Source organism: Prunus mume, linkage group LG7, assembly GCF_029339155.1.
Source record: "Prunus mume cultivar Tortuosa linkage group LG7, ASM2933915v1, whole genome shotgun sequence".
Classification (NCBI taxonomy): Eukaryota; Viridiplantae; Streptophyta; class Magnoliopsida; order Rosales; family Rosaceae; genus Prunus; species Prunus mume.
Window position 1 is genome coordinate 4,296,082 of NC_142704.1, and position 121,896 is coordinate 4,417,977.

The window sequence follows — 121,896 nt, forward strand, 5'->3', positions numbered from 1 at the left end:
ACATCACTTTCCCATGTGTAGCAAACTTTCGCTTGTTTGTGCAAACATCCTTGAGGAACTTAGCATAAGTAGCATAAGCTAGGATTTGCTTCATTGCATCCAACAATGGAATATTTATTTGAACATTTCTAAACAATTCCAGAATATCCATTGTATGTTGATCTATCTTGTGCTTCTGTAGTCTTTGCGGAAAAGGAACTTGAGGCATATATATTCTCTCCTTGGAAGGGGCAGCTGTTGTAGGTTCTTTGGTAAGCTCAATAGCTGATGTAGGGACCTCTCTAACATTCATTGTGGTAGGGATAGGATGCGGCTGAAGTGTGGTGATATCCTCCATATCTAACTCAATTTCAGAGGCATGTCTTCCCTCTATTTCAGCCTTAGAAACATCTTCAGGTCTAGCCTCATAAGTTTGGCCACTCCTCAATGTTTTTTATGGCCTTCATGTGCTCTTAGCCTATTGGATTGAGTTCAGGTTGGCTAGGTAACTTGTCTTTCTCCTTCTCGTTGACTATGTTTGCAATCTGGCTTACTTGGACTTCCAATTTCTGAATTGCATCATGACAATTTTGATAACCAGCTTGAACGTTATTGTTTTTTTGTTGTTGAGTCTAAATAAATTGAGTCATAATCTCCTTCAAAGTTGATTCTCCTGGTTCATTCGGATTGGCAGGTTTCTACTAAGGAATGAACTCATAAGGAAGAGGGTATGGTAAAACTTTCACTTAAAGACATCTATAATGAAGCCAGTGACGTTGATTGCGTTAGTGCTTGGATCTTTCGTGATCTTAACAAACTCTGTAAAACCAACCTTGACAAGAACTCTTGTTTCTCAACTTCTTGCCTTTTGCTCGGATCTGCCATCCCTTTGGAGCAGTGATGAATCTCCCCACATAATAGGCGCAAGATTGCCCTTATTGGAAGTTGAAGAAAAGGTTGGGTTTGTTGAATTCAATTTGTTCATCACTCCATTTTCTGGTGTCCAAAATCCAACCAGTCTATTTCCGCCACCATTGACATTAACTATCCGAAAAGTTGATAACGAAGTTGCCCATCAACAAGGCTGAAATCTCCAGCAATGCCTTTAAATCTCATACCAGATAAGGCATGGGAAAGTTTTCGACCATATTGAGACACCTCAAAGCTTGCAGTCCCAACTTCTTCAACTGCCATAGCCAGTGCAAAAGCAGAATCATAAGCCCAAAGTCCAAAAACATGCAATTGAGCATCAATTATGGTTGGATTGTCTTGTTGGAATTGTCGTTTCCACCGTGGCATGAATTCTTCAAGCTTTACTGTTTGTGGAACATAAGTTTGCATACCCAAAACACCTTGCATGGAACTGATGACTGAAGAATTTAGAGACCTTAATTCATTAGGTATTCCATTAGTAGTGAGCCAACATAGCCTTCGGTCATCATTCCAATCTTTCTGACCTTTGCAAATAACCTAGTGGATAGATCCATCCTCATGTGGACAATGAAGACTCTAGTTTACATTGTCCTTAACTTGTAAAGCTCTTCAAGAATTTGGTCATCAGTGTCTGAAAGGGAAATGGCACTCCTGTAGGGGACACGGGCATCAACCTCTGTCAGGGCTTTAGTTAAAAAGGGTGTTTATACCAAAATCAGCGACCAATAAGAGCCTAACACGTGGACAAAATGTGTCATTGGCAAGGAAGCCCTCAGCACCCAGGCCTACCGATCTCACGGTTAAAGCATAAACCGCCCACTGGACACGTGGTGCATCCATCATGAATATCTACAGTCTCACATCGAAATTCTACACAACTTGCACACTTCCCAAGGTTTATAAAAAGGAGCACAATTCCCCAAAATGGAGGTAATCTGAACTCTCGGCATACCGCCTTTAGATCTGCTTCAATTCTCTTACTAAATCCATACTTACTTAAGCATCGGAGAACCTTCGGCTGGTACCACACCAGTGCCCTAGGTCTTACCAAGCAGATTCTCATATTGCATAATCACGCCCCACCGAGGCCCACAGCATTCGAAGGCCCATATATCACTAAGTTAAGCCCAAAGATATCAAACCATTTTTGTGCATCAACAGTTTGGCACCGTCTGTGGGAATAGATCTGAATCGACCCATTATCCCTAAAACACATGGGGACCACTTCAGTACCTGTATTCTTGCCAGAAGAAGGGTTGCCGTTTGGAAGGCATGGTGAAGCTAGCCTAGTGCTACTCCCTTGCACTCCCTTCGGTAATTCTCCCGTGATGCAAACCACCACCGAAGCCAAGCTTATGGCCCAAATCACTTCCCTTCGGCAGGATATGGTTAAGCTACAAGAACATTACAACCTCCAAGCAGCTGGTAGTCCCAACTCCCAGGGACAAACCCCACCTATCGAAGAAGGTTTACTCAGATTGTCGCCATCGGCTCAATGATCGGAGATTGAAAGGCGAAATCTCCAATCGTAATCAACGCGCACCTCAAAGATTCACGAACGAGGGTCCGGAAATAAGTCGCTCATTCGGAAAGCGCGAGGTCGGAATCCACGATAGAGTCGGACCACGAGTATGTCCTTCCAAAACCCCCGAGTCAAGTCGCGTGCTCAAAGAACACCGACGCGATACTGAGGTTAACCCCGAGGTCCCAGACATTCGGAAGAGATTCCTAGCCGGGACCCCATCGTTCGACTTCTTTTCCAGAAAGTTCGAAGATGGAAAATGACCAAACTCACTCTCGAGCCCGAGGGAAAACTCTCACCGGTGGCGGCAGGGGATGTGCAGCCGCTCGCATATTGTTCTACACTGTGAGGACCCTTGACACACCTTCACTCTTTCCAACTGGTGGGATGTAAAGGTCTCAACGACGAGGCGGTGCTTGTTATTCCCATCCGCGCCACTTACAGAGAGCGGCCTTTAATGGTTCTATCGTTTGGAACCGAAACGGTAGACTCCTTCAACGAGTGAAGGCATCTTTCGAACCACTTCATGATTCAAACAGAGCGATGCTTAGCCGATGATTTATACACAATTCGGCGGAGGGAGGACAAGCTCTAAGTGAGTGCGCTACGCGCTTCGATCATGAGTACTCGAGGTGTCCAGAAGCGGATGATAAGATACCTTACGATGCCTTCAAGAGTGGCCTTTGTTCCTCGCACTTTCGGTACCAGTGCAGAGCAACTGGCGCACCTATAACGAATTAATGAAGCAAATGGCAATCCACGCGAAGGCTGAATACTTCAACTCGAAGTCCGCCTTTGGCTCAGGCAAGAAGAGCTAGCACGAAGAACTATTCTACGCAGAATCACCTTACGCCCGGCCAAGAGATCGCAGCGGTTTGATTCGAACCTCTTTATGCAATTCTGCACTCGCCTCAAAATCAATTTGTTGTTCGCCGCCAACTCACCCCCAATCAAACGGCCAACTCGAGGCGATAAATAAGATCATCAAGAAACGCTAAGACGGCGGCTCAATAATACGGCGCTGGCGAGAAGCTTCCAAGCACTATGGGCTATTCGGACATCCTTCCGAACGTCCACTAGGGAAACTTGTAACAACCCGGTCCTTAATTAATATTTAATTACAAATTTATTCAAGTAAAAGACAATTATACCCTTAGAATATTTTAATAGTTTAAAAGTTAACTTTTTGACCGAGAAGGAATTTGGGAATTTCAATTGCACCGTTGCGTAGAACGCGACGAAACGAGTTCGTAGACATGCGGCACGCTCGATTTTGAGTTGTAACGAAGGAGGAAAGGTCTAAAAACAAAAGGGCGTCATGGAATTCCAAAAAATGTTACTGTAGCTACAGTGCTGCTCTGATGCGGTGTTCTTCCTTGCAATTTAACCAGATTTTTCTGGTGATATTTATTTGGCATTCCCTCCACTTCCATCATTTTAGAGACACCATCTCAGCCCGGTTGCTACCGCAACCTTCACGAGATCTCTTCCCCTTGTCCTCCTCTACAAAACCCACCCAAGACCCGATCCGATTCGGTGACGATGAGACCGATTCGAAGCTTGGAAAAGGGACGAGTTTGCCGGCGGTGTTTTAGAGTTTTCCGGCGACTCCGACGGCCAAATCCGTCGAGTGAGGTATGGTTTCTCACCTAATTTTCAAGCTCCAGCTGCTGGTTGGGTAGGATTTTAGAGATTTCAAGCGTAAATCGTTTGATTCCTTAAGTTAGGTTTCAGATTTTCGGTCATGTTTCGCCACTTCCAGCTAGTTTTTGGGGTAGGTCCAAGAATAAAAGTTGCTCCAAATATGGTGTTATACCTAGGATAGGAGTCTTGAGCCGTGGTTTAGAGTTTTTCCGGCAGAGTGTTATCGCTTTAGGCACCACGCGTTGTCGGCGCGTGTCGCGGATCTTAATTCGGATAACGTTTGAACCCCGAACGGATCTCGCCTAGTGGGTGATTCCTGGGTTCAGCAAGTTTGAACCGTTAGATCGTAATCATGTAACAGTATGTTGATCTAGGTAATTTCATGATTGTATAGGATTTGATGGATCGTAAAACAAAGTCTCGGATACTCCAGAAATGTCAGCCCTAGAGTGAGGTTTACGAAAAACAAACCATTCTGGTCGAGCAGAGGAAAGAACTACGTGTGGCTTGATCCTCATGAAGGGCGTAGGCAGACCCTCTGATTAGCGCGCAGCCACGAGTTAGGGCCTCGTGGTTGTGTTATTGTTTTCTGTGGCATTTTGGTCATTTACGACCCACTTCCAGTGTCGCTTTAAATAAGCGAGTTTCACCATTCCAAAGTGGAAATTGGGTCGAGTCATTTCAAAACTCCCTTTTCTCCCTTTGGTCTGGAAGTCATCATCCAGAGAGATCGGCGAGCCTTCTTACTGAATGTAAAGCTTCGCACCAAAGGCGAATGAGGAGACCCTTGCATTAAACCTCGATCTAATCGAAGAACGTTGAGCGCAAGCCAACCTTCGGAATGAAGCGTACATAGCGCGTGTCTCTCGGTATTATGACTCGAGGGTCGATCCGCTCTTTCTGAATCAAGGACTGGGTCATGCGCAAGGTCTCTAGCAACCAAAACCCCACTGGAAGGAACTCTGACTTTCCTGGAAGGACCCTATGAAATTATCGGTATTCTCCGATCGGGAACGTATCGGTTAAGAGATTCCAATGGAAAGACCCTCGATCATCCCTGGAACGTCGAACATCCGAAGTACTACTTCAAGTAAAGTCCCCTAGCCAACGGTAGGATGAAATTGTAATACAATGAACTACATGTATTCTTGCCTTCGGCAGTATTTAATGAAAAGCATTCAGCTCAAATATTCTTTAAAACCTTCGGTATATTTATCTATTCAGCCTTCGGTGATTAAAAGGTATGGTAGGGACCATCAAAAGAGTAGGGCTTAAATGGTCTCGATACTCAAGTATTTATTTAGCCATCAGAAGTGTCCAGGTTTTTGAGTCCATCGCCGATGGTCAAACCACTTCAGTCTTACGTCTTTACATTAGCCTTCGGCAATATAGTTTTATACTAGCCTTCGGCAATATAGCTTTTTATTAGCCCTCGGCGATAAAATGGTTAAAGTCTTAATCCTACCGATAATATATTCACTTGCAATTTTTCCCTGAAAATATTTTCCCGATTAGTTTCTAGCAATAGGCGTGTTAGATATCGGCCGCCTTTATCAAATCGGTAGTACATACCGTCAAAATTTATTAAGCCTTCGGCAATAAAGGAGAGAGGATTCATAAGCATAAACAAAAGGGCGCAAGCAAATAGAAATGTGAAAACCTTCAAATTAAAAAGATGCCCTTGGCATCAAGGTGTTCGGAACAAACTGTCTTATGGCAAGTACAAAAACAACAACATAAAAATTACAGAAAGACAAAGCCTAAGCGGCAGGACCATCCTCGGCAACAGTTGGGCCATCGGCAGGAGCGGTAGTGTTTGTTTGTCCGACCCTCATAGCAGTAAACGTCCTCACCTTCATAATCCTCGATCATCTCCTCATGTCGCCTTCCGACAGCGGGGAGGATTGGCATCAAAATTAAGGTTAAGCTTCGTCGAGGGGTTGAACCGTTTGAAATGGTAGATCAGATCCGCCATCTCCAAACCCACTTCCTTATCTACAAGGGCAATGAACTCGTCTGACGAACGGTATGCGTCATTGCTTGCTGGACAGCCGCCTCGACCTCGACAGCCTTCGACCGCTCCATCTCCTCCATCACCAACTCTATCACACCATTGGCAACCTCGGTATCTCTAGCAGCCTGTACGGCATCTTCCAAGGTCACCCTCATCTCAGACAACTTGGCCTCGTCACCTTTCACTTGTCGTTCGAGAGCCTCATTGTCTTTAACTAAGTTGGCATGGTCTTGGAGAACCTTGCCAACTTTGGCAACCTTGGAACGGCCATCGTTGTAGGCTTTTTTGGCACGCTCGGCAGCCGTGATAGCCCACTTCATACACAGCCACATGTCCATAGAGGCCTGCAAAGGAGAAAACAAAAATCCTCGTAAGCCGAACCAAATGAGCAATGAGAATTGAACAAAGAAAAGTACGTTAGCTTACCAAGGCTTGGAGTCGGAAGGCGCGTCCAACTTCCTCCCTAAGGAGCCTCTTGAAAGCTCCTCTATCTCCGACAGCTCCATCTGCGAACCGAGGATCATGTGGTTCACAAACTGAACCGTCTTGGATGGCCAAGTAATGGTGATGGTCTCGGTGGGGCCCTCTTCATCCTCAATAGAAAAAACATCCTCGGCTCGGAATGCGACCGCGCTGGGTATTGGTTCAGCTTCCATATCCACAAGCGATGATCGTTAAACAGCCCCGATGTCGACCCGTGCTTGGGTATTGGTTCGCACCGACCCGCACTTGGATAATGATTCGGCACCCAGCCCGCGATGGGGTACTGGTTCGGCTCCAAGCTGCTTCATATGGTCGGCCAACATCTGATTGTCCATTTCGTCCTCCGTCATCTAGGGAGAGGCCAACAGTGAGTGGCTGCCGTTGTTTCTCCTCTTTCATCCCCATCAAAAGGCCTCCGTCACTAGACAAAGCAAACAATACAAACACGTGAGAACACGGATTGTTACCGAACAAGGCTGAAACTTTGGCAGGGGGACTTACTTTAGCGGGTCGACAAGATGTGCTTTCACCAGATTCTGCGTGAAAAGGAACTCTAGGACTTACTACCGTGCGTCGAGATGATGATGAGGTTCGAGTAGAAGATGGTTTAAATGTTGCATGTTTTGCGCTTCGACTTTAATCAAACGATTGTGGCCGATCTCGGCCATCAGGTTCACGACCTGAGCTACAAGGCCATTTAGTGGTGGTGTTGGTGGTGGGTTTTAGGCGGTGCTCCGGCGCATTGCTCAGAGGGCGACGATCGTATGATATATGGGGTGAGTAAGACAATAACAGAGGTGGTGCTCCGGCGCCTTGAAAATCAAGGGTCGTATGATATATTGATGAATGGATTTTCCTTACAGTCTACCACTACTCCTAAGAAAGCAAATAAAGGTATTGAAAGTGCATTACAGGAAAATATAATTTGCTCCGTGGGAGGCTTTTGGTTTTGGTGTTTGAACCCTTTGAACGTAGTCCTGAGTTTAGCATTTATAGGAGTCCTGGAGGGACATTCGAGGCTGACAAGACCTGCGTGGTGGAGCCTAGCCGGGCAAATGGGTAGTCAAATCGGCATTTGGGATCGTGAAGCATGGTGGTCTAGGGTTGAGAAGCATGGTGGTGTGACCCCATAAATCTCGGCAAATCTTGGCCACCGCCCTGATCGTGGGTTCTGCCCCCTTGGCCGTGGGAACGCATTTAATGCTCTGGACTGGTAGTTGATGATCTGACCCTAAGTCGTAAGATTACTTGTGAGAATGTCTGCACCTAACCACCCTGATTCCCATCACCAAATCCTGACTTCATTCACTTCCCTCGTGCATTGAATGCTTCTTGTGACTAGTGGGTTTTGCTGCGAAGTCAGAGGCATTACTTCATTAAATGGAGCGTGAGGCCCTTAGGTCATGTGGCGATTCAACTACAGCCTTTTCAGACCGTGTCTCTTGCGGCCTTCGGCCTCGGCCTTCAAAACTCGCTAAATGCTTGAGGCCGAGAGGATTCTGCCTTTGCGCTTTTTGTTGCTCTTAGGAGGGCGAAATGCTTGACGAAACGGTAGGCGCCAGGCCGAAGGGAATTCCCTCCAATCGGTTTATGACCGTGTTTTATTAGGCACAAACACCAAGGTTTATAAAGGAGCATAATTCCCAAAATGGAGGTAATCAACTCGGCATACCCTTTAGATCTGTCAATTCTCTTACTAAATCTGACTTACTTAAGCATCGGAAAGCCTTTCCGTATCACACCAGTTCCTAAGCCTTACCGAACAGATTCTCATCTTGCAGGATCACGCTACGCCGAGGCCCAGAGCATTCTGAAGGCCCAGATATCACTAAATTGAGCCCAAAGGTATGAAACCATTTTTGTGCATCAACAAAGGGTATGACACCCTCCCCAAACTCATTGTCGATGTAGACAAGCACAACTTGTCTCCATCTAAAAGCTTTTACAATAGAATTGATGGCTTTCACTTGGGATGAGTCATTTTGTGCAAGTTGAAAAAAGTAGGAGCTATGGACTGAATTAAGAGAAGGGCTTGTTGCGGAAAATGATATAGTGGGCACATGAACTTGGTCTCCAAGGTTAATAAGAAAGCCCGCTTGCATAGAAGTCCCTGGACCTAGGATTTCTTTCACTTTCACTTTATCTATTAGATCTATAGCTGCGCTCAATGAAAAATAAAAGAACAATAACTTAGTAATAAGAAAGGAAAAAAAAAAACAAGAAACGGTTGAAGAAAGAAGGTCTATCATTTGCTTAAGTGCAAAGTCTAGGGTTACCTACGGCAGCTGCACCTACAACACTCTTTTTGGAGTCCCTAGTATTCAAGACCAGCCTAGTTTTGTAGTTAGCATGAGAAGCATAGAAATCTGATAGGGCCATTTGGATGCAGGTCAACCAAATCTTCCCATCCCCTTAATCAAGGTCATCAAGAACAAGCCCAACATTCACTAGGATGGTTTTGTTTTGTGCCATGGCCAAGGAAATCCATGAACAAAGAAAGAAGAAAAAGATAGAAAGAACAAGCTTGAGGTTCAAAGGCCTTTTCTTGATCATATTTGAAGCTTTTGAACCTGCTTAATCTGATTGCATTCTGTCCGATTAAGTGTCCAAACAAACTTATATATATATGCAGATTGATGGTAAAGTCGAAGAATTCGAACGTTGTAAGCTAAACAATCCATCAGATATGCTGCTTGGCTAAGACATAGGGAGAATGAAGTTGGCACTATGAAGGAGCTCTGGATTTATTTATTTTTAATGATCTAAACTACTCTTATTAGTGCCTAGCTCCCTATCATCAATTTCTCCATTGAAGTGCGTGACAGGGGTAATTGCATTTATGCCTGAGTCTGACCAAAAGGAAAATGGTATTTGAATTTACTCATATGAATGGGATGGACCCATTGTGGGGATTGTAATATAGAATTACTATGACAAAAACCAACTTGATCATTCTGTAAGAACCGAAAAGTTTGGATGTCTTCGCATCTCTTTCCACCAACTCTCCAAATTTTGTTAAGATCCAAGGTTGATAGTTGTAACCTTCCAAAAAAAATTAATGGAGAATTCTGACCGAAGAAAGCTCAAGCCCAGACAAAGAAAAGTGTTACACACTCTGAAATTTCTGTTAACTTGAATTTGGAATTATATGATAGGGAAGACTGGAATTAATTGAACCTTGGTTGTAAGTTATAACCAAACCAAAGAAGCCGAGGCAAGCAATTTATTGTATGTAACAGTGTGGCCCAAAATTACGTAAATTAAAATGTACCATGTACAGGTTACACATTAAGACATGTTAGTCATCTTTTCAATTTTAACATTCACATACTAGATTTTTAAATTTGTTACAATGTGGTTTCTTTTCAATTTTAACATTCACATACCCGTGCTAGGTTTCCGCCGTTAATCATGGGAGAAATCCAGTGGACAGGGAAGTGGTTGTTCTGCCAGAGCGTATGGCTACGCCAAAGCTCTGCGCCAGACAAGTCCCCATCAGCAAAGCTTGTTAAGCGGCCCCACAAGATCTCCTATGGCAGTCAGCAGCAAAGAATATTACTACAGGCCGGAAGGATGGACCCAATCCATTTCCTCCAAAGAGGAAGGAGAGCGAGGGGGAAATTATCCTTATGCCAATAACGACATAAACGAGGGGGGGCAGGAGGAACCACCGGGGCTGGAAGAGTCGGAGGAGCACGGGGAAGAAGTTACGCCTAAACCATATAGGGCGGAACCACGATTCTTTCGGCCAGGCGATTTGCTCGTGAAGTTTGCTCGGCGGAGCAGGGGACAAAACCTCCTCCCGGTCAATGCTCTAAATGGCGTGGGGCATTGCAGAGGATGATCGAAATGATGGAGCCTGAAGCCAGGAGGGGGGAAAGGCCCACCTATAGGAAGCCATATCCACCTTACATCGATCAAATACCCTTGTCCCTGGTTTTAAAGTACCAAACTTCACTTTATTCAACGGAGAGGATCCTCATGCTTCATCAGTTGAGCATGTAGGCGATTTTCCACCCAATGCATAGCCATAGAGAATAACTCCCTGTTAAAGCTAAGACTTTTTGGGAACTCTCTCTCTAGACAAGTTTTCACTTGGTACACTAACTCACAAAGAAATTCTATTCAGGACTTGGGAGCAAATGGAGAGCGCTTCCATGACTACTATTATAGGATTCAGCCAAGTCACCATCAGTGACCTTGCCGCTCTCAAGCAGAGTGAAGATGAACCTGCCCAAGATTTTATAAACAGGTTCAGGAAGCTCAAAATGAAGTGCCGAATCCCCATCGAAGAAAGACACTTCATCCAAATGGTCAGGCTGCGCCTCAAAATTTCTTTTGAGGAAAAGATTTGATGGGATGTTGTTTGAGATCCGGCAGAACGGCATACAAAGCATGCCAAGTCGAGGAATTGCTCAGAGAGGAATGCAGAGGAGAAACTCTTCCAAAGGCACGTATTACAAATCCCTTCTTCCTCAATACATATGATTGAAGTGGAGTCAAGAAGATGCAGAGGAATCAAGGAGAGAGAGGTTCTTTGCGGAAATGGCAAAATTAAAGCATCCCATCAGTTGTAAAACCCTTACAAAGCCTCCAAGGGATCAAAAGCCGCCACCATTCACAGGAGGGTTCGTTCCAAACAAACCCATGCAGAACAAGGTGTATTCTTTCGATCTGAACCAAAGTAGATGCTTTGTTTGATGAAATGTTGCTACAGAAAGCAATAGAGATGCCTCACAGAATGCCCAAACCAGAAGAACTCAAGGGCAGACAGATGTGTATGGCACAATTCTTGGAATCATTCTACCAATAGTTGTGTTGTTTTCAGAGATGTTATACAGAAGGAATAACAGCAGCAGGGGAAGGCTGAAGCTAGCGAAAAGCCTTCATCCGTCACCACAGATCCTTTTCCCGCCACAAATTAATATGGTCAACCTAAATTGGCGAACGAAAGAGGGACAACAGAAGCGACTACAGATGACTCGGTAGAAGCGAGATAGTTTCAAAAGAGACTATGGAAAGACCAAAAGCAACCATTTGGAATAGTGCTCTGCAGGCGGTGCAAGTGTGAGGAAATGGAGGTAACCTCGAAAAGCAGAATCTGCCCTCCAAGTGTTTTTGACCGACTGGAACCACGCCCGAGATAAGGCCGACAGAGAAACTACCCCAGGCCTGTCAATCCAAAGAAGAATGACTAGGCAGCCCAAGGAAGAAAAATCAATAAGGTTGCCTGATAAACCTTTGGCGGCCATCATTGAAGCGGGTGGTATATCAGTCGGGAAAAGTGGCAAACCAACAATGGAGCCTGACCAGAACCCAAAGGAGGAGGGTTCAGAGAGGCGATCTGCACATTCCTCAATAACGAGAAAAGCGCACGGTGCTTCCAGGTCACGCCCAAAAAGGGAAAGAGCTAAATATTTCATGACAGAACAAGCAATCTCTCAACCACAGGGAGTTGGAAAGAGCAGAATCCTCGAAGAAACCTTCTATCCATTCTCGCCTCCGCCTCAGAAAACCTACTTAAAACTCCCACCAGAGGAAAAACCGATCCTATTCCGAAGAAGGGCAAGTAGACTGGGTTGAGGAGTATGAAGAGGAGCAAATGGATTATGAACCATCTGCGATGACTAGAATGCGCTCCTCGGAAGCAGTAAGAACTAGGAGAATGGGCGGAGGTATGAGGAGAACAGATGGATTATGACGGAGGATCGGAACCGAGGCCTTCTTGCGGTTGAGGACTTGTTAAGTGCGACCTAGGCATCAATATGGTGTTCATTCGGAGAAAAGTTCAGGCGTAGAAGGACAGGGAGAGCACTGGATGGAGACGATTTTCCCAAGAAAGTTTTGAGTGCAGGTTGGCGAGAAGCGAAAGGGGCAGAACAACAGCGAGTCCCAGGATGATGAACAACCCACAAGTTGGCTACAGATCGCTTTGCTTCTCCAAACCAACCAAAGAAATGGCAAACCACCTCAGACTTTTGTTTATAACAGCAAACTTTGGGGTGTTCCTATTCCCAAAACTATGGTAGATGGAGGTGCAGCCATCAACCTTCTGCCTCACAGAATGCCGAGTAAAATGGGCATAACAGTAAAGGGACTTAATTCCAACCCACTGACCGTCACCAATTTCGCAGGAGGCATCACCAAAACCCTTGGGATCCTAGATGTGGATGTTGTAGTAGGAAGCAAGAAGCAAGGTTGCATTCTTTGTGGTAGAAACTACCTCTACCACTTACAATGCATTGCTTAGAGACTGGATTCACCAGAGTTCTATGTGTTCCTTCCACTCTTCATCAACAGTTAGCTTTATGGAATGAAGAAGGCTACATGGAGATAATAGAGGCCGATCCACGGCCATTTCTACCTTCTGCCATGTGTTGTGAGGCAAGGTATTATCATGATGACCTTGGTCCTTTCACCTTCTTTGGAGTCAACCAGAACGGCCGCCCCCATGGTGTCACGGCCCAGAGGCTCATTGAAGAAGGTCTAACCAATTCCTTGGAGGATTGGAACAGACCTTTTGTTCTAAATTTCCATAGCACCTAATGTCTAGTCCCAATCAACAGAAAAGGATCAGCTGCAACAATCCGTCCATTACAAAAAGGTTGTTGATATCCGGGAGGAAAGAAAATTTTTTGAGCAGAATTCAGCCATCAATATGGCAGAATTCACTCATGAAAGCATGGAAAGCCGGAGGAAGAAGAACTACAGGAGGAAGTGCTAGATTTTGCACCAGCCGCACACACTGGATGACTCTCTGCCAGAGGTAGAAGATCCTTTGCAGGAAATAAACTTAGGAACAGAGGAGGATCCAAGGCCTACCTTTATCAGCGCACTATTGAGAGAGCCACTTAAGAATGAACTCGTTGCACTTCTGCAAGAGTTCAAAGATTGTTTTGCTTGGCATTATCATGAGATGCCAGGATTAGACAGGGAATTGGTAGAACACAAGCTGCCAATCAAAGAGGATACCTACCGGTCAAGCAGGCCAGAAGAAGGATGTCCATGGACACAGGCGAAAGTCAAAGAAGAAATAGAAAGGCTGCTCAAGGCGGATTCATCAGCCTGCCATCTATGCTGATTGGCTAGCTAACATTGTACCGGTTCTAAAAGGAAAACTGGGGCAGTCAGAATCGCGTGGATTACGTAAACCTAAATGAAGCCTCTCCCAAGGATGAGTACCCTATGCCAATGGCAGACATGCTAGTAGATGGAGCTGCCCACAACCAGATGCTATCTTTATGCATGGCAACGCAGGTTACAATCGATCATGATGGCAGAAGAAGATATCCACAAGACAGCCTTCATGTGTCCAGGGCATATAGGTGCTTTTGAATACACTGTAATGCCTTTTGGCTTGAGAAATGCAGGGGCTACCTATCAAAGGGCAATGAATTCTGTTTTCCACGATATGATTGGACATTCCCTGGAAGTTTATATTGATGATGTTGTGATTAAATCACCAGGGAGGAGAAACCACATGACAGATCTAAGAAGAGCATTCCTAAGAATGAGGCAACATAAACTGAAAATGAACCCAAAGAAATGCGTTTTTGGAGTTCAAGCGGGAAATTTCCTAGGATTCTTGGTCCACCAAAGAGGCATAGAGATCGACAAAAACAAAGCAAGATCCATCATGAAGCTTTGTCACCTAGGAACAAGAAGGAATTGCAAAGTCTCTTAGGAAAAATTAATTTTTTGAGGAGATTTATATCCAATTGCAGAAAGATCCAGCCTTTCTCTTCTTTGTTAAGATTAAAACAGGAACAAACCTTTAAGTGGGAAGAACAGCACCAACAAGCTTTTGAGGAAATCAAGCATTACCTCAAATCCACCAGATTCTGTCCCCACCAAGGAGAGGCAGACCACTCAAGCTCTATATATCTGCATCGAAGTATCCATTGGAAGTTTATTGTTCAGTGATAACAAGGAAGGAAAGGAACAGGCGGTTTATTACCTAAGCGAACTCTCGATAGTATGGAAAGAAAATATTCTGCATTGAAAGACTTTGCTAGCCTTGTACTTCACTCATGTAAAGCTCGACATTACATGCTTGCCATACACCATCTATATCATTGCCAAAACAGATCTGATCAAATACATGCTAACAAGACCAATGCTAAGAGGCGAATGGAAAATGGACCTTGGCCTTGACAGAATTTGCCTGATATGTTCCTCGAAAGCCGTCAAAGGGCAAGCTGTGGCAGACTTCCTAGCAGTATCATCCGGAGAGGAGATTGAAAATATGGACTCTTTAGACATAGCAAATGCAGATCTATTGACCAAAGCTCACACTGCCTCAACAATCTTATCTACTCAGTTCATCTTGCACCTTGAAGTTATACTTTGATGGATCAAAAACTGATATAACCAAGAATTGTCTTGGAAGAACCACTTGGAATCAGACACTGCTACTCTTTCCAATTGGATTTCCAATGCACCAACAACAGGGCAGAATATGAGGCCTTAATCATTGGCTTAGAAATACTGGTAGAACTAGGAATCAATCTGTGGAAATTCTGGGAGATTCCATGCTAGTTTTGAAACAAATTGCTGGAGAATACAAGTGCCTAAGCCCTTCTTTGGCTGTCTACTTGGTGGCAGCTAGGAATCTTCTGACAGAATCAGAGAAGCCACTTGGGAACATATTCCCAAGGGAAGAAAATTTTGCAGCCAATGAATTGGCCCAGGTGGCAACAGGTGTACAAATGCCAGAAGATTGTGTACAAAGAATCATTAGGATAGGAAAGAAAAGCCTACCATCTGTTCGGCCAGGGGATGGAGATAGATGTCAATTCTGCCACAATCATCTGAAGATGATTGGAGAAATCCTATCATGACCTATCTACGATATCCAACTTTGCCCTCTGAGAAGAGAGTCAGAATCATGGCTTTAAACTACCTTATGTGGAATGAAGATTTGGTCCGAAAGAGCAAGGATGAGGTGCTTTTAAGGTGCCTCGGAAAGGAAGAATACATGAAAGTTATGGGGGAGACCCATGAAGGAATCTGTGGAGCACATCAAGGTGGGAGAAAAATGTGCTGGTTAATTAGGAGATATGGCTACTTCTGGCCAACCATGATGAAAGATTGCATTAACTATTCCAAGGGGTGTGAATCTTGTCAAAGACACGGTCCAGTCCAGCAGGCTCCATCAGTTCCCATGAATCCAGTGGTAAAACCATGGCCCTTTAGAGGATGGGCAATGGATCTCATTGGTAAGATCTATCCAGCCAGCAGCCAAAGAAAGACTGCTTTATCATTGTTGCCACAGACTATTTCACTAAGTGGGTGGAAGCCAAGGCTGTTAAATCTACTACATCTCAAGAGATCATCACTTTCATAGAAGAGCAGATTATCCAAAGATTTGGCATCCCAGAATCAATCACAACTGATAGAGGATCTTCCTTCATATCCAGAGAAATGCTGGACATGGCAGAGGCATTCAAATTCAGACTGCTCCAATCCACTCCTTATTATGCCCAAGCCAATGGACAGGAGAATCAAGCAACAAAGTGATCATCAACATTATCAGGAAAATGCTTGAGAAGAATCCGAAACAATGGCATGAGAAGCTGTCAGAAACTCTGTGGGCATATAGAACTTCAAAAAGAGAAGCGACGCATGACTCCCTATGCGTTAACCTACGGTCATGATGCAATTCCCTATGGAGATAGCTGTTCAGTCCCTCGTAATTGCTCACCAACATGACTTAGTAGGAGAAAACTACTCCCTGTGCTATGTCTGAACTGAAGGATTGATGCAGCAGAATTGACACTCTCAACAAACTCCCGGCAGAAAACAGTGTATCAAGGGCCTACAACAAGAGAGTCAGGACAAGAGTTTTGAAGAAGGGGAGATAGTCTGAAGGCGTAGCCCCTCGGAACCCATGTGGCGGTTATGGAAAATGGTCGCTACATGGGAAGGCCCTTTCATAATCAACCGATCCCTCGGAATGGGGGCATACAGGTTGCAGGATAGGGATGGAGAAGTTCATACGGCCCCAATCAATGGCAAATGGTTAAAAAGTTTTATCCAACCATGTGGGATGCGCAGGCTGTACAAACAGACTTGGATAGACACAAGATTACACTAGAAATCTTTTGGTTCCTTTCAAAATTACCCTTGTTTCTACTTCTGTGTTTAGGTTTGTCCTTTTTTGTTGTACTTCCACTTCTGTCTAAAAGTTTGTCTTTGTTTCTACTTACATCTTTGAGTTTGTCCCTTTTTTGTTGTACTTCCACTGTCTAAAAATTTGTCTTTGTTTCTACTGCCTTTGAGTTTGTCCTTTTTGTTGTACTTCCACTGCTAAAAATTTGTCTTTGTTTTTACTGCTTTGAGTTTGTCCATTTGTTGTACTTCTACTGTTGCTTTCGTTAACGGGGAATTTACCACGCCAATTTAATGGCTATGTCATTTAAGTCCAAACCGTTCCAAAACGATTCAAACTTAAGGGCATTGTTTGGGCCAAAATTGACACATCCAAAGCCCAAGGCCCATCGAACAAGCAAGTGGCGATTTAGGCCTCACAGCCCAACATAATAGAAAGAGGGAGTCTAGACCAGAAGAGGGAATAATCCCACATGGCACCTGATAAAAGTCGGCAATGGCGAAGTCGAGGGATGAAAAGTCAGAATAGCAACTTCGATGAAAGTCAAGAATGGCAATCGCCATAAAAGGAGTGATCAAGGGTTCGTGACATCAAGAAGAATCAAGATTAAATCCCCCTTATATATGTATATACAGAGATTTTTCCTGTCTTTACAGAGAAGGTAATTCTCCCAAGATAGATAAGCAAGTTACAAATCTCAGAGAGGGATAAGCAGTAAAGAAAGGGAGCTGTAGGAAAAGAATCAAACTAACCATCACGGGTAAAATATCACAAGCAGCTGAAAAACAGAAGTGATCACCTATCTGCCTATCTGCTAGTAATTGAAGAAGAAGAGAAAAGGGGGGAAAATATCTTTGCCGCCCAATAAAAAAACACAATCACCCTACTCCAGAGAAGAAACAGTTTTTCTATAAATACAAGAAGGAGGAACAGGGTAGAGGACACTCAAAAAACCAAAAAATCAATCAAAAACAAAAACTCAAAATGACTTCAAAACACTGAAGCAACCAAAGCTCATTGAGCCAAGACACAAACAAACAACTCAACTAGAAGCTCACTTGAATTCCAAGTGAAAACCAGCTTTAGATTAGAATTCCCAAGGTTCAGACTTAGAAAATAAGTCATTCAAATTTCACAGGCAGGTCTCTAGCCCATCTGAAGTCCTCGAAACAGCCATTACGCCCAAGAAGCGCATTCGCCCGCTCACTGTAAGCTTCACAAAAGCTTAAAGTACATTGAAGCTCTGCCAGAATCAACCTTTGGTATCGATTTAAAGTTGAAACTTAGCAATCAGAGTTGTCAACATTCTAGTCCAGCCAGATAGTTCCAGTCCGACATTTCCACTGTCCAGACATTTCCGAAATCCCGGGCAGTTCCAGCCGACATTTCCAAATTGAGTAGCCTCCCATCCAGTAAATGGAGTTCCAATTGTATCTTCATCTCTCTAGCATGAGTATTTATTGTCATAGTTTTGTAAAAGGCGTTACGCCTAAAAAGCGAGTTTAAATTCCATCGTTCTGCAAACAGTTTAAATTCCATCAACCATTCGCCAGAACAGCCTGTTTATTATCTGAGATAAATTGTTAAAGTCCTCACCCGTCTGAGGCAAGAAAAGAACTTACTTGGGAGATATTCCTCACCCAAATTCACAATCGTTTGTTTGCAGAAATCAGTAACTTGGGGCGCAAGTTATCTACTCCAAACTAAGTCCGCTAGAATTTTTATTGCAGCGTGGCACGCCAAGCACACCAAAGAAAGGTAACCGACTTGTCGACCAGTCTATGGTTCTCAAGGCAGTGGGGAACTTTGCCCTTCCATCACAGGAGTAAACGCAAAACGGGCAAACAAAAACAAGGTCATAGTTTATGGTTCTGAACAAATACAATATTTTCCAAAGCATTGAAATTTCCAAACACAAGAATAAATCTTTATATTTGTGCAACACCAACATACCATCTAAGAATCAAAGACTGAATAAACTCACAACAATCATCTGAACAATTCTAAACGCCCATTTCATAATGGAATTTTCACTTTTTTGAGAACCCAATTACTAGTGAAAACATCAAAATTTGACTACAAGCTAAAACTCACCAACAAGAGCAAGACTGTGATAAGCACCAGCGGCATAATAACCCAAAAGCGATTAAGGTAGAAAAGACTATTTCCACGTCCTGTGTAGATCTAAACCCTTAAAGCCCCAAATTAACCCAAATCCACCATGAACACCATTGATTTGTAAGGATCCCATTAAAAGTCCCAAAATGGATTTAGCTCACGGAGATTGAAAAGTCCACTGGAAGGGTATGGGTAAAGCTGATTGCTTTCAATATTTTAATATAACGTTCTCACATAAGCGTTCTCACCTGATCCAAACCGTTAAGTTAATCCCCTTCCTTACCGAACATGGGTTTTAGGTGTTATTTAACACAATCCAGTCCAGTGAGGCATAGTGAGGCCTACCAAACATGCCCTAAATGTAATATGAAGTTAATGATTAAAATAGCAGCGCATAAGCTGAAGGAAAACAATTGAACAAGATGTGACAATCATTAATCTAATGTTTACCCGTATGAGATCATTGAAATGTTGGATCAATGCATGTAAAAAGATTTTGTTGACAATTACATCTTGTTTTGTTTTTCTTGTAAATGTAAAGGCTTAATTGTTACAGTACCCTTTAGATCAAAAATAAATAAACATGGTTACACTACTTCTAAAACTTCGCTCAAATCTCACATTGCCATTTGGAAGTTAACGTGACTCACTTTGCCCCACTGACCAATGTTTGGTATATCACTTATCCCTTATCGTAAACTTCATCCCAAACTCTATTAAAAGTGATGATGTGGCATGGTTATATTGGTAAATTTGTACACATTAGCCATTTACTCCAATTAGAGTGGATGATATGGCAAAATAGAGCCCACCTCCATCATGGATAAAAAATTATTTACTTTTAAATAATTGGGTCAATTCCAGTTTGGGTACCATGTGGTTTCACTCGTAAGGCATGTTTGCCTATGTCCTCTCAATTTTAACAATGAAGTACCCCGTCATTGGAAATTTGTTGCGTTGTGGCTTTGTCGTTAGGTTGACATCGGGCCAAGTTGGGCCGGCTCAATTCTAAATTTTCGAGTTCGGGTTGGGCTCAGGCTAGGCCTTATGTGCTTTTTTTATTTTATGGGTCAGGCTGAGGGTTCGATTGTTAAAGCTCGAGCCCACCCATTGAGTCGGGCCTCAATGGGATTGATGGGCCGAGCTCACATGGACCTAGGCAGCCGGGCTCCCATGGGCCTTATTTTTCTTATTTTTACTATGTTTTTTTACAACTTTTTTAGAAAACATTACATTGAAAAAATTAACTAATCCATAACATATGTAAAATAAAATAAAAAAATTATTAGTTCATAGAACATATCACATTACTTCATAAAACTCTGTACTTAAAAAAAATATGCTCTCGATCTGTAGCTTGTATTGTAACGGTTATTTTTTTTTTATTTTGTGAACATGGCCCACTTGTGAATATTCAATGTGAGTTGATTGAATTGAAACCCAACCGTTGGTAACTTTATAGCCATTGTGGCTACTAGGGGTGGGCGCGGTCTTGTTCGATCCAGTTTTCATCTCAAAACAAAATCAAAATCAGTACTATTTAATCGGTTCGGTTCAAACTAGTTATGGTTTGGTTCGGTCTGGTTTTCACCCCAAAAAATAAATAAAAAATACACAATCTATCCAGTCCAGTTTGTTAAGGTGTAAAACCAGAACCGAAACTAGTTTAAACCGATTAGATCTGGTTCAGATCTGGTTTATTGACTCTTTTGATCAACTGGTTTTTGTTCCAATTTTTTCAATTCGGTTCGGCTCGGTATTCTGATTTTTCAGTCCCGATGCCCAACTCTAGTGGCTACACCAACATCACTTACGTTTTTTCCACCCAAAAAAATAACTTACCTAAAACAAGAAGAAGGAGCCCACTTTTTCTTTGTCTTTTTTACTTTTTGTTAGGACTTTTTATTCTTTCAACCCACTTTAATATTAAATACAATATTGGATTAGGCCTAAGATAGGATAATGGATTTATTGACTTATTTATTATTTTACCCCCTCAAATGGGCATTTGCTCTCACTTTAGCCTTTGAAATTGAAATTTTCTCACTTAATTCTCAATTTTTTTAAATATTGCTTAAATTTTCTCACTTTACCACCTCGTGGCCGGACTTTGAAATTTTTTTTTTTTTTTTCAAACTAAACTTTCGTTTAGGCTTATTTTGATCAAAGGAGAGATAATGGGTGTAATCCGAAAAAGGATTCATAAGTGGTTGTTAATGGAGTTGAAGCGTGCGGATTTTTCCCCCAACTAAAGAAGAGATCTTGGAGGAATTGCCGCATATGAAATTGAGCACAATTTTGCATAGCACACTTGTTTCTCTAAGAAAAGGTTTAAGGTTTAGGTTGTTATTTTTTCATAGTGTAAAATCAGTATAACAAGTCACAAACAGATTAAATTTCGTATGCGGGATTCTTATTTGTACAAATGGTACTTCGAACTTGGAACGAGCATGAAGAAATTAACGATACTTCTTTATCTTTTGGCCGAAGATGAACGGGGCTAAGCGATCTGCCAAGTATTGTATTTGGTTATTTACTAAAATCCCCCTTTGGCGGAGAGGGGTGGATCGTTAGTGTGGACGATTTGGAAGATATAATTGGAGGGCATGTATGGTTAGGTTCCATTTGTATACTATTTGAAATTCAGCAGATCCCACAGCTTCGGCAGATCGCTTAGCCCGTTCATCTTCGGCGCAAGAGCGCTCGATCAGTGAGCTATTTTTTGGAATGGAATGGTTCGAATCCTACTTGGGGAGATTTTATTCATTCCGAATTCATCCATTTCCATCCATAAGAACGTTAAGTGCGCTGATATGGAATGGGCATTTTAGTAAGTTTAGCTATTAAAGTACTTTAAAATTCAAATTAAATAATAATAAAAAAAGATTGGACAAACTACAGTAAATCTCCTAACCTATAAGGTCATTTACGAGTTCATACCCGATTTTGGAGACATTTACCAATACATACTCAACATCGAGGAAAACCTACAAATTGCCCCCTCCATTAGCGAGATCGTCAGAAAATCCGTTATCTGCCTACACGGCATTTGTGGGACCCATTTTTAATTGACGTGGAATTCCATGTGGACAAAAAATAATATAAAAATTTTATTTTTAAAATTAAACTTATTTTTTTGAAAAAACCCTACCAAGATTCTCTCTCTCTCTCTCTCTCTCTCTCTCTCTCCTCCTTACTCAGGCCACCCGTCCTAGCCTTAACACCTCTCTTGTTCCAGCCCAACCCATCACCTCCCTCATGCCACAGATTTGATCGTTTTCCCCAAACCACAAACCCCAAAACGATGTCGTGGCGTTGCTGTCCCCAAACCATAGCTGAGTTCAACTTCAAATTTCACATCCCAAATTTCGATCAGCCTCACGGCGTCCAAGCCATTCAAATTTCACATCCCAAACATCAGTGCCTATGAAATAGAAAATGCTTGGCTAAGAAAAATATCAGAATCTGAATTCGTTCAGTATAATTCAAGGAATGGACTTCCCTCCCCAACAACTTAGGTGGTTGCGAAAACAACTTTGTCATTTGGGATTTCCAATGTTCGCTTAATCAATGGGCGCGACGAGGACGAAGAAGCGGAAAAGGAAAGAGGAGTTGGTAATGGTGGTGATATCTCGTGATTATCTGGGAACATCATATGAGGCATGAGCTTGTTCTTTCACATCTCCCTATAAAGTCCAGCGCAGTGGCGGAGCCAAGATTTCACATTAGAGGGGGCCCTTCATAAACTTTGTCTTCTCTTCGTAATTATCATGAATTTCATATTTTGGTTAAATACTAATATCATCATCTACACTATTAAAGACTTCAAATTTGATAATTTATATTCCAAAAGAGAAAAGAAATAGAAAAACAAAAACAAAAAAGAGTTCATAAAGTGCAAGATTAAGGTACCTATGGGAGCAGATATTTTCGTCTCCAATCACAGCACACCACGTGGAAAAGAAGATTATCTCTTTTAATTAATTAATTGAACCAGTTTATCTGGCCAATTAATCAATTGGGATAAATATCTTAATTAAATGATATTATCTTTATTTAATAAGATAATATCATTAATTAAGATATTATCATAATAAAGAGAAGATAATGTCATTATCTCAGATATTATCTTCATAAAAAGAGATAACATCATTCAATTCAGATATTATCTCCATAAAAAGAGATAATATCATTAAATCAAATATTATCTCAGTCCGACTCGATCCCTACGAATTTGGGTAGAGAATAAACTCAGCATATTCTCTACGAAACCCTAGCCCCGAGGCTCTTATAAATAGATGACTTCATTCATCATTCAAGGTACATCTAAACCTACTCCTTATACCCGAGAAAAATACCCGAAGCTCTTTCTCCTTCTCCACTCTCCATATTTTCTCCACACGGCTCCGGCCACCACACACGGCTCCGGCAGCCCGGTTCACACCCTACATAAACACTACTTCATACCCTTTGCTTAGCTATTGTTTTTCTACAAACACTCGAACTAACTTAGGCATCGGAGGGCCTTTGGCCAACACCCCCCGGGTGTGGTCTATTTACTCCAATCTGTTTTACAGGAATCGAGGAAGAGAGAGAAGGAAGATCGAAGGTCGAAAGATCTAGAAGCGAATATTCTCCCGTGAGATTATTTGCACAAACATTTGGTGCTTTCATTGAGAGCACGAGTTATACTCAACGCGTGCTCAAGGAATTCGTTCCTCCTATTGTCCAATCCACCGAAGCGTTCCAAACAACCATGGTTGGAAGCAAGCGCACGAGGAGCAAAACTGCCGCGATGGCTAAATCCACCACGACCCAAAGCCACTCCACCCACGATCCCACGATCGACATGGTGGCACCACCACCTCTCACCACCGTGCCACCTACCAGACCCGCAGTCGGATCTAGCAACCTCCGTGGCACCGCTACCGAGCATGGTGGAACCTCCCTACAAGAAAACAGGGCTTCTGTGACCAAATTTTACGTGACGCTGAAAATTTCGTCACCTTTGGCTTGTATAAGTGAGAAAATTTTGCAAGTCGTCACCTAAACGTCTTGAAAGGACCAAACAAAATTTTCACTCCATCTTCGTCACATTATAATTTCGGTGTCGTCATAAATTACATAACTGGAAATCTTTGCGCCCAATTTTTTACTAAATGTGACGAATAATGCACATTCGTCACAGAGCATGAAAGTGAGGATTGAAAATTTTATTGGGTGAAGATTGACAGCGTCACTTATGGCCCAAAATAAAAAATAAAAAATAAATAAAAACAAAACCTAACACTTCATTCAACGTAAGTCAAATGCTTCATCGTCATCTACACTAGCCCAAGAACAAAACCCAACGCTTCATCTACACTAGCTGCGCTCTCATCCACAAACCACCGGCGACGACGACCACTGGTCTTCCTCTATCTCTCTCTCTCTTGCCCTCTCTTGTATTAGCTGAAACAACCTTTCAAATTTTATTTTGATTTTCAATTGAGTTTCTGATATGGGTTCTCTCTTACTCGAAATTTGAAATCTTTAGGCAATTTGGTGAATTGGGTATTAGGGTTTGTGTTAATTTGTATCTGGGTTAGAGAAGTGAATTGGGGCTTTACTTTGGGGTCTTGGGAAAGAGCTTAATCGTTTTTTTCCCCCTTTCAGGAGGTGATACATAAATTGCTACTGAGTTTTGCTAAAGCTGGAGCTAATGTGTTGAGACTAAAAGGAGGGGGGTTTCTTGGACCTGCTTTCTTCCTCACTCAGTTGAGCCATATTAATTCTCCTGTAATGGCTGTTCTATGTATGGCATGCAGTCAGGTATGATTCTTGCAGTACATGGAATGAGTAAAATAAATATATGTTCCTTTTCCTTCTTTTGGAAGCTTTATACAGTTGCTTAATAGTTCTTTTGTTCATTTTATTATTTTCTATCTTTTAGCTAACTGGTTTTTTTTTCTCTTGCTTAAATAGGGAACTAATGCATTCTCACAATCTGGTCTATATTCAAACCATCAAGATATTGCTCCACGATATTCTGTGAGTATTGGCTTTAGTTTCTGATTTGGCTTGCATATATGGAAATTTCTTCTGTGTAATTAGACATACTGAGTTCCAAGTACATAAGCCCATCAATCACATGCCAATGCATGCTTTCTGATTGTAGAGGAATTCTAGATGCTGAACAGATGGGTCTAATTTTTAGTGGAGAAAAGATCTGTTTAATCTTAATCTCTTGGACGAAACTACTGTTGTTTAGGTATGGCTTTTGTATGATTGGCTGGGAAATTCCAAATTCAAGTCACAATTCCACTTTTAGGTGGAAGTTGTGTGCTATTTTATTTTGGCAACGAACCATTTATATTTCTTATGCATTGAACTTGTGCTATTTTAGGAGATGCTTTAGTATTGTATATATGTTATTTTAGTAGAAAGTTCGGTTTATTATTGTTTGTTTTGTGTCCTTCAAATTTTCTTCTCTGTCTCTCTTCCTTTTCTTTTCACTGCAGTGTCTTTAAAGTTGTTAAAAAGAAGGAATTAATTTTTGCATAAAATTCTTGTGTTGTATTGAATATGTTTTGCATCTTTCAGGGCATATTTTGCAGTCAGTCTGCTGTGTGTGGTTACTGAGCTCCTGGACAACCCTAAGCAAGATCCTCTGCGCATACTTGGATGCCAAACCCTAACGAGGTTCATCTATAGTCAGGTGATTCACAAGTTACCTTCTCTTGAAAAAAGCTATTGGCATACACTGAGCAGAATGAGAGTTATTTGATCTGCCTAATTAGTGTTTTAATGTCACAAATCTTTAGGCAGATAATGAATTCCTATTTATAATGGTTGATGCTACTTGTGGCACATCTTATTCTGTTAATGGATGAGTCAGATGTGGACGATTTGTTCTACTTTCTATACAAAGTAAATTCTTTGATTACTTTATTTTTTTCAACTCTTGTCTTGGTTATTGACCCAATCTTTGAACAGATAGATGGCACTTACATGCATACCATTGAGAGTTTGGTTCATAGAGTATGTAAGCTTGCTCGTGAAAGTGGTGAAGATCATCAAAGGCGCTGCTTGAGAGCATCGAGCTTGCAGCACCTTTCTGCCATGGTAGTTTTATGATTTGAATGCTTGAAACTCTTAAGGACTGTTTTATTTTTCAGTTGGAACAATGTTAATTTTATGGTTTCTACCTTGCCAGGTGCATGGCAAAATTTTCATATATTTTTGTTGATTTTGACGAGGTTAGTTCTTTCCAGTTTCATTCTTCAAAATGTCTCAATGAAATTAGTGTTAGTTTATATGAATTTTTTGGGGTTATTCAAATGTGTCAATTGTTGAGCTAGTCCTTTCATTATCAAATATCAAGGAAAGCCAGCAACACCACTCTCTCATTAATATTGAGCATTGCAAATATTTTTCTTGTGAATGCAGATTGTACATGTCACCTTGGATAACTATGAGCCTGATACACATATTGAAGATGATGAGAGAGGGGAGCCACATCATAATTGGGTGGATGAAGTAGTTCGAAGTGAAGGCAGAGTTGGTGTAGTTGGCGCTGATTAGCTGCAAGATCATCAGGCCACGACCAGAAAAGAAGGATCCTTCTCTTCTGACAAGGTAGGAGTTATTTAAAGTCTACAAGTGAGGGCTTGTCAGTTCCATACTTGTAATTTTAGATAATGCTAATTGCATTATCTTTTCATCAATTTCCCCTTTTGTAACAGTTTTGGTTCATTTTTTTAGAGAAGAGATAGAGACACCAAAAGTCTGGGCTCAAATTCGTATTCAGAGAATGATTGAATTAGCCATTTTGAGTCCTAGCTAGCTAGCTATTTTCATTTTCAGGCATAAGTGGAGATCAAATTATTCATAGTTAATTCTGAAGTATGATCTGCATCTCTCTCTCTCTCTCTCTCTCTCTCTCTCTCTCTCTCTCTGTGGCTTTTCTCTTGTGCCGAATAATGGGATCACTGATTTATGATGTCATTCCTTTTTTATAGTGGCAAAGCTGCTTATGGAATGTTGAAAGACATGGCTGAGAATACAAAGAAGTGGGAAGGAAGAAAGATCCTCTTCATACAAAGAGGTGATACATCTTTTTGTTATATGGAGGCCATATTTTCTGCCTATATTACCACATGAAAGGTTCTTTTGTAGCTTTTTATGCTTTGTATGTACACCTTCATTTTTAGGAGTGTGGTTTTTATTTTTTCATGCTTCTTGACATTTAATCCTTTGATGGATTCTGTTTTTCATCCTTTTATTTTCCTCACCATGGTCACATCTTAGACATCAAACATTAATTCTGTTTGTTTTCTCAATGGTAATTTGCCCTTTTATATCTTCTATATCCATTTTTATGACCATTTTTCTTTTTTATGACAGTTGAACCAAAAAGATCCATTCTTTTTGGTTGTCGTTGAGGATCGTTTGCAATTTGGTTCAACTCTTTTTCATCTTGGGACAACATTACTTTCAGTTGTAGAAAAATTACATTGTAGTTATGAGAAGAAAAAAAACATGTAGTTGAGACTATTGTATATCAAACAACGTAATTATTTTGGTGTAATGGAATGAAATTTGAGTTCAATTTACTTGTGAAACTTTCGGGATCTTGAATGTATTATTTTGCTATATTATACAAGAAAAGAATATAATGGGGAATGATAGTAATCGAGTTGAATTTAATTGAATTGAATGCTGGTCAGATTATATGTGAGACGTACACTGTCACAATTTTCATAAATATGTGAGGAACAACTCCCCACTGACGCTTGTGAAATGTGACCAATGTGGCTTGTCACCAATAGATACAATAAGTGACGAAAGATGCCTAGTGCAAAGGTACTATATGTGACAAAACATTTGTCACATATAGAACCCGTATGTGACGAATCGTAAATTCGTCACGTCAAACAATCTGTGACGGGGTATAGGTGACGAACCTTGTGACGCCGAAAATACGTCACATATTGTCAATCGTGACAAATTTACATGTTTAAGTGATTTACTACTCGTCTTCACAGAAGACCTGTTTTCTTGTAATCAAGGTGGAGGTTACCACCACTGACTTAAGCCCGGTCTTGGAGCAACTTCAAGCATTCCCTCCATTGCCTCCACGCTCAACGCATGCTCCTGCATACATATCCAATGAAACCCTAGCCCATGTGCAATTGGGCTCCACACACTTCTCTCCTCCCGATCCACGAAGTCAAGCAAATCTTAATATGAGAGTTGACCAGCTAGCTCAGAGGATGGACGACCAAACCAATCTGATGAGGCAGCTCCTTCACCAAATAAACTTGGTTCAAAACCTTGACCTTGGACAACCGGGCGAAGAGAGAATGATGGATGAACGCACCTATCGGCAGCTCGATGGGTACCAAGCAGGTCGAGCAGGAATGGGCAGACAAGAAGAGGGACAACAACGTGATCAGCTTGCCGGCATGTCACAAGTATCTGCAAGCCACACATAAAGCAACATGTGAGAAAGACTCGGCCCATGACTTGACGTTTGCGCTCGCCTGGGCCCGCAGGGAAATGTTCATGAAAGGTTGGGTTCCCAGGGAGGTCAAACTGACAATCGCCGCAATGAGTAAATATGCCATAAATTTAAGAAAAGATCATCATCCTGGCATTCCCTTGGAGTCTTTACCACGAATGAAATACAAATCCAATACGTCATGCCAAAACTTGTGGTCCATTTCGACACATGAAACATCGTTCGCGGCAATTACTTCTTTACCATGCTCAACAATTTGAATCTACCAAACAAAGAGGGAGCTTAGGAAATCTTAGGGGCCCTTCGTTTATGTTTTTGGAGCAATTCTCATTTTCTTTTTCTCATTTTCACCAAATACACATCTGGCAACGCTAAATTGAAAAACACGAGATTTGTTTTTTGAAAATGAATTCATTGACCAGGAACAAATATTTGAAAATGACAATTTATCATTTTCTGAGAAAATGAAAACACGGCCTTTCCCTTTTTTTCTCAAACAAAAACAGAGTGAGATTTTGATTTTTTTGAGCTAAAAAGGAAGAAAATCAATTTGATTTTGTCATGATCAATTTTTGAGTTTTTTTTGTTGGTGTTTGTGGGGATAAGAAGAACACAAAGCGCAATTGGGATAGAAACTCTTGGTTAATTAAAAATACCATGTCTTAATTTTGAGGCCTTTTGAGGGCATTTCAATATATTCATATGAGTTTTTGACCATATTTAAAAGTTTTTATAAAAAAACTACTTTTTGAAATTGGGGTCTAAATTTTGAAGAAGCCAAGCAGGAGAGAGTGCCGAAAAGAAGAGAAGAGAAGTGAAGCGAGAGAGACGAAAATGGCGAGGAATTCAGGGGTTTTGATGCCGCAGTTGCTCTACCACCACGTCTGGGAGGTTTTATCAATGTAGTTTGAGCGACAGAACGATGGATTGGGTGTGGGGATGAGTTGGGCAGTGACAATAGAGTTTGAATGATTGAGTTTTTCAAAGAGTTGCATAGAGAGAGAGAGAGAGAGAGAGAGAGAGAGAGAGTTTTTGGTTGGCTTTTTCAATTTTTAATATTTAACTAGCCTCTCCACACGCAATGCAAGAGGCTTTTTTTAATTTTTTAATTTATTTTAGAATTAAAAAAGATAATGAAAAGTTGTGTTCCATAAGAATAGGATCCATTATCTGATTTTTCTTTTAGTTTTAATTTTTTTTAAATATGAAAAAGTGTGAATTTACCATATTATCCTCATTTAATTAATAATTTCAATTATTAATATTTGCATTAACTAAGGGCATTTTCTGGCATTTTGAATATTTCACCATTCTCTGCCTTTTGCTTTGTATATATAGATAATGATTTATTAAATTTAATTATAGTTTTTTAATAATATTATATTTCAATTAAATAAAAAGTGGGTCCTACATGCAACACGTCAACACTTAACAGATATTTTAACCGTCAATTTAACGACAGAACCATATTGCAACAAATTTTCAAGAGTTAATTTCAATTGTTAACCTCAACTCTCACGGTCTTACCTTAAGGCGTGTTTGTCCATGCACTCTCAATTTTAACAATAAAGGGTGAAAGTTACGGGTACCAAATTGAAATTAACCAAAAATTTCAATACCGGAGTGACAAACATATAAAAAAGAATAATCCTACTCTTACCACATTTGTATACCACATCTTTATACCATCTTATGTGGCAGCTGAGGTGGACAGCCATATCAATTAAAATTATTTAATATTTTCTTTTCTTTTATGATTTATTCCAGTATTTGTTTTTCTAATTGCCTTAATTAAAATACACTTCATTGATTTAATTGATGTGGCATATAATATAGACATTCCACATCATGTGGTATAGAAATGTGGGATAAAAATGTGGTAAGTGTAGCATTACTCATAAAAAAAATTGTAAGTCGCGCTTGGTGGGTGTAGGGAAACTAGTAAAACGGTTAATGACAGTTTAGGACCCTATAGTTACACCCTTAAAACATGTTAGTCTATATCTTTTAAATTTTTACAATTACATACCCCAATCTTTTAAATTTATCACAATGTGGTTTCATTATTATGATTTCCGTCATATCTCTCTGTTAGTTGCCTACGTGGCACTATGTTTTTTTTCTTATATAAAAAAATTAAATTGATTAAAATATTTATAAATAAAATAATCTCTCTCTCTCTCTCTCTCTCTTTCTCTCTCTCTCTATCCCAATTTCTTCCCTTCCTTCCCCTACCCCGATTTCTTTCCCCACCCAGATTTCTTCTCCCCGGCGGATAAAATGCCCCACCAAATATCTTGCAACTTCAACTTCAAATCCTTCATTTATCATCCCCACTTCACAACAAAAACACCATGCATGTCCAACAATATTATCATCTCTACCTTCTGAAGCTACAAGTATCCTTCCTCCACCAACAATAGCATATGCTAGAAAATCTAAGTCTATACAACATGAGCAAGTCAGTGGGAACTCGTCGTCATCCCTTCTGTCATTCCTCTCCGAAGATATGGAGAATCCAAAGAGGGAAAATCATAAGATAAACATCAAGCATTATAAAATTAATTAATAAATAATTTAAAAAAAAACATGTACTTCCGACAAATACCACAACCTCAATACAATAGGGTGAGGATAAACTTAATTAATGTTGTATTAAACAGGTCTATCAGTTACTGATTTCATTTCATAAATTACAAAAATCTTCCATTTATCAGTCTGAACCATAAGTAAAGGTGTGTATTGTTTATACCAAAATGAACAGTCTATGAAGACTAGACACGTGGACGAAACTAAACCTGACCATGGTAGCCTTCGGCACCATGCCTACCGATTCATCCATTAGGGCAACAACCTTTTCGGGACACGTGGCATGCCCACAATCAACGTCTACAATTCCATATCGAAATTCTAAACGAAATGCACACCTCCCAAGGCCTATAAAAGAGGACTGTTCCGTCTACCCAAGTGCAAGTAGTCACACGTAGTAATAATCTTGAAAGTCCAAGTATCGTATCCTCAAGGAGCAGGTAGGCAAATATCTGCATACAAAGAAATAATTAAACGTACCACAATAAAAATGACAAGCAAAATGGAAATGGTAAGGCATCAAGGTTCAATTATTTAAACAAAATATGTTTCATGCTCTTTAATCCAAATTATAACTCGACTAAAATCATCATTGAGAAACTTTAACAGGAAGATAAAGAAATTAAAACCAATTTAATTTTTCAATGTAATCTTTTATTAATGATTGTTCAGAAAATGGAGTTGCTTAATATCTACTCTTTTAATGTAAAAGCATGCCAAGTCAGTTCTTAACAATGAAAAAAATATAATTGAACTCATGAAAAGATAATAGCACTTAACATCAATCAAAATAAAAGGATATGAAAATATTGAACAACCAACAATAAAAGAATTTAGCAATTCATACCGTATATTGGATTAAAGAACAATTCACAAACTTACTTAAAGAACATTCCCTTTAGCCTTAGCTAGAGTTCTAGCAACTCATTACAAAGGAAAACATAAACTAAATGGATAAAGAAATCTGTCATAGGGGTGCCCTTGCCAAATAAGTTGATGGGTGATTTATAGTAGTCAATGAGGTGGGTGGGAAGTTAATACATTCATGGTGGGTGATGAAGGGTTTAATTGAGGGATTAATTGGATTAAACATGTGTTGATGGTGAAAAGTTAGTGGAAAAGAAATAACGGTGAGGTAAGTGGGCGTTAAATGGCTATGAATGACATGAAATAGTTCAACAGTTTTGTCTTCTCTTCTCCCTCTTGACTTCTCTTTATAATCACAATAATCCCACAATCAATTCTTCAATTAAATCCGCCAGCAATTCTCTTCGCACCTAGCTTGAACTTGGACAATTGTATGTCTTCATCTTTTGGCTTTCCAACTTCCTACATAAGATATATTCACCTAATAAGTTCACCAAATTAACATAGAAAATTCATAAATCCAGTTTGTGAGAATAAAATGTAACAACAAGTGAAATTATATTCATTAAGCCAAAATTATATCATAAAGTCTCCAAAATAATAGTAAAAAGATGTAATTTGAGATTCTCATCAAGGACTCTTATCCCAAAAGGGAGGTAATCAGAACTAACGGCATACTGCCTATCGATCCGTCAGTTCAAGTTTGCTAAATCCGTACTTACTTAAGCATCGAAGAGCCTTCGGCCGGTACCACACCGGTACCCTAGGTCTTACCGAGTGTTTGTTATCTTGCAGATCACCCTACTGAGGCCCAAAGCATACCGAAGGCCTAACATCACTAAGTTGAGCGGGAAAGTTGCCGAACCATTTTTTCGCATCAACATGTATACTAACTAAAGGAGACGGGGAACCTCATAAAGATATAATCTGATCAACCAAGAGTGAACAAGAACACATACATAAAAGTAAACATATATCTCACATGATTCCTCAGATAATATATTATGTGTTCTTAAGATGAACACTTACTACTCCCACAAGACAAGCATCTTCGCTGGGAAGATATCTGAGCGTGCAGAGAAGAAATCGTGATAGAGGGAGACAAGAAGAGATTTATTTTTAATTTATATTTTGATTTTTAAAACATTTTATTTATATTTTAATTAATCTATATATATATAGCAAAATGCAGAAAATGGTAAAATATTTAAAATATCATAAAATGCCCTTGGTTAATGCAAAGATTAAGAATTGAAATTATTAATTAAATGAAAATAATATGGTAAATTCACACTTTTTCATATTAAAATAATTAAAAATAAAATAAAAATAAGATAATAGATCCTATTTTTATGAAACACAATTACCCATTATCTTTTTTAATTCTAAAATAAATAAATAAATTATTTTTTTTTAAAGCCTCTCGTAGGTACAGAAGCACTTGCGGAGAGGCTAGTTTAAAAATTCATAATAAAGAAAAAAAATAGTGCCTAGGCAACTACAAAGAGATCGATGAAAACTTTAACCCTCCATTTGGAAAATGGAAAATCACTCGGAATTTAGCTACAAGTCAAGAATTTAAGAGGAGAAATTGACAATTCCCTCGTTTGGCAACTCAATAGCGGAATTTATTAAATAACGTGGAAAAAAATCGTGGAAATTGGGGCATCAAATTTCCTAGTTTAATTTCCATCAAAATATGTGTCATTTCACAATTTCTATAGTGTCATTTACAAATTCGACATATATAAATCTAAATACTAAAATATTCAATTGCAGAAAATTGAAATGATGAAAATCTAAATTCCGTCATTTTAGAAATCTATGTAATTTTCAATTTATTCATCCAAATGGATGGTAATGGTAGAACTACATAGTAAGTAATTGTACAAGTTTAAAAAAAGAGTAAGCGGGAGAGAGGACCCAAAAGAAGAGAAGCCAAGTGAGAGAGACGAAAATGGCGAGGAATTTGGCGGTTTTGATGCGGCAGTTGCTTGGTAATCGCAACAACCCGTGTGCAGCAGGTCTTCTTCATCATCTTCACCAAAAATCCATCCAAAACCTAACTTCAATACGAAATACCACACCATCTTCACCACAGACAATCGATATTCGTTCCGCTTCCAAACCCTTCTCCCATTATTCCATTCACACCCCAAACCTTCAATTTCTGCAACAGCGACGATGCCTCTCCTCATCCTCGTTCTCACTCTCAGAGTCAGAGTCAGATTCAGATTCAATAAATTTACTTTCAGGTCCCTCAAACCTATTCGTCATTGAGACTCTCGTCATGCATTATGAGGCACTTGAAAAGTTAAAAGTATGCCAATTTCTCCACCAACCTCATCCCCTCTTAATTTTACAAATATTCAAAATAGGAAATTAAGTTTTGTTGTGGATTTTTAATTTAATTTAATTTATTTTTAATTCCTTGGCATAGATGATAGTTTGTCTGCGGTTTTCTACTACACTGCACCCGGGTGCCGGGCTAGTAAGTTCTGACTTCTAATCAATGAATTTACTTTCATTTTTTTGGTGTAAATTTACTTTCATCGATCAAGTCATTTGCAATAAATTGCCCTCTTCTTGTGCAGCCCGTAAGTGGATAACTCCAATCTTTGATGAGTTGTGTGAGCAATTCCGACATATAACAATGTATAAGGTTTACATGGATAAGGTGTGTAATTTTAAAATGGTCTTCCTTCAACTTGGATTATTATTATTATTATTATTATGTATTATTGTGAATTTTATGTATCCCATCTTTAAAATTAGGTCAAAACAAACGCAAGTGTTCTCAGTCATGTAATCCAGTTATGGGTCTGAAGTTTAATAAATTACTGTAATTTTTTAAATTTTGAATTGGTTTGTGGTTTATTGGAAACAGTAGTTCGGTAATTTTCTTACTCCTAGGCATGTACTTCTTGTGCAGCATGGTATACTGTTTGATATAAAACATTGTTCTAGTTTCTTTCCTATGTCACATGATTAATGTATTAATTTAGGTGCAATAATTATGTCTTTAAATTCCCCAGCGTGTTAATGGGGATATTTCCAGATTCATGTAGCAATTTTCCTATAAAAAAATTCTTGTGAATTTCTGCTTGTGTGTGAGGCACAGGTTGTCTTGGAGTGATTCCAAGGCACCTCCGGTGTGATGTCTAATTTCTCAACTTGAAACCTTTGGTGGGATGCCAAAGGCTTAGAGTGAGTCCAGATTTCCCATTTCTTCCTATCTTCCCTCATTGTCCTACATCGATCATGTTTGTTCGGGGTGAAAGATAACTTAATTGGGTACATGATAACACAGATGTCGTTTTCATTAGCTATGCATTATTCCCTTGCCCATGTCGTGCATTATTTTTTTTTCCATACTCTAATTAAGATCCGACATGCAGCTGCCTATAGAAGAATCATGATATCATATTTTGTTGTGCCTCTAAATTAGTAGACCTAATGTTGTTTATTGTATCTACAGAATGGCCCATTGGACATATTTGGAGACAGGGTAAATGATCCGATCCTTCTATTTTGTTTTTATCAGAAGGTTACTTTAGTCAAACAGAAAAGGTCAATACATCACTACACTTTTCATCTTAAATTGGTTGGGATTCCAGGGAAGATGTTGCCTATACTTTTGTAATAACAATAGAAATATTGTTGGGATTCCAGGGAAGATTTGCCTACACTTCACTTTTCACATTTGACAGCCCATGATACTGTGAAGTAATCAAAATTGTGTTTTTCGAATGCTGAACAGTTGAAATGAAATGTGCAACAAGGCATAGTGGGTGAAAGATAACTTAATCGTCTACACGATAAAACAAATGTATTTTTCATTAGCTATGCATTTATCGCTCGCTGATGCAGTAATTTGTTTTCCCTATTCTAATTATGATCCGCCGTGCCCGTGCAGTAGCTCATAGATGAATCACAGTATTATTTTTTGTTATGCTTCTGAATTAGTAGACCTGATGTTGTTTATTCTATCTATAGAAAGCCCCTGAATCCTCATTGGACAAGTTGGAAATTCACAAGACGGTAAATGATTTGATCCTTCTATTTTGTTTGAATGTAAATGTCTGCACTTAGTTCAATGATATAATTTCACATGTGTTTCCCGTTTTCAGACTAGTTCTAAATTTGGCTTGTATTTCTTATCATATTCTCATTAATAATTTAGAAAATTGTAAACAAGCTATTCTTATCCTGGAAAATGGGCTAAGCGGTTTGTTCAAGCTGAGGGAATATATTTCAGCCCTGATTTAATCTTAAATGGAAGATTACTCTGTTGATCTGTGTGTGTTGCTGCAGCCAACGTTCCATTGCTATCTAAAGGGGGAACGGGTAGATGAGCTTGCCGGTGCTTCAGCCAGACACTGGAAAAAAAGACTTGAAAATGTCTACAAGTAATTCTTCTCCCTGTTAATCTACTTTTTCGGGATTTTGTGTATTTGTGAGTGGAGTCATATATTAAGGTTCGTGATTGTTGAAGTCGAGGTTTCAATAAATGTGATCTTTCTATGTGTTTTTAATTCTATCTTTCTGATATATGGATGAATGATGTAGTAAGTTACTAAACTGACCCTATTGTTCAATTTTCTCATATGGTGTACTTCCTACTTAACGTATGTAAAGCCCCTCTGGGATGAAGAAAAGGAAAAGGAGAAGACAAGGTAAGAAAGATGAGAATGATGGAGGACTTGTTCAGGTACTTCCAAGTAGGTTTCCTGAAACATCACTGCCTGGAGTGTTGTCGAGTCTTCAGGGATCGACTAATGTAGGAACATGCCGTTTTGGGATGTGGGCTTTTGCAAAGGGGATGCTTTTATGTCAAGAGAACAGAGAGAGAATTTCTAAATTGGAAGGTCGTGAATCCAAGTTGGAATGGTTAAAGCATGAAATGGCTGAGAAATGAGTTAGAGGCACTTGTATGTTAAGTTGCCTGATATTATTTTATATATGGTTTAGTTTAGACTTGTGTGGTGCTGAATTTGGAATTTGGATAATTACCTTATGCTTGACTGTCATTTAGGTAATTGTAGTATGTTGACTGCTGTGGTATAATTATGATATGTTTGGCTGTTTTTGTGTTCCTATTGTTTGAACAGTTTTGGGAAACTCTTCTTAGCAGAAGTATCAAAATATTAAGTATAGATTTTAGGACAAACTACAAAACCCCTAGAGTATGGGGTCAATTTTAATTTGATACTCATTTTGTAAGACATTTACAATTCCATACTCAAACTCTTAAAAACCCTACAAATTGACCTCTTTGTTGCATAACTCAAAACCATTTGATCCTTATAAACACACACACACAACCCAAAAATTGACAACTATCCTATTATACATATTTTACATTCCGGTTATGACCTTTTACATCAAATTTTGAGAAACAAACCCAAAACTCACCAGCTTGGATATGATTTTTCTTTAAAATTACGGTATTGTCCTCCTAACCCTGTCAAGCTCATCTACTGCACTTGCACTGTTCATTAAATTTTTTATACTTTTTATTTATTTATTATTTATTTCATCAAGTGAGATTTTCATTACAACGCCAGAAAATGCACCGGAACACAAACAGAAGCAAGCCACCGAAAGAACAAAATACAATCACAAATCAGCTCAGTGCTCATACTAGCCTATGAAAAAAAAAACATAAAAAACTGGAGAAGAGGGGAAAAACGTACACCGCAAACACAACCAAGTAATGTATATTCTACCTTTTACTTTGTCCAAAGATCATCCACTATTGATTAATTGATTAATTAGCTAGTGAAATTTGCTATTAATCCTGTGCTAAAAGTTTGCCCAGCCATAGAATAAATCGAATAGAATAATATTTTTTCAACTTCAGAAAAATATAGCATGAGAAGCAGACTAGGTAGACTTTAGTCATCACCAGAAATAAGAGTACTTTTTTTTTGTTTTATCTCAAAAAGGATTTGAGGGCTTATGGGAAGCAGAGAGGGCGGTGTCCCTACTTCTTGGCAAGGCAGATGGTACAGTTCTCCAATGTGGTGGTTTATAGTTATCAGTATATGCTTGATCCTTGGGATTATTTGTAAGGAAATGCAGGAGTCTATTGTTGTGTTTGATGAGGCTCACAATATTGATAATGTGTGTATTGAAAAGCAGTGTTAATGCACTTGAAGTGTACATCTGATGCCCTTTAAGTGTTTTAAGTAAGCCATCTAATACACTAGAAAAACATTGCTATGCCCTTGAAGTGTACTGCTTATGCACTTGAAATCTACTGTTAATCCCCTTGAAACTAGTATAAAATTTAACAAATGAAATCAAAAAACTACTATAAAATGCGAGAAAAAAGATGATCATAGAAGATGGACGATGCCTTGGTTTTTGTGGAGTGTCTGTTTTTTGAGTTATTTCTGTTGGGTTTGGGAGATGCATTTGATTGGGTTTTTTATTTTATTTTATTTTGCTTCTATTTTTATTTATTTATAAAACGTGGGTTGGGCTGATTTTAAGTTTTCTTGTGTTTCTTTATGAATTTTTGGTTTGGTCTTGGTTTAAGAATTGTTATGAAATTATATATATACTAAAACTGATCCCCGAATTACTGTTCATAAACTGTTCATTAGGAATAGTGAAATGACGTTTGTGCCCCTACTTAACTGGTTGCCCCCTTAATTAGAAAACCCAATTCCATCGTCTTTCTCACTGTGAGAACCGAAGATGTCAGTTTCAGCTGTGTTGGGGCCTCAATTGGTGGCTATGGGTGTGGCCGTGAAGAACCCATCTGCGACGGCATCGTTTGGGGTCCCAAAGACATCCCCATGGCCCGGCTCAGTTGGTGGAGGTACTGGGTTGATGATTGAGTGTTCGTCGAGGCCACTGCGCATCACAGGAAGACTCGGCCTCGCAAAACGCAGTCATGGGACGTGAAACGTAAGCCCACTGTGTACACTCCTCTGCCTCCTCTCCCTGCCGACTAGACATTGGTCTCTTCTGCAGATGAAGCTTCATCTTCTTCCCCACAAGAGCCACCCACTACTGAGTAGAACTTGGTTTGCCCAATTTGGGTTATTATTATTTTGTTTTGGTTTTGTTTTTGTTTTTGGAGCTTTGGACATTTGAGCTTTTGTGCATGGTGGGTTCTGTTTGACCAATTATTATCATTTTGCTTCATCCTGCTCCTTTATCTATCTGCCTATGTAATTTGGGGTTGGGTTGGTTTCTGGGTTTGTGCCCCATTTTGATTTGGTTTAAAATGAACTATCAGATTTTAAAAGAGATATTTAGTTATATATTCATTCTTAGCACTAAAACTATAAATAAATCTTACATAATTTAATTTCCATAAACAAACCCAAAAAATAATAATTGGCCATATTGAATTTAATTTTAATTATTAAATTACTTTGATGCCCTATTGAGTGTTTTGGGTTTTTTTTATGAGGTTTTGAGGTTAGGTTTGTTTTAAGAAATCAATAGTAATTTTGTAATTTAAAAGAAATTAAGAGTCTTTTTGTTATGTTGTAAATGAGCTTTGAGTGTGTTAAGTCCATTTCATATAGGTTTTTTTTTTTAAAAAAATTTAAGTTCCTGTATTGGATATAATAGTGAATCTCCCATATAAAAAATTAATAGCTGCTTGGTTTATTAAAATATGGTCAATATTTTAACATGACAAGCTGCATATAAAACATGTTATTAGTGTATTCTTGTAACTTGCTAAACAAAGCATGATACCATTGTTTAGATCTCCATGTCTATATAAATAGTACCATCTTTCCTACACATTTTAACGACTTTGTACACATTTTACACAGTTTTAAAACCAACAACATCGTGTGGGCACCTTTGCCCGTTTATACTAAAAGTACAATTACTGCTTAAGTAATCATAAAGGCAAAAGTAATAAAAATATTCTTTCTGTACATGGTATACAACCCTCACAGATACAAAAATAATTCTGATTTTTGTATCCAAAATGTTTCCCGTGGTTCTTTAACTTCAGTTTCGTTAGGACAAATGATCCTGCCGTTAATTTTGTTAAACTTTTCTGTTAAATGCATAGACAAAATGGTATTTTTGTACAAATGGTATTTTCTTTTATTCATTTTTTTGGTTTTAATACAAAAATATCATTTTGCCCCTGCATTTAACAGAAAAAGTTAATAAAATTGACGGCAAAACCATTTGTCCTAATGAGAGTACTTCGATACCCACAAACTGTTCTGCAATGATCAATCAAAACAATGATTCAACAACAATTTCACTTTACCTTTATTGCATGAGACTCTGCAAACTTAGAAAGGTAGTTTCCCATAGACGGTGACAACACATCAACCCCATCATAAATAGCCTCATTGAAAGCTTTCAGCTGATTCAGCCGCAGCACCAACATGGCCTGTACACGGCCAAATGAGCCCGGGGTGCACCACCTCTAACTACTCCTAGGATGAGGCCTTTGTAACTTACATTGGCCACAAAGGAACCAGCAGAGGTTGTGGCAGTGTGTGTGCCATGTCCCATTGCATCTCTAGGACACAAGAACTCTGGGAATTCAGTGGTGTTGAATGGTCGTTCATTATCAGCAAGGAAACCGGCTTTGAACCACTTTGCTCCTATAAGTTTTCTGTTGCAGTCTGTTGTGGCATTGAAGCGTTCTCCTGATTAGCACCGACCCTTCCAACATGTTGGGATTGGCCCAACCCCCTCATTATTTAACATTTTTTACTCTGGCCATATTCCTGAGCCAATTATACCAATGACAATCCCATCTCCCATCCTTGTGTCATGCATAAGATTTGTGGGAGAATGAGAAGAGAGGCCTAGATAATCCCGACTCCTAGTATTTTGCAGCGTATGAAAGCTACTAGGCATGACATGAGCAACCCCGGGTAACTCTAAAACAAGATTGAACAGAAGAAATATACTCGGTAATTATAATCAGAATTTTTTTAGGCATATATGCATTGATCAAAAGTGGTCATAGAAGAGAGTACTCAATGTAAAAGTACCTGCAATCTCCTTGGCTTGAGATTCTAAGCCTCGCTGCAAAACCAGAGAAACCATGTTTGTAGCTAGACTATTGAGCCAATGGCGGCTTCTTTGCTGCAGCATAGATTCAACGACACATAATCAACAACCATTTTAAAATTTTACCTCCAGAGACTTAACATTAATTAAGTCATCTTCAAACATGGAAGTTTCCAAAAACAGCATAACCATGAATCAAAGAGAATTAAGCAGCCGTCACCACACCTTTGCAATGCAGGTGGCAGACTAAAAACAAGCAAGAAAAAAAAAACTACTTGAACAAGACTAAAAATTAGAACTCTGTTCTCACAATTCAAACGGCTTAATCAGAAGCTTAAGCACTCCTTATGGTGAAACTGAAGTAGCATGAAGTGTAAAAGTTACTGATTTGAATGGAAGTAAAACTGTTAGGGCATTATTCCTACCAACAACTGATGCCAGCATCTCATGATGTGAACTGGTTACAAGCTCAGGATGCTCATGCTACTTCTCTCCAGTATAAACTATGTGAAGCTATATATCAGATAGACAGTAATTTGTGGTAATCCTCCATAAATTAAGAAATTAGAGAGAAAGATTTCTTGTTTTTGAAGCAGTACTTACTCTTCTCTTGGCATCAATCGGTGCAATCAGGGTGTCCTGGCCGTTGAAAACTAAGAAAAGACTACCTCAGTGAATGTGTGTGGCTGTCTAATTGTCATAAACCTCGAGAGAGTTAAGTGTAGTTTGAAGTACTATTGTGATTTGGTGCTGGTGCAAGTGATCCTAAAACATATGAGATTGGTTTGAATGTGAAGGTATATGATACTATTGGGAGTAGAGTGGACAAGGACCCACCTTACAGGTACATTGGCAATTAAGGATATGGTGTTTAAGTGGTGAGGGTTCATCGTTTGCATATGGCTTAGACTCATTATTATGTGGTTTTTACTACCCATGCTCATTGGTGTTGTAGACTGTTGTTCGCATTTGTACTGAGCCTGAAAAAATTGAGACTTTGAGTTTGAGGTCAGTTCTTCACCTTCCGAAAGGGAGATCAAAGGGTACTGTTGGAGCGCTAAAGTTCGAATCCTCCAACAAGTAATTTTTTATTTCTATGTTGAGAAGCCGGACACCATCTTTGATTATCACCATTGAGTGAGGAGGGGGGTACCTGCAAGAAAACACTCCGACGCTCAAGTCAGTGTTCGTACATGAATACTGCAATAAAATCAATCATCACTCCCTCCCCCCATGCTGGGGGATTAGTTAGCCTTTTATAGGCATTGAACCCTTGGACTCCAAGTCCCATATCCATTATTTATCTCCATGCTCAATGGTAGTGGATATCATGTTATTTGATTCCCTCCACTCCCTAAATTTAGGGTTCATGGGAAGTGGCTTGTTAATTGGGCCTTAATTTTTGCTCCCACAGGTACATACACAAAGCGAAGTCTGATAGGCAGTCCACAAATCCAATTCTTTCCAGATTGTATTTAGCAAATGCATCTCTACTTCCAAGAAAATATAATATTAAGCATCTCTTAAAACTGTTGCCACAATTATAGGCAACTATATACTTGGTTCATCTATCATGTATTTTTAATGTAGAAAATATATCCATTCAACTGTAGAACCAACTATATGAATGGTTTATCTATCATGCTTGGTCTCCCCCTTCTTGTTTCTTCAAGGCCTTGCTTTGTCTGCTTTCACTCTCTTCTTTCTTTCATTGGATCTAAGATCAAACAAGATCAATGAAATTCTGAGGCTTAAAAAAAATCAAAATTTAGTTATTGCTTCATAACCAAAAAAAAAATTGAAATGGAATTAGATACTTACATTTAGAAGTATAGATAAAACAATAACAACCTTTCAAAATAAAGGCTGTGAATGATGATAACAATAATTCAAGGTGAAATAAGAATATCAAATAGCTCAACATGGATAAATGCTCAAAGTCAAACTTGACTCACAAGTAAATCAAACCAATCTTCATTCTCCAACTAAACCAGAAAAGGACAAGAATAAGTATGGATATTAAGTATATCAACAATAATAAATGATTAAGGCAGATGTGATATACTTATATGGGTGCCATGCTCCGCACAATTTCTTACAGAGATGAGAAAGTGGATGGGATGTCCATCCACCATCCACTTAGAAATAATAAATTTAACCTCATAGCTCATTTTTTACTTAATAACAAGATTATCTCTGTTAGAAGTAATAAGATTATTAGCTCTCAATTGAGTATGCCACATCACCACAAATTCAGCTTCATTTGCAAAGAAGCTATCCCAATAACCCTTGTATATTTTATTGCATTCTATCTTGCAACAAAATGATATTGTCAAAAAGAAGTCTCACAAACAAAAACCTAGCTCTCATCTTCTCTATATGTGTCTTCAAGAAAGGGCTATGCAACCATAGAGACAACATGACACTGAAATTTAACAAAAATGACATATTATCAGAGAGAATATGTTGTAAAGTTTCAAGATAAGAAGACGTCGTAAAAGTTTCAAGAGAAACAAACCATTCTTGAAAAGAAATGAGAGCTTTTTCTATTGACTTCCCTCACTCTAAATAATACATATAAGGGTACAATTTCTGTTGCTTGCCAATTATCATAATGAGATTATTTTAATAAGAATGTCTTGTCATTAGGCATGCAATGCAACGTGGAGAACAAATGACAGAATTATCTATTTATAGAGGCTATTTATTTTTGTTTGCACACTTAGAGGAAGAGACACCAACATTAATTTTCATATTAAAAAAGATGAACAAATCCTATATGATAGTATTAAAAACGTTTTCGAAAACATACTAATAGTTCAATAATAATGATAGTATGTGACTTACGTGACATCATTGTGCAAGATCCTACAGAAAAAATCTAGCTCCTTAGGCAATAAATCATCAAGAATGATATCAAATACATGTTCAAGCATTCCGGTATGACTTACTCCAGTCAATGAAAATTTTGAACAGCCTAATACCATGCTTTCGTTTCTTAGCCATATATTATCCAATGTGACATTTGATGAAGTGAGGTATAATGCCTTAATCTTAAGGTCATATGAAGTGAGGTATAATTGTACTGGTGATTCACATAGAAATGTCACCCTAGATAACATATGGCTAAAAAACGAAAGCACGGTATTAGGCTGTCCAAAATTTTCATTGACTGGAATCAGTGATACCGGAATGCTTGAACATGTATTTGACATCATTCATGATGATTTATTGCCCAAGGAGCTAGATTTCTTATGTAGGATCTTGCATAATGATGTCACGTAAGTCACATATTATCATTATTATTGAACTATCAGTATGTTTTCGAAAACGTTTTTAATACTATCATATAGGATTTGTCCATCTTTTTTAATATGAAAATTAATTTTAGTGTCTCTTCCTCTTAAGTGTGCAAACAAAAGTAAATAGCCTCTATAGATAGATAATTCTGTCATCTGTTCTCCACGTTGCATTGCATCCCTAATGACAAGACTTTCTTATTAAAATAATCTCATTATGATAATTGGCAAGCAACACAAATTGTACCCTCGTATGTATTATTTAGAATGAGGGAAGTCAATAGAGAAAGCTCTCATTTCTTTTCAAGAATGGTTTGTTTCTCTTGAAACTTTTAGGACATATTCTTATCTTGAAACTTTTATGACATATTCTCTCTGATAAGATGTCAATTTTGTTAAATTTCAGTGTCATGTTGTCTCTATAGTTGCATAGCCCTTTCTTGAAGACACATACAGAGAAGATGAGAGCTAGGTTTTTGTTTGTGAGACTTCTTTTTGACAGTACCGATTTTGTTGCACGATAGAATGCAATAAAATTATACCAAGGTTATTGAGATAGCTTCTTTGCAAATGAAACTGAATTTGTGGTGATGTGGCATACTCAATTGAGAGCAAATAATCTTATTACTTCTAACAGAGATAATCTTGTTACTAAGCAAAAAATGAGCTATGAAGTTAAATTCATTATTTCTAAGTAGATGGTGAATGGACATCCCATCCACTTTCTCATCTCTGTAAGAAATTGTGCAGAGCATGGCACCCATATAAGTATATGACATCTACCTTCATAATTTATTATTGTTGATATACTTAATATCTATACTTATTCTTGTCTTTTTCTGGTTTAGTTGAAGAATGAAGCATGGTTTGATTTACTTGTGAGTCAAGTTTGGCCTGAGCATTTATCCATGTTGAGCTATTTAATATCCTTATATTACCTTGAATTATTGTTGTCATCATTCACAACCTTTACTTCGAAAGGTTGTTATTGTTTTATCGATACTTCTAAATGTAAGTATCTAATTCCATTTCAATTTTTTTGTTCTAAACCAATAACTAAATTTTGATTTTTTTTTTTAACTATGAATTTCATTGATCTTGTTTGATCTCAAATCCAACGAAAGAAAGAAGAGAGTGGAAAGCAAACAGAGCAAGGCCTTGAAGAAACAAGAAGGAAGAGACCAAACATATATCAAGCATGATAGATAAACCATTCATATAGTCGGTTCTACAATTTAATGGATGTATTTTCTACATTAAAAATACATGATAGATGAACCAAGCATATAGTTGTCTATAATTGTGGCCTTTTGATTCCAGGCTTTGAGATTTTATTTTAGATGAATTTGTTTGTATCATATCGTTATCTGTCTTGATGTACTTTGCTAGAAGCAACACTATTCCCTGAGCTTGGGAAATTATTTTTACTCCTGTTCCCATGTTTCTCTAATGAAGGAATTCTACCTTTTGATAAAACCTTATTCATTTCTATGGAATTTAGAAGTATTGAGAGACAACTTTGAACACTTTTCAATCAAGGTGTGTTGTTTTGTTCATCATTCTGTTCTAAATTACCAACAGTTTTAAGAGCTAAGAGATGCTTAATATTATATTTTCTTGGAAGTAGAGATGCATTTGCTAAATAAAATCTAGAAAGAATTGGATTTGTGGACTGGCTATCAGACTCCGCTTTGTGTCTCCCTCTGATCTCCCTTTCGTAAGGTCAAGAACTGACCTCAAACTTAAAGTCTCAATTTTTTCAGGCTCAGTACAAATGCAAACAACAGTCTACAACACCAATGAGTAAGGGTAGTAAAAATCACATAATAATGAGTCCAAGCCATGTGCAAATGCGAACGATGAATCCTCACCAATATACTTAAACACCTTATCCTTACTTGCCAACGTACCTATAAGGTGAGTCCTTGTCCACTTTGCTCCCAATAGTATCATGTACCTTCACATTCAAACCAATCTCATATGTTTTAGGATCACCTTGCTCCAGCACCAAATGACAATAGTACTTCAAACTACACTTAACTCTCTTGAGGTTTATGACAATTAGATAGCCACACATTCACTGAGCGACTTAGCGACACATGTCAAAACTAGTCTAATTTTAAAAAATAATTAGAACTCTGCATTTGCTCAATTGTGTTTTTGAGGTTTTGTCATTCTTTGGGTTATGTTTAAAATTAGACCAGTTTTGACAAAACCTCAAAGAATGACAAAACCTCTAAAACACAATTGAGCAAATCCACAGTTTGATTTTTTTTTAACTTTTTTTATAAAATTAGACCAGTTTTGACATGTGTCGCCAAGTCATGAGAGTCCTTTTCTATATATAAAAAAAAGTATAACCGCCCAGATATACTCAGTTTTTTAATTTTTTAAAAACAAGTACAGCCACAAGACTATACTACCAAAAAATAAAGCTGGATATCCAGAGGCAAGAACCAAATTTGGAAAAAAAAAAAAAAAAAAAGGAAATCAGCAGCTAGCCCATATTCCTAAGAGTTTGTCCAATTTTCATATCTACAATTTGGAAGGGTCTCTTTCAGTTTGGAAACATAGAAATCGTTTGGTTTGCCATAACAAAAACTACTGCAGTTCTCTCTCAGTGAGAAGGTTTCTGCATAAAATTGGATTGCTGATTGGTGGTTAAGTTTGATTGTGTTGGTTGGTTTGGTTTATAAAAGTGATACATAAAGGATAAAACCAAAACTAAAAAGTCCAGTAATAAGAAGCAACAAGAACCCTAAATGAAATATCACATTTTTCATATCAAACCAATATCAACTCTGTAAATGAAAAATACAAACCTGCAAAAACATAGAGACAGCAGCAAGTCTATCTATAACCACACAAAAATGTCAGAACCAATATCTCATTAACATCAAACATATTTCAGAACCAATATATCATGAACATCAAGCAAGCAAATTTTCAGAACTCACCACCGCTAGCCTCCATTGCAATAAAGAGGGTATTGTGGTTACAGTTGGTGAGTGCAAGGAGCAAGCCTCCATTGCAAAGGAATTCAAGTGCTCAGTTCAGTGGTCACCAAAAGTCTAGGGCTTTAAACAATTGGAGACAAATAAACGGTTTTATTATCTTCTGATTTTTTTTTTTCTGTTTCTTTGTTAAATAAATTTTTTTCACAACAAAAGGTGCGGTAAGACAAAAAAAATTGAACCAGGCCGGTATTGAAAACAAGAAAAAAAAAAGTGTCTCCAGAAACGGTTAGATAGAAGTTAATGAGTAAAAACCTGAGAAAGTGTTCACAAGCAGTACCAAAACCCAGACGACCAACAAAATTGCAAAAGCTAAAGAGAGACAACAGTATGAACTATAAAGCAAGCAAAATACATCACTCAAACTCATCACCAGAAACAGCACCAGAACCCAGAACCCAGAACCCAGAACTCATCACTCAAACTAAAGCAAGATGAAGCAAGCAAAACCCAGAACTCATCTACCCTTGTTACAGCAGTTGATTATATTCCCCACAAATCCTGTATATAACCCCTACACAAATAGCCAAACCCCAAATTGCGTCTTCTCTTTCTTTCTAATCTTATATCCAACGTGAATGCCATTTAATAGACAGTACAGAGCAGTATCTAGAGCTTCACCTAATTCCCAAAAGCAAACAACCGAAGAAACTAGGAAAATTCAATAAAAGATGAACCTTTACAACAGCCTTGGCAAATCAAGGAAAAAAACAGAAGAAAGAAGATAATATTAGAAACAGACAGCTAGAGAGAGAGAGAGAGAGAGAGAGAGAGAGAGAGATGATACCTGCCAGACGAGAGATAGAGATCGATGAAGGAGCAACGCCGATGCTGTCGCCGAAAGATCTGAGGTCGGGAGAGACAAGATCTGAGGTTGGGAGAGAGAGGCGCCGCTTAGGTAAAAAACAGAAGAAAGAAAAATTATACCTGCCAGACAAGAGAGAGAGAGAGAGAGAGATCGACGAAGGAGCGACGCCGGTGCTGTCGCCGAAAGATCCAAGGTCTGGAGAGACGAACCCGGGAGAGAGAGGCGCCGCTTAGGGTTTTGATTGTGAAGAAGAAAGAAGAAGACACGAAAAGAGAAGAGAAGACTGACTGAGTGAGAAAGATAATCGCGTGTGAGGTGAGGAGGGTTAGGGAAAAAAAAAAGAGAGCTGAGGATATGCTGCAAGCAGGTTCACTGAACCTTTTATTTTGGCCAATCAAACGACGTAACGTGTAATAAATATATATATAATTAAATATTTACCGGTTCGGTTCAGATTCATCGGTTCTGAAAAATTTTGACCTGAGAACCAAACCGTTGACTTTCGGTTCGGTTCAGGTTCATGGTTGACTTTTTCAGTTTGGTCAAAAAACTTTCTTTTTCGGTTCGATTTGAGTTGGTTCTGTCGGTTTGATCGATTTATCGGTTTTTATGCCCACCCCTAGTCTTATAGGGTGGAATACAAATTTTATCCTATGATTCCTTTTACTGGTTTTTTACTCTAAAGAGATAACTTTGACCTCTTCTATCTTTTGTTACTTATAATTTACTTTTATTTTACAAGCTTATATGACATGACCCAACCCAAATTCCATTTTGGAATCTGAGTTGAACCCTGCATCCGAGCCGAAATACCCCACTCGGGATATCATGCACCCGAGCCAAATATCCCACATGGGGTATCCTACACCTGTGAAATATCATACTCGCCAACATGTCATACCCGAGCAACATGTTATAGTGACCTTTATATGCTAGCCCAATATGTCATACCCGAGTGGTCTTAGAGGTACTTAATTGGCCTTAACTGAATTGACATATCCGAGGTGGCATTAGAGGTACTTGATTGGCCCCATCTGAACTGACCTACCCGAGCTGGTATTAGAGGTACTTAATCGCCACAGCTGAATCGACATACCCGAATCGATCTTAAAGGTACTTGATTGGCTCAAACTCGACCTACCCAAGCTGTATTAGAGGTACCTGATGGGCATCCAGCTAGCCTCACCTACCTAACCAAGTGTTTTCAAACTTATTTGTGCCTGCCACCAAGAATTACCAAGGCTCGGATCTCCATGACTCGACTCGCCATCGAAAGTTGAATAATTTGCATGATTGCCAATCATTTGCAGTTGGAGAAATTTTTTGGACTCAAAACTCAAATTTTTAGTTTCCACCCCTTGGATTGGAAATGGTCTTATAGGGTGGAATACAAATTTTATCCTATGATTCCTTTTACTGGTTTTTTACTCTAAAGATATAAATTTGACCTCTTTTATCTTTTGTTATGGCGGCAGCTTATAATTTACTTTTTTTTATTTTTCTCGAAAGCTTATAATTTACTTTTTTTTATTTTTCTCGAAAGCTTATAATTTACTTTTATTTTACAAGCTTATATGACATGACCCAACCCAAATTCCACTTTGGAATCTGAGTTGAACCCTGCACTCAAGCCGAAATACCCCACTCGGGATATCATGCACCCGAGCCGAAATATCCCACATGGGGTATCCTACACCCAAGCCAAAATGTCATACTCGGCCAATATGTCATACCCGAGCAATATGTTATAGCTGACCTTTATGTGCTAGCCCAATATGTCATACCTAAGCTGGTCTTAGAGGTACTTAATTGGCCTTAACTGAATTGACATATCCGAGGTGGTATTAGAGGTACTTGATTGGCCCACCAATTGAACTGACCTACCGAGCCGGTATTAGAGGTACTTAATCACCGCAGTGAACCGACTTACCCGAATCGATCTTAAAAGTACTTGATTGGCTCCAAGTGAACAGACCTACCTAAGCTGGTATTAGAGGTACCTGATAGGCATCCAGCTAGCCTCACCTACCTAACCAAGTGTTTTCAAACTTATTTGTGCCCGCCACCGAGAATTACCAAGGCTCGGATCTCCATGACTCGACTCACCATCGAAAGTTGAATAATTTGCCTGATTTCCAATCATTTGCAGTAAAGGCTCATGACTCAGAGCAGGCTGTTTGGCTCGGCCAATCAAGAACTCGTTCTCAACTAAGAACTTGGGGGGCTTGTTGTTATACATATGGCTGGCACCAAATGGCATCGCCTATACTTGATTGCCAAAACACTCGAGCCGAAATAGCCCACCTTGCACCCGAGCTGAAATACCCCACCCGATGTATCCTGCACTCGAGCCAAAATACCTCACCTGGGACATCCTACACCCGAGCAATATGTTCTAGCTAACCTTATGTGTTAGCCCAATATGTCATACCTGAGCTGGTCTTAGAGATACTTAATCGACCTTAGCTGAATTGACATATTCGAGGTGGCATTAGAGGTACTTGATTGGCCCCAGTTGAACTGACCTACTAGAGCTGGTATTATAAGTACTTAATCAAGCCTAGCTGAATTGACCTACCCAAGCTGGTATTGGAGGTACCTAATCGGCACCCAGCTGGACTCAACTATATGAATGGTTTTATCTATCATGTTTGATAAATGTTTGGTCTCCCTCTTATTGTTTCTTCAAGGCCTTGCTTTGTCTGCTTTCCACTCTCTTCTTTTTTTCATTGGATCTAAGATCAAACAAGATCAACAAAATTCTGATATTTTTATATATAAAAAAACTCAAAATTAAGTTATTGTTTCTGTTGTTATATATATGGTTGGAACAAAATGGCTTCGCCTATACTTAAAGACCAAAACACTCGAGGGTGGGGTATCATGCACCCAAGCCAAAATACCTCACCCAAGATATCCTGCACCTGACCGAAATACCCCACCCGAGGCATCCTACACCTAAGTAATATGTTATAGCTGACCTTTATGTGCTAACCCAATATGTCATACCCGAGCTGGTCTTAGAGGTACTTAATTGGCCTTAGCTGAATTGACATATCCGAGGTGCGATTAGAGGTACTTGATTGGCCCCAACTGAACTGACCTACCCGAGCTGGTAATATAGGTACTTAATCAGCTCTAGTTGAACTGACTACCTAAGCCGTATTTGAGGTACTGATCGGCACCCAGCCAGCCTCAACTATATGAATGGTTTATCTATCAAGATATATGCTTGGTCTCCCCCTTCTTGTTTCCTCAAGGCCTTGCTTTGTCTGCTTTCCACACTCTTCTTTTTTTCATTGGATCTAAGATCAAACAAGATCAATGAAATTATGATTTTTTATTATAAAAACTCAAAATTAAGTTATTGTTTATGTTGTTATATATATATATGGTTGACACCAAATGGCCTTACCTATACTTAATGACCAAAACACTTGAGCCGAAATACCGCACCCGTGGTATCATACACCCAAGCCAAAATACCTGACTGGGATATCCAAAGATTGAGCTAAAATACCCCACCCGGGGCATCCTACACTCGAGAAATATGTTCTAGCTAACCTTTACATGCTAGCCCAATATGTCATACCCGAGCTGGTCTTAGAGGTACTTAATCAGCCTTAGATGAATTGACATATCCGAGGTGGCATTAGAGGTACTTGATTGGCCTCAGCTGAACTAACCTAACCTAGCTGGTAATAGAGGTACTTAATCACCCTAGCCGAACTGACCTACCAAGCTCGGTATTTGAGGTACCTGATTGGCACATACCTGGCCTTAACTATATGAATGGTTTATCTATCATGCTTGATATATGCTTGGTCTCCCTCTTCTTGTTTTTTCAAGGCTTTACTTTCTCTACTTTCCACTATCTTCTTTTTTTCATTGGATCTGAGATCAAACAAGATCAATGAAATTTTGATTTTTTTTATATTAAAAAAACTCAAAATTAAGTTATTATTTCTGTTGTTATATATATGGTTGGCACCAAATGACCTCGCCTATACTTGATGACCAAAACACTCAAGCCGAAATTCCCCACCAGGGGTATCATGCACCGCCAAAATAACTCACCCGAGATATCCGCACTGAGCCGAAATACCCACACCCGGGCAACATACACCCGAGTAATATGTTCTAGCTGACCTTTATGTACTAGCCCAATATGTTATACCTGAGCTAGTCCTAGAGGTACTTAATTGACCTTAGCTAAATTGACACATTCGAAGTGACATTAGAGGTACTCAATTGGCCCCAACTGAACGGACCTACCCGAGCTGGTATTAGATGTACTTAATCAACCCTAGCTGAACTGACCTACTCAAGTTGGTATTTGAGGTACTTAATCGGCACCCAACTGGCCTTACCTATATGAATGGCTTATCTATCATGCTTGATATATGCTTGGTTTCCCTCTTCTTGTTTCTTCAATACCTTACTTTGTCTGCTTTCCACTCTCTTCTTTCTTTCATTGGATCTGAGATCAAACAAGATCAATGAAATTTTGAGTTAAAAAAAAAAACTCAAAATTAAGTTATTGTTTCTGTTGTTATATGTATGGTTGGCACCAAATGGCCTTACCAATGCTTAATAACCAAAACAATCGAGCTAAAATCCCCCACCCGAGGAGGTCATGCGCTTGAGCCAAATACCTAACCCGGGGTATCTTGCACATGAGCCGAAATACCCCACCCGGGGCATCCTACACCCGAGTAATATGTTCTAGCATACCTTTATGTGCTAGTCAAATATGTCATACTCGAGCTGGTCTTAGAGGTACTTAATCGTCTTTAGCTGAATTGAAATATCTGAGGTGGCATTAGAGGTACTCAATTGACCCCAGCTGAACTAACCTACTTGAGTTGATAATATAGGTACTTTATTAGCCCTAGCCAATGAACTGACCTATCCAAGCTGGTATTTGAGGTACCTAATCGGCACCCAGCTGACCTCAACTATATTAATGGTTTATCGATCATGCTTAATATATGCATGGTTTCCCCCTTCTTGTTTCTTCAAGGCTTTGATTTGTCTGCTTTTCATTTCTTTCTTTTTTTTCATTGGATCTGATATCAAACAAGATCAATGAAAGTCTGATTTTTTTTATAAAAAAAAAAACTCAAAATTAAGTCATTGTTTCTGGTGTTATATATATGGTTGGTACCAAATGACCTCACCTATACTTGATGACCAAAACACTCAAGCCGAAATTCCCCACCTAGTGCACCCGAGCCAAAATACCTTACCCAGGATATCCTACACCCGAGCCAAAGTACCCCACCCAAATGGAGCAACCTACGCCCGAGTAATATGTTCTAACTGACCTTTATGTGCTAGCCCAATATGTCATACTCGAGCTAGTCTTAGAGGTACTTAATTGGCCTTAGCTAAATTGACATATCTGAAGTAGCATTAGAGGTACTTGATTGGCCCCAACTGAACTGACCTACCCGAGCTGGTATTAGAGGTACTTAATCAGCCCTATTTGCCAACAAAACTGCTTTGTTATATATATTGGGACCTAAGTTGGTATTTAAGTTGGTATTTGCGATACCTGATCGGCACCCAACGGCCTCAACTATATGAATGGTTTATCTATCATGCTTGTTATATGATTGGTCTCCCCCTTCTTATTTCTTCAAGACCTTGCTTTGTCTACTTTTCACGCTCTTCTTTCTTTCATTGAATCTGAGATCAAACAAAATCAATGAAATTCGAGTTCAAAACAAAAACAAAAACTCAAAGTTAAGTTAGTTGTTTCTATTGTTATATATATATATATATATATATATATATATATGCTTAACACCAAATAGCCTCGCCTATTCTTGATGACCAAGACACTCTGAGCCGAAATACCCCACTGTATCCTGGCAGAACCGAACCAAATACCTCACCGGGTGGTATTCTGTGACTGAAAATATCCCACCCTAGGTCTACGCCCGAGCAGAAATGTCATACTCGGTACATGACATTTGTTCCCTCTTCATCTTTGTAACCCAAGATGAAAGCGAGGACTTTGCTAGCTTAGTGAAGACAATCGTAAGGCCATATGAAGTGCGGTATAATGCCTTGATGGATAGCACATAGCCTGAATTGCAAACCTCCTAAAAACTCAACCACTTCTGCACGTCTGGAAAATCGGAACTCCTCATATAGTGTACTATTGCCGGAAAGCCACAGTAGGTACCATGGTAAACATGTAGTGGCAGATTATCATCTTCGATGTGCTTGAAAATTTCGTAAGGTACATAATTTAAACAACTGGAACTGCAATGAAGAAACCGTTCAGGGTCATGTAGATAGATCCGATTTTGCACCACCCTAAATGGAGAAGTAGCAAAGCCGGGAGAAATAAAATGACTTGAAATGCCAATGCCAATCTGTTTGCTCCGTTTGCTTGGAGACAGAAGATGGTTAATAACACGCATCATCTAAACATATGCATAAACAAGATATTATGAATAAGAAACCCTCTTTATAATCTTTAACTTTTATATGATCTATATTTGGTATATAACTCATTCCATTACCTATTTTACGTTGAGATAGATATTGAAGCAGCGACTAATTTATGTGCAATGAGAGCATGCATATCTCATGGGACAACATAGGTTGATCCAACTGAGAAGATTTGAGTCATGCATCAATTGCTACTTTTTTGTTGTGATGTTTACCCTAGATTTATTAGTTCAGGATGTATGCATTCCCAATCATGACAAAACAAACCTTTGCTTATATATATATATATATATACCATGCATGTGTATATACAAACTGCTGGCATGTGTGGCGGTGCGTGGGCAGTCTGTGGGGACAATTCTCGTTTCAGAATGATCCTAGTATTCTCACGAGTGTGTAGAAATTCGCGGATCTCAATTCGGACATCGTTTGAGCGTTAAGCGGACTTTTACATAGTATGTGTTATCCGGTTCAATAGTTTTGAACCGTTGGATCGTGATCACTTTAAGATATGTTAATCTAGACCTTACCAAAATTGTGTAGGATTCGACGGATCATGAATCGGAGTCCCGGATACTCCAGAATTGCGAACCCTAGGGTTAAGGGTTTAGAGTCGTCAATCGTGTGATCGTGACGAATCTAACCGTCCGATCGAAACCAGATTCACGGACGAATGTCCTAGGATTAAAGGAATGTAATGTGGGCATAGAAATAACTTTAATTTGATGCACGCACTTCTAGAAGCTGGGGGTCGGGTTTTATTTAAATATTTATACCGAGCAGTTTTATTAATATATTTTATTTTGGTATTTGAATCAGGCACTCGGGCACTAGTTGACCCGCAGGAGGGACCTTCCAAAGGTCCAGCGAGCTCGGACCAATAGTGAGTGGACTCTTTGTTTTCATAAATAAATTTATGCAATTTAGTTTCAGTATTTGATCTTGAATAAGTTTTATTCAAATAATAGTGTTTTATAAGTGAGACATGCTTTTAAATATTTTGATTTGCATACTGCCGAGTGGAATATCCTTTAGAGATATAGGAAAAGAGAATTTTAATTAAATATCGATAAATGGCAGCAGAGTTTTTTAATGAAATTCATTATTTATCGATCTTCAAAAACTTTGCTTATTATTATTATTATTATTATTATTATTTTCTAAGCCACCTTAGGTACCCAGATATACAGATGTTGCCTTGGATATGTTGATGTCCACGGACATCCAGGTTGCTTTGGATTTTATCATTGCCTTATGTTTAGTCAAGATGTTGATAGCTTTGCCCCACGAGTTCCTTGGTACTTGACTCATGTGCCGTAATGCGATCGATTGACTACGATCCCCAAATCTCTGCAAGTTTGCGGCCGGGTTGACTCGTGTCACCGAGATCCGCCAGGAATTGACGGATATCGTGAATTGATGGTTATCGGAATTGATGGTAAATCAGGAATTGACGGAAATAGAGGGGTACACCTAAGTGGTAGTTTTAAACGGATTTTAATGCTTTAAAAGATTAATGTTAACCATGAATGTGATTGGTATATATATATTTATATATACAGATGCATGAATACATTGATGTCAGCATGTATATGGTAAAGAAAATGAGTTAGTTTTGTATAATTGTGTTTTTACCGTGGGGTTAATATGTTCTTACTTATTTTCTAAACTTTGTTTTTGGGGTCCACTCACCTTTTTAATGTTTTGCGCCCCCAGTGTAGGCGTGCATCAGAGCCACCACAGAACATTCCCCGCTTCCCGCCTTCCCCATTTTGATGTAGGGTTCCTTGGTTCACAACGGTTACTCCTTTGTAAATAAATATGTATAGTTGCTCGATATTGCCCGGAAACGTATTTTACTGTTGGAACATATTTATTTTTGTATACTGGCAGTTTGTGTATATATTTAAGTGATTGTTGACAAGTGTAAATTTAGGGAACGCTTTGATTTACAGAGGAGACTCAGCAGAATTTTCAGTAGAAGTCGATTTAAAGGAAATTAAGTTTTTAATCAAAAGGGCAACCAAGTGAATTGTGTTCGCAACCGCAGGTGTCGATCACAAACAGGGTTCGGCTCGGATTCCAAAGTGGAATTTGGGTTGAGTCCTGTCAAGTTATATACAAAATATTGATCATATACAAGTTAAAGATTATCAAGAGGGTACTTAGTTAAACTTGAGACATTTCTAATTGTTGGACAACCACTAGGCGTACAGGTCATAGATGGAACATGTGCAGCCCTAACGTACAAGAAATCACTCGAAACATATATAACGGAATGGGACTTGGAGGATTCAAACTAAAGGGCTCTAATACTATGTTAAACAACCTCAAATCAAAGTTGTAATACCATGTGTTAAACAACTGTTAGGACCAAAAAGTTATGTTCTCTAGAAATTGTCTAACAATAATTACCTAGTGAACTATGAACCTCAAAATGTGTTGATATCTTATATATATACACATGCATAGTATATATATCTCTAATTGTAGGTTGACAATTATGAATGAAGTTCTAAATTTTAAAGCTAACACAAAAGCTTTACACGAAGAGGACAATTAAAGAATATATATAGCTTAAAGAATATATCTAGATTAAAGAATATATACTTGTAGTGCATTACACAAGTATTGATTTACACAATATAAAATAAATTCATGTCCAAATAATTATAACGATAAGCAAAGATTTATTTTGTCACGATTGGGAATGCATACATCCTAAACTAATAAATCTAAAGTAAACATCACAGCAAAGAAGTAGCAATTGATGCATGACTCAAATCTTCTCAGTTGGATCAACTTATGTTGTCCCATGAGATATGCATGCTCTCATTGCACATAAACTGCTTCAATATCCAATTCAACGAAAAATAGGTAATGGAAGAAGTTATATACCAGATATTTATGATATACAAGTTAAAGATTATCAAGAGGGTACTTATTTAAACTTGAGACATTTCTAATTGTTAGACAACCACTGGACGTACAGATCAGAGACAGAACATGTGCAGCCCTAACGTACAAGAAATCACTCGAAACATATATAACGGAATGGGGTTTGGAGGATTCAAACTAAGGAGCTCTAATACTATGTTAGACAACCTCAAACCAAAGTTGTAATACCATGTGGTAAACAACCGTTAGGACCAAAAAGTTATGTTCTCCAGAAATTGGCTAACAATAGTTACCTAGTGAACTATGAACTTCAAAATGTGTTGATGTCTTATATATATACACATGCATAGTGTATATATATATCTCTAATTGTAGGTTGACAATTATGAATGAAGTTCTAAATTTTGAAGTTAACACAAAAGCTTTACACGAAGAGGCCAATTAAAGAATATATACAGATTAAACGATAAGCAAAGAATATATACACATGCATAGTATATATACTTATAGTGCATTACACAAGCATTGATTTACACAATATTAATAAATTCATGTCCAAATAATTATAACGATAAGCAAATGTTGATTTTGTCACGATTGGGAATGCATACATCCTGAATTAATAAATCTAAAGTCAACATCACAACAAAGAAGTAGCAATTCATGCATGACTCAAATCTTCTTATTTAGATCAACTTATGTTGTCCCATGAGATATGCATGCTCTCATTGCACATAAATTAGTCGCTGCTTCAATATCTAGCTCAACGAAAAATAGGTAATGGAAGAAGTTATATACCAAATATTGATCATATACAAGTTAAAGATTATCAAAAGGGTACTTAGTTAAACTTGAGACATTTCTAATTGTTAGACAACCACTAGGCGTACAGATCAAAGACGGAACATGTGCAGCCCTAACATACAAGAAATCACTCGAAACATATATAACGGAATGGGGCTTGGAGGATTCAAACTAAGGAGCTCTAATACTATGTTAGACAACCTCAAACCAAAGTTGTAATGCCATATTTATGTGAAGCCCCAATATAAGTTTCACATAGAGCCCTCAAAATCTCATAAACAACCCTGGTTGAGTGGCTTCGACCGGAACGACATTCCTTCAATAGTAGGTACACATCAATAATAGGGTCTAATAACTATGATATAGAATTCATCCATATATTGCAAGATAGAAATAAAAGATTGCGTAACATATAGAGTGATTACATTTGGAGGAAACTTAAACTGTCAAAAAATACCAATAGGCACCAATATATGCAAAAGCACGAAATGTAACGTGAAGTAGAAATTAATTACATGTAGTGTAAAGCTCTACAAAAATATCTTGCAACTTGTTGCATGAATGCCACCTACCTTTTCCCCATTTAAATAGAAATGGAATGCTGGCTGCAGAAAAAATGCACACAACAGCAAAGTAAATTTCTATTTTCAGATGAAAGCAAGGCTGAATTATATTTACTCAGCTTAATCAAACTGCTAAGACCCCTTCCTGCCAACTAAGTATAGTATGTTTAGCTATGTATTATAAATTAGGGAAATGACCTCCAATGCCACCCATTTGCTAATTTTGACTAAAAATACCACCCCTTCCCAATTTTTTTACAACTACCACATATAAATACATCTTTATTGTGAACTGATTGTACCCATATCAGTTTTTTAGAAATTGGCTTCTCTCTCTAACTCTCTTGGCTCTATCTCTTCGGCTCGTCTCTCTCCCTCGTGTACCTCTCTCTCTTCGACGCAATCGCCTTTCTCCCTCAAGCTGTTCATCCAAGCGTAACTCCACCGTTGACATCCACGAGGTACTGTTCATATACATTTTCTTTGAAATTTGGGGTTTTTGTGAATTTGGTTTAGGGTTTTAGTACTCTCCAAGGAAAGCCCGAGATTTTTGTACTCTCCAAGGAAAATAATTGGCTTAGGCTTCTGAAGCCGAGGAAGAGCTTTGAGGACACGGTGCGGTCAATCTTGATAACGGTTCAGTTCCTTCATTATGTGAAGAGAAATCCTGAAACATCCTACAAATCGTTGTGTACTCACTTGTCCAAAGTTTTCAGGTAACTTGCAAAACTTTAAACATCTGATACTTCTATTTGCTAGTTTTCTTAGAACAAAGTTTGACAATTTTCACTCAATGTTCCTTGTATGACGTCAGGCGTTCTCATAATGATCTGCTGGATCACATTCTGTTGATACGTGATTCTGTTGAACGGGATGATACCTTAGCAAGGTCCAAGGTCCGTGGCTTCTTTTATTGTCATTGGAATTGTAACATGTATTTCAGTCATGTTTAAGCTTTTCATATCATTATTTATTTTCCATATAATTCAGGATACATCATTAACTTTATTATCAAGAGTATCTAATTTACATCTATTGATTGAAAATGAATTTGGTCATAATTCTTTACTCCTAAAACAGCATGTCTGGAATGAAATAATAAATTCCTAGTTTATTTAGACACCACCTTCCATTTAGATGGAAACAGAGTGGACCACCAAAATGAGGCTGTGCGTGTTTTTTCTTTCTTAAAATGATCTTATGCATTCATTTTGATATTTAAGTTAATAGTTCCGCCGCAAGTTTTCCCATTCCTCTTGAGTGCACAGAGATCGTGGCCTGAGATAAGCTGCCGAAAACTTCTCATCGAGACTCAATCATATCAAATTGTTCGAGCAGAACAATAATATCCCAGTGATTGGGAGCTATCATTGTTTTGTTGAGAACGTTGTGTGGTCTTGTCGTCCTCATGGTTGGTACTTACCAGATTAAGACTTCTAGTTAAATATTTATAATTGGAGGATTAGGCAAATAACTATTTCATTCTATTCCCACATGTTTAAGTTTTACTTTTTATTTGAAAAACATTCATTTCCGACCCTTTACGTTAACATATTGAGCTCTAAGTAGCTCAGTACCTGCTTATTCTTTGATTGAACATCTTAATCTTACTAGCATGAATTGAGTTTTCCATTATGTGAACTTTGTTGAAACTTAAAAACTTTTCTTTACTTTGTTTTAACTTATGCCTTGTGCATGAAATATATATGCTATATTTCTCTGTATGCACAGCTAACTGTAATAACAAATTGTGATTTAACAGTTTTTGGTGAATTTTCTTGGAGAGAAGCCCGCAAAGAGGCAACTATCTGATGAGGTCATATTCTCCAGCTTATCTCTTTCCCTTCCTTTGGTAGACTTTTGTCTCCGAGTTTTATTATTTCTGTTTTTATTCTTTTGTGTTCAAATTATAATGTTTTGAACAAGTGTATTCTTTTGATTTTCAGGGCATTCAAGGTACAAAAGATCTCAAATTTGTGGATGATCATATAAAACATGATATGATTGATGATGCTGCAGAAAATGAGTCCAGTGACAACATTGAACTTTTAGACCTGTTTAGTCTGGCATGTGCTTTCAAGCGATGATGGTTTTTCAAGGTGGTGGGATCTCTTGTGGTATGCTATGGTGTTAACTGATTCTTATGATTATGATGGATATATTCTCTAAAGAAATTAATTTCGTATAATTTATGGTGTGAATAACAATTTTGCTCTAATGCAGTTGTGAAGGGAAGTGCCTAAGGTCCTTTCATCCAACTGTAGAGTCTTCTGTGGGTTCTGATTGCAAACCTAAACAAACCCAAACAAAACCATCTTTTCTGAATATGACTGCATGTCTTGGCATTAGGTGGCCATTGTTTGAGCATTTTGGTCCAATTTTAGGGGGTTTTGAAGTCTGGGTTTACATGCCCTCTTCAAGAACAGCCTTCTCCAGAAAATTAATTGTTGGGAATATGTAAGTTTTGATGTTAAATTGAATTTGATTACTGAAATTGGAATTGTGATTGATTTCGTCTGTATTTTGTGTAGAAATTGAAGTATTGGGATTGATTTTGTTTGTCCGAACAACAAATATGTTTGTTCTTAGTTGATTGATTCTTGCATTTGGTATTGGGAGATTTGTCATAGGCATATTAGTGTAGTTACTTGTATTGCAAGGGCTGAAATCTGGATGATAACAGCTTCTTTTTATTGTTGTTTTAAAGTGAGGTATGTATGGGTCTTATGAAATTTTTACAGAAATATATTGGAGGGCAAATAATTTTATTTTAGTTTTTTTATCCCTAAATGATACCCAAAACATGTAAGCTTCACACTATGTTAATTTTTGCAGGGGAGAATGAGTTGGAGGTTGTTAAGGCAATGAAGCTAGACAGGGGCTACATATCCCCTTATTTCATCACCAGCCAGAACAATCAGAAATGTGTAAGTTTTGGTTTGACTCAGCGATAACTATGTCTTGATGCTGATTATCTTCAAACTTGTGTATATGCTGATAGGAATTGGAAAATCCTCTAATCATAATCCATGAGAAGAAAATCTCAAGTATTAATGCTGTGGTTAAAGTATTGGAGTTGGTTTTGCAGGTTAGCATTTCTCTGGTTAGGTTCACTAGTTTCTTCTTTTTTACTATGAATTGGTTGACAAACTTTTGCTCCTTTTCAGAAGCAAAGGTCTTTGCATTTTGTTATATATTTCAGAACCAAAGTTATAAAAGAAAATGGTTTTCCCCTTTGTTAATTGAGAATCGTCTGGAGTTATGATTTTAGATATGTAGATAACTTGTTGTTGCTGATATTGCTACGCGGGAGGAGAATAGAACAGCTTGGAAAATGTGCAAGAAGAGAGAGCTAACTCATACACCGAAGAACAAATTGATGAAGTTAAGATCAAATTAGTAGAATTTGTGATCTCTCCATTATTTATAATTATAGGTAGGAAGTATGTATGTAATAGAGCAAAGATTGGTTGACTATGTAATAACAATTGAATTTTCAAGTGTTATGAAAGAAATAATTTTTGAGCATATATATTCATTAATAAAACATTATAATTGGTTTTCTAGTTAAAATCATTGTATAGAATCATAGGAAACAAAAACCTATGTAACAGCTTGTGAACGTATTAGACGACAGATTTAAAGATAATAAAATGTAGTCTGAATTGTTAGGGTTCAGTGGCGATTTATTTTGCATGTCTAAATTGTAGTCTGTAATGGATGTGTGTGTATTGTATGTAGATTGACTTAATATTGTTGTCCTATTGCATGTGTATTGTACTAATATTGCCTTTGTATTGCATACATATTGTATGCATATTGCCACCCTATTGCATGTATATTGTGATGCTATTGTTGTTGTATTGCTGTTATATTGCCCTAATATTGCCTCTGTAGTGGATGTATATTAGCCTAATATTGCTATTATATTGTATGTATATTGACTACGGCTCATCAATGGGTTTACGGTTTAGGCCCTACTTCATTCAAAAAGAAGATGACGACGAGAAAGAAACAACGTGCCTTTCAAAAATAGTCAGTGCATTATAATTGCACCGTAAGACATTTTAAGAAATTATTTTATAAAATAATAACAACTAAAAAAAATTTACAAAAAAAGGAAGGTATGAATAAATATGCAAATGCTTCGTGATGGGTTGAAGAAAAGGATGATTACATTTGGTGGTTTGATTATGTTTGGTGATACGATATGTTGTTTGTCTTAATCTTCATATATGTAATTGTCGTATTAATACTTGATACAAATTCATCTCATAATCATCCAATTATTAAAGCTAAGTAAATGAAATGAAACAAAAGAAGAAGCCCAAAATAAACAGAAACATCAATTTCTAGCACCATTTTATCGTGGTCAGATTACATCATCCAACGATCACCGCTTATTGCGTTTTAGGTATAAACAAATTATGCACTTCCTCTGTTTTTCATTTTTGACATATGTCCATTGTTTGACCTCCATTTTCCTGTAAGGAAAACAAAGAACAAATGAATTTAATTTGGAATGGATAGATAGCTTTCCATTAAACTTTTTGGCAAAACAAAGTAAACAGCAGAGCTTTTCCAAGCAAGCAAAGGCAAGATTGAGTTGATGACCATTAGTTCAAACATTATGTGATCTAATAGGGATAACTAATTTTTGGAACAACTAATGAATCTTCAAAAAGATAAAGAACTAGTAAACTAATGTATGTAGTTTAACTTTGCACGGGTCACAGTGCTCAACATGATATTTGGCAACCATCTCTATACTTAGTGCATATTGCAGGCTTCTATGCATTCCAAACCTTCATTCTTCTGTGATAAAACTGTTAAATTACCATGATTTCTAACACATGGAAGTAAACAAACGAATCTGCACATTTATTTGTACATGCACTCTGTGCATTGCACATCTGCGCATCTATTAATCACCACACCAATGTTTCAAAGATTGAGTCAAAGGGCAAAATGATCGATTACATATTTCAAATTAGTCATTTGCTCATACGAACTTGGCCTTAAAACCTGTACTAATGGTAAATATACTGACAGAATAACTATTAATGAAAATTTCTAAACAAACGAGGGACTTATTTTTCTAATATTGTGGTGGAAGCGTGTTAAGCGATTTTTCACATTTGTTCATGGGGGTAAAGTATATCTTACCCCTTTCTAAACATTATGAGGTTTCAAATTCCAATAACAACAGAATGCTAAGCACAAAAGTAGAATTGCTGCAGAAATTATTTAAAAGGAACAAAGTCAAAACTAATTTGAGAAATCATAAGAAAGCTGTATGCTTCACTAAGTCCACTAACAGATTCTCAGTGCAGGAAATGAAATATACCTATATCACATAAATTGCAAAGAAAACCATAGAGACTAAATGTCAACAATGGATACAAAAATGAGTAGAATTCAGTGGAAACGAACACGTCGTTTCAAACAAGTAAACTGTTATACGTTCATAAAGAGCAACTATGTTTATATATGGAGGTGTACGAAATAGTTCAACTTCAAAATGGAAACAGTTTATGTGCCATGTAAGGCAATGAACATATAACAAGGTGAGTCTTCAACAAATTATAAGTGGACAATTATTTTCAAACATTCTGACAGCTGCCAGAGAGAACTGAGGGACGGCAACAGCAGCATCACCTTCCTATCAAACAAATAACACAAAATGGCATCAAAGACAGTAAAGTTCATTGTGCATGTGTGTGTCCAAAAGTAAAGTTCATTACCAGAAAAGCTCCTTTATTTCATTTTGCAGGCATCGTATTCCGAGAATAAGAAGATAACACCATAAAAAATTACCTGGATCAGAATGGACTTTAGTTTCACATATTCTCGAAAGATCATCCAAAGCCAACCGAAAATGAAGGTCCAAAAGTTCATTTGCAAATTCAACTTCTTCAACACTTGGGAGCCACCATTGGTTTATCACCTGAATAATCTTTGGTGCTGATCCATTCCTCTAATGCAGCAGCATTTGGATGATGCAAAATGCACCTAAAGAAATAATATTATTTTTCTTCTTTGGCAGACAAATTTAAAATGTATGTACTCACACAATTATGTAACTAGCAAGAAAAGTTAATATACTTGTATTGATCAATAGGATAATAAAGAATCAGGCTTCCAAGAAGGGATCGAAGAAGATGATCACCAGCTCCATTGACCTGTCCAAAAAAAATCATTCAAACCATTGAACAATTTCAGTGAGCATTGCATGTAGAGACACATGTATAGGAAGAAACAGTTGATCATGAGAGAACAGTAGTCATCAAAGTAACAAGACCTTCCAAGATGGGGACTAAAAAGCAGAAATAATCGCCTCTTTGAAGTGATCCTTGTAGCGCAGAAGTGCAGGACCTCCATAACTTATATAGCAACTGATAATACTTTTAATTGATAGTCAATTGCTGTTTCAAGAGCTGGAGAAATTGTTGGTTTGACCTGGAAAGAAAGCATTAAGTTCATAATAAAAATCTAGGCATAGACAGAAGCAAATATTTTAAAACATTCATAAGAGAAACTACCTTTGTTGAAACTGAGGCATCGCACATTCCTCTACCTCCAAATCCTGTAGCTGGTGTTCCTTCTAAAGAAGATATAACAGACAATAAAATTGGCTCAACAAGTTGAGTAACTGCCTTTTCTGGGTCAGAATGAACGCAGGCACAACAAAGCAGTCCAACCTCTGCAATTGCCCTGGGAAGAATATTTGTCTTCACAAACTTGGAGATCTTCTTCAAAGCCTGCCAGTGATTTGAGGAAGAGTTTACAAAATTGTCATGCTGAAAAGTATAACCATTATATATAATAAAAATTTGAGTCTTTCAAGTCAACAAACTCAGAAACCTGATTATAGAGAGGTCGTGAGAGTCTCCCAAACAAGATTTCAAGCATACAATAGTAGTAAGGACCCTCCTCGACCAGAAAAGTTCCTGACGTAACTACACTCTGCCCTCCAATATATTTCTGTAAAAATTTCTGCCCAAGTGGATGAACTCGTGTGGACTAACTCATCCCTAGAAGAAGAAGAAGAAGAAGATAACAAAGATAACAAATTGAAACAAACTAACTCGTCCATAAACTTTTATGTGGCTCTCCTCTTACAAATGGACCATTAGAATGCTCACACACAAATCTGTATGTGGCTCAAATTTGTCGGTGGTTTCAACAGTACTAGGATGATCTTTGCCTTTATTTAAACACACACAACACATTCGTTTCATAGTACCAACTCTGAAGATGCTAAATCCCTTGCAATTATTGCAAGAGCTAAATGAAAGCTCCTCCTTTTTGCAACCTTTGGCCTTCACACTACTGGCCATTTTCCTTGTCCTCCTATTCACATGGTACTCTTCGACTAAAACCACCACCCAAAATCATAGATATGAAACCAATCTCAAAATCATATAATATGACCCAAAATAAAAACCCATCACCCAATCCTTTCCTAAAATCACAATCACAATAAAGAAAAATAAATTAGGGAAATCTAAAGCCCATATCAGATATCTCATCAATTCCAAACCCTAGACTCTAGAGAAACCCCTAAACCAATTTCCTACAAACCCATGAACCCTAAACCAATTTGGAAGAAACCCCTAAACCAATTTCATACAAATCCATACACCATAAACCAAATTCACAAAAACCCCAAATTTCAAAGAAAATGTTTATGAACAGTACCTTGTGGATGTCAACGATGGAGTTAAGCTTGGGTGAACAGTCACCGTTGAGGGAGAAAGACGATTGCGTCGAAGAGAGAGAGGTTCACGAGGGAGAGAGACGGGCCGAAGAGATAGAGTGAAGAGAGTTAGAGAGAGAAGCCAATTTTTGAAAAACTGATATGGGTACAATAAGTAGACAATAATTTTATATTTGTAGGTAGTAGTTGTACAAAAATTAGAAAGGGGTGATATTTTTAGTTAAGATTATAAAATGGGTGGCACTGGGGGCTATTTCCCTATAAATTATCAGTTAGCATATGGTAAGAAATTCAACACAAATTTTTTACTGTATTCTGAAAGAAAAGGTTAAATACATGAGTAATTAGATCAATCAGCAAAGTACGGGCATTTACATTAAAATTTTCAAATTGAAAAAAAAAAAAAGAAAAAGGATAGAATCATTTACCTTCCCGTCAGCTCCGAAAATGTTTCATATTTTCTCCATGTCAGTCTATAGAGAAGCAAACGATGTGAGGACTACTAATTTAGATACATAACAAGATATAATACAATATAACCCTTTTATACATAGCTGCATGACGAATGATAATTACAATGTGGAGAAAATTAACACACAACGATAATTACAAATGATGGTTTACATGGCAATTTGATACTTTGGAAAAAATTTAACTCCACCTAAAATGTTAGAGCATCTCCAAGGGAGATGTCAAATGCAAAATGTTAAATTTGAATTTGATGGCTTATGTGACAATTTGACACTTTGAAAAAAAAATTAACTCCACCCGAGATGCCAAATATCATAATATTTTTATATATATATTTTTTAAAACAAATGAGACTCATATGATGCATAAAGTTTAAAATAGAGGAAATTATAGTGGGATCCATGACTAAAAAATATTTGACATAAAACTTTTTGATATGTTATTTTTGACATATCACTTTCAGCTTCAAATCTATGTATGATTATACTCATGAGAACTTTAACTTTCAATTTTATTATTTCATATCAATGTGGCAATTTGACATATTAGTTGGAGATGCTCTCAAATATCATATTATTTTATTATATTTTAAAAAGCAAATGGGGTTCATATGATGCATAAAATTTTGACATCAAGCTTTTTGATATGTTATTTTTGACATATCTCTTCCAAATTAAAATTCATATAGAATTTGACTACGGAACAACTTTAACCTTCAATTTTTGCCATTTCATGTCCATGTGACAATTTGATATATCGGTTGAAGATGTCTAATCATCTCTCTATAAAAAGAAGAAGCTAATAATCAATATAAAAAATGAGTTAAATTGAACTAAAATACCTGAAGTTATAAGATGAATAACAATACTCTTTCGAATAAATGTATTGGTCCCATACGGTGCGTTTAGCTTAGCGATACTGGTTTCTCGAAAGACGAAGTTCCATTGCATCTTAACTACACACGTACACAATTTTGGGAGATCCAACGGTCCAGATCATCCCAACATGAGGTCGAATATGATTGGCCAAGGTATCAGAACTCGCGATCTGATTGGTCCACTTAATCAGAAATGACATGTTTCCACGAATTGCTTGCGTCCGGTAACAGACCACCCGTTCACATATGCGGACAGCATACGTTAATCTCCCTCTATAAAAGCTCTGTCTCACGCGCGGTTTAACACTCAGAAGCCATAAACCAAAACTCTCAAAATCGCCAAGGCTTAAAGCCACCATTTGTACTTGAATCTCAGAGAAGCTCAGAGAAACAGAGAGGTTTCAGGAGTTGCTCAGACGCCATGGCTGGCTCCTGGAGAGCACGCGGGTCTCTGATCGTGTTGGCGATCGTTACATTCGGTGAGTGTTTCGGTTATTCAGTGTTAGATCTGCTTAGTTTGTTTCTTTAACGATTTATGGATTGTTGTTTTCGGTCGAGAAAATGCGGTGGATCTGGCTGTGATTTGATGGTTTTTAGTGTGTTAGAGGATGTTCGTAGCTCATAACCAATGAGATTTACGAATCAATCTGAAATTTTTATGGTTTTTATTATTGGATGAGTGAATTTTTGTGCATAATTGAAGTAGCGGAGGTTAAGTTTCTGCATAAGTACGTTGAACCGTAGGTGTAGATCTAGTTAGATTGAAAAAGTTATTAAAGTGTGTGTTTATTGGTTGAATTATGTGATTTTTTGAGATCTGTAAGTGACTGGTTTGATATCTGTGCCACTGTGTGTGCCTCTGGATCTGACTAAGTGATTTGCAGAACTAAGCATGAATAAGCTATCAGAATGGTTTTTTTGCAGTGTTTTGTTTGTGTATGAAATTTATTTGATTGATTTTGTTTCTGTCAAGCTAACATGAAACAAAAGGTAAGAAGAATCACAATATTACTCTTACTAACAGCTGTTAGGATTAATCAACAGATACTTTGAAGAATTTTGTTTAAATAAAAATTGCCAAACATGAAGGAAATGTAGATCCTGCTCCCATTATGGTACCATTATAATCGCAATGTTATAGAAATGGTTGTTATATAACTAGGAAGTATACGTTTTAAATGGTATGATAGTGATCAATGAACAGCTGTTAGTAGTGTTTTTTAAATATTTTATGTATTCACAACTCTTCTGGAATCTCATGCTATTATTATGCCAAAAATGTAATAATAGTTACATCCAAAGTTTCCTTTCAACGAGGATTACGGTTTCATGTACTGATTATGCGATGCGTGATGCTTGACATGCTAATGCCTTGTTTGAATGAGATTCATTTCTTCATTTACCATATGTGCTTCATATCTGTACTAACATGGAAAGAGCTTTATAACAGGGTGCCTTTTTGCTATTTCGATCGCAAAAGAAGAAGCTACCAAGTTGGGAACGGTCATTGGGATAGATCTTGGAACTACTTACTCCTGTGTTGGTGTGTATAAGAATGGTCATGTGGAAATTATCGCCAATGACCAGGGTAACCGTATCACCCCATCATGGGTTGGTTTCACCGACGGTGAGAGACTGATTGGTGAGGCTGCAAAGAATCAGGCAGCTGTGAACGCTGAAAGGACCATCTTTGACGTCAAGAGACTTATCGGAAGAAAGTATGTGTTTTTCGCTATTTTTTTAATGATTTGCAATCATTTTAGCTGGTTGGAAGTTAATACTGACTGGTGCTTATTATTTGGCAGGTTTGAGGACAAAGAGGTCCAGAAGGACATGAAGCTTGTTCCTTACAAGATTGTTAACAAGGATGGAAAGCCTTATATCCAAGTGAAGATCAAGGATGGTGAGACAAAGGTTTTCAGCCCTGAGGAGATCAGTGCAATGATTTTGACTAAGATGAAGGAAACGGCTGAGGCATTCCTTGGGAAGAAAATCAAGGATGCTGTTGTTACTGTTCCTGGTGAGTAAAACATATATTCAACTTAATAGCCTCCTATATTTATAGTCGTATTAGTCATGCCCCTGACATTGTCTTCCTGTTCAATTCACAGCATACTTCAATGACGCCCAGAGACAGGCAACTAAGGATGCCGGTGTAATTGCTGGGCTGAATGTTGCTAGGATTATCAATGAACCAACCGCAGCCGCCATCGCATATGGTTTGGACAAGAAGGGTGGTGAGAAGAACATTCTTGTCTTTGATCTTGGCGGTGGTACCTTTGATGTCAGTATTTTGACAATTGATAATGGAGTTTTTGAGGTTCTTGCCACAAATGGAGACACTCATTTGGGAGGTGAGAAATCTTTTTCTTGTTTTACTACTTGCTCATACTTGATTTGTGTGGTCTGTTATTGATGTGTGCATACATCTCTGCAGGTGAGGACTTTGATCACAGAATTATGGAGTACTTCATCAAGTTGATCAAGAAGAAGCACGGAAAGGATATCAGCAAGGACAACAGAGCTCTTGGGAAATTGAGGAGGGAAGCTGAGCGTGCCAAGAGAGCTCTCAGCAGCCAGCACCAGGTCCGTGTGGAGATTGAATCACTTTTTGACGGAGTGGACTTCTCTGAACCACTGACCAGAGCCAGATTTGAAGAGTTGAACAACGACTTGTTCAGAAAGACCATGGGACCTGTGAAGAAGGCTATGGATGATGCTGGCTTGGAGAAGCGCCAGATCGATGAGATCGTTCTTGTTGGTGGAAGCACCAGGATTCCCAAGGTCCAACAGCTTCTTAAGGACTACTTTGATGGCAAGGAGCCAAACAAGGGTGTGAACCCCGACGAAGCAGTTGCTTTTGGTGCCGCTGTACAAGGAAGCATCTTGAGTGGAGAGGGTGGTGAAGAAACCAAAGGTATGCTCATTTCTCGCCTGTGTGGACAGTTAAGATATATTTATTTGAAAAGGGTAATTGGATGAACTATTATAATGCCTACTAACTAATGTTTCCTATGGATATTAGATATTCTTCTTCTGGATGTTGCCCCTCTCACCCTCGGTATTGAAACTGTTGGCGGAGTGATGACCAAGCTTATCCCAAGAAACACTGTGATCCCAACCAAGAAATCCCAGGTTTTCACCACTTACCAGGATCAGCAGACTACCGTCTCCATTCAGGTATCGATCTTTGTTTATTCGATGGTCCCAAAATGCTTAATTTAGTGTTTTCACAAAAATGCAACTCCGATGCTAATATGGATTCAATCCTGTTTTTGATCTCAGGTCTTTGAGGGTGAAAGGAGTCTCACAAAGGATTGTAGGAACCTTGGCAAATTTGATCTTTCAGGAATTCCACCAGCTCCAAGGTTTGTTTCTGCTGCCATTTAATCTTCCCTTGAGATTGCCACCCCTTTGTTTCCGAGGATTTAACAGTTTTCATTTCTCTCAATTGAACAGGGGAACTCCTCAAATCGAAGTCACATTCGAAGTGGATGCTAATGGTATCCTGAATGTCAAGGCAGAAGACAAGGGCACTGGCAAATCTGAGAAGATCACCATCACAAACGACAAGGGTCGTCTCAGCCAGGAGGAAATCGACCGCATGGTCAAGGAGGCAGAAGAGTTTGCCGAAGAAGACAAGAAGGTGAAGGAGAGGATCGATGCCCGCAACAGCCTAGAGACCTATGTCTACAACATGAAGAACCAGATCAATGACAAAGACAAGCTTGCTGACAAGCTCGAGTCGGACGAGAAGGAGAAGATTGAGACCGCCACAAAGGAAGCCCTTGAATGGCTGGACGACAACCAGACGGCCGAGAAGGAAGACTATGATGAGAAGCTCAAGGAGGTCGAAGCCGTATGCAACCCCATCATCACAGCTGTTTACCAGAGGTCAGGTGGTGCCCCAGGTGGCGGAGCAGCCTCGGAGGAGGACGAGGATTCACATGATGAGCTTTAGAAAAGGTCTTTTTAACTTTTATTGACCACTGTGAGAAAGTGGAAGCGAGATGAGAGAAATGAGGTTATAGGTTTAGGGGAAGGAGACTTTTTACTGTAATTTTTCTTGATGGGGTTAGAAGGGGAAGTTGAGGGAGACGGATTTTCTTCTCTCTCGATTGTCTTTTTTTGAAGTGGTGATACATTTATCTCGTTTTTTTGTTAGTTACGTGTAATTTCTTTGTTTTGATAAAGGATACAGTTTTTATAAGTTTGGTTGGTTTGTTTCTCAAATCACGCTGTGCAATTTACTAAAATGCGTATATTTATATATAAACAATAATATGCCTCAAATAACATTTTTCTCCATCTTCTTAATGAAGATCGAAGTGTTTAAAACCAAACAACAACGAAGAAAATCGCAAGTGTTTAGAACCTAACAAATATAGGCATCATCACCCCTATAGGTTGGGTCCAACAGATGGAGGAACTATTTGACCACTGAAAAATAGAAAAATATTTCTCTCCTTACCATGTAAATTGAAGCTTCTACATTCATATCGCCAATAGTGAGCGATGTACATAAGTTTTTCTTTTGTTTTGATGATTATTTTTGCATGTGTCAAATGTAATTTAGAAAGAAAGAGATCTCCTTAGAGCATAAAACTAAAAAGCTATTATAGCAAACCATTTAAAAGGCGTTTCCTCTAATAATGTTCTCTATTTTGACTAATTTGAAATATTTTATTATTATTTTCTCTTTCTCTTTCTCCCTCCTCTTCTCTTGCAAATCCATTTTCAAATGCTTTTTGGCAAAGGAAATTTCTAATTTTCCTAACACACTGTTTGGAATCCCATATCCCACAATAGAAAAATAGAATATTTTAATGGTTTGAGAGCTTGGAGGGCACCTTTCACTTTTTTTATTTTTTTTAATTTTTCTGCAGAAAATAGAAGTACAAGCAAAAACCCCTTGAGCATGCATGCCCAAGAAGGTCAAATAAAAAAGGAACAGAGCAGGAGAGAGGCAGCCCACGCTCCCACAATTTGGATGGGGTCAGCCCATGATCCAAGCCAGCAAGAGCATCAGCAGTGAAATTAGCCTCTCTAAAAACATGCTTACATTGTATTTCATTTTGTTTTCAACTCTGAAAATATCTCAATGCTCTTTAGTTGTTGAGAAAATAGAAAATTTTGAAACAGGGAAATAGCCAACAACCTTCGAAATATTTTGATAACAAGGAAAGGTGCAATGCTTGCTTGGTGAGAAAGTTCAAGTTCAAAACCCTCAGGTATGACATTGATGTGCATATATAGAATCATCTACAATACATGGATTGGTTGTTTATTAATTTCTAACCAAAGTTTACCATATTTTCAGTTATCGATCAAACCTTTAATTTCTAGTGGATTTAGTGATTAGAAATTAGTATTGTTGGAAATTTGAATGAAATTCAAGAACCTTAGTCCCACATTGGTAGAAAGTAGAAAGAATGAGATTTTTATAAGTGTGGAAGTTTCACACTTAGTAAATGGAAGTGGGCCAAGTGGAAGCAATTTGGGCTTCAAAAACAATTTAGGCTCTGAATATTATATATAATTATTTAATATTTAATTGTCAAAAAGATGGGCATTGGGTCTTAGGGCACTTTCAGATTTAAAATTATTTTTTTGTTTCGAATTAATAATTTTTTATTAATTCGGATTAGTTTTATTAATGTTTTCTAACAGTTGTGACTCTTCCGATAAGGTTTCAGAAGTTCATTTAAATCAAACAAGGCCTCATACGTTGAACACAAAAAAAGCATTCACAAGCATCTCATCTTATCTGAGAGGAAAACAAACAACGTTCGCTAGATTCTAAGTCCGAGTGCTAGGGCTTAGAATATAAATAGTTGAATCTTGGAGGCAGTTACCTGTAGAACTTCAAGCACCGATAAGGGGTGAAATTACTGTCTTTAAGACATTGCATCAAATCTACAAGCATCTATCTCGAATCCAAGTCAGTTTCATTTATTGTTTATATATTGTATTCTGAATTACAGTTTATTATAAATTCTATTTATATAATTATTTTAATTAGTCACTAATTGTTGTTTTTCCATCAAGTATGACTTAGACTTGGAAGTGCTTTGTTTGTATTGTACAGGTAGCAAACATCATTTAAGTTTAACTATAATAACTTTGGCTGCACTTGCACTGCCTTGAGCTTGAGCCATGCGATAAAATTTGTGTGATCTTGTTGCAGTCTAAATGTATAATAGCTAGCCTCCTATAAACGTATATAATATGTCTCCTCTTGTAGCACGGTACGTAATAACATTTATGTATGTACAGACCAGTCAGTCACCAGACCCATTGTATTGGAGAGAATATGAACAAGTGATCCCTTGACGGAAAAACATGCACATTTGAAAAAATAGGCATCCTTGCAATCAATAGCTTATCTGTTTTCTTTCAATGACGAAGGAAAAAAATTAAAATGAAAGAGAGAAAACCCTAGAGTCCAACATTTGGATTGCCTGAGCCTGCTGCCACAACTCCCATCCCACCTCCACCTTGTGAAGCGTCACGCAACTTGTCTAGCTCACTTGATTCTCCTAAATGAACCCTGTCACCATCTAACTCACGCACAAGATCATCAATCTTTCGGAACTGGTATGGCCATCTAGCATTGTATAAAAACTGGCGAAGGTCGAACCGATTATCCTCTGGCGAATAACTCTGCACGAAGTTAACAAAATGAGAAACAGAAATAAGCTTCATAGCACTGACATTCTAGTCTGCAGTTAGTTTCTTAAGTTCAGCATATTCATACCTCGGCGTGATACGAAGGTGTTAATACAGTCATTTTGTGTCGATTAATGGAGTAGTACTTGAAAAAGTGCTTCACTTTGTCAGCCACCTCTTGTGGGGTCAATTTTGCACCCCATCTGTAGCAGAGGTTCTGTAACCAGGAAATCGGAACCGAGTTAGAGAACTGCAAAAGATTCCCACCACTCTATAGAATTGATAATGCAACAAATAAATCTGTCCTCTTAGAACTGATCCTGGAAATGAGCACACACCAAAACTTTCTACTTCTGTGGTCTCCGTAAAAGCCATTATGAAAGAATAAAGTTAAGGCATTAGACAAACCTTGAACATAGATATGGGACCACAGCGGAAAATCTTCCGCAGCCTTCCATAGACTGAGAGTTCCTCATATGTCATTCCCATGTCCACTTCATCCAGCTGTTTTACAAAGAATGAAGTATCAGATTCACCTATCTCGTTTGGATAGGACAGGAGCATAAAGCATTTTCTGTGGGTTTTACCCTAAGAATGTTTCCTGCAAAAAGTTATACAGTTGAAGAAAAATTACTGAACCGTTGTTACCTGACTATAATCAGAACGTATAGGCTCTAGTTCAGCAGTGGGTGGAGCTGCTTCAATTTCTGCCAAGGACGCGTAACCAAGATGTGTGGCAGCCCATCGCAAAAATGTCCGAAGGTCCTGCTTACTAATGCTTCCGATAGGATTTATATCTGCTGAGCTGCAGTCATACTGTGCAGGAAAAGCAAAAAGAGCACTTACATATAAACTAGTAGGCAGGTCAAGATTATTAAGATACGAGAAAGTGCCCACAAGTAATACCATTTATTACAGATACACCACAAGTAAAAATAATGCAGTACCTTGGTGAGGTAACCACGCAATGCTTCGTCCACATTGGAGCTACCCAAAACAAGATAAAACCCAGGTTTATTATGAACCCAAGGTAGGAGTGACGCAAACATAAAAGCCAGCACCATTCTGATTCGAGCTTGAATGTTTTGCAAACCTAAGTTCTCGCTATTAGATCCTCCATCTACCTATCAAAATAAAACGATGTTGAAGAATCAATTTAAAGCACAATTATTAACAGTTTCTAATGTAATTATGGTCAAATCCCAATGACCATAATCCATACAGACATACATACATACACACATGAGGAGGAGGAGGGAGGGGAGAATTTGAAGTCAGACAATATTTACTTTGTATTGTGGTCGTTTTCCTGTTACAGTTTGAAACAACGACAGTAGTGCGGAAATGACACCATCTATGGACACGTCAAGATGCCATGCTCCAATTTCATCTGCTAGAACTTTTGCCCTTGATTTTGTCGCTTCAGAGCTGCAAGGAACAAACCCCTTTACTGGACTACTATAATATCATATTATGAGCACGTATCTGCAGGAGTTGGGATAATAAAATATACTGCAAGTCTACAAATGGAAACTTTATTAATTTGTTAATAATTGGTTCTCAGGTGCTTTTAAAATCTAAAAGACCTTTTCCAGGATTATCAATTGATGAATTATGGTGCCTTCCCCAATTTAGTGCATTTTAGACCTTTGCTTTTATACAGAAACTGTGATGATTTCAGATGAATTGCTGACATTAGATATGCACAGCAAAGCACAAATTACCTTAATTAGAAACCACAAAAGGAGTTGCGTAAAGGACATTGACATTAATTGTCAATCTTATTGTTAGATGAAAAATCATATAGCATCCAAGAGAAGGTTTTAGTGCTACCTTACCTGTAAAACAATTTAAGTACTGCAATTTGCAACACCACAAGCAATAATTTATAAATTCCACCGATGTCTGATTTAATATTACAGGCACACGGCACGCATAGGGAAATTGTTGTTTGTGTAAATGGGCTCACCTGTTTTCAGATCCCATGAAAACAGTATAAAATATGCGTTTTGCGAATTCTCTGCTGTCAGTAGGATACTGGCCATCCTTGTATTGTCCAATCCGTATCGCGTCAGCTTTGACTTGTTCATCCCCGTTTGCAATTTCTGCATGTACGAGTCCATCATAATTGAATGTTATATATTCAGAGGATGATTTTTAGATGGTTCCCAGTAAGATACGAGAGATCTTTTTTCTGCCTCTACTGCACCCTGATTACTTACACAAGTTCAAAGCAGAGACTAACTGATACCTCTATGCTCACTCTCCTAACCTGAAACACTGGTTAGCTTAGTTTATGACTAAGTTGTGAGCTAAGGCTGCTCAGATTAAGTTGAAAACATTATAATTCTAAGGGTGGCATATGTAATTTCTATTCGCAAGGCCAAGGTATACATCCAGTTCTTATGATAAACCTGTAAGAAATGGTTACAGACTCCATCCACACATCCAGAAATAAGTGGTCCTTCTACATGAAATGCATCATGCGACCGAAAAGTCAATCACATGAAAAATAAAATCATAGTACCCGATTATAGGCTTAAGAAAACTAACCTTTTACGACAAGCTGGCACATGCAACCAACTATAGCTGCTACAGAGGAGCTATCTGCTCCTCCAGAAAGGGGAAGCAGAAAACCAGAAGCTCCACTTCTTCTTAAATAGTCCCATAACCAGCAACCAGGACCAAAGGCTATTTCCTCCTCAGGGGAGTGATACTTAATCTGCAGATCATAAAATATATTCATTTAGAAATGTGAATGTTTGATTAATTAAAGCAATGTTTGATAAATAATTTCAAAAGGACAAAGCTTATCCACATAACTGGAAACTCCACCAAAGAAAGCACGTTAAAGCATATCACTTTTGTTATATTGTAAGATAAGGTCTGAAACACACAGAGATGTAAAACAGAAATATTTGTAGGCAATCTCTTGATGAACCAAGACTGGAAAGCCAAAAGCTTTTCTTCAACTTTTGAAAAAACCACTATCCCAACTACTCGAGTTGGTTTTTGCTAGAACTGGATCTAACCTTTAGCGGACTAGAAAGGCACATTTTTAGATTAAAAGACTGACAAAGGTTGTATCGCGCCTCCACAAAAGGAACCCTTGTTTTGCAGCTTGCTTGCTCTTGGAAGCTACTTATAGATCCTCTAAGACTAGCAACCTGCCATTACGCCAGAAGCAAAAGTAGTAAAGTAATAAATTATAGTTGTAAGAAATTCAAGGAATCTGTACTAGTAGAAGAAAACTAGACTCAAAGAAATGAACCAAATATTTGTTATTTTGTCGTATAAAAGTCATTGCAATTTAATGTAGCATCTAAATGAAACAAGCAGACACATACAAGCAGTGATAAGAATCGCATACCGCTTCTAAATCAATTTGGGCAATTACAACCTCAACATCCTTCAGCGAAAATTGTGAGCCTTGAGCAACTAGATCTCCATTTACAATGACAGAAGCGCAACCATCTGCAACAAATTACTCATAGTTCAACAAATAGATGCATTATTCATCACATAACAATAACTAAAGATCAAGTTTTTTATAACACTAAAAGAGATTCCATAAGAGATAGACCCAAAATACCACCAACGAAACAGTATTTTGTCCTTAACTTAAAATATGGAGCACTGATAAGTATATTATCCTAAGAAAATTTGCATAGAACCACTGAAGAATAAATAATGTCACGTACCATAGTATAGGCGACCACCATCACACCCCTGGTGATTGCTGTACATGTACACCCCTCCACGAGTGTGAGTAGCACCTATAAAAGCACGAAGACGAATATCAAGCTTTCTTAGTTGGTGATGACTTCCACTTGCATTCATAAACACTTCAACCCCATTCAATGCAAGCTCGGCGTGAGGAGGAGTGGGAGTAAAAAGCTCTTCACAAATTTCAACCGCGACAGCTCTAATAAGGGAACAATGCTTAAGATTTAGAAATGCATAAAATCAGATTACGAGTGAACTTATTATACAAAAAATGCTATGCTGACTGCTGAAAAAAGCTCACAACTCCTGCAAATTTTACTTAGGCAGGCATTTGACCCATCTGCATCAGCTATGGGCTTTCCTGAAGCACATTTTAGATAATGCAGAGGTGGGATCAACCAACGCCGACCTCTTGGACACAAAACAAAGTCCTCACAAAGTGTTACGATGGCATGATTCTATAACGTGGACAAATGCAAAGTCCCAACCAAACTTAATAATCATGAATTTTGTAGCTAACTCAATGAATTCCAAGGAACTATAATGAAGACAACTTTCAAGGCAGTTGTGGCACTATCCTATATATCTAACAGGGATAAAAAAAAATTCTACTATTTCATTCTCACCTAAACAATCCTACGTTTCAGTGTACGGATGGAACTACAAAAGCAACAAGTGATACATGGAGTCTTAACCTGACTAACAACAATAAAGCTAATAACATTGGCACTTACGTGTCCAGAAACTGAATGTACCCATAACCAAAAGGCACCGAATCCTGTGACAAAGCCTCTGAAATTTCCTTCGGCAACTGAAAGTTCACAAGTTGGTCTCTTTGTTTCCATGCTGTAAACCAACGAAGCTCCCTGTAATTTCCATCATTCGCAAGCCACATCTTTGGGCGTATCATGATAATCTTTCTGTTCATACAAAGAATTTGACAATTGTAACGCTCTGACCCTTTGATCACGGGCATGCCGAAGCTGCATAATATACCATCAGTCCAATCCCCAACTAAGAGCTCTTTCAAGCATTCCCATCTGCAAAAATCACATTTCTCAATCACCATAAGATATTACCATTAACAATAACTTAAAAATCATCATGGTTAGTTAACTGTTTTAATAAACACATAATTTATCCACAAATGAGACCCCAATATGATATATTTTCAGCAAATGAACTAAAGTCCAAGTTGGTTTTAATGTGGTTTTTTTTTTCATTTCAAAACTTTAACTTTGAAAGAATGGTTTGAAATCCAAAGAGCTTACGCATGATTAACAGTATCGAGCTCGAGGAAATGGTCTTCGCAGCCATAACCAGTAATCTCAAGCTCAGGACCAAGCCGAATCACAGCCCCAGCCTCTTTAGCCTCAGCTATCGACTCTTTGATGTTCTTCAAATTGCAATCGAAGTCCATAGCCCATTGGTTCAAATTACACGTTGCAGTCTTCAGCAGCCTCATCTCCAACACTTCAGTTTCAGCGAATTCTAGGTTTCTGAATTGCCTTTCTTAGCTGAGAAAGAACCAGAGAGCTTCGATTGCAAGCGTCGCCGATGTGAGCAATGGAGCCGAGACTGACAATTCGTAGCCTTGCGTTTGGAATCTTGGAAAATTTGTTCTGTTGCTTGGGAGCTATTTATTCTGTTGCTTGGGAGCAGGCTCCTGGACCCTTGGACGGGTCAACCTGGTCAAGTTCTTCCGGTGTTGACACGTTTGAAGGGCTCGGGCTTTGAAGCTTATGTGGAATTTTCACAAGTTGGACTCGTGTCCAAGGGGGAATAGAACCTTTTGATTTATTCAGTAAAGTAATCAATTCAATAATGTCAATAATACGTTAATAAAAAAACAAACAAATTCTACTCGTTTCTTAGTATTAATTGTTACAGTGCCCTTTGAAATATTGATCAAATCCTACATTCTTTTTGAAAGTTGAAATAACTTATTTAGTCGGTCACTTTCCCTCTTAACATCAAACCCATATCAAACTCTATTAAAACTAATAATGTGATGTGGTTATATTGGTAAATTCGTCGGAACTGACCAAGTTTCCACCAATCTAAGTTGGTGATGTGGCATTGTGGAGCCCAAATGGGACCTACTAGATATAAGTCCATGTGTACCAAAAATAAACTTTTCCGCGAAAAATGCTTCATGACAATCAAATATAATGTTTGGCATAAAAACTCATTAGTGCTTTCGTGCTTTTTGTAGGAATCACTTTCAAATACTTCTTGGAATTTCAATAATTTTTTTGACGTTTTTCTTACGAAAGTATTTCGCAACGATTGCATGTGTACCTAAAATTAAATATTATTATGCCTGTTGTACAAATGGATCCAATCCATCCATATTATTAGTTCGGCCCATGGCCCGAAGAAATGGGCTGGGCTCACACCCGCCAATTTTTTTTACCATGCCCGTAATTCAGATTTGGTTGTTAACAAACGAATATTTGCCCTCTCAACTGAACGCCGTCGTATCAAGCACCCTTCTTTATCGACTGAACGCCGAGCTTTCTATCGTTTTTCTTCAGTCTCTGCAAAAACCCTTGCGCAGTGAACGAAACAGAAATCTTGATTTTCGTTTTTGGAATTGAATTTGGTTCGGAGAATGACAGTAGCGAGCTCAGTAGTCCACGAAGTGCTGGGCCGGAGGGCCGAGGATGTAGACCAGCCCATAATCGACTACATCGTTAACGTCCTCGCCGATGAGGACTTCGATTTCGGCGACGATGGAGAAGGCGCTTTCGACGCTCTCGGCGAACTCCTCGTCGGCGCTGGCTGTGTTAGCGACATTGCTGAGTGTCGCTCGGTGAGTCTGCGATTTTTTCCTTACACTTGAGTTGGTCTGTTTGGCTGCTCAGAAAATCTGGAAAGAAAGTAAAACTGGTTTAGGATGAGTAGATTACTGTATTATTTGCTACGCTGAGCTTATAGCATTTGCTTTGAATCTGATTTGATAATTTGAGATACTGGTTGTTATGAATTCAATTTCTTTTCGATGTGTATTCCATGAAACTGAATCCGACGTTGCTTTGTAGAGAAATTGAAAAAAAGAAAAAGATTTTTGGAATTGTAGGCTTTATGTTATTAGCGACGCTTAGTTGAGATGAGGTTGTTTGTGGACATTGGCAATGCTATTCATTTTGATTCCGTGAAAAATGCTCTCTCAGTCTGGGTTTGTATTGTTCCTGACGTTTGTTTTTTGGGATAGGTTTGTAGTATAATATCCGAAAAGTTTGGCAAGCATGGGTTGGTTAAAGCTAAACCAACTGTACGGAGCCTTGCAGCACCAGTTAGAATGGATGATGGGATGGATGAGGGGGAAGCTCCAAAGAAGAAGGTTGAGGTGGTTGATGGCCCTTTGTTAACTGAACGTGACCGAGCTAAGATAGAAAGAAGAAAGAGGAAGGATGAACGCCAAAGAGAGGTAAGGTTTCTGTGTAAGATATGTTTATCCCAATGAAGTAGGTAGGAATTTAGTATGTGAGCTGTACTTATCATATCCTACTGCTTATGCGAGGTTTTTATCATCTTGGGGTACAATATTATTGGGCCATGTTGAGTGTGGGTATAATTGGGTTGAAGTTATATCTGAGCTAGGTTGTTATTGGTGTTGATGATTTATCTGGTTGAAAGAGATTTGTTCAGTTTTTTTTGTAAGTTTTATCTTTTTTATTACACAGCAACAATATCAGATACATTTAGCAGAAATGGAAGCAGTTAGGGCAGGAATGCCTGTTGTATCTGTAAATCATGAAAGCATTGGTGGGCCAAATGTCAAGGATATCCGTCTGGAGAACTTCAATGTTTCTGTGGGTGGCCGCGATCTAATTGTGGATGGTTCAGTAACACTTTCTTTTGGAAGGCATTATGGTGAGTTTGCTTTTCATGGATTAAGATGCTCTTGATTTGGTTCTCAAGTTGAGAGGGCCTTTTGTTAGAGTTCCCAATAGTGAGTTTGTGGTACATGGAGTTTCTTATCTCTGAGGTTGTTGAATAATGTTGTAGTTGTAATAATAATTTCAGTTGGCATTTGACATAATAGATTGTGCCTTAATTCATGCAGGCCTTGTTGGAAGAAATGGTACAGGGAAAACAACATTTCTTAGGCACTTGGCTATGCATGCCATTGATGGCATTCCTAAGAACTTCCAAATATTGCATGTGGAGCAAGAAGTGGTGGGTGATGACACATCAGCCTTGCAATGTGTTCTGAACACTGATGTTGAAAGAACTCAGCTTATGGAAGAAGAAGCTCGTCTCCTCGCTAAACAGGTTGAATACCATATTGTTTTTAATTAGAGGAGAGTTTAGCTTTTCAGTCTTCTTCTTTTATACAAAAAAAGAAGAAGTTCTTGATGGATTAATGTTTACATGCTCCTTTCTTGTGCTAAATAAATTATTATAACGTGAAGAGAGAACTGGAGTTTGAGGAATCAACAGAAACGAGCAATGGGGCAATTGACAAAGATGCTATTGGACGGAGGCTTCAGGAGATATACAAAAGGCTTGAGTTCATAGATGCTGATTCCGCAGAGTCACGTGCAGCTTCCATTCTTGCAGTCAGTACTCCATTCATTTCTGCAACAATCATCTAAGTCTCTACATGAATTAAGCTTGGTTTTTGACATGAAAATTTATGATGTTTAGGGCTGACTTCAACTCTCCAAAAATTAGAATAAATAGTAACAGAAAGAAATGGGGTAAGAAGTTGAAAATGCAATCTCATTCTAGGTTGAATTTCTTTGCTGTTATGCTGAACCTATCAATAATGGTATAAATCACTGAGCCACCAATACTAACAAATGAAACAGAAAATCCTACCTGCTGGCACTTAAACATGCCGTTCAGGTACATTTGGATGTGTGCATGTGTGATGCAATGAATTTCCTCTAAGCTGAGAAAGGAAGTTGTGCCTTTACCTACATTGTTGCTTGTCAGCTGGTTCATTTTTCTGAATTACTATCCTACTGACCTTGAATTTTACAGGGTCTTAGTTTCTCTCCGGAGATGCAGCGAAAAGCAACTAAAGCATTTTCTGGAGGATGGAGAATGCGAATAGCTCTTGCTCGTGCCCTGTTTATAGAGCCTGATTTGTTACTACTTGATGAACCCACAGTCTGTTGTTCATATACCCCTTTAGGCATTTCATATTATTCTGTGTGCCTGGTTTTCATTTTTCCGCCTCATGTCCTTTTTTATTTTTCCAGAACCATCTTGATCTTCATGCTGTCCTCTGGCTGGAGACTTACCTGGTGAAGTGGCCGAAAACATGTATAGTTGTTTCTCATGCTAGAGAATTCTTGAACACGGTAACGTGCTTGTGTGCTTTAGTTTCTCATTTGGTCATATCAACAACAGTATTAATGAGTATAGTTTATGTAACACGTGCACTGTCCTTTAGTATACCTCATTCTATGCTCTGTATTTACAGGTGGTCACTGATATCCTTCATCTTCATGGGCAAAAATTAAATGCCTACAAGGGGAACTATGATATATATGAGAGGACACGAATTGAACAGGTCAAGAACCAACAGAAAGCTTTTGAGTCCAATGAGCGTTCAAGAGCACATATGCAGGTTTTTCATCTTATCTTAATGAAAAAATTATTCTATTATTCTTTTTCTTATTTTCTTGATGTCTACAGCTGTTCAACTTAATTCTGCTGACCACCTATATGACTTTTTTGTTTTTTGTCTCCTTATTGCTTTGGCAAAGGTACCGAGGGTTGTTAGCCTTTGTTTGCTTCTAACAATAATTACTAATTTGATTTTCCTAGTCAACTTCATTTTTAGATATATGGACATATTTTCTCGTTTTATTTTCAAATTTTCTGCATGTAGCTTTCTGTTTAAATAATAAGGATAGAATCATGTCTTGTAGATGTTAAAGTACTCTCTCTTCTTCTTGATCTTCTTTTGTCATCTTGCTCCTCTCTCAATGGCATGTTTTTTTGAATTACAGTAACTTGTGTTTGGCATTCACATGTTTTACTCTGATCTGCAGACTTTTATTGATAAGTTCCGTTACAATGCAAAGAGGGCCGCACTTGTTCAATCAAGAATTAAGGTGATTTTTATTGTATTTTTGCATGTTCCTGAAACCATTTCTAACAACTGTAAACATCTCTGAATTCTGCTTTCTTGGCTGTTAATAAAATTTTGATTTAGACAACTTTTTCATGTACAAATAATCTTAATATAACTGATATTCCTTCTTTACTTTGATTTAGGCATTGGACCGGTTGGGACATGTGGACGAGATTGTAAATGACCCTGAGTATGCACCGATTTGTTTTTGTGGCTTATATGGATAGGAGCTTCTAGAAACATTTCTGCTTTTTCTTTCTATCTTTATAAACTCTGGCCTTTCATATGCAGCTATAAATTTGAGTTCCCAACTCCAGACGACAGACCTGGTCCTCCTATAATAAGTTTCAGGTCGGCTCCCTCTTTGGTTTTTGCAAGTCACCTGAGATCCTTTGTTTGTGTTCTTTTCTATTTTCAAGTTTATTCTGTTTTTATTGCTTAGATCAAGTGCTTATTGGATTTTTCTGATGTATGTGTTTGCAGTGATGCATCTTTTGGTTATCCTGGGGGGCCCGTTTTGTTTAAGAATTTAAATTTTGGAATTGACCTTGACAGCCGCATAGCAAGTAAGTAGGCTAGTTTAATCTTTTTCTATTTGAAAAGGTTCCGTACTTGATGGTTTACATATGATTCACCTTGTATATGTGGTGTCAAAATTGTTATGCAGTGGTTGGGCCAAATGGCATTGGTAAATCAACAATACTCAAGCTAATTGCAGGGGAGCTACAACCAATCTCTGGGACAATTTTCCGTTCGGCTAAGGTATCTTGCATATTTCGCGGGATTACCTATACTGGATAATTTTAACTAACATCACACTGTCCACCAAGTTAATTTGGTTATAGTTATCATTATTTATTTATGCAAATACTTGTATTCTGCATTATGTGCCTTGTGTTAGAACGTAAAGTAACTGCTATTTGGCCTCTGTATCTCCTTGCAAAGTTGGAGTTACGTTATATGCTTGAATCTCAAGGGGGACTTATATTTCTACAGGTTCGGATTGCTGTGTTCAGTCAGCACCATGTTGACGGGCTAGATTTATCTTCTAATCCCCTATTGTATATGATGCGATGCTACCCGGTGAGTCCTTGCTATTACCTTCTTCTTTTTTCCCTTTATATGTTATATTTATCTTTTCATGTTTTGAAGGGTGGTATCTGTGAGTTGCTTTTGAAGTTCTTTATGTATGCATGAGAATCCAGGATAGGATCCTGCAATCAAACCCCTCTGAATTTCCATACCCGGGTTAGGATAATTTTGCTTTAAAACTAGAATATAATCCATGGACCTCATCTGCTGATATTTCCAATCTAAAGATGATATTTTCCCCTTTTCCTATCTACTGCATCATTGAACTAGACTTGGGAATTGGTACCAAAACTGTTAGTCATTTTGACCACATGAACAAGTTTCCATTGGTAGACCCAAGTTTAGGTGAAAATGTTGTTCAAGGCCTCAGCCTTATCTGACCCTAGATGGATAAACCCTTTGTAATTTTAATCTCGTTTTGGCAGATAATCTTGTTATTTAGAAGTGCCATGCTTTTACTATTAAGGGATGCCTTTTTATTGTTCTTTTTTTAAATGTAAAATAATAAAGTATCCTTCTTGCAGGGAGTGCCTGAACAAAAGCTCCGATCTCACTTAGGTTCTTTTGGTGTAACTGGAAATCTAGCACTTCAGCCAATGTACACTTTATCTGGTATTTTCTTTATTCCATATTGTCAATACTTGAAAGATATTAGTTGATTTTCTTGATCTATATGGATTTTAGCATTATTCTCTAAATGCTTAAATGGGATCTATTTTTTATTGTTGCATCATGTATTAGGTGGTCAAAAGAGCAGAGTTGCTTTTGCCAAGATAACTTTTAAGAAACCACACATAATATTGCTTGATGAGCCCTCCAATCATCTGGTTAGTCATGATCCTTCTCATTATTTTAATATTTTGAAGAACGGTATTCTGGACTTAGAACTTTCTCCACCTTGACTAATTGTTGATTTATTGACTTGTTGACATGTAGGACTTGGATGCTGTGGAGGCACTAATACAAGGTCTTGTTATCTTCCAAGGAGGCATTCTCATGGTACATTATCCCGATCTCGTCACGATTTCTATTCACAACAAAAGTTGATTTATCATAGTTAGTTTGTGGTTTGTGCATAACTAGGCGTGTGTTATTATTACTTACAGGTTAGTCACGATGAGCATCTTATCTCTGGAAGTGTGGATGAGCTGTGGGTGGTATCAGAGGGTAGGATAGCACCATTCCATGGCTCTTTTGAGGACTACAAGAAGATACTGCAGTCATCGTAGATAAAATGTTATGAAAACTCGGAAGAATACACAACTCTGGAGCTTGTGCATGCCGTGGCATGTGAGCAATATTTTGATATAGTGCACTTGTATTGTATGTACCCACAAATATGATTCTTTTTGTTTTGGTTCTGAAAAGTTGATTAATCTTTTGCTCAGAATAGTAACTTCCTTAGAATGAACCCTTCCCCATGGCATCCAGCTCGAAACCCCAAGGGGTTTCTTTCCTCCAATGTAACCAAAAAAAAGTTGGATTTTATGCTCATATTTGATTCACTTAATACTGTCTGGCTGAATGAGCACTTGGTTAATAGTCCATTAGAATAAAAAAGAAAGAAAAAAACCTAGACTGAGCACATGGAGGATTTAACCCATGGAAAAGTTATGGTGAAGGTTTACTTAGTTTTGTATTTGCAGAGAGAGAGGAGTTTATTTGAGGGTTTAATCCCACCATCAATAAATGTGAGAAAATCAATGGACCTAAAACATTCTAAATGGTTTGATGGTCAAATTAAACTCATCAAATAAGCTCCTCTCTTTAAACTCCTCATTGTAAATAAACTTTTCACTCTAAATTCTTCATTGAAGAAGGTTGGGCTTCTAAACTTGTTTCACATTTTTCAACCCAAAAAATTCAAATTAAAAACTGGTTTCTCATTATCTGACAGAAAAAAAAAAAGGGGGAAACTAATTTCACAGAAATGTTAAAAAAATGCGCATCCAGGGAATCGAACCCTGGTCAGTACCGTGGGAGGGTACTATGATACCACTACACCAGATGCGCTTGTTGATAGTGTGGACAAACGTTGAATTTATATCTCATAGCCTTTATATTGTTCATGCTTTCTATTTCTCCTTTCTAGTCATATGATCAAAGAGATACAATGGAGTCATGGACCGTAGGCTTTTCTCATAAGGGACGAAAAGAGGCAAGAGATTCCAAAGCTCCATGTAGTGGAAAAATAAGAACTAAGGCATGCTCTGTTGAACTTTATTGGACGAGTAATTTTATTAATTACACATGCGAAGATGAGGGATTTCTAACCGTTAATGCATGCGAGACTCACAATATATAAACGGTCAAAATTTACCTACATGCCATTGTAATTAATTATATTTACCCATAAAAAAATTATTGTAATTAATTCTAAATAGAGCATCGCATGGATTAGATCGCATGCGTGATTGACCGTAACCTGTGATAATAATTAAATCTAATGGAGCATGGCCCGTAAAATATATAGGCCGTTTAGAACTAATCTAACACCCATCTAGCCCAGGAGTCCGTGACCCACATAATGATGAATATAAAATTCAAACCAAAATCAGATGAGCCTTCATTTTCAACTTCTGAGAAAGTAAAAAGAAAAGAGAAGAAAAGAAGAAAAATGGAAAACGGGAACAATAGTATCATATCGCGGGAGAAGCTTGACCAGGTGGCGAGCTGGGTGAGCGCCACGGTCTCCACCGCCTTCTTTTCCTCCCTCGAGCGCTTCTCTTGCGTCAACCTCGCCACCACCGACTTCGACGACGAGGACGAGGACGAGGCCGCAGACCGCCCTTTCACCCTCACCAATCACAGCGACCCTCCAAACGACGTTGCTGAGCTCCCCGTCTGATCTCCCCTTCTCTGTGTGGTATTGTTGTTACACTAGATCTTGGTTTTATGTGTAATTAGGGTTTATGAAAACAGCTTCTGGTTCTGAATTTTATGCGAGACTGTCAATGTGTAATGTTTGTCGATGACGATTGTATTTAGCATTTTTATAGAACATATTGAAATTGTTAAATAATAAAGTTATTTTCTTTAATCCGGAGGTGGTTAATTTATGCTTGTTTCATTGGAATTGCAGTTTGTTTGGTTGCATTGTTCATGCATTGTACGGACAGAAGATCCAATTTTAACACTGGATAGGCTAAGCTTCAATAAACCCACAATTTACAATTATTGGAATTCAAAATTTTTGTTGAGTGGAATTGAGTTGAGTTTATGCATATGCATCATTGGATTGGAAGGACAAATAATGATTGGTGCACTATTTTGAGAAAACAAATTAATCAATGGATAGGACATTGTCAAGTTGATTTAGAATTATGGGTTTGTGTTTTCATAATCTCCTAATTGGATACTTGATATATGAGATTTTTATCCCTCTCCCATTGTAGGATAGCAGTACATGCCTAGTAAATATGCTCACAAGGCAGTATGATTAGTAAATTATATGTTCAGGGCAGTGTATAAAATGTATCATATTTGGCTTAAGGGACGTGGTCCCCCTCTATTTCTAATGTCAGTCTATAGGAAACTTCTACTGGGTTTTGTTCACAGTATTGAGTAGCTCATTTTAATGCTGTACTGCTCTCTCACATGATCAAGTAAGAACACTCACGTGTTCTTATTCAACATGGCATGTGCTGGTAATTGTAATTGTAGGTGAGTCGGTGACATAGCCTTATAGATCCCACCATATTCAGTTCATTGTTTCTGTAAGTGAAATAACTTCTGCATAGATTTGTATAGACACAGTTTAAACCCCTTATTTTTTGCCTCTCTTATGATCTCAACCCTTTTTCTTGAGAATCTATTGCTTATATTAGTTTTTGGAATGTGGCCATATATCTAGCTTCGAGTATCCTTTATCTATCTCTCCATCCATCTAACTTCCTGGTGGAATGCCAACTTTTAAGAGCATATCTAATTATTTGTTGTTGAATGTCATGGTACTTCCTATGTTGTGAGTGAAACAGTGGAGAGTCTGGTTACTCTAGTGGCCTTCAGGAATTGTATCTTGAGGCTATTTGTAATTTTCCCAAATTGAGTTTTATGTCCCTGATGCCAATGAAACTCTTCTGGAACCATATGTGGGATCTTGGCGCATCCAAGATTCTGAGAAGGACAACTTGAACACATTTAAAACTTTAAAACTCCAGTTATGATTTTGCTAATCCCACCTTCAAGCTTCCTCTTTACAATTTTATTTTGGGTGATTCACCCTCTTTTGTATCTTATCTGTCTCGTGTTTCTGGATGTGTTCGTGTCTGTTTCTTGAATATGCAAATGGTGCACATCTTATAGGCTTAGTGTTCCTCTTAAAAGGTACTGCTGCATCAAATAGTGAAGAAAGTAGTTATAGTAACTTCTAACTTGGAATGCATAGTGCTACTGCTGCACCAAGTTGTGAAGAAAGTAGTTATAGTCACTTGGAACAATTAATAGTGCAACTTACAACTTTGTCTTTACAATTTGATGTTTTCATCTTCACATCTCTCCTCTCTCTCTCTCTCTCTCTCTCTCACACACACACACACACACACACACATACATACACTACAAATCCTAGTGCAATTAACAACAATGCCAGGTACACAAGATAAAACTTTTTTTTAAAACTACTGCAAAAATAGAACAACAAAAATGGATGGTGAAACTTTACCACCATTGTTAATCTGCATGTTCCCTCCAACATAGTAGCATGAACACACAACGTTTGATAATGTACAACCTTGCTCTCTTCTCCTTCAAGCTTCTCTTTGATGCCTGAACTTTGGTTTGCTTTTGTGGGGAGGTTGACCGCTCCATGAACTTAGAACGCCTCACTCCTCTCTTGGGCTTTTTTTTCTTCCTCCTCCTCCTGTGCCTTATTAAGTCAGGTTATAAAGAGGGGGGGGGGGGGAGAGAGAGAGAGAGAGAGAGAGAGTGGAATCTTTTGTGTGAGTTACTAGTGGTTGTTTTTTTCAGTTTCAGTTTGAAAGTCAGCAGATTATGTCATGTGTGGTAAAGGCCTGGAGAGGCTCAGACTGACCACACCAGTCAACCAGGGAGCTGCTGCTTTTCTGCCTGGCGAAGGCTGTCTTCTGCTTCCCTCTGGTCTAAAATCCAGACTTCCAGGTTTACCATGGACCACAAAAAGCCTTTAGAACAATTTTAGGAAGTGCTTGGGTTCATGAACTTAATGATTTTTAGAGTACGTTAGATTATTGCATTACAAAGTAACTCAGCTGAGGTGTCCTGATGACAACTTTCAGTCTCATAGATAACATGTACATCATTTTGACCAGCCACAGATCCCTTCAATGTTCAAACAACTTTTCAATCATCTCTTAGATTTTGTGGTCATGATTCTTAGTTATCCTCCAGTCAGGTTCTGACCCTGACGTTACAAATTCCATTCATTGCTTTATGTATTATATTAATAACGTGTGGGAAATGATAAATTTTAATTCTTACTTTTGCGGTTTACTCTCTCTCTCTCTCTCTCTCTCTGCCTCATTTCATTAGGGAACCTCAAACCGGGTTATTATTGGGCTTATTATTGGGCTTGAAGGGTATGGGCTGTTATAGGGCTTAAATGCCTATTTATTCATCTGGTCCCAAAATTAACTAATATAATAATAATAATAATAATTACACAAACTCCACAATCGACCTCTTCTCCTTCTTCTTCTTCTTTTTCTTTTCTTCTTCATCTTCTTTAGAGAAAAGAGAAGAAACCGTCGTGGTTGGTTCTTCTCGGTTTTAAATGCCGGCGGGATTTTTGCTACGACGGCTTCAGTATTGGCCTCTAGCCTTTGTATTTTCAGTCTTCTATTTTTATTTTTATTTTATTTATTTATTTATTTATTTATATTATTCTATTTGCAATTTTGTGTTGAATGAATTTGGGTGAGAGCAGGCTCCGATGATGAATTATTTCTTGGCTGTCACTTTTGTACATCTATCGTTCCAATTTCCGAAGCTTCCATGTGGAACTCAAGGGACATCTGAGGAGTTTCCCCACCCTTCTTTTATATATATATATATATATATATATATATTTCTTTTCTCCCCTTCATTTCTGTCTCTTGTTCTTGTTCTTCTTTTCTTCTCATGATTGAACGACACGCCGTATTATATACATACGTAAGGAAAATAAGATCTGACATGGCGTCGTACTATTTTTTTCTTTTTCTACATGGAAAAAAGGGCATTGTAGATGTAGTTTTCACATGATTGGGTTGCGCTGATGGGATTTAATTGGCAAATGTTTTTTAGTTTGTTTTTTCTTCTCATAAAGTCCCCATAGTCGACTCACTCACACATCACACATGATTCTTGGTTGTGCTGCTGTCGCGTAACCATGCAATTTGGCCTTGGACCACTGTCATATTTGACCTTTTTATTATTATTTTATTTCTATAATGAAAGTATTCTTTTCAACTTTAAAAAAGATAAAGGGATGATATCTATTCTCTCTCTAAGCTTCCTCTCTCTTCATATCTTGACCACGAATCTTGTGTTTCGTTTTTTCCTTTCCAATATTAAAGTTGAAGAATATAAATATAAAAACGAATTTACCACTAAAGTTCAAGAACAAAACTGCTCACTTGTGCAACAAGTTGTGCTCAACAAACCGTTTTCAATTCTCATAAACTGCACCAGATGAATGAATCTAATCCACCCCTCATTTGAGCTTTAAGTTTGATTGGGTAAGTTTTAAATCGACCAAGTTATACGCGTACTCGATCCAATTAAGCTCAAACGAATTATATTTGTCTTATAATCGATTAAATTCATCCTTACATACTACTTAAACTACAAACCTCTCACCCTTTTAGGTTTAATCCACATAATTTTTTTAGAATTATAAGCACAAAATTTGATCAAAAGAATAAAATATGTATGTGCACAAAATACAGAATATCAGTGGTGATGTTAAAGGACAAAACTGAAACGTAGCTTTTGTTTCTATCTTGTCAACCCAGCATTGTTTATGTCGAAAGCCAAAAGCTTATTCATTCGATGGATTGAAAGAAACCAAATCCAACCCAAAAACCCAAAAAATTCCAAGTGCCGGCTTTTGCCCTCTTCCCAAGTTCCAGTTTCTGTCATCTTCATCTTCTTCCTCTCCACGTCGACCATGTGCTCTGCTTCTCTCTCCTCGTCCTCTCTCTGTCACCAATCCCATCTCAAACCTCCACTCTCTTTCTCCAACAATGGCGGGCTCTCTGTTCCCCAGGCATAGCCACTCTTCATTCTCATTATTTTCTTCTCTTCTTCTCTCTCTTTTACTGCCAACCATGACTTTCACAACAAAAGCCTCGTCAGCCTGCACTTCTGAACCAGGCCCTGTAAAACCCACAATTCCATTGGTCGCCTTCTTCGATCGGCTCCAAGCAACTGCGCTCGCCACTTTTGGAAAAACCAACTTCGACCCAAAATTCTACGTCGATTTGTCGCTCAAGTTCGAGTTATCGAAGACTCAGAAAGCCTTTGATCAGCTTCCAAAGTCTGCAAACGGGTCTGCATCAGTGAAGGATTTGAAGGAATTCATAGCAGAGTATTTTGAGGATGCAGGGGAGGATATGGTGCTTGCTGAGCCAGAGGATTTTGTCCCGGAGCCGGAGGGGTTCTTGCCCAAGGTGAAGAACCCAGAAGTGAGGGCTTGGGCTTTGGAGGTGCACTTGCTTTGGAAGAATTTGAGCCGCAAAGTCTCTGATGAGGTCCACAAGGGCCTGAGTTCCATACTCTTCTTCCTCTGCCTCAGCAGTGTGTAATTCCGGGTTCAAGGTTCAGAGAAGTTTATTACTGGGATTCCTATTGGGTAATTAGGCAAGTGTTCTGTTGATTTCTCTTCTTTTTTTCTTTTTTTTTGGTTGATCATGTTATTTTGAATCATGTGCTGCATTATCTTTTCTAAATTTTTTAAGGTGATGCTAATTTAAAATGTCAATTCAGAATCTAATTCCAGTCATTATTGAATCTTCATCACTTGAGCCAAAAGCAACCCAATTGGTTTGTTGGTCTGAGACTACCTTTCTTTTTCCACTTTTTCATTCACACTGGAGACAAAAAAAGCATAGAGACCTTGTATGCATGGTGCTCCTTTTTTTTTTCTTTTTTTTTTTTGCAGGGTTAGTTGGTAGAAATTTAATGCTCATGAATTATTTAAGCTGGTGGGGTTGAGATAACTGTGTATTTGATGTGCAGGGGCCTGCTTGCAAGTAAAATGTATAACACAGCTAAAGCAATTGTGTCTAATCTCATTTACTTGATAGAAGAATATGGATATGTCCTTAATGGTGCAAGGGCCTATTACACTAACAGGAGGTAATGCTTTATCATTTTGTTTACTTCTTCTCCCAGTGAATTTTTAATTGTTGTTTTGTTTCTAAGGAACCCCAAAAGATTACAAAAGCAAAATATGTCGATTTTGCACAAGCAAATTTCCTTGGTGTATACTTCTGCGATGTATTACACACTCATATAGTTCAGTTCCATATTAATCTTGGGTGGGCAAACTTTGCAGCCAGCCACCCCTTTTGAGTGCAATGGTTTTCGAAGTATACCAGAGGACAGGCGATGTCGAATTCGCTAGAAAGTCTCTCCCTGCTCTCATCAAGGAACATGAATTCTGGAATTCTGGTTTAAGTTCACATTATAAATGATTGCAGCCGTCCTTTGTTCATCTATAGTTGGTTTTATATTTTCTGTAGTTTTAATTTAATTTTCTGCTGTTGTAGGTATTCATAAGGTAACTGTTCGAGATTCCCAAGCTCAGAAACACACTCTAAGTCGATATTATGCAATGTGGAACAAACCCAGGCCTGAATCTTCAACCATTGTATGTCCTGCTCTGCAGCTCCCTTAGAAAAAAATAATTATACTTTTTGGTAGGAAATAAAAGAGAATAGAGCTAGTGTATTACTCCTTTTAACAGATTGTTATGCCTGTCAGGACAAGGAATTTGCTTCGAACATCTCGAATGTTGATGAGAAACAGCATTTTTACCGGGAAGTGGCTTCAGCTGCTGAGTCTGGATGGGATTTTAGTACAAGATGGATGAGGTAAATCCACAACAAGTATGCAAATCCACACTTGGAGAAGAGCCTCTATAAATTAGTTGAAAGATGGATTTTTTCTTTTTCCCGTTGCAGGAACCACTCAGATTTTACAACATTGGCCACCACATCAATTTTACCTGTTGATTTAAATGCATTCATACTAAGGGTATGTATGGCTCAGAAATCTTAAACAAAAATGAAGCCCTACAAATTATGACCTGTGAACATTACATTTCTTTTCTTATCTGTTGATGCAGATGGAACATGACATTGCCTTACTTGCAAAAGTTACAGGAGATCACAACATTGCTGAGTGCTTTCTCAAAGCTTCTGAAGCAAGACATGAGGCCATAAAAACTGTTTTCTGGAACGCAGAGAAGGGACAATGGCTTGATTATTGGCTCGGCAATAGCACATGCAATGTGGTATCGAATTGCCAAGCTCTTTGATTTGTGGAAAGTTTTAGTTGTGGTTGTCTTAATTCCTTCATATTTATGCTTATAGGAAGCTCAAACGTGGGAAGCTTGTAACCAAAATCAGAATGTATTTGCTTCAAACTTCGTCCCTCTGTGGGTCGAGCCGTTTTTCTCAGGTTTGTGCGTCTAAATTCCATCATATGGTTGGATCTGAGCACAAGCGTAGAATGAAATTTATTTAAACAGATTCAACAAATCAACATGGAAGCACACCACAATTTTCCTTTGAAATATATTAAGTTCTGCAGATGCCCTTTTCTATATCATAAACCAAAGAACATAATTGAATGAATATTTTGTCTTGTACATTGTATACTGAGAAAGCCCTTGCCCTGCGTGTATGTGAGTGAAGATGCTTCTCTGGTAGAGAAAGTTACAAGAAGTCTTCAAAGCTCAGGACTGCTTTGTGATGCTGGTATCGCAACATCCTTGACAAAGTCAGGAGAACAATGGTGAGTTCATAAACTAAAATCCAACTATCTTTCAGCATTTTAAGAATTATCTGAGGCCTTTCATGAAAGGGTTTCAAATTTCATTGTCAATGGCCTAATGGGGACTTATAAAAAAAACAGGGACTTTCCAAATGGCTGGGCTCCAATCCAACACATGATAGTTGAAGGCCTGGCAAGGTCTGGTTTGAAGGAAGCAAAGTTAGTGGCAGAAGACATTGCTGTGAGGTGGATCAGAACCAACTATGTTGCCTACAAGAAAACAGGCACCATGCATGAAAAATATGATGTGGAAAAGTGTGGAGCCTTTGGAGGTGGTGGTGAATATATTCCCCAGGTATATATGCCTTAATCACTTTCTAACTGACATTTGTATAAGCTACACAGAAGATTTCAGCTTAATTTTTTTAACATAATTTGTTTAAATTTGTTTTGTGTGTGTTGCAATGCAGACTGGTTTTGGGTGGTCAAATGGAGTTGTATTGGCATTCTTGGAGGAGTTTGGATGGCCTCAAGACAGAAGGATAAATTGCTGACTAGCATTAGGATTTTAGGACCAAATAATCTTATTGGCTTGGAGATGCATTTCAGTTTTTTTTTTTTTTTTGGTGGTACAAGCGATTGGATGCATTTCAACTTTTAAGGAAAACTCCATGTCTTCCTCACCCAAGTAAAATCCTAGTTTTTGCGATGCTTCCTGTCAAATTTAAAAGTACCATTTTACAATTCAAAGACAACACTAAATCATAACTGTTTATCATAACATATATAAATTATATGCTATTAATTTTTATTTATTATTATGGTTTCTGTTGATCCACGAGTAGGTGATAAGGATTTTTATTGTCTGATGCACTTTTGGGGGGTTCATGCTTCCACTAAGATTCTTAATTAGTGTTGTGATTAGGACAGAAAGGTAGGATTTGCTCCAGAAGCGGCACTGATTGGGAACTTTGATTGATTGTACAAATATTTTTCCAAAGCTGGTGGAGTTAGTGTGTCAAAAATTTGCGTAGCTGTTTGATCATACTCCAACTCATATGTGACATAATTGACACTGGTCTTTATGGACTCGTTATAATTTTTATATGTGGCTAAAGATTTAACTATTTAATTAGGGCCTAATTATCTTATTTGTGTAGTGGGTGGTGGGTCAGTGTTAGATGATGGAGATCCTTTTAGCAAGTCAAGTTCGGTTCGAGGGATGATTAGGATTTAACAAGAAGAGAGAGCCAAAACACACATCTCATCACACGGACATACTCTTAACTCTGATGAAAGGGAAAGAAAGAAAAAAAGATTCCCAGTAATCAAACCACATTAATTTCTTTTTCTTGTTTCTGAAAATCAATAGGACATTTCTAACAAGTTAAAGTATGGATTAAGTAAAACATCGAAGTGGTCTTCCGATATAAAAGACTTTAAATTGTAAGACAAATAACAAATTTAAAGACTGACTTTGATGTAGTTCTTGACAAACAACCTAAATTGATAGTCTAATAGCATAACATGACACGTATATGTGTATGCAAACAAAATGACGGTGGGTTGCAGTGATGTAACCTTGTTTCATAAGAAACTCCTTACCATATTCTTATACATTCCAACTAAAGATTTATTAATTGTAATTGAGAAGGAAGGATATGATTGAGGTCATCAAATGGAGATTAGTTTAGAGTAAGAGATTGGAAGCCCTGAACCCTAACTTTAAGGGAAGAGGGACCCTTGAAAGATTCGGAGATACACAAAGTAGAGAGTGGCAATCATTGAATCATGGTAGTATTCAAATGGCACCCAATGTTTGCTTTTGATAATACAAAATTGGGTTTTTTTTTTAATATTTTGAATTGGGAAATGAGTGAGTGGAAAGTATATAATGACCAAAGTCTCCAAGATTTTGCATATTATATATATGAACAAATTAAATTATAGTGTCATGGGATTTGGTCCTTTCTCATATCCCTTTAACTTGATTAGTCAATTAGAGTGGGCGAACTAACAAAACACCCAAATCCAAGGTTTGATCTGTGAGGTGGGGTGCATTCAAATATCATATATAGATTGAGGGATAGATTGAGGGATATATATGAGGAATTCTTCAAATAATTTTATTTGAGGAGCATCATTTAGGGTCTCTTATAAATAAATAAAAATCTAACGATCCAAACAATCTATTTTTTTAAGTCTACATTCATAGATCATCCTTGCAAAAAATTAGACAAATTGGAAACCGTTTCAACATCCAATTGTGTCCTACAAAATCAATGAACACGGTGCTTCAAGAAAGTATTAAAATTTCAATAATTCAATTATATGGCCAAATGATATCGGATTCGAGTGATTTTTTGTAGAGATGATCTTTGAATGAATATCTACAAAATATACGTTTGGATTAGAGAAATATAATATAGAGTGGGCCTTATAAGGATGTCCTTCAAATAAACTTATTTAGGAAATCCCTCAACTGAAGCTATATATATCAAATATTAGAGGCAAATCAGATGAAAGGCAACTTTAGGCTAAAATATTAAGCAGGCCTAATCTGGGGAAGCCTCATTTGACCATTCGGGGTTTCATTGGAGGGTAACAGATGTGCGCATAAGCTTGCAAAACGGGACCATAATCCTAATACTTAATAGATTTCTTTATTTATTTTTTGTCTCTAGTTAGTTAATTAATTTAATGTAATGAAAGTGCTCTAATAAGCAGCATTTAAACTTAAAGGTAAAGCCACTGATTTTGAACCTTTTACTCCAAAATGATTTTGATTTCATTTTATTATAATGCATGCCCTGATCCACGCCTAGCCACCAGTGCATGCATATCCTGACTCCAAAATGTGAAGTTAAACTTTTTTTTCCTTTTTTGAGTTAAAGAAAACCTAAGATTTGAATTTAACCAAGGATGAAAGAGTAGTAGAGAAAAAGTGAAATGCAAAAGATAGAGTTCCGTTATCATAATTTATTTCTTTTATTTTCATTAGAGTAAACCTCGACGGCAGGAGTGAAAATTTTATTTAACTAAGTAAACTAATACAACTCGGGATGTAAAACCTAACCCCGATTCAATATATCTTCCAAAAGGGCGTCCCGCACAAATGAAGGGTCACCTCTGATCAAGACAAACTATCATCTATATGCAAAGTATATTGTGCTACATACCCTATGAGTAACTTCATTCGCTTCTCGAAAAGTACGTATATGAACTTATTGTTTGTTGGAAATCTTTTTGCCAGAGTCTTCTATTTACGGGTTCACATAATAGGAGATTGAATACCATCATTTAAAAAATATATAAAGCATTAATCAAAAATATTAATTTAGTGTATATATATTAGATAAAACTCAAAGAATGAATTCATAAAAGGTATGGTCATCCACAATACACGCATTTACAACAATTTTCTCTCGTTTATAGGGTAGGGGCCAAGGGACAACCAAGAAAATGTAAAAGCTGTATGAATGTTTCCTCCTTTAGACTTAGAGATAGCAGAGGCAGGGCAGGCCAACATGATAAATACCTAGCAAAGATGACTGAGATGCCATGACAGCATGATAGGATAGGATAAGAACACTTTTCTCCCCCTCCTTCGATCCAAGGACCCCATGGCCTTAGAAATTTACAGATAATCTCTAAAGTAAATAAAAGAGCCATAAATGATACTGATTTCTATTAAATATGTGGATTGGGGGGGGTCTAAGAACTTGATTTGTAGGGTTAGGCCTCGTCTCCATGTTCTTGAAAGATGTTCAGGAGCTCACATCCTACTTCTTCAAACATGAAAGATCTTTAAAATATGTGCTACTTGGTAAAAAGTTCATGTTCTGCCAATTAATTACTTTGGTTTCATAGAAAAAAGGTTATAGTTAATATGTGCAAAATTAGATACTAACTGACCCGACCACTCTATTTTAAGGAGAAAAACTTACATTCATCGGATGCAAATGCGAAGAAAGAGATAAGAAAAGAAGAGTATGTACACGGTTTATGCAAGTTTTTTCTTTGTCCGACAGGTTCATAATCATGAATAGTAACACACGCAAACAAAAAGGCAAGAACATGTGATGTGGCAGCACCATGGCCTAAGAGAGTAGAAGTTGGTGAAACCAGCAATGTGAGAGGAGATGAGATACATATATATTCCGTTCCAAATACAAATAGTAGTATGAATAGTATGTGCAGTTCTGTGGAGGAAGGATATGATGTCATAAGGTCCCCGCGGGAGGGCACGGGGACTATTTAGAAATAGAGAAGTGCTCCAAAAAAGCTGAAATTTTCAGCACCTTTTTTCCCCTTTATTATCCACCTTTTGGCCAAATAATAAAGTGTCTCCCTCTCTACCCCCTTTCTCAAACTATTGCACATCACAATTAAAGTTCCCTTAAAAGAAAAAAATTATCTTTGCTCAATTATACTATGCATTCTCATTTAAAATGAAACTTTTATATATATTTTTTTCAGTTTGGGTTTTAAGGTATTCGGATTTTCAAGGATGGTAGAGCACAACGACTCCCATCTTTTCTATTATGACTCCATACTAAATCCATCATTAAAGTACATTATAAACATAACAATGAGCGAACTCGTATTTGAACTCTTATTACATAGAACCTCGGTTGTAAAGAAGAGGAATTTCTAGCTTTAAAAAAGATGTGTTTGATAAACTATGTCTAAATGGTTAAAGGAGGGATTCATGTATTTTGGTGGCTCAAAACAAAATAAAATTAGAATCGGATTGAATTGAATTATTTTAGACTTAGTAAGTTAAAAAAGTGAAATAAATATAAAATGAAAAAAGAAAGGGAGGGTTTGAACAGGAATGATTGACCAGATGCGACTTTTTTATCCCAATAAAATGCAAGATTCGATGTGGCAGGATTGACCGATCTGCTGAAATTTGGAACCCTCCTCACGTGCGATTCCCCTTTGACAAATCACAAATGCACACTCTCTCACACATTCATTCACTTAATCAAATCACCTTGACACTTGTGCCCTCTATACTTATTTTCTTTTCTTTTCCTTTTATTCGCCATTTTAAATAATCAATCACTTATTTTCTTTTCTACCTCATCCATCTAAAAATGAAAATTTGATTCAAGACCTAAAAATGAAAATTTGCCGTAAATTTAATCCAAGAATATTTATGCTAGTACAGAATAACTCAGTTGGTTCAACGTTTTCACCTTTATTTATGTGGACAAAGTTCGAAATTCCGAGACATCCAATAAACATTTGTGTAAACCTTCTCTCCTAATTGTTTGTACTCCAAAAATATCCAAGTTCATATATCCAGCGAATTCACACAATTTAACATCAAAGACTAGAACTTAAATTTTATAACTTCATTATAGTTTTGGGAAGGAATCAATTTTCTTCCTATTACATACTAGTCTTGCTAAATATCCCAAAAAGTTTATAAACATCTGCCATGGTAACTTTATATATATAAAAATTCTATTTTTCATGTTTATTTTAGTTATAAAGAATAGACGAAAATACCCTTAAACTTAACGAAAATTTTAACGGAGTTAGGCATAGGTGGTGAATTGCAATACTTTACAAAACTATCATCAATTTCTTAAAACAAACCCAAAATACTCAATAGAGTATCAAATTAATTTAATAATCAAAATTAAATTCAATAGGGTCAATTGTCATTTTTTGGGTTTTTTTTTTAATAGATTTTAAATGATGTAGTGTTTATCTATATTATTAGTGCTAAGAATGGATATATGACTAAATATCTCTAAAAGTAAAAATTAAAAATTCATATAGTATTTATACAAATTTAATAAATTGTTGTTATAAAAACTTAAGACTAGTATTTATTTCTTATTTTATGTTCTTTAGATAGGCGAGGCTATGCTCATCCTTACTTCATAATAAGTCCACAACTCTCTTGGACCCAAAAAATTGTTTACCAACCATCCCACGAGGATGTAACCTGTTTTTATTCGAGGCTGATTATTGCTTAATTATTTTTCATTAGCCAATAGCATATGCCCATGCGCTGCCTGGCCATATTCTCATTAGGATATAAGAAAAGCTTTATTCAATGATTCCAGCACAAATTGTTTTGAAAAAACAAAACCCTACGGAATTTTTTATATTATTCTTCTCTTCTATTAGATTAACTTCAACTTCACGTGGTATGTGGAATTGGGGAGAACACAATTTGGGATTTTGAAGAAAAGTTTTAAGTTTGTCCTTTAACATTTTTTTAGAACGATAATATATATTAAACTCACACATACTAGGATTCAAATTCAAGATCTTGCTGAGGAATAATTGCTCCGAACTATTACATTAGCAGGTTCTTTGCGCCCTTTAACATTCTATTAATGGAAACAAAAGAAGCTTTTGGAAATTAGTAAAAGATTTTTGAAAGGAAAGGGGTAAAAAAATTAGAAGTAGATGATTTGGTACATTATTGGTAGATCTTTAATTTAATGGTTTGGATGCTATTAGGAAAGTTGTAGTAAATGATTTGGTGCATTATTGCTAGATTCTTTTCGTTTACAATCAAAACCCTCACCTCCCAAAGAAAGAAAAAAAACCCCACTAAAAATCCCGATCTTTAAAGAAATAATAATGTTTAGAAATAAAAACAAAAAGTTAATTAGATGGATTAGGACCACAAATAAAAAATCACCAAGTTAACCTAATCATGCAAAATTAAATTTAAACCAATTAATCCGATCTATCAATCACTGACAAATATATAATCCTCTCCCCCTCCCTCCCTTTCCCTAAACCTCAATCCATATCCTCCACCCAAACCAAACCTCTCTCTCTCTCTCTCTCTCTCTCTCTCTGTATGTATTTAATGCAAAGCGGCTACTTCAGGCACAGTGAATAACCAAACCAAAACGTACGTGCTCTCTCTCTCTCTCTCTCTCTCTCTCTCTCTCTCTCTTTGTTTTTCTGTGTTATAGTCAACGCGGTCAAACATCACTTCACACTATAGGCCCCGGTGATCAACAGTCAAAAAAAATGCTCGAGACCGTGAAGTACCTGCTCGGATCGGCCGGCGCGAGCGGCTACGGCTCAAGGAGCACAGCCGAGCAAGTCACCGAGAGCTCTCCCGATCTGCGCCACATCACCGCCATCATCACAGGTACGCAAGTGTGCTTAATAACCACCGTCCGATTAAGGTGATTTGCTTTTCATTTTGATGATCAGCTTCTGATTTTGACGACCGTGTGGCTTTTTTCGAATTCATCAGGTGCTACTTCAGGGATCGGCGCCGAGACGGCTCGTGTTTTAGCTAAGCGCCGGGCCAGGCTGGTCCTCCCTGCTCGGAGCCTCAAAGCGGCCGAGGACGCCAAGGCTCGGATCGTCTCGGAGTTTCCCGACTCGGAGATCATCATCATGGCGCTTGATCTTAGCTCTCTCACTTCTGTCAGGAACTTCGTCTCCGAGTTCGAGTCCCTTCAGCTGCCTCTTAATCTGCTCATGTAACTCTCTCTCTATCTCTCTCTCTTGTTGTTTTCTGTTTGGCTGCCGAGAAAATGCGGGAAACGATAAGAAAATTAGCCAACTAAAAAGTTTCTTTTTGGTTTGTTTGTGTCAGAAACAACGCCGGAAAGTTCGCGCACGAGCACGCGATTTCCGAAGACGGAATCGAAATGACCTTTGCGACTAATTATCTAGGTTATTAGTACTAACACTCCGACTAATACTTAAATTAATATTTAATTTTTTGTTTTTTCGTTTTTTTGACAGAATATTTATTAAAAAATTTCAGGTCATTTTCTGTTGACGAAGCTGCTGCTCAACAAAATGATCAGAACGGCGGAGGCTACCGGCGTTCAAGGCCGAATCGTGAACGTCTCGTCGGCGGTTCACGGCTGGTTTTCGGGCGATGCCATCCGATATCTCGGCGAGATAAGCCGAAGTGGAAGGTGAGCGAGTTAAAAGAATCGGGAACTGTAGCCGATTATTTATGGTGCATTTAGTGATAAGTGAGCAAGAAAAAAAAATTTATGCGGTACCAAACTAAAATTCGTAATTTTATATTCAGAAAAATCACTAATTAATTGATCTTATTCTCGTTCATTCATTTTTTTATTTTTTATTTTTTTGAATTATTAAATAATATACGTGAATTAAGTGAGTTGATCAAGATAGTTTCTCCGTCATTTTATACCCGAATTCCATTCACTTTTCGTATAAAAGAATAATTTGAAATATTGCATTATTAAATAAATTTTAAAAAAATTCCCATTCAATATGAGATTATTTGGATTTTTTTTTTAATTTTAATTAATTTGTCTTTGAGAGTTCGACATTTGTTTATTTGTATTGAAATTTTTGGTGTGGGTGGTTAACAGCGATTACGACGAGACACGTGCGTATGCGCTCTCGAAGCTGGCCAACGTCTTGCACACCAAGGAACTCGCTCGCAGACTCAAGGTTCGCATGATCATTATTAAAGACAAACACACACACGCTGCCTGATGATTATCGATATAAATAAATAATTTATTATAAGTATTAAAAGGTGGCTTTTGTTTGTTTTCTTAAATGATTATCGTTGCTAATTTCTTTGTTGTAATATTGTTGTTTTGTTTTTACTAAAATCATCAGGAAATGGGCGCCAACGTGACCGTTAACTGTGTCCATCCAGGAATCGTTAGGACACGCCTCACCCGAGAACGTGAAGGCCTTGCCACAGGTTTCCTTTTTATTTCTACAAATTTATTAATTTAAAATAATTTTTTGTGTTTGCTGAATTAAATGAGTTTTGAATATGTAGATCTGGCGTTCCTCATGGCTTCCAAGCTATTGAAAACAATACCCCAGGTTATATTTGTTAGCCTAATCCTTCCTTTTTTTTAAAAAATGTTCAATAAATTTAGTATTACATTGTACTGAGTTTAGTTTGTTGTGGAAGGCTGCGGCGACAACATGTTATGCCGCGACGCATCCAAGGCTGGTGGATGTGTCCGGGAAGTACTTCGCCGACTGCAATGAAACCTCGCCGTCGAAATTGGGGTCTAACCTAAGCGAAGCTGCTCGGTTATGGTCGGCCTCTGAAATCATGGTGTCCAAGTCCAAATCCTGCAATGCGATTTTTTATCCGAGCAGCCAATTGGAGTACTAAAAGAGTAGAAAACAGGACATCATCATCAACTATATATTATAGATATAAATATCAAGAGAGAAACAGAAAAGCATCTTAATCATATGACTAGTTACTGCTCAATGGATGTTTAATTAGTAGCTAAATACAGTGGTAGGAAGGAAGAAGGAACATCGTCCTAAAATTATATATATAATTGTACACGGCTTTGAACATGTATAGTACTAGTTTTAGTAGTACGATAGTGGTATGGATTATATATAATTAATTAGATAAAGGAAGGCTTTTGATGTATGAATATATTTATGTGAAGAATGGTTTTCTTAGTTGGTACCAAGTCATGACCAGATTGGATTTGGTGTGTGTGTATATATATAATGACACAAAGGTATAATATTATCGAATTAATTAGAGTTTCTACTGTGGACTTTGGTTGGAGATGAAAGTGTTTGGAACCCTAGTTTGTGTATATTTGTTGAATAGTATATGTTGGTTTTTCTTTAAGCAAAATATATTTGTTCTTTTGCGAAACGGGTCTAACCCGGGAGAAAAGAGCCTTGATTTGCAGAGTAGAAGTCTTAGATTTAAAGAATAAGAGGACATTAAGAACATGGGGTCAGTTTGTTGCATGTGGTGGTTGAATTTTGAAGAGTATCTTTGGGGCTACAGTTTGGGGCCCTACTACTAACATGCGTGGTGGTCACCGATCGATGCATGCGTTCAAGGAAAGGAAGTTCAACTTCTCGATCAAAACCCCTTTTTAAAATCACCAGCTTTCCCTCTTTTTAATTCAATAAATTTCATATTATTTTCAAGGGAGAATTCAATTCAAAGCTAAACACAAAGAAGAAAGGAAGAGAAAAAAAAAAAATGAAGATGTGGATTTGACAGAGGTGGGAGGGAAGAAAGACAGAAGGGCTCTGTCAAATGGTTAGGGCAAACAAAAGAAAAGTACAAAGCATTAAAGGCAGTCACAGAAACCCTAGTTTGTTGCGAAGGACTTTTTGAGTTATCCATCTACACACGAATTCTCGAAGACCAAAGCCAAATGTGGCATGTAGACGAACACGAAGACAAAGCAGTTATGTTGTCTGAGGCTTTGTCTCCCGCCCCACAATAAATAACATCTGCCATTGCCTAACATTTCTCAGGTTGATTATTGCTGTCATTAATTCATGACCACCTTAACTTAAACACAGCTCAGCTGATGATCTTTTGGTTAGCAAAAACAATAACTACAAGTTACCATTTACCAAGCTCCTTTTTACGGTGGTCAAAGGATTATAACTCGACCAAGAGACATAAATTGTGTGTTGTGAGTCAAAAGCTAACTAGCTTTACCGACAGACAAAGTGAATGATCGTTTACCCTGTTGCCTATGCTTTGACTATTGATGAGGATAATGTTGTACCATGAAGATGCTATGTCGGATTATAATTAAAAAAATAAAAATATTAGCAATATGGATGGTATTAGTTAATGTTTTATATAAATCCTAAATAGAGGTTCTACATTGGAAGGTAATGTTGTTATTACCCTATTCCTTTCCCCTTGATCTCAAGAAAAATATTGATTTCAGAGGATAGATAAGGATTCGATCCAAAAGAAATTATGAGTTAGAGCAAATGCAAGGTTGTTGGCCCAATGTTTTTAGTATTATTATAGTTACACATTTCAAGAAGGATCATACTCACACAAGAAGGATCATTGAAGGGGCGAGTGGGACAAAAATATAGCCCCTTCAATGCACATGATATGATACGATATGCAAATGTTATAATTTATCCTTAGCCTATCTCTAATAGTGGGTTAAATCTTCAAATTTAGCCCTTTCACACCCCCAAATCATCTCCAACAAGTGGGCTAAATGTGTCATGTCATTGAGCCAAACTCAATCAGTAGGCTAAAAGGGCCAAATGTAGCATACTTTTTGGATGGGCTATATCTTATTTTATTATTTCTTAGGTGGGTTAGTTGTTGTTTTTAAATTAATGTATTGTTATTGTTTTTAAATTAATGTTTTAGTTTCTTGGGTGCGCTTTTTAAATTAATCCTATCATATCTGAAAAATATTTTTCATTTCTAAAATCTTATTCGTGAATGTCAAAAAATTTATCCAAAAATATTTTTCTCTTCTAAAATATATTTTAATTTGGGTCTAAAATAGTACTTTAATTAAAGTATTCAATATATTTAAAGAATATACTAAAAACTAATAAAATATTGAGGAGGCTATGATTTAGCTATACACTTATGGAGATGATAAAAAATATAGCCCAACACTATTTCTTAAAAAAATATAAATAATGGGCTAAATTTTATGTGTGGGCTATATTTAGCCCTCCACTACTAGAGATGGCCTTATTAAGCTCAACTTTTGTGGGTTTTGTTAATTTCCTTAATATTATTAAAAATAAGATAATTAAAAATAAAATAAAAAACCTCCAAGTTCACTACAAAAGCCAAGCCCAATATACTTGTACGGCTCATATATTCACACCCACATACAAGCCCAATAAAAAGCCCAAAAGGCTAAAACCCTGAAGTCCCATAAACCTCTGAAGACAACTTAACAAAACCCATTGCCCACCATCTTGTCTTCCTCATTCACAGACGGGGCACAACTCCAACCAGATCCTCACCCCTACCGAAAATGGCGACCACCCTGCTCCCCGAGACTGCCCAAAAGGTCCTAACCCAAGAAACTCTCCGCTCCGCTGCCAAACAGTCCCAGCGCTGCCTCACAACCCCAGTCCGTCTCCGTCGAGCCATTAAAAAATACCTCAAAGGTCTTCACTCTCTCTCCCTCTATCTGGTTTTATGTATCTATATGTGTAAATGATGCAATTCAATTAATGGGGTTTTGGGATTTTAGAGCAGGAGGAGCCCCACATGAAGAGGAAGGTGCTGAGGCTATCGGAATCTTTCAGCCAAATTAAGGATGTGAATTCGCAGCTTGTTACAGCGACTTCACAACAGCTCGTTGAGGACCCTTTGCAGTCTGTGGACCAATCCCAGAGGTGGAAGATCAAGAGCTCTTATGGAGACATCGGCCTCACCTACAGAGACGACGAGACCATTGCTTATGTTGCTTCTAGAATGCCTGCTGTGTTTTCTGCTTGTCACAGAGTACTCAAGGAGGTATGAATTAATGAAATTTGTAATATGGGTTGTTGTATAAATTTGAATAACGAGTATTGGAGGTGAGAAAATGGTGGAAAGCAGAGAAAGTTATCTTCTTCTTCTTTATAGAAATGAGGTGCTTAGCTTGGATTTGTTATGTTATTGTCCCTTTGAATGTGGATTGGTGCAAGTAGATTTGTAATTGTTCTGAAGTTTCGTTTTCTTATGTGTTCTGTTGTTTTACAGGTTTGTAGAAGACTGCCTGAGTTTTCTCCTGCTAAAGTGTTGGATTTTGGTGCTGGCACGGGTTCAGCTTTCTGGTGAAAAACTCATTTGGTTATCTTTTGATTGTTAATCACGTAAGACTGTAATTTGGTTGTAATGTGAATTCAATGCTATAGGGCACTACGTGAAGTCTGGCCACATTCCTTGGAGAAAGTTAATCTAGTGGAGCCATCACAATCAATGCAGCGTGCAGGGCAGAAGCTTATACAAGGTTCTTAATGATTTTTCAGTTCGAACTAGTTAATTGATATGTTTTCGAGATTATTTGTAGATTAATTTGTATAGATAACTGGTTGAATTGCAGTTGTTAAAGCACCAGTCTACTAACATTTGGCTATCCGTATTGCAATTGTTCATGCATTATCAACAAGTGTCTATAGATCAGAAAAAACTCTGACCACTTTTGTCATGGTTATTTTAGGTCAGAAGGACTTGCCACTTATTCATAGTTATGATAGCATCCAATCATTGACCAAAAGCATCAAAAAGTCAGACAGAGAGCACGACCTTGTAATTGCTGTAAGTTAGGCAAATTATACACTTAAACATTATGTTTGCCTTGGCATGGTTGGTTGGTACATATAATAACTGTTGTTTGTTGCAATGGGGTGAAGTCCTATGTTCTTGGAGAGATACCGTCGCTCAAGGATCGAATTACTGTAGTACGCCAGCTTTGGGATCTGACACGGGATGTCCTGGTATGCTTTTTTATTTTATTTTATGTGGATGAGTTTCATGCTTCACTATGAGCTCATGATATATTTGTGATGATCCTATGTTCTGGTTTGTGCCATTAACTAAGGGGACAAGTATTATATGTTTTGACAAATGATTTTGGAATACATGGGCAAAAGAAAAAATTACTTGTAATTCACTTGCCATTTTATAATAGTTTTCATGGAATTTTCAGTTTGGACCTTCCAAATGTCTAGCCTAATATATTTACCCTTTGATTTCCTAACATTTTATAGGTTTTGATTGAACCTGGAACACCACAAGGATCTAATATCATATCTCAGATGCGTTCACATATATTGTGGATGGAAAAAAGGGTAAGTTGTTTTCTTACTTGTTACTTGCTCCTTGATGTGGCTTTTGAGTTAGGATGCTTGTTCAATTTCTGTACTGGGAATTTTTTGTGTCTGCAAAATAATGTATAATGACACACTCATTACTTCTTAGAAATGCCGTAAATCTAAAGATGGAGCTGATGAAACTACCAAGGACTTGGTCACTCAAAAGAGTGGTGCATTTATAGTTGCTCCGTGAGTATAATGGCTCTCTAGCCCATATTTTTCTGGTGTCAAAATTAATATGTTGCCCAGCTTCTCCATTTTTTTCCTTTGAAATTGTTAATTCTCTCATTTTATTTTATAGTTCTCTTGATGCAGTGTTCTCATGATGGACAATGTCCGCTGGAGAAAGCTGGAAAGTATTGTCATTTTGTTCAGCGCTTGGAGAGGACATCTATTCAGCGTATATTCAAGGTTCTTCCTTGCATCAATTTCCTACACTCTTTCTTCTTGAAATATTTAGTACATTATGATTTAAGTAAGTGCTTTAATATTGATATTACCTTTTCTTATTTGAACTTTTATAGCGTTCCAAGGGTGGTCAGCCGTTACGTGGCTTTGAAGATGAGAAATTTAGCTTCATTGCTGTCAGACGAGGACAAAGACCACAGTTAGTATTTTTATTTTATTTTATTTATTTTATGTTCATGTTCAAAATCGTGCGTTCTTTAATATTCTTATAAGACAATGGAAGCTCAAAATCCAATCTCATAAAGCTACAATGGTTTAGTCAGATCTTTTTGGGTTTAATCTTTTGTCATGTGATTTTGTTCTGGCTAACTCAGTGTCTTTGTTATGAACACATCTTAGCTGTCAATGACCTTAGTTTAGTTGTTATAATAAAAAACATTTTCAATTAGACCAATCAATAATCTTTTATGTCAAATAACTGTGCTCCAAAGATGCCCTTCTCTTACAGTTGTCAGGTTTTTTGCTCATAAATATTTTGTGTTGGGAATGCTTTTGTCTCATGATTTTGCTGTTGTTAATCCTGAACAGGGAATCTTGGCCTCTTGATGGTCTGAATTTTGAGACTTTGAAGGAGCAACAGGCTAAACGGAGCCCTGAAGATCTTGAAATTGACCTGGGTAAGACTTATAAGTTACATGAGTATCCTTTTCCGAATAAATATTCAAGAGGCCCAAAATGAACTTGTCTATGTGATTCCATGCATTAATTACTAACATTCTGGCAATTTGTAAACTCATATTTCTTCATTCTAAGGTTTTGTGTTTGACCTGGACAGAGGAGCTAAATAGCTCGCAGCAAGCTGACCTCATTCCATTTGAAGAACCGGATCCAGTTAAGTATGATTCTGATGTTATGGAAACTGATGTTGCTGATGAAAATGACGAAGAGGAGGAAGATGAAACAGGTCATGCTGATCTTGGGGGTGGTTGGGGCAGGATTATCTATATGCCTGTACGAAGGGGCAAGCAGGTTACAATGGATGTTTGTCGATCAACCAAACGGGATGGTTCGGAAGGCGAGCTTCAGCGGGTGGTTGTGACAAAGAGTAAGAACCCTGCACTACATCAACAGGCCCGAAAGTCTATCTGGGGGGACTTATGGCCCTTCTGAAGATAAATATCTGTACCTCTTCGCGCTGTAACCACTATGTATACGAAACTATGTTGTTATGTTCAATGAGCCTTTAATTTGTTCTTCTCAATGACGTTGTTGGGTCACCATTCATTTGTTGCAATAATTTCTAGTGTTGCAAATTTTAAATTCTAGCAAAGTTGCAATAATTTCAACTTTGAGGTTTCATTGCTCCAGGACCACCATTCATTTGTTTATTTTGAGCTAAACTTTAAATCAATCTGGGAACCCAATTTATTAACAGCTTAACAAAGGCAAAAGCCATGTGGATAGCATGGCATAGACTAATTGCAAATTTGCAATTGATTAACCTCCCAATTAGATTCGATTTCAGTAACAATCCAAAATAAATGTGGAGCAGTTTTGAGAAAAGCTATAAAGCCATTGAAATGGGACAAGGAAACAAATACTACTTTAAGCTGTATCCATCAAGTCGCTTTGGTAAGTTAAATGGGTATTGCTATTAAGTTAATCGTATCATGCGATGGTGGTACCAACTACCAAGTCAAACAAATGATTAAAAATAAAAACCCAGAAAACTTGTAAGATTTTATTTTATTTTTCACACGTTGTACACGTTACAAAGTAAATAATTCTTTAAAAATAAATGGACGATGCAAAACAGCTCCGCTATTTGTACAATGTAAAAGGGTGGTAAAATTAAAATCGACAAGGCTAATGGGGTCTAGTCCAGTGGAAAAGGATCTTGTTTTGTAGAGTAGAGGTCTCATGTTAGAACTCCTATGGTATCTTAATTGTGCGTGTGTGTGAAAAATCTTTATTCCCCTGTAGTTTATATTAAAACTATCGCTTGTACAATGAAAAAATTGTGCAACAAAGAGAGCAACATGTTCTTATTTCCAAGAGTTAATTATCATGTCCTATTTTCAGCAAATCATGCCATCATTTAGCTCAATTATTTCATTTCTTTTGCCATTCACAGACAATGCAGAATAGCATGTAGACTACACAAAAAGCCTCCAAATCGCTATTCAATTATGGGATCCTTGTGAAAATTGCTCACACTAGTTGCCTCTGTTTTTTTAGGGAAACCTACACCCCTAGGTCTCCTCCGAAATTGCCCTCTTATTCAATTATGATACGACTCATTTTGAAGCCTTTTGGACTTGTGCATGCAGCCAAATTATTTCAACCTAGTTAGCTGTTTGTAGGATCAAATTATTGGGCAAACCTACAAAGAAATTTGTAACAGAAAGGCAACTCTGCCTTTTTGGCAAATGAAATTGAAATCTACCCAAAATGCTAAGCTAGCTTCAGTCAATATTCAAGACTAACAAACACTACAATTCAAATGAAATTGAAAAACCAACTCTGATACATACTGATAATATCCTACAATTTTTCTTTTCTAATTTTGGAAACATTCAAATCAGCAAGGAATCAACAAAAGACTCCAATTGACCATGATCTTGATCTGCCTTGAGATCCTGCTCATATTCCTCACAGATTTTCCATGTCATAGCAACTCTTTCTGCAGCTGCAGCAGCTTCTTCAGAATTCTGACTCCTGGCACTGTCAAACACTTGAACAAAATCGTAACAATCTTCAACATTCTCACCACAAACCAAGCCCTCCCCAAAACAACCATCGTCTTTCTTCTTCATATCATCAAGCCAAGACACATGAAAATAATTAGGAACTTCTGCATCATGAAACCCAACTTCTTGTTCATGATCTCCCTCTCCATCACAAAAAGACCCAACTGGGGTTTTAACTGGAGACACCCTAGTAGGCTTTGGGAGATGAACTTTGGTCCTTTTTGTTGTTGCACCAATATTTTCTTGGTCATCGTCACTTTTCTTGGCCTCCTCAGCTTGGACACATTTTGACTTTGGTTTTGGTGTAATTTCTTGAGTGCTGGTTTTTGGGATTCTGAGTCTTTTGGCGATGTGGGTGTTCCAGTAATTCTTGATCTCATTGTCAGTTCGACCAGGAAGCCTTCCAGCAATGAGAGACCAGCGGTTGCCGAGAAGGGCATGAAGCCTCACAATTAGGTCATCCTCCTCAGGAGTTATGTTGCCTCGCTTTATATCAGGCCGCAGATAGTTCATCCATCTTAGCCTGCAGCTCTTCCCACATCGAAGAAGCCCTTCATTTTCCAGACCAAAAATTTAGAGAAGAACAAAAAAAATAAGCAAAATACCAATGGTTACAACACAATTTATAAGACCAAAACAGAAAGAAAGAAGGAACAAAGAAGCTGTTAGGCTAAGTTAATTAATTTCTTACCAGCTTTCATAGGCAAAGAACTCCAATGGCCTTCACCATGGGACTGGATGTACTGAATGAGCAATGCGTCTTCTGGCAGTCCATGAACCTCTATGCAGACCCACCTTTGAACAACAGGGTGCTCTGCCCATTTTATGGAGGACAAAGACTCTATGCTTCAGTCTAACCAAGACTCTCAACAGAGCACCACACCACCTTCTTTAGATTTTATACCATGAGCATTATTGTGAGATTGTGAACATTAATTCTAGAAACGCCACAAGTGAATTTTCAACATTTTTCTTTCTTATTTATATAAAGCTGGGTTTAAAAGAAAGGGATTCCAACTGTTAACCTAACTTTTTTTAATAATTTTCCTCACTAATCGGAGAATAATTTACATGTAACGAATTCTCTATTTTCATATCTATGCATCTCTCACCGCATGATTAATGAATTATTTGTACATGTAAATATTAATTTAGGTCATTTTTTATTATATTTTTCTTTGCAATCAAAACTTATACGTCACATAGGGTACATACTATACTAGACTTTCATTATCGCTTTATTCAATCCTATGATATGAATCACATTTGTCATGTATTTCATTCACATTTAATTCTTAGAAGATGTGTTACATGTGCTCCTCATGAAATTTTGTCACCATTTAAAAAGAAAAGCTTGTCACATAAGTTATGCATTTTTCGTTTGCCCTCGTTTCTTTCCAGACATGCAGTGGGTGGGTCCATGCCATTGACATGCACATCCTTACACCAAAGAGGATTTGCTTCATGATAAATAGGGTTCACCGTCAAACTTATTCTCGAGTTGTATTTTGGTCTTTTATTTAAATAATTTATTAAATTCTTTATTAATCGGCTTATTGGTCCTACTGTAATAATATGTCAATATTACCATTAATTAGAGGATTAAAATCGTCAATTTATACTAAAATATTAATTAATTAATTAAAATCTATATAAAATGCTAAAAAAATCAGAAAACTAAAAACTGAAATGCCCAGTGGTAAAAAAAATCAAAAAATAAAAAATTAATGAAAATAAAAACCCACTAGAACCCTCCCCCACGTCCATCTCTGCTGTAAGAGTTATATGGTAAAAAGTGAAACATGGAAGAAGTTGATTGTTGAAAATGAATCAAGATTGAAGAGGGAGGATCTGCTAATTGCTGGAGAGTCAACTGATCCGTGTGGCTTTGATCGAGGGTGAGTAATGGAGGCTTGATTGGAGGAAGTCATGTCTGGTCTAATATCTGCAACCCACCCGACAAAACAACAACAAAGTTAAAAATGACCCGCGTGCGAGCGACGGTGGCTCCGACGAGGCAGACGGTGACGTAAGGATTGCTGGTGATGATAAAGGCTGTGAAGAAGCGGTGAGGATGGAGCCCTTCTCTAGAACAGAGGGAAAGTGGAGAAGAGAGAAGAGAGAGTATAGAGGGAGATAGAGCAGAGGGGAGAGAGGGAAAGGGGGAGACCAAGGGGAGGAGAGATGGCGCTGCAGGTTTTTTTGTTTTGTTTTTTCTCTAAAAAACTTATTTTTATTTTTTTAGCTATCGAAAGTCCTATTTAACCCTAAAAATGCAGCATGAGCTCCTCACATGATTTAATTTGACAAAAAATGTCAAGGTAGGACTAATTCGATGAATAATAAAGAGTTTGTGTACTATATGAACGAATAATTTAGTTGAGAAATCAAAATGCAACTCGAGTATAAGTTTGAGGACCATTTGAGTAAATAATCATGATAAATAAATAATTAAATTATTTATAAATATAAACTTCAAATATATAGGGCACAACATATAAAATATTTCAAATATTTCAATTAATTAAATTATTCCACACCATATAAATATATATTTATTTCAATTTGCCTCTTAATTTTAGAAGCAAATTGAAATAAATAAATTCTTGCAAATGGAAATGGATCTCTAACCTCTCACCAAACCAGACTGCTACTCATTGAATACCACATCATTCTCACTTGCAGGCATATCTAAGTAGTTAGTGGCAGATCATAACCGTTGCAGCATGTGGTGCCCTACATTCCACCCCATATTTATGCTCTTTCATTGTCCTAAGATCACATTTCAACACACTTTTCCCTTTCTTTCATTCTTCTTAATGGATGCAAGATACCTTCTTTTAACTTTCTAAATAAAAATTATGATGTGCATGGCAATTAATCTACTCAAATCGCATCTAATGCAAACGCTTTGAGTTATCTGAAAACACTTTTAGCCTATATTGAAACCGCTTTTAACCATTCTAAAAGCATTTTTTGCCGACCCAAAAGCTCGAAATTTCATCAATAAGAGATGCTAGCTTGGTCTATAGTCCTCCCACCCCTTAGCTATGAGCTTTAAAAATTGCTCTCTCAACCTCCTAACGTACTGATATAGCAGCTCATCCCCATTTCTCATAATTATTCACAGTTCTGATATTCTGATATTCAATTAAGTCTTTCTGAAGCCTCTGTTTCCCCCATCGTAATTAATGAGGGCTTATCTTTCTTAGTACAGTAGAGCGCTATCAATCACAGCGCACCATCACCCATAAAAGCCACAGATTCTACTGCAAAGAGAAGGAAGTTGAAGGGAGAGCATTTAGCTGAGACTGAAGAGCAACCACCCAAACCACCCAAAATTTAATTTCATTAATGAAATGTCAAGAAGACATACAATAATGTTTCTGAGTGCAAAGATTTCAGAACAGAAGATGCCCCACAGGCACCTGTATTATACACACTTGTCAATATATTTTATACACATCTCCTAATCTAGGGGATTAACTGCCAGCCACATAAAACTCAGTATAATTTCTGCGCTGAAAAACCAACAAATTAAAGAATCATATAAATTTTACTTGTATAAGATGATCCAATACAAAACTTAAAAGCAATTCCACCAGCCGCTTGTGGACACCTGGTGGGACTGCAGGTGAATTGGATAACTGTTGCCACCTGGCATGACCTGACTGGACTATAATACATTTGGTAATCTTCAAGGGTGCACACTAGGCAAACTGTCAATGATACTGCATTGTACAAGCACCAAGAATTATTTAACCAAGACCGACCAATACCAGCGGTGATTGCAAGGATGCATAATCACTGTCCAAAAAATGCCGTCTTTGGCGATTTTAACGACGAATAGGTGTACCGTAATTGTGGTAGGTTCTAATACGTCCGTCCCAGCCGGCAGTGACGATCACAAGGCCCCACAAATTAGGACCAGACATGCTCTGACAAGCACTCTTCAAAAATTTGTAGTCGGATCTACACATTGTTGGGGAGACGGCCACCGGACTTGAATTTACAAGTTTCTCCTCAGGCCAAGTTGCAGTGCCCTTTTGCAAGGCCTCCAAAAAAAACCCACGACCCAAAGAGAAACAATCGGGTGAAGAGAGGTGCATTTTCTGTTCTACTTTCTCATCGAAACTGAGATGCTTCGGCTGATTATCAAGGCTACTTCCCTGCATGTCCCCAGTGAATCTAGGGGATGGAAGTGTTCCTGGAATGCTGTTCTCACCATTCCAAGGTATAGCAATCATTGAGTTGTGGGACACAAAACTCTCACAAGACCATATGTTCCTCGGTCGTGAAGAGGTCATGTCCTGGCTATTATAGTTCCAGATGTGAACATTTGAATCCTCGCTTGCTGAGACGATGTGCGTTCCGTCTGAGGTAAAAGATGCTAACATATGGTTTCCACCATTTCGAAGACCTAATGAGAATTGATAAAAACAATCAAATGATAGAATTGAAGGAGACTTGGGGGTGGGGAATAACAATAACTTTATAAAAGAAGAAGAGATGACACATACCCCTAAATTTGCAGACGACATCAACCCCATAAATTACACGGACTACTGAATCAGCAGAAGTCACCATAACTTGGCTTGGGTTGCTTGGAGAAAACTGAGGAATCATATTATATTAGTATACTGCAGTAAAGTAAAGAAGTGAAAATGGAAGAAATAGCATAACCAATTGTCCATAACCACCTGAAAGCCAGTTATCCGTTTTCCAGGTGACTTCTTCTTGCCCTGTATGCTTATCGGAGCATCCAACTCCAGATGATTATCTGAAAAAATTGAAACCATGATCATGAACTACTCAGATAGAATAAGAAAAAACAATAACACAAGCCTTAGCAGCCCATGGGTAGATCTCGCCTGTACAAAATTGGCTTGCAAGAGAAGGATGCTAAGAGCTCAGACACTAAATCAGAAAGTTGCATATAATGATCTAACATTAGACATTTTGAAATATCAAGCCAGACTAAAAATAAAAATAAAAACATATATATATCATGTAATAACATATCAAGAAAATCATTTCATGTTAACAGAATTTGCAGGGAAGATAAGGAGATACTAAAGCATTTAATTATCAGGACTTCCCAATTTACTATTATGCTTCACAAATCTGGTTTTAATTAGAAGCGCCATAGTAGCATGCTATTAAGAAAATTTCACCACTAGGTCTTCATACCTATGATGTTATAAAAACAGCAGTTTCCAGTCACAAAACCAACGATTCCTCCCTGCAAATATCAAATAACAAAGTCATATAAACAAAACCAATTTGTTTCATGCTTAATTTTTCATTGTCAAGCAAAAAATTCCAACAGACCTTTCCATCAGGACGATAAGATACAGCAGTGACTATCTCACGAACATCAATATAATCAACAACCAGACAACGAATAACTTCCCAGATGCGAACTTTTCCATCTATTGAACCGCTGATGAAGTAATTATCATCCAGAGGGTTGAAATTAACGCATGTCACTGCATCAAGTATCACAGCTTTAGATAATCATTGCAAACTACTTGAAAATGAGAGAGAATTGAGATCGTAACACTATAGAGAACCAGCATAAACCAAGTTATCGATTCACTACATTATAAAAGAATGCAAACAAGTAGCAAGGCTCACCATAATTATTGTGAGAGAAAACTCTCAGGCATCTGTCACATCCTACTTGCCATAGACGAACTGTCTTATCAACAGAGGATGAGAGCAGAAACTGCAGCACACACAAAGAAGACAACGAGACGATTAGTTTCACCAAGTTCGGTAGATTAAAACAAACTCTGGGGCAAATAAAAATTGCAATAGGGAATAACACCCAATACTAACCCCTTTCTTTGACCATGAGAGATCTAAGACCTCCCTGCTGTGTCCCCGAAACTCATGAACAGGCTTCTCCAATAAACGGAATATCTTTGGAGGAAAAATGACACATGTTGAGTCCGATGATCTCAATCTCTGCGCCTTATCTTTATCCACATTTGGAGAGTCTAACTTAGAAAACGGATTTGTTTTGAAGTATAAAGAAGAAGGATCACCAGAAATATCAAATTTGTTGAATCCCTCATCCTCGATCACCTTCCACACACGCACGACACCATCTTCACCAGCACTTGCCAAGTATTTCCCATCAAGACTGAACTTCATAGACGAAATTGTACCTTCATGAGCAGGAAAATCTTGCCCAGCATAAAGTGAAGACAGTTCTTTGGTCCGTTTTTTACTTGGATAAACTCGGACTCTTCGCATACCTGTTCCTGAAGCAGATTTAAGACTGATGGGGCTCAATGCAGCCTCATGTTTATCAACAGCGCACATCCCAATTCCTAATTTCCTTAACCATCCCCTTTTAACTTTCTTTTTCGCATCAAGAAAGAACCTAGCATTATCAACTTCTCTCTGCAACAATTGCTGAATTGAAGGAGATGGTGCTGGTGCATGGTTTGTATGAATCTCCCCAACACTAACCAATTGATTTAGTCCCACTTGACCTAATCTGCAAAGCCTTCCATCCTGACCCAATTCATTCACAATGATATCCATTCTCTGATTTAAAGTCCTCACTGCACATCCAAAATTCTCATCCAAAGCACCATTTCCTAGTGACTCCCGAGCTTCATTTGACAGAGCAGATGCTGTGGACTGACTTGAGCAAGAAACCTCTTCCAATCCCGAAGTTCTCAACACCACACAGCTATATTCTTTTATTCTATCAATACTCATTTCAATTTTTTCAGCACAGTCATCTCCTGCTTCTTCTTCCATGATTAAATTCCGATCCAAATCTAAACCCATCCACTGCAGGAACTTATGGCGGCGCTCATGAACACTATCAAGGTTCTTAGCCCAAACCTCATCATACCTCAAGAAACCTGAAGTACTAGAACTAAATTCATCACAACCATCTGAACCCCAATCCGAAACAGAAGACAGGTCCTCACGGGTATCATAAAATTGATCCTCACGCTCTTCACTATAACTCCCCATCAATTCACTGTTTTTCCCTCTTTGTTTTCAACCCATGAGATCCTGAGTCAAAAACTAAAAACAATGAGAAATTTCAATTTTGTTCTAACCTCACAATTAGATAACAAAAAAAGACTAATCTTTTTCCTTATCCACAACCTCAAATCTCAAATTTTCTATTGACAATCAAATCCACAAACTGCGAAAAACAAACAACCCCCCAACCAGATCCTGAAATGATCCTATCTTCAGTCCAAACATATGATTTTCTCACAAAACGCAAACCCAAATCAGAAAAAAAGAACAAAGGAAGCCAAACCCAACAGATTGTTTCCAAAACCAAATGAAAATCACAATAAAAAAGGTAGAGTTTTGCTCACCTGGGTCACCACCAAACTTCGGTCAAACCCGAGAAATCTAATCCCTCATAGGGAGTTCCACTTTCTCAACCCCTTCCGATTTCCCTTTCTCTGTCATCAGCAAAAGTTCCGACTTGAGGAAGCAAAGAATACTCACAACATGAACCTTTAAACAAATGAAATAAACTAATAAACTAAAACAAACATAAAATAATAGACAAAACAGAGAAAAGGGCAAAAATTTGCCTCGGTTTGTGCGCCAGTACCAAGAAGAGAAGAGAAGAGAGTGGAAGGTGCTCCTTGTTTGCGTTGTGTTGTGTGTCTTTTTTCTCTATCTTCCTCGCACATCCACACTGTCTGATTCAATTTGATTGGTACGGAACGGATCCCCCAAACCTTTGTAAAACTGTGGTCTTTGTTTTACTTAGTTTTAACTCTTTTGAGTTCCCTTTTTCCAATGACCACGGTTCTGTTTTTTTATTGTTTTATTTTTAACCAAATGCTGGGATTGGATTTGGATCTTGGGTTTTAGTTCTGGTTTACACTAATGACCTCTTTTCCCTCCAATTATTACAGCATGAGGAGGAGTGTCTGCACTTTCATATTTTCTTTTTCTTTTTCTTTTTCTAGAATCTTTAATTGGAAAAATAATAAATAAAATGGAAATGACTTTTCAATAACTTTGAATTATTTTAAAAATAAAATAGAGCTATTCTTATAGCAAAGTTAGGTAAACAATTATATGCGCGATTGTCCTTGAAGCCTCTAAGAACTTTGTTAATTCAAATTTTCAACCGTCCAAATGTTGAAATGAACAACACCGTACTATTGTTTAATGTTTAAACTTACTAAAGCAATCAACAATTATCCCTTCGCTTAAAATAAATTATGTACGATGTCGGTGCATATGTTAAATTATGTATATAATAATTATCTAACTAGTTATGTAATGAGAGCTCCAACAAGTACATAAATCATCTTTATTATTCACCAATATTATGTAGGTGGGAAGGCGTGAGAATGAATAAGGGAAAAGGGTTAAATACCTTTTTAGTTATTGGGTTTTACATGAAAATTCAATTTGATCATTGAGAAAATTTAGTCAAATTGGTCACTGTATTTCCCAAAATTTACAATTTATTCAATTATCTTTTGTTGAATGCAGTTTTTATTTTTTATTTTTTAGGAAGTACATTCAAATCTTCTTCTTCTTCTAACTCAATCTTCTTCCCAATGTATCCTAACTCGTTGAGTTAGAGGAAGAAGACTATAAAAATAACAATAAAAACTGCACTTAATAGAAGATTACGGAATGTTTATAAATTGTAAACTTTGGGAAACACAATGACCAATTTAACTAAAAAATTTATCAGTGACTAAATTAAATTTTCGTGTCAAATCTAATGATAAAAATAGTATTCAACCCTTTTTATTAAAAAAATTCAACAAAAGGTGTGGTGGACAAACCTGGATTAGTAAAAAGGAGCTCATTCTCGCGTCCCACGTGTCAAAACCCCCTATTGACTGCGAAGTCTTCGTCGTCATTTTTGAAACTGAAACTTCTTCTTCTAGCAACGGGCCCACTTTGAAAGGTCAAGTTCTCGTGAAGTTGAAGCAAATTAGGTTAACAGTAAGCAAAAAAAAATATTGTTTTTATTTTTTAAGCAATGAACTTTGTCACCAAAAAAAATTAAACAAATGTATACGAGCATGACCGGCCACTTCCATCCAAAACCAATAATAAAGAGGCAGACAACAATGATTTCTTAATAAAGTTATTTTGTTATTTTTCGTTTGTAAATATTATGAGATGTCCCCACATCCAAAAAATGAGATTAATCTCCACTCAGAATTTGGCTTGTCTCTAACCACAACATACTTCCAACGGATTTTGAACCCGTCTTATTGAAGCACTAGATAGCTCGCCAATTGGAGGTGGCAGTTTACCAACCACACCACACCTTGTGGTTAAGTTATTTTGTTACTTTGGTTTTAGGTAAAATTACTTTTTAAAAATTTACACAAAAACATACAAAAAAGAAATATGAAGTAATTATTATACATTTGTTTTAGTTTCTGTTATTTTTTTCTTTTGTCAAACTTGTTGTGTGGGTTTGAAGCAGTCAAACACATGCTATGCCACCTTTTGAACCTTTGATTCTTTCCAAATGAGAAATATTTATAAAAATAATAATAATAATCAATGCCATTTGAACAAGCGCCAATCCCCTCTCAACCTTCGTTTAAGATGATCTCAATTAATTTCTTAGGCGGCCTCAGTTTATGAATGTTATCAATTTCATTATTTTGTGTGTATGATAACACTCTGAAAAAAATTGAAAATCAAGGCCCTTTTTGAATCCCAAACTTTTCTTAGTGTTTGGTAATTAGCTCCATTTTCCCTTTGATGCGGGAATGATTTTGTGGACGGTACAATGGAAGACACAACAAATACAATCTTCCCTCTTCAATTCTAATGGCCCAGAAAAGAAATAACCCACAGGCTCATAGGTTGCAAAACATTAATGCAGGCCCTGGCCCTGTTGTGCACTAAGCTGGCTTAGCAGTCCTGGG

At 37.7% G+C, this 121,896-nt stretch overlaps 11 protein-coding genes, 2 long non-coding RNA genes, 1 other non-coding gene and 1 pseudogene across 42 annotated transcripts in view; 8 read left to right on the top strand and 7 right to left on the bottom strand.

Moving 5' to 3' along the window:
- The window catches only part of LOC148915285 (uncharacterized), a 717-nt gene extending 380 nt beyond the window's left edge, over window positions 1-337 (bottom strand). Inside the window, exon 1 of the mRNA XM_089041871.1 lies at window positions 1-337. This exon is cut by the window's left edge and continues 380 nt beyond it. Within this exon, the coding sequence (XP_088897997.1) occupies window positions 1-337 (337 nt within the window).
- Window positions 338-38,450: 38,113 nt separating this feature from the next.
- LOC148915286 (large ribosomal subunit protein cL38-like) lies at window positions 38,451-39,023 on the top strand (annotated as a pseudogene).
- Window positions 39,024-39,486: 463 nt separating this feature from the next.
- LOC103337819 (subtilisin-like protease SBT3.3) lies at window positions 39,487-48,225 on the bottom strand. 21 transcript variants are annotated; one of them, XR_016121962.1, is made up of 8 exons: window positions 48,018-48,225; window positions 47,878-47,936; window positions 46,899-47,779; window positions 45,987-46,033; window positions 41,381-41,930; window positions 41,203-41,280; window positions 40,759-40,852; window positions 39,487-40,644 (listed from the first exon to the last, which is right to left on the bottom strand). XR_016121962.1 is itself a non-coding variant. In XM_089041336.1 (8 exons), exons 3-7 carry the CDS (start codon window positions 47,047-47,049, stop codon window positions 40,822-40,824), a joined length of 258 nt encoding a protein of 85 aa, XP_088897462.1. In that variant the 5' UTR covers window positions 47,050-47,779; window positions 47,878-47,936; window positions 48,018-48,221; the 3' UTR covers window positions 39,487-40,644; window positions 40,759-40,821. The 21 variants fall into 21 exon arrangements, 6 of the variants coding, with proteins under 6 accessions (XP_088897462.1, XP_088897459.1, XP_088897458.1 ...); XR_016121952.1 differs by lacking the exon at window positions 41,203-41,280 and having other exon boundaries at window positions 41,799-42,494; window positions 46,899-46,930; window positions 47,034-47,779; window positions 48,018-48,222; XM_089041336.1 differs by lacking the exon at window positions 41,203-41,280 and having other exon boundaries at window positions 41,799-41,930; window positions 46,899-46,930; window positions 47,034-47,779; window positions 48,018-48,221.
- Window positions 48,226-61,473: 13,248 nt separating this feature from the next.
- LOC148915287 (uncharacterized) lies at window positions 61,474-62,158 on the top strand. Its single transcript, XR_016122174.1, has 3 exons — window positions 61,474-61,555; window positions 61,630-61,716; window positions 61,888-62,158. It is a non-coding gene; the product is annotated as an uncharacterized LOC148915287 (long non-coding RNA).
- Window positions 62,159-64,017: 1,859 nt separating this feature from the next.
- Window positions 64,018-66,489, bottom strand: LOC103342618 (uncharacterized). The gene is made up of 7 exons (XR_016122307.1): window positions 66,330-66,489; window positions 65,493-65,662; window positions 65,171-65,389; window positions 64,930-65,087; window positions 64,734-64,810; window positions 64,446-64,640; window positions 64,018-64,290 (listed from the first exon to the last, which is right to left on the bottom strand). It is a non-coding gene; the product is annotated as an uncharacterized LOC103342618 (long non-coding RNA).
- A 1,516-nt stretch (window positions 66,490-68,005) lies between these two features.
- On the top strand, window positions 68,006-71,906 carry LOC103337817 (endoplasmic reticulum chaperone BiP). The gene is made up of 8 exons (XM_008240985.2): window positions 68,006-68,175; window positions 69,147-69,414; window positions 69,502-69,716; window positions 69,808-70,050; window positions 70,134-70,613; window positions 70,722-70,876; window positions 70,982-71,064; window positions 71,156-71,906. Exons 1-8 carry the CDS (start codon window positions 68,118-68,120, stop codon window positions 71,655-71,657), a joined length of 2,004 nt encoding a protein of 667 aa, XP_008239207.1. The 5' UTR covers window positions 68,006-68,117; the 3' UTR covers window positions 71,658-71,906.
- A 2,119-nt stretch (window positions 71,907-74,025) lies between these two features.
- Window positions 74,026-79,771, bottom strand: LOC103337816 (carbon-nitrogen hydrolase family protein). Of its 2 annotated transcripts, none has more exons than XM_008240984.3 (13): window positions 79,363-79,771; window positions 78,826-79,131; window positions 78,067-78,290; window positions 77,736-77,839; window positions 77,398-77,532; window positions 76,919-77,087; window positions 76,335-76,470; window positions 75,655-75,793; window positions 75,313-75,489; window positions 75,014-75,181; window positions 74,774-74,869; window positions 74,454-74,582; window positions 74,026-74,359 (listed from the first exon to the last, which is right to left on the bottom strand). In XM_008240984.3, exons 1-13 carry the CDS (start codon window positions 79,554-79,556, stop codon window positions 74,135-74,137), a joined length of 2,202 nt encoding a protein of 733 aa, XP_008239206.2. In that variant the 5' UTR covers window positions 79,557-79,771; the 3' UTR covers window positions 74,026-74,134. The 2 variants fall into 2 exon arrangements, with proteins under 2 accessions (XP_008239206.2, XP_088897435.1); XM_089041309.1 differs by having other exon boundaries at window positions 78,067-78,141; window positions 79,363-79,701.
- Window positions 79,772-80,526: 755 nt separating this feature from the next.
- ABCF3 (general control non-repressible 3) lies at window positions 80,527-86,790 on the top strand. Its single transcript, XM_089041310.1, has 18 exons — window positions 80,527-80,906; window positions 81,309-81,524; window positions 81,781-81,970; window positions 82,164-82,372; window positions 82,513-82,659; window positions 83,087-83,215; window positions 83,308-83,409; window positions 83,532-83,678; window positions 84,106-84,168; window positions 84,332-84,378; window positions 84,480-84,539; window positions 84,672-84,754; window positions 84,856-84,950; window positions 85,185-85,271; window positions 85,805-85,892; window positions 86,022-86,107; window positions 86,217-86,279; window positions 86,387-86,790. The coding sequence occupies exons 1-18, from the start codon at window positions 80,706-80,708 to the stop codon at window positions 86,507-86,509; spliced, it is 2,136 nt and encodes a 711-aa protein (XP_088897436.1). The 5' UTR covers window positions 80,527-80,705; the 3' UTR covers window positions 86,510-86,790.
- A 432-nt stretch (window positions 86,791-87,222) lies between these two features.
- On the bottom strand, window positions 87,223-87,293 carry TRNAG-CCC (transfer RNA glycine (anticodon CCC)). The gene has a single exon. It is a non-coding gene; the product is annotated as a tRNA-Gly (tRNA).
- A 543-nt stretch (window positions 87,294-87,836) lies between these two features.
- LOC148915288 (uncharacterized) lies at window positions 87,837-88,320 on the top strand. Its single transcript, XM_089041311.1, has one exon. The coding sequence runs from the start codon at window positions 87,898-87,900 to the stop codon at window positions 88,126-88,128; it is 231 nt and encodes a 76-aa protein (XP_088897437.1). The 5' UTR covers window positions 87,837-87,897; the 3' UTR covers window positions 88,129-88,320.
- A 3,916-nt stretch (window positions 88,321-92,236) lies between these two features.
- Window positions 92,237-95,944, top strand: TRE1 (trehalase 1). The gene is given in 12 exon segments (XM_008240970.3): window positions 92,237-92,996; window positions 92,999-93,098; window positions 93,477-93,596; window positions 93,796-93,911; window positions 94,010-94,110; window positions 94,224-94,333; window positions 94,424-94,496; window positions 94,588-94,752; window positions 94,835-94,922; window positions 95,159-95,258; window positions 95,379-95,592; window positions 95,708-95,944. Coding segments are annotated over 12 exon segments (1,785 nt in total). The 5' UTR covers window positions 92,237-92,482; the 3' UTR covers window positions 95,792-95,944.
- Window positions 95,945-101,986: 6,042 nt separating this feature from the next.
- Window positions 101,987-104,761, top strand: LOC103337806 (short-chain dehydrogenase TIC 32 A, chloroplastic). Of its 2 annotated transcripts, none has more exons than XM_089041317.1 (9): window positions 101,987-102,129; window positions 102,226-102,375; window positions 102,484-102,715; window positions 102,832-102,911; window positions 103,006-103,162; window positions 103,592-103,673; window positions 103,848-103,935; window positions 104,017-104,063; window positions 104,155-104,761. In XM_089041317.1, exons 2-9 carry the CDS (start codon window positions 102,252-102,254, stop codon window positions 104,362-104,364), a joined length of 1,020 nt encoding a protein of 339 aa, XP_088897443.1. In that variant the 5' UTR covers window positions 101,987-102,129; window positions 102,226-102,251; the 3' UTR covers window positions 104,365-104,761. The 2 variants fall into 2 exon arrangements, with proteins under 2 accessions (XP_088897443.1, XP_088897444.1); XM_089041318.1 differs by having other exon boundaries at window positions 101,988-102,129; window positions 102,243-102,375.
- A 2,168-nt stretch (window positions 104,762-106,929) lies between these two features.
- On the top strand, window positions 106,930-110,496 carry LOC103344322 (copper ion binding / methyltransferase). Of its 2 annotated transcripts, none has more exons than XM_089041315.1 (12): window positions 106,930-107,132; window positions 107,219-107,484; window positions 107,713-107,786; window positions 107,868-107,962; window positions 108,173-108,270; window positions 108,366-108,449; window positions 108,723-108,803; window positions 108,934-109,016; window positions 109,142-109,238; window positions 109,352-109,434; window positions 109,824-109,912; window positions 110,071-110,496. In XM_089041315.1, exons 1-12 carry the CDS (start codon window positions 106,997-106,999, stop codon window positions 110,403-110,405), a joined length of 1,521 nt encoding a protein of 506 aa, XP_088897441.1. In that variant the 5' UTR covers window positions 106,930-106,996; the 3' UTR covers window positions 110,406-110,496. The 2 variants fall into 2 exon arrangements, with proteins under 2 accessions (XP_088897441.1, XP_088897442.1); XM_089041316.1 differs by having other exon boundaries at window positions 106,991-107,132; window positions 107,224-107,484.
- Window positions 110,497-111,710: 1,214 nt separating this feature from the next.
- Window positions 111,711-112,827, bottom strand: LOC103337807 (transcription factor WER-like). Its single transcript, XM_008240974.2, has 2 exons — window positions 112,677-112,827; window positions 111,711-112,536 (listed from the first exon to the last, which is right to left on the bottom strand). The coding sequence occupies exons 1-2, from the start codon at window positions 112,684-112,686 to the stop codon at window positions 111,812-111,814; spliced, it is 735 nt and encodes a 244-aa protein (XP_008239196.2). The 5' UTR covers window positions 112,687-112,827; the 3' UTR covers window positions 111,711-111,811.
- A 2,695-nt stretch (window positions 112,828-115,522) lies between these two features.
- LOC103337808 (Transducin/WD40 repeat-like superfamily protein) lies at window positions 115,523-119,710 on the bottom strand. Of its 6 annotated transcripts, none has more exons than XM_089041313.1 (9): window positions 119,569-119,710; window positions 119,344-119,433; window positions 117,827-119,026; window positions 117,623-117,713; window positions 117,317-117,474; window positions 117,176-117,227; window positions 116,686-116,765; window positions 116,506-116,599; window positions 115,523-116,405 (listed from the first exon to the last, which is right to left on the bottom strand). In XM_089041313.1, the coding sequence occupies exons 3-9, from the start codon at window positions 118,982-118,984 to the stop codon at window positions 115,822-115,824; spliced, it is 2,217 nt and encodes a 738-aa protein (XP_088897439.1). In that variant the 5' UTR covers window positions 118,985-119,026; window positions 119,344-119,433; window positions 119,569-119,710; the 3' UTR covers window positions 115,523-115,821. The 6 variants fall into 6 exon arrangements, with proteins under 6 accessions (XP_088897439.1, XP_088897440.1, XP_008239199.2 ...); XM_089041314.1 differs by having other exon boundaries at window positions 117,827-119,038; XM_008240977.3 differs by having other exon boundaries at window positions 119,344-119,455; window positions 119,589-119,709.
- Between the last annotated feature and the right edge of the window lie 2,186 nt (window positions 119,711-121,896).

What these genes read in the sequence shown, in the direction of transcription:
- LOC103337819 (XM_089041331.1), bottom strand. An exon ending in CTGTCTCTATGTTTTTGCAG is followed by an intron (nt 40,853 to 46,898) that starts GTTTGTATTTTT and finishes TCTATGCTGCAG; the next exon opens with CAAAGAAGCCGCCATTGGCT. An exon ending in TCAAGCCAAGGAGATTGCAG is followed by an intron (nt 40,645 to 40,758) that starts GTACTTTTACAT and finishes ATCTTGTTTTAG; the next exon opens with AGTTACCCGGGGTTGCTCAT.
- LOC103337817 (XM_008240985.2), top strand. Translation starts at nt 68,118, where the DNA reads ATGGCTGGCTCCTGGAGAGCACGCGGGTCTCTGATCGTGTTGGCGATC. An exon ending in GTTGGCGATCGTTACATTCG is followed by an intron (nt 68,176 to 69,146) that starts GTGAGTGTTTCG and finishes GCTTTATAACAG; the next exon opens with GGTGCCTTTTTGCTATTTCG. An exon ending in TGCTGTTGTTACTGTTCCTG is followed by an intron (nt 69,717 to 69,807) that starts GTGAGTAAAACA and finishes TTCAATTCACAG; the next exon opens with CATACTTCAATGACGCCCAG.
- LOC103337816 (XM_008240984.3), bottom strand. Translation starts at nt 79,556, where the DNA reads ATGAGGCTGCTGAAGACTGCAACGTGTAATTTGAACCAATGGGCTATG. An exon ending in TGGTGGTCGCCTATACTATG is followed by an intron (nt 77,840 to 78,066) that starts GTACGTGACATT and finishes AATTTGTTGCAG; the next exon opens with ATGGTTGCGCTTCTGTCATT. An exon ending in GTGCCAGCTTGTCGTAAAAG is followed by an intron (nt 76,471 to 76,918) that starts GTTAGTTTTCTT and finishes TCGTACATGCAG; the next exon opens with AAATTGCAAACGGGGATGAA.
- ABCF3 (XM_089041310.1), top strand. Translation starts at nt 80,706, where the DNA reads ATGACAGTAGCGAGCTCAGTAGTCCACGAAGTGCTGGGCCGGAGGGCC. An exon ending in AGGATGAACGCCAAAGAGAG is followed by an intron (nt 81,525 to 81,780) that starts GTAAGGTTTCTG and finishes TTTATTACACAG; the next exon opens with CAACAATATCAGATACATTT. An exon ending in ATGAGCCCTCCAATCATCTG is followed by an intron (nt 86,108 to 86,216) that starts GTTAGTCATGAT and finishes GTTGACATGTAG; the next exon opens with GACTTGGATGCTGTGGAGGC.
- LOC148915288 (XM_089041311.1), top strand. Translation starts at nt 87,898, where the DNA reads ATGGAAAACGGGAACAATAGTATCATATCGCGGGAGAAGCTTGACCAG.
- LOC103337806 (XM_089041317.1), top strand. Translation starts at nt 102,252, where the DNA reads ATGCTCGAGACCGTGAAGTACCTGCTCGGATCGGCCGGCGCGAGCGGC. An exon ending in CATCACCGCCATCATCACAG is followed by an intron (nt 102,376 to 102,483) that starts GTACGCAAGTGT and finishes CGAATTCATCAG; the next exon opens with GTGCTACTTCAGGGATCGGC. An exon ending in CTTTGCGACTAATTATCTAG is followed by an intron (nt 102,912 to 103,005) that starts GTTATTAGTACT and finishes AAAAAATTTCAG; the next exon opens with GTCATTTTCTGTTGACGAAG.
- LOC103344322 (XM_089041315.1), top strand. Translation starts at nt 106,997, where the DNA reads ATGGCGACCACCCTGCTCCCCGAGACTGCCCAAAAGGTCCTAACCCAA. An exon ending in AGGGCAGAAGCTTATACAAG is followed by an intron (nt 107,963 to 108,172) that starts GTTCTTAATGAT and finishes TGGTTATTTTAG; the next exon opens with GTCAGAAGGACTTGCCACTT. An exon ending in GGTGCATTTATAGTTGCTCC is followed by an intron (nt 109,017 to 109,141) that starts GTGAGTATAATG and finishes TCTCTTGATGCA; the next exon opens with GTGTTCTCATGATGGACAAT.
- LOC103337808 (XM_089041313.1), bottom strand. Translation starts at nt 118,984, where the DNA reads ATGGGGAGTTATAGTGAAGAGCGTGAGGATCAATTTTATGATACCCGT. An exon ending in CTTATCGTCCTGATGGAAAG is followed by an intron (nt 117,228 to 117,316) that starts GTCTGTTGGAAT and finishes TGATATTTGCAG; the next exon opens with GGAGGAATCGTTGGTTTTGT. An exon ending in CTGTTTTTATAACATCATAG is followed by an intron (nt 116,766 to 117,175) that starts GTATGAAGACCT and finishes CAATTTTTTCAG; the next exon opens with ATAATCATCTGGAGTTGGAT.